This window comes from Cavia porcellus, unplaced genomic scaffold (assembly GCF_034190915.1).
Source record: "Cavia porcellus strain 051 isolate PalLab524CR breed Dunkin Hartley unplaced genomic scaffold, mCavPor4.1 scaffold_18, whole genome shotgun sequence".
In the NCBI taxonomy this organism is placed as follows: domain Eukaryota; kingdom Metazoa; phylum Chordata; class Mammalia; order Rodentia; family Caviidae; genus Cavia; species Cavia porcellus.
The window spans coordinates 70,752,920-70,859,930 of record NW_026947501.1 but is presented as its reverse complement, the minus strand read 5'-3'; the positions used below and the strand labels follow the sequence as shown (position 1 = coordinate 70,859,930).

General features: G+C 56.4%; 5 protein-coding genes and 1 long non-coding RNA gene across 11 annotated transcripts; 4 read left to right on the top strand and 2 right to left on the bottom strand.

Annotated features, from left to right (window-relative positions):
• The first annotated feature begins 5,937 nt into the window (after window positions 1–5,937).
• Grpel1 (GrpE like 1, mitochondrial) lies at window positions 5,938–11,662 on the top strand. The gene is made up of 4 exons (XM_003461849.5): window positions 5,938–6,089; window positions 8,902–9,064; window positions 10,238–10,319; window positions 11,010–11,662. The coding sequence occupies exons 1-4, from the start codon at window positions 5,986–5,988 to the stop codon at window positions 11,354–11,356; spliced, it is 696 nt and encodes a 231-aa protein (XP_003461897.2). The 5' UTR covers window positions 5,938–5,985; the 3' UTR covers window positions 11,357–11,662.
• Window positions 11,663–13,035: 1,373 nt separating this feature from the next.
• Tada2b (transcriptional adaptor 2B) lies at window positions 13,036–22,153 on the bottom strand. The gene is made up of 2 exons (XM_003461848.5): window positions 21,829–22,153; window positions 13,036–15,944 (listed from the first exon to the last, which is right to left on the bottom strand). Exons 1-2 carry the CDS (start codon window positions 22,096–22,098, stop codon window positions 14,952–14,954), a joined length of 1,263 nt encoding a protein of 420 aa, XP_003461896.1. The 5' UTR covers window positions 22,099–22,153; the 3' UTR covers window positions 13,036–14,951.
• Window positions 22,154–22,476: 323 nt separating this feature from the next.
• Window positions 22,477–27,166, top strand: Cfap184 (cilia and flagella associated protein 184). The gene has a single exon (XM_023566813.2). The coding sequence runs from the start codon at window positions 22,744–22,746 to the stop codon at window positions 24,418–24,420; it is 1,677 nt and encodes a 558-aa protein (XP_023422581.2). The 5' UTR covers window positions 22,477–22,743; the 3' UTR covers window positions 24,421–27,166.
• A 1,669-nt stretch (window positions 27,167–28,835) lies between these two features.
• On the bottom strand, window positions 28,836–91,711 carry Tbc1d14 (TBC1 domain family member 14). 6 transcript variants are annotated; one of them, XM_003461866.5, is made up of 14 exons: window positions 91,557–91,711; window positions 81,816–82,557; window positions 59,865–59,985; window positions 48,452–48,570; window positions 47,118–47,200; window positions 45,944–46,061; window positions 44,521–44,627; window positions 39,946–40,026; window positions 37,840–37,934; window positions 35,779–35,850; window positions 35,187–35,315; window positions 33,353–33,462; window positions 32,827–33,085; window positions 28,836–30,797 (listed from the first exon to the last, which is right to left on the bottom strand). In XM_003461866.5, the coding sequence occupies exons 2-14, from the start codon at window positions 82,538–82,540 to the stop codon at window positions 30,732–30,734; spliced, it is 2,085 nt and encodes a 694-aa protein (XP_003461914.3). In that variant the 5' UTR covers window positions 82,541–82,557; window positions 91,557–91,711; the 3' UTR covers window positions 28,836–30,731. The 6 variants fall into 6 exon arrangements, with proteins under 6 accessions (XP_003461914.3, XP_063086289.1, XP_063086291.1 ...); XM_063230219.1 differs by lacking the exon at window positions 91,557–91,711 and adding an exon at window positions 91,103–91,258; XM_063230221.1 differs by lacking the exons at window positions 81,816–82,557; window positions 91,557–91,711 and adding an exon at window positions 68,050–68,099.
• Window positions 52,699–57,676, top strand: LOC134471411 (uncharacterized). The gene is made up of 2 exons (XR_010040889.1): window positions 52,699–56,194; window positions 56,301–57,676. It is a non-coding gene; the product is annotated as an uncharacterized LOC134471411 (long non-coding RNA).
• On the top strand, window positions 89,527–91,405 carry LOC134471466 (basic salivary proline-rich protein 2-like). The gene is made up of 3 exons (XM_063230354.1): window positions 89,527–89,568; window positions 90,405–90,507; window positions 90,741–91,405. Exons 1-3 carry the CDS (start codon window positions 89,527–89,529, stop codon window positions 91,403–91,405), a joined length of 810 nt encoding a protein of 269 aa, XP_063086424.1.
• Window positions 91,712–107,011: the final 15,300 nt, after the last annotated feature.

Genomic DNA, 107,011 nt, shown 5'->3' with positions numbered 1-107,011 from the left:
GTGCCCACAACTAAACAGCAGGTTACATCTTTCCTAGGTTTAGCTAATTTCTTTCGTCTCTGGATTCCTAACTTTGCAGCCCTAGCTCAACCCCTCTACAAGGCTACTAAGAGTCCCTTATCAGAACCCCTGGACCCTACTAGGCCCATACATGCCTCCTTTCAAAAACTAAAAGAGGCTCTCCTAAAAGCTCTGGCTCTTACCCTTCCTGATCCCACCCAACCTTTCATCCTATACACTACTTGTCAGGGCCATAACGCTATAGGTGTACTAGGACACAAAAAGGGACCTTCTTTTCAAGCAGTGGCTTACTTATCAAAACAGTTAGATCACACAGTAAAAGGATGGGCTCCTTTCTCTGAGCTCTTGCAGTTGCAACCCTCCTGACCCCGGAAGCTAAAAAGTTTACATTAGGACAATGTATTACAGTACACTCACCTCATCACCCACATGACCTTATCTCACATAAGGTGCTCCCCACCCTAATGACCCCTTCTCGCCTTCAACAGGTACACTTAGCTCTCTCTTAAGACCCCCCCCCCGGCATCTCTATTGCAACTAGTGGTCCTCTTAATATAGCCACCTTACTTCCCACCTCAGAGGGCCATCCTCACCATGACTGTATAGAGTTTTTACAGATGACTCCCACTTCTTTTCCTCACATCAGTAGCACACCTCTCTCCTTGGCCTTTGACACATGGTTCATAGATGGCAGTTCAACAAACACAGACAACCAAAAGAAAGCAGGATATGCAATAGTTAACCAGTCAAAAGTTATAGAGGCAAATCCACTGCCACCTGGGACCTCTTCCCAGAGGGCAGACCTTATTGCCCTTACAAGGGCTCTTACACTAGTAAAGGATAAGATTATAAATATATACACTGACTCAAAGTATACATTTAGCATTTTGCACTTTCATGCCTCTATCTGGCAAGAACAGGGTTTTATTTCCACTCAGGGAACCCTCATTATTAATGCTCCCCTTATCCTTAAACTTCTAGAGGCAGCCCAACTTCCAAAGCAAAGCAGGCAGCAGTCATCCATTGCAGAGGACACCAAAACTCTACAGATCCTATTGCTCAAGGCAATGCCTTTGCAGATTAACAAGCCAAGTTAGCTGCACAAGGGCCCTGCCCTTCTCATCTTCTCCTGTTAGTCCCAAACAGTCTACCTCAGCCTAGTTACTCACCAGAACAATTACAGCTACTTCATAAACCAGGTTACACACAAAACACTCAGGGATGGATTTTTCAGGGATCTAAACTTGTTCTCCCACATCAACAGGCCTTAGACATCATTGCTGACCTGCACAACTGTTTTCATATAGGATCACAGGCCCTATACAAACTCTTAGCCCCAATAGTCACACACCTTTCTCTAAAAGCTATCATTCTTAAGACTACTCACACCTGTGATCTCTGTGCCAGGACCTCTCCTCAGGGACGCATGGCACCCCCTTCCTTTCCTACCCATCAATTTCGGGGACACACCCCTGGTCAGGATTGGCAGACAGATTTTACACACATGCCCCGCCACAAGACTCTCAAATATCTTCTCACCTTTGTTTGTACCTTTGCAGGATGGATAGAAGCCTTTCCCACAACCAGGGAAATTGCTGATGTAGTTACCAAATTCATATTACAAGAAATCATTCCAAGGTTTGGTCTACCTCAGAGTATTCAGTCAGATAATGGTCCCGCCTTTATTTATCAGATCACTCAACAGGTATCCTCGAGCTTACACATCACCTGGCACCTACACATCCCATACCATCGCAATCCTCAGGGAAAGTGGAAAAGGCAAATGGCCTCATAAAGACACACCTTACAAAACTCTCTTTAGAACTACACCAACCTTGGCCTCAACTTTTGCCCTTAGCCTTAGCCAAGCTCAGGGCACTCCCCCGGGCTCCTACTTTCTAAAGTCCTTTTGAACTTATGTACGGCAGACCATTCTTACTCCACAATCTTCGTGCTCCCCAAAATCTCCCTCCCCTGGCTGACTATGTCCCAGTCCTCTCCTTCCTCCGACACCTGTTGCAAAAACATGCTGATCTCTGCCTATCACAACCCTCTGGAGAGGCCAAACCAGATCCTCCCATATCCCTAGGAGATCTAATTTATCTCAAATGTTCTAAATCCACAGGACTACACCAAGGTGGAGTGGCCCCTATCTGGTCTACTTGGATACCCCTACAGCGGTCAAAGTTGCTGGACTGCCATCCTGGTTTCACATCACTCAGGCTAAGAGGTGCCCCAAATCTGATCATTCTCTGAGTGGTCATCTCATCTTCTGTCATCCACATGTCTCCGTTTCACTCACAGCTGCAGTAAACAGGCTAAGTCATGTTTTGTTACCCAATTTGGTTCCTAGGGGCTGGGGATTTAGCTCAGTGGCATAAGTGCCTGCCTTGCAAGCAAGCAGTTGTGAGTTCAATTCCTGGTACCGATAAAAATAAAATAACAACAACAACAAAAAAGAAGCGTCCATGAGCACCTGCCTTGCAATTTGGTTCCTAATCTCTTACGCTCTATTAATGATCATTTTTACAGCAGGACTCTTGGCAGTCTTTCCTAAAGACTCCCACATCATGCGTAAGATAATCTTCATAATGTTCTATATGATGACAGTTGCAGTTCTTTCTACCCTCAGCTGTCTGGTTAAACGTGACATCCCTGAAAGCCTAAGCCCTTACCTTCCCTATCCTGGTACAGCCACCGTCTCCCCACTCCCCCTATTTTTTCCAGCTCAACTCCTAGACCAGAGACAAGTTTTACCCACCTACCCTCCTAACTTTTATGCTTTCAGATGGGGGAGTAATCACCTCTCATAATTTCACTCCTTCTAACCTCACACTTATTTTTCAGAATTCTACCTCACTATGATAATGATCCTACCTCAATGTCATCCTGATAGAATGACATGTCTAAATCAAAGACACCTTTCCCTCTACCTCACTTGGGTCCCTAAATATGACAGTGCCATGTCTCCTCATAACATCATGTCTCTTTGTTTTTTTTTCAGTCTAACATACGTACGTACATTCACCAGTGAAGTTGTGCTGGCTAAAACACCTGGCATCAGCGTCTACCTGGGCATCAACCTTCATCCCGTCAACTCCCCTAGGCTCCAGTACAGCACCCCCTGCCAGCAGGAAGTAGTTAAAGAGAGAAATCTTCACCCCTTTTCCTAATAATCATAAGACAGGATATGAAAGGGTTGCTGACCCAGACTGGACACTGTAGCCAGAAAAGCCTCAGCCGGAATTAGGGAGCTCCTGTCTCCCCTAGAAATTTACCTGTAACCCTATACCCCCCCCCACCCTTCGGAACCTGCCCCTGGCACCAAAAGTGTGCCAATGAAATACCTGTGCATCTCTAATGGCCTTAGGGCACTGCCCTAAGCTTAGGCTACTTATATTGCCCCACACCACGTGTCCGTGTGAGAGAGATCACCAGATTCCAGCGGCCAGCACGCCAGTCCTCTCTCCCCGTGTTCCCAGAATAAAGGCCTCTTTTGTTTTATACTCCTCATCTTTTGGAAATATTTTTCATCCTCTGGAAATAATCCTATGAGTACTGAGGCGGAATGGCTTGCCAACTGGCGGTGGGTTTGTATCTCTCTTCTAAGAGAAGTAACCAGAACTGGAGCAGGAACAGTAACCCGGGCGGCTAACAAACTTGCTGGGGCAGTTGTGGGGGTTCTGCTACCCGACCTTCTGAGGAACATTGATTGTTAAACAGCACCCCATCTTCGCTGGGCTCTGCACACTGTGTAGCTGGCTCTTCGGGGCTCTACTCCTTGGCTGACTGATGTGGGAGAGGGAAGGGGGGGGGCTTCTCACCCAGGCTGGCTCCTCCCTACCTCCATCACACCTCAGATTGCTGTCTGAGCTCCTCCTAGGTGCCCAGCAGGGAGCTCGGTTGGAGCAGTTCCTTGTGTGCCCAGGAGGTGGCAGCACAGGCACGTCTCAGAGGTAGACTCCGGGACTAAGCTCTAGTTCCAGGTCCCCAGTGCATCTGCACAGTGGGGAAGACAGTTCCTGCCTATCTGGGACACAGGAGCTGCAACTCTGAAGTGGATATCAGCACTCAGGATGTCTGTGTGACTTCCTGCAAGGCCCAGAGAGAAAGGAAGTGATCCTTCTCATCTCTTCTACACCTGAGCCCAAAGAGCCCAGCTGAACTGGGAGCAGATTCAGGATGTGGGACAGTAAGGTAACCTGGTCAGATGACGGGAAAATGACACTAAATGTTATCCCAGAAAATGTCACACCTCTCCAAAAAACTCCAGCCCCACAGAATTCACCACGTGTCAAGCACTATGAGTCTTTCTCTGCCCTTGAGTTTGTTTAGTGGACTAATTTTAACACAAAATACGGAGGTGGCAACTTACTGTCAGTACTTTTGTTTGCATGTCTGGCAAGGACATTTTATAGGACCCCCTTAGCTATTATCACCCTCTAACAAAAGTACCAAGAACTCTTACCCAATTGTCAGTCCACATTCAAATCCCCCAGCCGCCGCGGAGACTTGTTTTATCGTGATCCCCATAAGCGCCACACACCTATCCAATTATGTCTTTTGAGCTCATTTATTCCCCAACAGCCTCACTGCTTCTTTTCTTCTCCTCGGAGCCCTCATTAATAAACTGGGTACAACACCCCACATTCTGGAGATGGTGCAGCACCTGGCCAATAGCTGGACCCCGTTTTTGTTGTTCTGGGGTGTTTTTGTTTGTTTCTGTTTGTTTTGGGACAGTCCCCCTGTGTAGCCCAGGCTAGCCTCGAACTCAACGCGATCAATCCTCCATCCTCAACTTCCCCAGCGATGGGCTTGCAGGTGTGTGCCACCGCACCTGGCAAATAAACGGTTTCAACAAGAGGTAGCAAAAGACGTGCGGTCCCCACAAGCGGACCGCATCCCCATCGGGCAGCACAACTCATCAGAGCTGGGGCAGGGAAGAGGCCTGGCCTTTGGCAGCCGGGACCAGAGGCTGCCTCTTCCAGGACTCTTGTTTCTTTGAGAGAAGCGACAGAGTACAAAGACCTCACCGGAGGCTACTTAACGATATCATGGGCGTGACCATTTCCTTTCTTCTGAACACGTTTGAAATTTTCTGGGATAAAATTTAACAGATTAGGTAGGTCGGGCAGGGTGGCGCACGCCTGTAATCCCAGCAATTGGGAGACTGAGTAGGAGGATCGCTTCGTGTTCTGGGTCAGCCTGGGATAGAAAGTGAGTTCAAAGCTAGCCTGAACTACATAGTGAGACCCTGTTTAAAAAAAAAAATGACAGGTTAACAAATACTTCTGTATCGATGAGCGTCCAACGGCGTCCAAAGCTCTTCCTCAACAGCACATTATTTGTGTTTCACTGTGACAAAACGGAAGGTGACAAGTGCAAAACAGACACCGCACTCCCACCGTGCAACACCAAACTCGCTGGTACTGCGTCACTCTGCTCCGCAGGTCTCGCTTCTATTTTCTGGAACTCACGGGCAATGGAGACCAAGTCAGTGGCAACAGGAGAAGGGCTGTCCCCGCCTCAGGGGACTTATCTTCTGGATGCCGCGTCCGCTGATTTGCCCAACAGTCGGACGACCCCTTGCTTTCATTTACCGATCTAGGAGCCAGCGTTCTGCAGGGAACCCAGGCCAGGGAAGCATCCCTCCGCCTGGACCACAGCGGAAGCCCCGCAGACCCCACGTGCGCCCCGCCCCCGCGCTCGTCTTCTCCATTGGCTCTTTCCCGACCTCTCCCCAGCGCAATCGAGGCTCCTCCTTCTCTCCTTTCACCTTTCACCTCCTCCTCACCTTCCGGGGCTGCGGGAAGCCTCAGGCCCCGCCCACCTGGGGGAGGAGAATTGTTCACCACCATGACTCACAATTATTGGTGACTATTGTCTGCCGATCATTGCAAGTACAGCTCCGGATTGGCTGAGTCGAAGTAGTAGGGCGGGGAAATCGGCGCAGCGGCTCGACGCATGCCCAATGCGTGTGTGGCGACGGCGGCGACCACTGTGGTGATGGCGGTTCGCTGTGTAAGGCTGGCGCGGCGAAGTCTGCCGGCTTTGTCATTGTGTCTCAGGTAAAGGGTTCTAGGATTCTCTGGGATGAACGGGGAACAACAGCTCCTCAGTACTGCTTTTTCGGCCTCGGTTCTGGAGCCGGTAATCCCAAGTCCGTGGGACGCTGTTTCCCAGAAGCTTGGAGGCGGGCATCCCAGGGCCGCGGCTTCTTTGAGCTGCAGCCCTCTTGTGTGTGCATGGGACTCGGGAACGCGCGAGCTTGGTCACCAGGACCAGAATCGCGGGTGACGAGGGCCGGGGGCCGAGCCGCGGGTGTGTTAGGAGCGGAAGATTCTGCGGCCCACGTGTGCGTGCAGCCGGTGCCTGCGGCGACACCTCGCTGGCGACTGCGAACTTCCCTCGTGCCGGAACACGGTGATGGCCTCGGTGTCAGAAAGCAGCCAGGGAAGCCAGGACTTGCCCAGGTCGCACACCGAGGCAGAACCCTGCCGGGTGTGGCCTGGAAAGGGAATGTGTCTCACTAATCTGGACCTGCTCGGGAAAATTACGCGTGACTAGGGCACCTGTTGCGCACTTTCTGCTGTGCCTAGAATTCCCTCTTCCCCCTCCGCCATCCCAGAGCAGCAGAGCCTCCCCCGCGGCGCGTCGGAACCCACTCCAAGGGTCCGGGAGCCAGCCCCCTCACTGTCTTTAATTTGTAGCTCCTGATTTTTGAAACTAGTCCTACCTCAAAAGTTACTATAGCAGATACTTAGTATCCTTATCTAGTCTGTTGGGGGATTGGTCTAGAAGCGAGTTATTAATGAAATCAAGAGAAACTGCTGTGGCAAACGTGGGGCGAAACTGGGTAGTGAGAGCTGGTTTGTCAGCAGCTTCTCAGGTGCAAGCAGGTACGTGAGGTGAGGGTCACTTACAGTAAAGGTGACAGGCAAATAGGGACACACTGGCTTAATAAATTCTGGGGGCGGGGGACTGGGGACAATAGAGCAAGGTTCCTGAAATACACGAGTAAAAACACTGAGAATCGTTATTCCTCAGGGACACAAGCCAGTTCTGACTCCAGGCCCTGTTTCATTCCCAGCCACACCTGGTCACTGCGACCAGACCCTCTATTGGCCATCCATCAGGAAAGGGTGGGCAGAGCAAAGCTGACCAGCAGGAAGGCAGTGTGACTGTCACCCTGGGGTGGGACAAACTCATAGGAAGAGCCACTTTAAAACCGGTACTCTCGAAGCTTGACATGATGACGAATGCCTGTAATCCCAGTGCATGGAAAGCTGAAGCAGGATTGCCACGAGTTCAAGGACAGCCTGATTTACACAGTGAGATCCTTGTCTCAAAGCAAAAAAAAAAAAACAAGCCAAAACAACAACAACAACAAAAAGGAAAAAAAAACAGTACTTGGAATTTTTTTTAGATTCCTGGTTTTCTAAAACCTGGAATTAAAAATAGAATAAAAAAGCCATTCCACCCAGTTGGTAACAGATTATAGATCTTTCCACACCCTTCTGCAGGCCTAAGAGACACGAGCATTCCTCATTTTTCTTTACAAAAGCAGGATTATGTTTTGTGCAGCTGTGTGCTATAAAGTGTTCAGCAGACCACATGCAGATGGTTGTCCATAGATTACCTTGTGACACCTTAGTTTTTGATATGTAAGTACACTCTGCGATGTTTGCATGACATAATTACTCAGGATGTATTATCATTAAATGACACAAGTGTGCAAAAAATAGTGACTATTTAAATTCTAAAATATAACAACTTAAGACACATTTCCATGAATCCCCCTCACTGTGTCTCCTGGATTTTTTGTTTTGTTGTGTTGTTGTTGTTGTTGTGTCTTTTTGAAACAGTTTCACTAGGCATTTCGGACCTTGAACAAACTGTAGCCCATGCTGGTCTCAAACAGCAATCCCCTGTCTCAGCCTCATGAGGGCTGGGATTACCAGTGTGTGCTGCCATGCCCAGTTTACCCCCTGGCTTTGAGGCACACTTGTCTCATTCTTGCCACTTTTTGCGGCTGCTGTGAATGTCCTCTTTCCTGTCTTCAGTTGCATTGACCTGTCTTGAATGGGTTCAAAACATTTCCCTTTCATGGTCATTTTGACTTCCAGTCACACAGTGCCTGGCCAGTGAAGCAAGTGGATGAGGACATGCAGTGTCCTAGTCTCCCTCGGCAGAAATTGCTGTAAACTGCAGGAAGTGGCAAAAGGGTGGAACTAGTGTGTTCAAAGCCAGGGGAAGGTTCTGGCGCACAATAGCTCGCTGACTGGACTTGGCAGTACTTAGCAAAGCACTCCCGCCGGTCTGGGGAAGAAAGTCTGGACTTCAAGGCCCTGTCGCTAAGACTTGTGTGGCCTTGTGTTTATCACTTAAGCTTGTGCTGTAGAGATCAGATTGGACCTCTTCCAGGGTTTGTTGTGGAGCTGATACCCCTGCACTGTTTCCTGCCTTCTCCAAGCTGGTCTCTTCCTCTTGTGTAATTCTCAGCACCCGGCCTGAGATCTGCCTGCTCTGAGTCCCCCAAAGCATGCGCTTCCTCTTCACTATTTCAATGACTGCTCTGTATATCTAGAAATCCACCTTTTCTGCATGATGCTGTGCACCGTGCAGGCCTGATCTCTACCTACTCCATCTATAAACGGTATCAGCCTGGGCCTGAGAGTAGCTGCTCTGTTCTGGGGTAAGACTGGCCTCTCAGAACTAGAGAGACCAGTGATACCTGTGTCAGCTGGGGTACACACTGCAGAAGGCTCCATAAACACAGTTTCATGGCGCCTCAGGCAGGTGACAGTCTGCTGTGCCACACCCACACCCTGTGCTACCACATGTGCCACGATCTAGAACATGGTTTTAACTGTGCTTCAGGCCCTCTCCACGCCTGCTGTGCACAGCTGCGAAACAGAAGAACAATGGCCAGAGCCTGGAGGAGGACTCGAGGCCCAGTGAGCAGAAGGCCGAACCTCCCGCTGCAGACAAGGTTCTCCTAGAGGAGAAGGGCCGGCTGGAAGAGCAGCTCAGAGAGACCATGGTAAGGACCTGGGCGCCACATGACCGTCCTGAGTCTCACTGGTCACTGGTCACTGCCCACTGTCCAAAGTGGCAGAGGCCAGCACCAAGCCCAGCATGGCTGTGGCTCTGCAAGGGAAGCAGGCATGTGCTGCAGTGACCACTAGGACCTCAGATGGTCTTCACTGCTTGGAGCCCTTGCTAGGCTTGGCTGTGTGTGCAGTGACTGGGAAGGGACCCAGAGGTGGTGGGTGCAGGAGTCGGGGATGCAAGTGTGGTTGTGTGTTGCTGTCCCCAGAAGTGGGTGTCAAAGCACAGAGATGGCACTGACCAAATACCCTGAGCGTTTCAGGCTACCACCACCCAGTGCTTGGCGCCAAGTCTGTGCTGAGCTCAGTATGATCCCTGCCCTGCATGATCGAGTCCTGCCCGTGGCCCTGTTCACAGCTGAGGCAGCCGAGTTGCAAGAAGGGAAGGGGACCTGGGGTCTGTACAGGGCATCCCTCCTGGCTGCTGCCTGAAGGCTTGGCCAGTGCTGAGCTCAGGTTGCCCTGGTTCTGGTGAAGGAGGTGGAGGTGGCTCCTGGAGCGCTAACTGCGCACTCACAGAGCACCTTAAACACAAACTGCAGGAGCAGGCAGGGGCCACTCCCCAGTGGCTAAGGCAATGACCGCAAACCTTTCAGAGATACTGTACCCAGGCTGCACCCTAAAATCCACTTAACTGTCACACAGTGCCAGCACTGCAGTTAAACCTGAGCACTGAGGTTTTGGTTTAGAGAAAACAACTGCTACTCATGCTCAGCTGCTGGGGTGACTTCGGTTCCATGACCAAGAGGGCTCTGCGTGCCTGCTGCAGCACGCGTGCCACAGGTTCTCCACCACTGGGCTGAGGTCTCAGCTTCCCCCGGGGCCCTCCTCCTCCCCGTCTCCAGAGGGCACCACCGTGAGGCCCTACTTGGCACTGAGGGACCGCATGGACCACAGGCACCCTGGCTCGCTGAGAACCCAGACCCAGGTATAAGCCAGTCTGCAGCGGCCCTGTGCTCGCCCACGGTCTCAGAAGTAATGATAGGTTTCATTTGTATTTTGACTTGATGTTTGTTGTATAATCATTTTTAAGTTAGGATGGCTTGGCTATGAATTCATTCTGTATTTCATAATGAAGTTAAATTTCTTTTTCCTTCCTTCTTTAGGAAAAATATAAACGGGCGCTGGCAGATACCGAGAACTTGCGGCAGAGAAGCCAGAAGCTGATAGAGGAGGCGAAACTGTACGGTAAGACGCATGCTGTATGGCTTAGTCCCGGGGTGCAGCTGGGACTGGAGGTGGGGTGTGCTGTGCAGCTCTGTCAGCATCGGGAGAACAAGGTGGGGACAGGGCGCTACCCCAGGCGAGGACCAGTGCAGGGAAAGTATCTGCAGGAGCAGAGGGACGCAGCAGAGCTCGGAAGAGCAGTCCAGTCATCAGACCATCTGCATAGTCACCGTCACCTGTTGGAACTGGAAGGTGCCACTCCCTGTGTGGCAGGTTAGGGACCCAGGCTAAGATGGGGCGGCTAGCAGTTTACCTGAGGGCAGATGAGGTCTTGGGTCACTGCTGCAGATCACACACCCAGTGCTGTTGCCTTTGCTTCCTAGTGTCCTCCCTGCCTTCTGCAAATGCCCCCAAGGCCTGGCCTGGCTCTTCAGGATGCAGTAGCAGGCCACTTGCGCCTTGCTCTGCTCGCTGAGTGACTGCCACCCTCCCCTGTCCTGTTCAAGTTCTAGTCCCCTGTGGCGAGGTCTCGAGGGCACATTTTCCCTGCTGTCTGCTCCCCTTCTTACACATTTTACTAAGTGATGCCACCCTGGTTCCTGCAAAGGTTTCTGGGTGTGAACTGTCTGGGTGCTGAGACTCGGGGGCAAGCAGAGGACTCCGTGGCCCTGGAGTGCTGAGCTGAGATGCAGACTGTCTTCTCCCCTGCAGGCATCCAGGGCTTCTGCAAGGACTTGCTGGAGGTGGCGGACATTCTGGAGAAGGCCACCCAGAGCGTCCCAAAGGAGGAGATTAAAGACGAGAACCCTCACCTCAAGAACCTGTACGAGGGGTTGGTGATGACGGAGGTGCAGATCCAGAAGGTGTTCACAAAGCATGGCCTGCTCAGGCTGGACCCCATCGGAGCCAAGTTCGACCCCTATGAGCATGAAGCCTTGTTCCACGCACCCGTGGAGGGGAAGGAGCCGGGCACTGTGGCGCTCGTCAGCAAGGTGGGCTACAAGCTGCATGGGCGCACCCTGCGGCCTGCACTGGTGGGGGTGGTGAAGGAAGCCTAACAGCACCTCAGCACCCCTCAATGCGACTCTTAGAAGGTGGGTCACCTTTCCTCCCGAGCGGGCACCTGGGCCTGTGACCTGCGACCTGCCTGGTTGGAAGGGGGAGGAAGAGTGGCCGAGCAAGGGCCAGGCCAGGGCCCACCTGGCGGAGGAACTGATGGGATCTGCTCGTTGCTGCTCTGTGCCCTGGTCACTCTTTCCACGTAGCAAACATGGGCTGTGGGCCTTCGTGTCCCAAAGAGCGCTGTATCTGCTCAAATTCTGGTGATTGCAAAGTATTTTGAACAAATAAAAGGTCTCTGGGAATTCTGTTGGCTGCCTAGCCATTCCCATCATGCTGGGCTCCTTGGAGGGAAGGGCACCTTTCTCCTCCTGCTAACACCAGGTACACTTCGGCCCTTGGCTCCTGGAGACAGGAAGTGTGTCTACTGTTTGGCACTCAACACCTTTACCTTGCCATGACCAGGCCTGCCCTGGTCAGCCCTGTCCCCGTCCCCATCCCGTATGTCCCTGAGCTGCTGACCACTCGGGGCACGTCCCCACTAAGGTGGACCTTCTCAGAGCATGACCACATGCTTGGGATGCTTTACACATCCGTGCTTCAATTTTAAGTTTTTACTTAAGAGGATTTAAACCTGCTGCGTCTCTTCTACTTCCTACTAATGGGTTAGTCCTTTGACAGAGACCTTGAGCCCAAGGCCACCAGGCCAGTTCCTCTGTGCCCCAGCCTCTTCTGGTGGCAGCCAGGGCCAGCACACCGTCTGGAGGCGGCCCAGGCTTAGGGGGGGCCAGGCCGTAGTGCTCCTGTACGTTGACCTCCTGAGCCTTGGGAGGGGACCAGGCGTGAGTAGGTGCCCAGCACAGTGAGAAATGGAGCCTCCGTGCCATGCCAGGGCGCAGGGCAGGGCTGGCGGGTTCACCGCGCTAAGGATGGAGCAGGGATTGGGCCAGTGGGCCAGAATGTAAATTAAAATCTCACATTTCTGCCGTTTCCATCTTTTCCTTTACACTGCCCTGAATTATTTGGCCTAGAACAGCTGGAACTGATGCAGCATAGCACAGTGCTGGAGGAAAGCCCGGCAGGCCTGTCCCCTGCTGGGGATCGGTATACACAGGGCACTAGTCCACAAAGGGGACCTAAGTGACAAGCATGATGGCTGCATCTGGACCTGTGGACCTGTGCCCTCCTCCCCAGAGCTGCAGCTACGACATTAAGCAGCCCTGAGCCTGTGACCCCAAAGCAGTCGGCTCTCCTGGTCCATGCATTCAGCCAGCTGTGGATCATACTCAGAAGAACTGGATCTGTACTGAGCACGGACAGGCTTCTTGTCACCGTCCCCGAGGGCCAGTCTGGGACACCGCATAGGGTGCTCCAGTTCCCACTGCTTGCTCAGGCTGTGCAAACCTCGGGACAGGGCACCCCTGCAAGGCAGGGTCCTGGGCCCAACCTGGGGGCGACTGGCTTAACTCAGCCAGGGCAAAGTTGTCTTTATGGTGTTTTGTCACCTGTAGTCACCCGACAGGACAGCGTCTTTCAGTTCTGTGAGGACACCGCAGTGTGCCGTGTCTGGCTCCTTCAAACCATAGCCTGGATGGATGCCCCGGGGAACCGTGGCAGAACTGTCCTGGGCATGGACTCGGGTCTGGGGGACAGCGGGAAGCAGCACGCAGTGACACGGTTTTGTTCTCACCCTCTTTAATGTGTAAAAGGACAATGGGAATGGTGGCCGCAGCTGCACTTTAGTACATTATTGGAATGCTGGCCTGGGTGTTACCTTTCTGACTCAAAGACAGTGCAGTTCGGGGAGTGCACCTCGTGCCATCCTGTGGGGCTGTGGCATCCAATTCCTTGTGAGAGTTAAATAGAAACATTTCAGGCTCTGCGCTAACAGCAGCAGATGGGACAGAGCCGCTGGGGCAGGACGACAGGCACCAGTCCCGGAACTGCTTTTCCCTTGTAAGGTTAATATCTCAACATAAATTAATGATACATTCATCATGGTGTCTTCAACAGTCAAGCCTAAGTAAATTCTTCATACCATCAGAAATGCACACACCACACTGCAAGCCTGCAAGAGCATGAGGGTTTCAGTGGACAGCACTCGGCCTCGGCCGGGCACGGGATCCTTCGCTTCTCAAGCTAGTGGAGGTCAGGCTGTCACTTTGTAGGAAAAACAAGACTTAAACCCAAACTTCGCCAGGTCACTAGACTAGGTCTCTGGTGCAGATAGCCCAAGGACCCCAGGTTGGGGAAGGCCAGTGGCTGTGCACCTTGGGTTCCTGCCCTGCCTAGGAACGGGCTGGACCAATTTGAGGCTTGCATGTGCCCAACTGCACCACTGTGTGCGACACCTAGGCTGAGACAGTGCCTCCTGGCTCGGCCTGCAGGGGGCAGTGTGGAGCTGGTCCTTGGAGCAAGCCCAGGCTCACTGGCTCAGGCAAGTGTTCCCTGACCCTGGCTGCAGGCCCGTCGTGCAGTGGTCTAAAATGTTTTATCTAATGCTGAAAACCTTACCCTACAGGACAGAGAATGTAAAAAGAAAAGGCACATAATCAAGTCCTTGGGAATGAGGAGGTGTTTTTCTTTTCTCTTTCACTTCAGTTCAGTGTAACTTCAAGCCCAGATATTCTGGAGGTAACTAGGCTCTTGTACCTAAGGAGGCTGGGGCAGGCCAAGCGTGGGAGGAAGGGGTACAGTGTGGTCACTGCAGGGTCCCTGGAGCCTGGTCTGAGCAGGACCTTGAGCTGCAGGAAAGCGAGCGACTTCTGCAGATTTAGCAGGCAGGTGTCGGAGGACCCTGGCGTTGAGCTCTCCATCTCTGACTCCACGGGGAGCCAGGAGCAGCGCGTGTGCACGGAGACTCTTCCAGGTGCTCTGCCCTCACCCCACCCCGTGCATGCAGCCCATGGCTCTGCCTGGCTGGGGGGCAGCAGGCCTAGGCACACCTGAAGTTGTTCGCTTGGCCAGGCCAGCGTGGTCATGCTCTTGCAGTAAAAAGGGAACCTGCAGCTGTGAGGGAAAACCTGAGGACGCTAGTGCAGGGCCCAGGGACACAGGGGCTCCCAAGCAGAATGCACTGCAGGGACAGCAGCAACAGGCACCCAGGACCCTGGCAGTCCCCTCAGTTCTGCCTCCCTCCCTGGGCCAGGGGGACCCAGATGTTCCCAGGGAGGCGGCCAGGGCACCGGGGAGGGCCAGGCATTGCCAGGAGTGCAGCAGCATCTGTGTGCAAACGAGGGCTTCCCAGGTGCCTAGCAGACGCTGCGGCAGCCCGGCCCAGCCTGCCTCTAAAGTGCCGCGTGCCAGGACAGCACAGCCCCACCTGAGAAGAGCTGGCGCCCTCGGGAGGAGCCTGTGGCTCCTGGCACCCTCAGCCGCAGCTTCTGCAGGAAGGGAAGAAGGTCGCAGGGACACCATCCGGGCTCGGCATGGCGCACTCTCCGAACAGGGCACCGCGCACCCATCTCCCTGGGATCCGCTGCAGGACTGCCACTGTCGCTTCCTGCAGAGGTCCAGGAGAAGACACAACGCCTTAAAAAAGGAACTCCATTTCTTTAAAAAGAGCAACAGCGGGAAGCAGCCCTCCCGAGTCCCTCAGGCCGCGTCCCGAGATATCCAGCCGCTCTCGGTGAGGAAGGCGAGGATGCGTTTCTTGAGGACCTTGTCCAAGTAGCCGGGCAGCCGGCTCTTGGCAGGGATGCCCTGGCGCTTCTGCAGGTGGTCCTTGATGATGATGGTCTTGACGGTCACGTAGCGCGCTGGGCTCAGGTTCAGCGAGCTGCACAGCACCTTCTCGCGGTCCGACAGGAGTTCGAAGCCGGGTAGGTGCTCAATGGCCGCGAACTCGCCGTCCTTGCCGTCCTCCTTGCCACGCTTGGAGCCAGCCAGGCCCCGGTTCTCCTTGCGCCGCTCCCGCTTGTGCCGTGCCGCCTCGTACTCGGCCGACTCTTCCATCTTGGTGATGCCGTTGCGCCGGTAGCGCTGCAGCTCGCGGATCTTGGCGCGCAGCATCTTCTCCTTGTGCATGTTCTCAAACAGGTCATCAAACTCCTTGCACGACATGAACTGGTAGAGCGGCCGCAGCTTCAGCCGCAGCTCCTTCTCCTCCTTGGGAATCTTACGCTTCAGCGCCTTCTCCTTCTCTTTCTTGTCCTTGCCCAGGAAGGCAGGCACCAGGTTGTAGTCGCGTGCGATGTTCTTGCGTCGCTGCCGCTCCTTGAGCTTGCGCACGTACATGTCCACGTGCGCGCGCTTCAGCTCGATCTCTACGTCGTCGTCATCATAGTTCACCGAGAGCCCACTGATGAGCGTCTCGGCGTCCTGGTCATACTCAATCTCGTAGTCATCCCGCAGCGGCATGTAGCCCAGCTGCTGCTGTTCGGCCACTGAGATGTCGAGCGGGGGCAGCGGCGTGGTGAGGCTGGGAGATAGGGGGCCCCCGCTGGGGCAGGTGTGGTCGGTGACGCGGTTGGGGATGGTGTCAGGGATGCAGGCCTTGCCCAGGTTCCCGTGGACGTACATGCTCACATAGTGCTCCATCACCTCCTGGGGGGTCCGTGAGGCGCCCACATGCGCGGCCATATCCTCCTAGGCGACAGAAGCCAGGCATCAGCATGGTTCCCCACACCCGCCTCTTTGCATCCGCAAGTCCACCAGGCACACTTAGGTCCCCCCGCAGTGCCCGCCCCAGGACGCTCTCCTAAGGTCCCTGAGTACACCCAGGGGGCAGAGAAGGCAAGGACGCCTGCCTGAGGCTGCAGGGCAGCTGCACTACTTCCCTGCACTCTCATGAGGCCACCTCTCCCCCTCCACTGTCCCAGGGTGCTGGGCCGACCCAGGGGGACACCCACCAGAACAGCAGGGCCAGGATGCCGGCCTGGGCGCCTGTCCCGCCCCGGTGTTCTGTGAGAGCTAGCTGGTACCTTTCCTAGGTGCTAACTGCAGGTGACAGGTGCACACAGCACCTCCTGTCCCCAAAGCTAACTGCCACTCTGTCGCAGCTCAGCAACCGCCTCTCCTGAATGACAGGAGCCAGAAGCCCTGGGTCTATTAACAGGAGGAAGCCGGCCAACTCGCTCAATCTTTTCCTTCTGCTAAGAGGCCTCTTCCTTAAAGTCAACCGCCAAAGCCACTTCAGAAAGTCACTGCCCAGAACGCGTACTCATTCTTGTGGCCTCTCAGGGTGGGGCAAGGTGCCCAGCACCTACAGGCTGGGAGCAAGGAGCGCTGCTTTCTGCCTCAGCTCTGCACCTGTGCCTGGGCAGGAGTCAGAGGGCTGCGGTGGGAGGAGCAGGGCAGAGCAGAGGCGGGCCTGGCCCCCCAGGGAGCCTCACGGAGCAGTATACAGGGCAGTCCCAAGACTGACTGGGGCATCCAGGAGGACCGTGAAGGTGACAGCAATGGCAGACCCTGGTCTGGCCATGCTCCACAATTCCTTTCAAACTCATCAGCATCTAGTACCCACCCGTGCTCAGTCCAGAGTGCACAGCAGGCCAGCTCTGACCCAGGCTGGGAATGAGGACCATGCCACACCCCATAGGCTGGTGGCCACTGTCTGGGCCCTGGAGCTGCCCTAGGCAGAGGGCAGTGGCCCGGGCGCAGTAGCCAGCAGCTCTGCAGGGAGGCAGCCCACATGCCCAGTGACACAGCCAGACGTGGCCGCTGAGGACACTGCCTTCCTGTCTTCTGCCTGTGGTGGCCATGACCCAAGACGTGCCGACCACGTCTCACTAAGGGGACACAGGGCTGACTGTTCCCTGCTGGCAGCGAACCTCACCAGGGGTGCTGAGGGCAGCAGTGCCAGCTGGTGGCTTGGTGGCTTCCCCCTCAGCATGGGAGTGAGGGTACTGGTTCCCCCGAAGCCAGTGCTGGGCCTCTCAGCGACATGCGACCGAGCTGGACCCTTCTCTAATGTCCCTTCTTGGTAGCCTTCAGATACATCTTCCATTAGGGAGTGGTCACCAAGCCTGCAGGCAGCCTTCCGGCCTGCAGGGTCCTCCCTTCTGCCACAGCCAGGCCTGGCTGCTGGCCACCCCTCTGGAAATGCCCTCTGTCCATGGCTGTGCCTGCATGCATCCTGTGACCTCTCTGTGCCCCAGCGCCCCAGTGACAGGAAATAGCAGAACCTGCTCCACAGGTCCCCAAGGGCCTGTCCACCCTCCCCCGCCATGCCTGCACTGCAGCCCTTCTCTTACAAATTTTGTGGGGGTAAAAATAAGGGCCACCAGAGGCCAGCGCCTTGCCTGGCCTCAGGGTTGGGGACTTGCATCCTGAAGACCTGGAGACTGCCACACCGAGGAGATGCCCTGTGCACCAAAGCACTTCCCAGCATGCCTTCCTCAGTCAGGTCTACGCTGCCCTATGGCACTCCTAGGGCCACCAGTGTGACCCACTGTGACCTGGGCTCTACCACAGCCCTCTCCTGGCCCGCTGCAGCTGTGAGGTACTTGGTAGGACAGCTGGCTGCACCACAGCTGGGGTCTCCTAGCCTCTCTCCTCTTCTCTCTCCTCTCCCATCCCTGTGGCTTGGGGCTGAGCACACAGCGCTGCTGGAGGAGACCCTGGCCGCCTCACCCCTTCACAGGATCCTCCGGCCCACAGGCACCAGCCCCAGGCCCACTGTTCCTGGGGAGCTGGGTGTGGGGGCCCTATGAGGCAGGCAGCCAGATAGGGAAGAGCCCCCACCTGCTCAGGGTCTGAAGCCCCTAGGTGAGGGCGCAGGGCCCAGGGCAGGAGAGCCGTGCTCAGGGAGGATAGAGAGAGGGGGTTCTGAGCCTGTGGGTGAGGCCATGACCAGAAACTTACAGAGGGTCCCAGGGACAAAAAGGTTTTTGTTTGTGTTTGGTTGTTTGGTACTGAGGATCAAACTCACAGCCTGAACTTGCTGGCAGGCACTTGGGCAGCTGAGCTAAGTACCTGGCCTTAATGCTATGTATTTGACTGCAGCAGGTTTTTCTAAAGTAGAAGTCCTGCGGTCCTGGAGACTGCGCCCAGGGCTGGTGCGTACCAGGAACAGGCTCTGTGACCGAGCCCTCTTCATCTCTGTTTTGGGACAGGGTCTCACTGACCTCCCTGGCGGGCTCAAACCCGGGGTCCTTTTGCCCCAGCCTCCCAAGCTTGTACCTGGGGTTCCAGACATGTACCCCTGCTTAGCCGTTAACATTACTTGAAGGTTTAGGCCACAGGGCTCGTCATCCCCTCGGAGCCCTGCAGACCAGGGACGTGGCTGTGTCCAGGACCGAGTATTCAGCTCATCCCCTTGCATTCTATCACACAGAACCCTGGAAACTGTGCACCTGCACTGCCCACCTCCTCCTGGCCAGGCCCTTCAGCCCTGCACACCTCACCCACTGTCGGGAACCATGGCTGGTGACCCGCTTGTTCCCACCGACAGTGAAGAGCTCTGTCCTGGATCAGTCTCTCGTCCCCCACGATCCCAGCGCCCACATCCTTTGAGGCACTGCTCAGCCCTGGACAAGTCCTAGCATCCAGCTCCACACCTAACTTTAGCACCCACAGGCGTCTCCTCACTCTTACCAGGAGGAGGCTCCAGGCTGGGCCCTGGGTGTGGGGACCCGATGCACGTCCCAAATCCCCTCCGCATGCCAGCCTCCACACGGCTGCGCACACCACTGTCTGCCTGCACACCACCACGCACAGTGCCACCCACAGCACTGTCTGCCCTTTCGGTATCTGAGCACAGGTGCTGCCTGTGCCAGTGACAAGGCACACCACACCTCACTACCCCGGGTGCCACAAAGGCATGTGCACACCGCCACCCAGGACCAGCCTGCATGTCAGCGCTCATCTCACCGACCTTGCCATCTTGGAGCTCGCTGGAGCCCCAAAGCCACAGCCATCCTGTGCCCCAGCAGAGGAACTGGCCTTCCCACACTGCGTCCTCCAGACAGATCAATGAAAAACAGCTCTACTGAAGTCTCCAATTGCTAGGGACGTAGTGCCACATGCCTATAATCTCAGCACTCAGGAGGCTGAGGCAGAATCTCGTGTGTTCAAAGTCAGCCTGATCACTAAACCCAGTCTCAAAAAAACACAAAAGACCAAACACATCTCAAACTGTCTTGAAACACTGCACTTCTGTGGTGTATCCCAGCAGATCTGTGCCTTCCTGCTCAAAACCACTGCAGACCAGCAGTCTGGACACCTCAATGCCCTGAGGCTCTCATCGGATCAGGACTCACTGCAGCTGAACTCACCCCTCACTGCATGTTCTTGCCCTGTGACCACAGCCTCTCCCAGTGGAAGTGTGCAGGCACCTTTGCAGCCCCGTGCCATGGCTGATACCCGCCATGGCTGACACCCGCGCTACACTGTTCCCTCCCCAGCCCCTAACTTAGGCTGGCACAACGTGTGATCACGTCGCCAACTTCAGCGCCCCCTTCCTGTGAATCCCACACTAAGCAATGCCACCCCAAGGCCATCTGTCACCACTGCCACCTGACATCAGAATTCCGCAGGTCTCTTGCCATCACTGTTGCTAAAGCCCATGTCCAGTCTCTGACCTGCTCCCTTCCACGGGCCAAGCAGGCATGCTCTGGCCCAGCCCACATCACTTATTACTCCAAGCCCACCAGGCTGCTTGGAGCCTAGCCCTGCCATGCACTTCTGGAGTGTTGTGCACCACCCACAGGCCACTGGGGAGCACAGACTGGTGCAGGCTGCGCTGTGCCAAGCAGCTACCTCTGCAGGAATGGCGTGCTCTGCACATCCATGCTGCAAAAATGAAAGCCAGAGGGAGAAAGCAACCAGCACGGAATGGCACTGCCAGAGGTCACAGCACCTCCTCCTCCTGGTATGCAAGGCCAGTCCTGAACCTCAGATCAGCAGGGACCAGGGCCCTGCCCTCCCACGCTCTAAGGCCAGCCAGGCTCTCAGGCCCTTTCCCCTGAGGCCCAAGCTCTCTTTCATCAGCATTTACATTTTAGCAAGCACCCTAGGAGCTAAGAGTGGGAAAACACTGCTTTAACAAAAAGCCCTCCCCATGCCAGTCCAGGTTCTCACTAGACCCTGCACACTTTCAGGTAACTTACTTCCAGGGTGTGGCAGGGAAGCAGTGCAGATAATGTGGTATGGGGTGGGCTGGACCTGCAGCCAAGCCAGTCCATCCCAAACCGCCTGCCCAGGGCTGCTGGGCAGATGTCAAGGGACATTGCCAGAGCGCAGGGGTCCCACTGCCCACCGGCTATCTCCAGCTGCCACTGCAGAAAAGGACTGGTGAGGTGGGGAAGGAAAGTCTCTGACCACTGAGGTTGGGCTGGAGAGATCAGTCACGAGCCACACCTGAGGGAAGAAGGTTCCAAGCAAAAGGGATGAAAGATGAGACTAAGGCCTCGCAGGGACCAAGACTATCTACTAAGTAGACTTGGAGGCCACCAAGGGCCCATAAGAAGTGACTGACTTTAGGTTTTAAAGGACCACTGTGAATATGGTTGTAGAAGAGGATGACCTGGAAAGGGCAGTCACAAGTGGTCAAGCTGGAGGTCACTGCCTGCCTGCATGGAGGTCGCAGGCCATGGCTGGTCCTGCACACTCTGAAGAGAGGGCTGCTGCACTGACAGAAGGTGGCTTTCAGGATGGCTCCTGGTGTGTCGCCAGAGTCCCTCGGTGTGACACTGGGTCACCGTGGTCATCTCAGAAGGCAGTGCACCATGCATGCACATAGCACTCCAAGTTCCCCGAAAGCAAGGCTGGGTCACCTCAGTCAGCTCGCCCTGACATGCATTAAAGCAGCACCTGAGACTTTTGCAGCTCAATGATCACAATGTTGCAGATTAGGTAAGAATTTGTAGAGCTGCATCTGCCCTGAGGAGCTGGGAAGAGAATAAGCCCCCCAGCTGCAGAGTAGTCCCCTACACCTGTTCTCTATGAAGAGTAAAGCAAAAAACATTAAAGCAGCCCAAGTTGGGAGGGGGGCAGAGCACTGCTGGGGAAGTGGCAGCAGGGGACAATCCAAGGATGAGATCCAGACTCACTCCTCTGCCTGTCAGAAAGTCTGAGGATGGCCCTTGATGGTCACAGTGAGCACAACACAGGTGGAAACCTCTCCCGGGTTTCCCTCTCCCACAGGGAGGGCCTGGCGCCTACCTGGCAGGCGGAAGGAGTCCAGTCCAGCAGGCCTTTCCTCCCAGCCCACTGTCCCTCCCGAAAGCTTCTGACAGGGCCCCTGTCTCCTCGAGCAAGCGTCTTTGTTCACTACATGCTGGTCACTCAGCACACAGCGCCCTGGGTGCTGCGGCCCAGACACCACGCAGGGCTCCCGCAGCCACCCAGGAAGGCCCAGAGGAGGCTCCCGGGAGCCAGGGCCCTGCTGTCTCGCACTGGGCTCCGCCAGGGCCAGTCCCGGTCCCTGCGTTCTCGGGGAGTCCGGACACCGCCCGCCAGCACGCACCTGCACCCGGGCGCCACACCCCCGGCCCCCGCAGGCCCGGGTTCAAAGCCCAGCCGGGCTTACCCAGTTCCCGAAGCCGAATTGCTCGATGGCGTCCAGAAGCAGCTGCTCCTCGCGGCTGGTCCAGCCGCCCTCGGCCTCGGGTCCCCAGAGAGTGAAGCGTCCACCGTCCACCAGCTGGTAGCCGTGGTAGCGTCGGTGGTGACCGATCTCGGCGCCGGCCGAGAAGCACTCGGGGCACAGCTCGATGTCCTGGCACTCGGTGCAGCGGAAGCGCAGCGGGCTCACCTCAGCCAGGCAGTACACGCAGTACTTCTTGCCCAGCTCCGCCATCTTCCCCCGCTCGCCCGCCGCCCGCACCGCCGCCGCCGCCGCCGCCGCCGCCGCGCCCCCGGCCGTCAGCGCCCCGCCGCCCGCCGGGCCCGCCCCGCTGCCCACGCCCCCGACACCGCCCGCGCCGCCGCCCGACGCCGCCGCCACGGCCACCCCCACCCAGGCGCCCCCGGAGCCGGCCAGCCGGGCCGCGTCCCGCCTCAGCACGCAGGCGCCCTCGGGCCCGGCCCGGCCACCGCCGCCGCCGCCGTCGCCGCGCCGCATCGCGCAGGCGCCCCGCGCGCGCCCCCACCCGGCCTCCTGGCCTGCCGCTCTGCGCCTGCGCGCCACTCACGCCCGCTGGCGCGCCCGCCGGCGCAGCCGTGACGCCCCGCCCCAGGCTTGGAGAGACTGAAGCGCCGACAGGAAGTCAGGCGAACGTGGCACGCCCCTCAAGGCGCAAACTCGATCCCGCGTCCAATCAACCGTGCCCGCCCACTCAGGCGGCTTCCCATTGGCTTGCTCCTACCGAGAGGAGGGTGGGAAGAGGCGGAGCGTCGGGCTAGTGCCTGGCCAATCGTGGGCTCCACCGCGCGCGACCCAGGTTGCCCGGGAAACCTAACAGCTTGCAGCCGCTGTCCACCGCCTGGGCAGACCTGGGCGAAGATGGACAGCCCCTCCAAGCACTCTGAGGACACTGCGAGCGAAGGCGAAGATGGCGACAGCCTAGCTTCGAGACCGCCCGAGATCAAAGACAGCCCTGGCCCGCAAACTCCCACGGAACCGGAGGAACAACAGCTTGAGCCCAAGGCGGCGGCGGAGGAGGTAGAGGCTCCAGAGCCCGGCACTGCCGTGGACGAGCAGCCTGAGGCCGCTGAAGGGCTAGCGGCCACCGAGGCTGCAGGCGAGGACGGACCCGGAGAGCTGGAGGGACCGGCCGAGCCTGAGCCTGAGCCCGAGCCCGAGCCCGAGTCCGAGCCCAAGCCCGAGCCCGAGTCCGAGCCCGAGCCTGAACCCGAGCCTGAATCCGAGGAGCCCGTAGGTGCCAGAGCCGATGAATTGGCTAAGCCTCGTTCTGCGAGCAGCTCGGAGGAGGTGGAGGATGAAGAGAAGACCGAGGCGGAGGAGGCGGTGAAGAGGAAGAGGACAGCCTCGTTACGAAAATCGCTGGAGCTCACCGAGATCCGCGAGGAGCAAGCGAGACACGGGGAGGAGGAGAGCGAGGCTCAGGACGGGAAAAGATACCCAGGGAAGGGTGAGAAAGAGCCGATATACTGGAGGGTGGGCGATGGGGAGGACGAGGAGTGGTCGGAGGAGGTGAAGCAGCTGCAGGAGCAGCGGCTGCGCAGCGAGCTCCTGGAGCAGTACCACGCCCTGGTGGTGGAGCGCTCCCGCTACCAGCGCTACAACCTGTACCTGCAGCAGAAGATCTGCGAGGCGCTGCGCAGGAAAAAGGGCCTGGATGCCGCTGCAGAGCCTCCGGACAAGGGCCCCGAGCCTGAGGCCCCAGAGAAGGAGCAGGCATACCTGCACCATCTGGCCACGCTGGAAGAGTTGAAGAAGCAGGAGCTGGACGACCTGGAGTGGTACCAGAAGGAGGTGGGCCAGCTGAAGCAGCAGTGCCAGGAAAAGCTGGCCAGGGTGGAGAAGAAGTGGCGCCAGTTCCAGGCCCTCAAGAAGCAGGTGGTAATGCAGGCCATGGGTAGTTGCCGCATGAGGGGCGGCCGCCAAGCTGCCCTGCGAGAGGTGGAGCAGATCCAGGCCTTGGAGGACAAAAAGGAGAAGGAGATGAGTGCTGTGCGGCTGGAGAACGTGCAGCTGAAGCAGAGCCTGGCACATTTCGAAACCAGGATGAGGGCCCAGGAGGACCTGGCGGAGGGGCTGCTGCTCATTGATTTTGAACAGCTGAAGATCGAGAACCAGACCTTCAACGAGAAGGCCGAGGAGCGGAATGAGGAGGTCGTGAAACTGCGTGGCAAGGTGACCAACAATGTGCAAATCATAACCCATGTGAAAGAAAAGCTGCACTTCCTGGACATGAAGAACAGCTGCAAGAAGATGGAGCTTTTGGGAATCGAGGCTCAGGTGGCCCTCCGAAGGGACATCCTGACCAAGACGAAGCAAGCCCGAGACAGTCTGCGGGTTGACAACCACAAGCTAAATCAGAAGTGTGGGCTCCTGGGCAAAGAGTCACTGCTGCGGGACTTGGAGGAAAAGGCGGACAGGACCAAACTGCTCACGCAGCGCCTGGAGGCCCTGAAGCGCCACCACGCTGGGCTCACTTTGTCCTGCAAAGGTGTGAAGCAGAAGATCAGAGAAGCCAAAGCCTTCCTCCCCTCCTGACCCCAGGGCAAGGAAGCTGAGAACAGTCCCCAGTCACCAGCTTCGCCCTTCCCCTTTGGTGGCTTTTACTCTCCATGGCCACCGTTCCTGGGCACTTGTTATACTTTTAGGACGAAACTACTGTCTCATAACTTTTCACCTTCTGAATTCATGCTAAGCCCAAACTCAGGTTAGCAGTGTTGAACGGAACTAAGCAAGAGAGGCCTAGTGACAAAATGGCTGATTGTAAATGACTTCTCAAAAAAGCTGTCAAGAAACCCTTTTCTAGCTGAGCAATTCTGTAATTTCAAGATTTAATACTAAAAAGATTGCTCCCTTTTCTTTGTGTAAGGTTTTAAAAGCTGAATCTGATTCCTGTGCGTTAGGCAAAGGATTAAATTCTCTTTGTATTTAAAACTGTGTAGTCCTAAATCACTCAACCAGAAGCTCACTAATTCTTATTTTATGTGTAAACCATTACTGGCTTCTGGGATGATTTCTTAAAAATCCAGAAGCTGGACCTGGTGTCGCATACCTGGTATGCTGAGGCAAGCGGATCACAGGGAGTTCAAGGCCTGCCGAGACTACATAGTGAGACCCTATCACAAGACAGACAAAAAGTCTATCCAGAAACAGAAGAGATGATCAACTGAAAAAGGGACTGCCATTCTGTCATCTCCCTTTTCCCTGAAGGGAAAGCCCAGCCTAACAGTCAGTGGTATCTTGTAGGAATTAAACCCTTGCTTGCATCCTCTAAGGAACACACAAGAAGATACTTTGTTTTCTAATTTTAATCCTGGGAAACAAAATGGCAACTATTTTGCTCCTCCAGGTGCAAAGGATATGGGGGAGGGGGCTGCTGCCTGTGTTCAGCTGGGTATGGGACCAGGACAAAGCATCTCCTGTCCCCACACAGAAGTGGGTCATGAACAAGGCCATCCGCTCCTGGAACTGAACACTGGCTCTGTCGGCTGACGTTACCAATGCTATCTTGCTAGCAAGCATTTATTTTCTGGTGTGTTCCCGCTGCAGTCCACGAAAGCTCAATTCCTTTATCAAATACCACGGCTTGAATACAATCTTTGATAATGAGGGGAATAAAAAGCTCTGACTTGGCTTCTGCTCTCGCCATCTCACTACAACTGGCCTCCGACCCTCCTCCAGGCCCAGATGAAACAGCAACCCACTGGCCAATACAGTGATTTCCCTGTGGCTCTGGCTAAAAGCAGCTCAATCTGATGACCAGGTCACTTCCCAGTGAAACTGGCCATAGTGCTCGGGGCCTGGATCAAGCAGGTGACTTTCACTGGGGGGCTGTCCTTTAGCTTTTGGGTTCACTGTGACAGGAAGGGTGCTTCCAGCTGACTCCAACCTGGTGGCAGTTGGCATCCACACACACACACACTGTGCAGGCCTGGAACCCAGGGGCAGGCAGGTCCCTAGAGCACAGATGTACCAGACGGTGACAGCCAGATAGTTGGTGATATTGGTGTTTCTTTCAGCTGCAAAGTGAATGAGTCCTATGTCACCAGTGTTCCCAGAGATGTCACAGCTAATTAGCAGGCACTCTTGGCTGATTACCTCCTAATGGTCACTTTTCTAATTAGATTACAGGAGAGTGCTTAATCATGAGAGAGATACATATACATTCACAAAATGTTTCAGACAGAGAACTTCAGAGGAAGAACTTGCAAACCGAGCAAGCTTCACCCAGGTCCAGCAGCACAGCTGATCGGTCGGTCGGTGCCTGTACCCAGCCATCAGCCACAGGAGGTACCTGTCTCCCAGGCTGTTTGTGCCCCGCTAAGACCAGGTCCTAAGAGGCAAGGCAATGTCTCAGCACCCTGACTGGCAGCCACCACACAGTGTGCCCCTGGGTTCACACTCAGCGTGGTGCCAGGCTCCTCAGCCTTCTGCATGGGGGCTCTGCAAATACCAGCCATGGGTCAGGCAGAGCCCCACCTGGGCTGAAAGATGATAGGCAGGAAGAGGATGGGACAGAGGAGAGAGGAAGGGGATGTCGGGCCCAGTAGGGTCGGGACACCCCAACGAGGCTCACTCCTCCTGCAGGGAGGGCAGAGGGCAAAGGCCAAAGATGCCTCTGCTGTCCTTGTCCACAGCGCAGGGCCTGGAAGCAAACACTTTCCACTTGTAAGTGCAAATCAATTTTGCTGACTCCCTGCCACCCTTTCCAAGGTCACTCAGGTGGAACAAGTTCCCTGCTACCATGATTCAGGGTTCTGGCACCGAGATGGGGTGCTCCTCTGCAAAACATCAGGGCCAGCGCACCAGGCACTCGCTGGGCATGGAAAGGCAGTGCCAACCACCCCCTCCGAAGGTCCTCCAGCTCTTCCCTAAATAACCAGTGACTAAACATGCAGATCCAACAAAGCTCTGCTTCGCTATTAACTGGCTGACTACAACAGAGCTACGTCCCCGGCCCTTTGAGACAAGGTCTCACTGAAGTTGCCTGGGTTAGGCGTGAACGGTGATCTTCCTGCTTCAGTCTGCTTCAGTCTCCTTCAGAGTGCTAGCATTTCAAGTGTGCCTCACCAAACATGAAATGACTTAAGTTTTTTAACTGAGGAGTCTTCTAACATCTCATCCAAAGGCTGCCAAAGATCAACACAGGATGGGTCTAGAAGACAAGTCACAGCGCAGAGGCCTAGGAATGAGGCTGGCACGAGACGGGACACGTCGCCTTTTATGAGGTCAGTGTCCTTGTTTAGGAAACGTATTTATAGAATAAAGACAATTTGAAAACTTGTCTTCTCTGGGTGATACAATTAAGAGGAATTTTTTGCTTTGTGCTTTTCTGTTTCCAAATTTTATACAATGACATGCATTTAATTAGGGGAGAAATCTCATTTTTTAAAATGTAAGCTCAAGAGTTAAATAAGATACTCAGTGTTTCTAGGTTCTGTTTTTTTTTTTCTTTTTCCCATTTTTGGTTTGTTTTTATTTTTTTCTGCTTTGTTTGTGTGTGTGTGTGTCTTTTTGAGACAGGGTCTTGCTATGCAGTTCAGACTGGCCTTGAGCTCACTTTGTAACTCACAATGGTCTTGAACTCACAGTGATCCTCCTGCCTCAGCCTCCCGAGTGCTAGGGTTACAGGTGTTCACCACCACGTACAGCTCGTGCCAGCTTGTTGTTCCTGGGCTCCTGCAGTGTAGTTTCAGAAAGCCTCTGATTTCTGTTTAGTCTTCACAAAACAGTGCACAGCCGCTCGGGCACCCCAGGAGGGCCTTTGGTTACACAAAAGGGAAGCCAGGCTTCAGGACTCAGCCGCCGGCCCAGGCCCAGCCCCCAGCAACACTGTACCCCAGTTCTGGTTTATTTCTGGTTGGTGCAGTGCCCACCAGGAGCTCCAGGGGGAAAAACTGAGGAATAGCAAGGGAAGCTGAGGCTCCGGGGCCCAACATGAGGCTTTTGGGTCCAGGATGACGGGCTTTGCGGTGCCCCTGGGGAGAGGTCCGCTCAGAGCTCCAGAGCCCCCACCGTAGGCTCAGCACCCACAGTGCCTGGGCCCTGGCCACGGGCCAGCTGGCAGGGGCGGCTCATTGTGCTCCAGGCCAGCGGGGCGGGCAGTGGACAGCGCTCACAGAGGGGCTGGCGAAAGGCAGGAGCCTGCGCACCAGGCGTGGCACAGACGCTGAGCATACTATACCGTGGCTGAGCACCTCCACCGGGGTTAGTCAGTGTGGGCACCTCAGGGGCCCCCGAGGGCTCCTCTGAACCACACACTTCCCCCAGAGCTGCTGTGGAGACGAAGGAATCACTAGTGCAGAGCCCAGCGTGGCCGGGTCAGGCCGCCAGCCCTCAGCACAGGTGCCCAGGTCACTGCCAGCCCCACTCGCAGGCCGCACAGAACCCTGGCCCAAGGGCACCCTTTACCTGTGGAGCGACAGGCCTACGGCAAGAGTCCTGCTAAACCAAGGCGACTCCTGGCACTCACGTGAAGTTCCCCAGCATGGTCCACAGGGGAACAGCACCCTGCCTCCACCCTCATAGTCACCTGTGAGCTGTGTGGCTCATGGGAGGAGCCCGGAGCACCCTCAGAGCTGACGCTCGGTGACTGGTTCCCCATGGAAGGCCTGGTGGCTGGCATGAAGTGCCAACTGCAAGCAAGGAAGGGGGACAGCATGGGCCGGGGCCATAGGCAGGGCAGCCCTCTGTGACCACACCGCCCTTCCTTGGTGAACCCAGCGACGAGCCCTGAGACATTCAGGCACCCGAATGATCAGGCAAATTTCTGCCATAAAGTAAGACCTGTAATCCCAGCACTCAGGAGGCTGAGGCAGGAGGCTCTCCAAGAGTTTGAGGTCAGCCTACCTACACAGTGACTTCAAAGCCAGCCTCAACTATGTAGGGAGATGGTCTTGAAAAACAACACAGAAAGTGAGAATTTCAACTTTAAAACCCATGGACAATGAATGTAACAATTTACATGACTTTTATTTAATAAAACTACATATTTACAATTCAAAAGTCCTACTTTGATACACGTTACTAAATAAGATTAAAGGTTACTGTACAAGCAATTAAAACATGGCATGTAGGAAGTGTTACCAGGATTTTTCTACCAGCCAAAGATTTGAAAGTCACAACCCCAGCAGTTACAAAGTACCCCAGGGGTGCACACTGTCCCAGGGACTGCAGGGACAGGCAGAGGGCGAGGTGTGGCCCCAACCTGAGGTCCCAGCCTTACCAGCCAGGAACGAAGTGGATTCAGCTCAGGAGGGCAGCGCCTGGGTATCCATTTCTGGTTTGCCACACTGTCAGGACACAGACCCCGGCTGCCACCAGACCAGCACCACTCTGCACAGGGGACAGGGCCAGGGCCAAGGCCAGGGACACGTCTGAGCCTGCAATCCCTGAACAGGCTATGAAGCCAGGTCTGGACTAGAGCTGCGGTCAGTGCTCCAGACAGCAAGCAAGCCTGTTTGAAATGCAATGTGCACCAGACTCCTGGGACAGGGGACAGGAAACTCAAAACGTAGGCGGGGAACACTGGAGTCGGTTGGGGACGCAATGCCTGAGACCGGTGTCCACCACCTTCCAGATGGCTTGGGAGCGCCTCTCCCTGCAGTGAGAAAACCCACACACGTCTGGTGTGTGGCGCATCGAGGGGCAGACTTAACAGTCCACGAGCAAGTGCAGCCACCAGGCCTGTGACACTCCATACCTGGTGGCAGGAAGGGGTAGGGGCAGAAACGGCTTCCTGGTGCCCTGTGGCCTCCTGGGAAACTTGGGAGATGCAGGGGAGCAGCGGATCCAGGAGGGAGGGGGGCACAGGGTACGGGGACTAGAGAGCAGGGGTGACCACGGCTTGGCCACCTGCCCGAGTCCACCAGGAGGGCGGCGGCACAGGTCGGCCACCTGCCCACGTCCCCTTCCATGGTTGAGGAAGTTGTGGCCTGCAGCCACACAGGCACTTGCAAGTGACTCCCGCGCTTGCACCGGCCTCCTGCACCCAGGCAGCATTGCGGGTGGGGCAGCCACTTGGCAATGTCCCCACAGATGCCGGCGCTGGCCTGTGCTTGGGATGAGCTTGTGGAAAACTTTGTTTCTGTGAATCCCAATAATCTACTTTCTTACACAAAGTTCTCAGAAGCCTCAAGGAGAAGTGAGACCCCGGAATTCACCAATGAACTTGCAACAGAAAGGGCCAATGGTCCTGAAGGAGGCCGGGCTGGACTAGGCTGCTGGGCCTCATCCTGATCGCAGCTTATGAAGTGCATCTCTTCAAGCCTGATGGGGCGGGGAGAGCACGGTGTGGGGGACAAGGCAGGGAGGGGGACCCTCTGCAGGAGCGGACACGGGCCTCCCCGCCTAGGCTTCTGGCACACAGCTAGCTTCATCCTCGGCCGCCCTGTCCCTTGGGCAGGTGGCCCGGCCTGCACACAGCTCCCCATGGCCACAGCAAGCCCAGGTGGACTCAGGTGGACTCGCCAGCACCTGCTGGCAAGGCAGGGCCCGGCTCCTGGCACTGTCTTTGGTTCCTGGGTTTTCCAATGTGACCTCCTCCAGCGCTGAAGAGACCTCCGAATCGACACCAACAACTCCACCCTTACCCAAAACGTGGCTGGCCGCAGCTCAGAGGCCTCATGCGGAATGTCACTCGTGGGCCCTGCTTAAGAACTGTCATCTACTTCCTGGTCACTGGCGTCACAGTGTGGAGATTTAATGAAGGAGAGAGGGCAGAGCGCCTGGGCTTCCATCCCTCAGAGCGCTTTTGCCTTGGGTGTTTAAGGCCAGCTCTGGTGTCGGGACCCACAGGACACGGCTGCTCCGCGACCGGGTATCGGTCTGGACGCCCGGCGTCCCCAGAATCAGTGCCTGGGCGAGGGGCTTCCCTTCTCCAGCTCCCGGCTGTCCTTCTGCAGCGCGGCCAGCACCTGGAAGCACAGAGACATCTGCAGGGACTGGGCGAGCCACGGCCAGTGGCTGCCTCGGCCTCTGCCCCACAGACAGCGACCCCCTCTGCTCTCGCAGTGTCGCCCACAGCTCTTTAACACATCTGCCGGACAGTGACTTCTGGGCGGCACTGGGGACAGCAGGGACTGTGCTTCTGAACCCTCTCATACCCCACACATCTCTCGGTGCTGCCGGACCGGCACTTCCACACACTGGTCCAACATGGCAGCACCCACTGCAAAGAAGGCACTCAGCCCTATCCTCGAGAACCAGGGCCATCTGGGTGGCGCAGACCCTCCCACCCAGAGGTGGGGTGGCCCAGTACCACACCAAGTCCCTAAGCCAAGTGGAAAGCAAAAACATTTCAGGTAGTTTTCATAAGTTTCCTGGGGCTGGATGTGAATGTGCAATCCCATACCTCGGGAGGCTGAGGCAGGAGGGTCGCCTGTGAGATCCCAGGCAACCTGCACTACACAGTGAGAAAACAACAAAACATGACCTGATAGGACTAAGAAACAAAAGTTCCCTCCGTCCCCGAGGCAAATTTTTCTCTCTGGAAAATGCTCCCAGCGGCCCCCACCAAGAGGTCCGCTGCGTAAACCTCACTGATACTTCCTGCCCCCTTACTCTGGCCCTCCCCTGCTTACAGCACAGTTTTCAGGTCCTAAAATGGGATATGACAGTTGCCACTGTGGGCCTGGGCCTGAGCCCACCAGGGCAGGAAGCCGTCCAGACTTGCTGGCTTCTGTCCGCACCTCAGAGCACCCTGAAGCCACAGGGTCTGCGGACCGGAAGGCCAGCCTTGCCACGGGTGCCCAGGACCCAAGTGGCCGTGGGCATGACCTCAGCTGCTGCATCTCCAAGTGTGCGTACTGGAGCCCCGGCCAACGCTGCCCTCCTCCTCCGCAGCCCCCATGGGAGTGGGCAGCTCGGCCGGGCTCAGAGTGCTCCGAGTGGTCACCAAGGCCATGCTCCACCAGCCAGGCAGAGAGGGTGTAGGAAGCAGGGACAGACAGGATGTGCTGGAGCGGCTGGACAGATGTGATGCCGAGGCCAAGGCACCAGCAACCCACCTCCCACGGGAGTTAGAAGATAAACCGTGTCACAGGTCATGATCCTGCCAACCAGCCAGTCCCCTCAGCCTTGGGGCAGCCCTGGGGTGGTCATAGGGTCTTGCAGCAGCAGCAAGGTGGGGCCTGGCAGAGGGAGGCGAGGACCTGGGGCCTGCACCCTGCCACAGGCAGACGCGGGGAGGCGGCGGGCTGCAGCTCCACACTCCACTCTGGGAGTTTTATTGGCCGTCACGGTGCTGGACCTCACTGGGACAGCTCAAGCAGAGAGCCACTGACAATATCAGGCCAGGAAACCCGAGGCTGACCTTCCACAGGAGCTCCCGGCTTCTACTGAAGCAGTGCGTGCGGAAACACACTTACCAGTGTCACCCGCACATGCACGGCTGAGGCATCACTGCTGTGCATCACAGCTCCTCAGGCTGGGGGACAAAAGAGGCCTGTGCCTGTCTCCCTCTGGCTCTGAGCAGGCCTTGAACCAACAGCAGTGCTGCCCTGGGCCCAGGAAGCAGTCCTTGGGGGCCTGGCCCCCCTCCAGGCCAGGCACGGCAGGACAGGGCCGAGGTGCACAGGCAGGGCAGAAGACTGGAGACAACAGGACTGGCAAACCCGCGGCCAGGGCGTCAAGGACGCCTGGGGGATTGACAGTGACGCCCAGACGCCCAGGCCACAGCTGCTCAGCGCATGCAACCACCAGAGCCACTGCAGTGCGTGACAAAGAGGGACCGTGAGGGCCCGGTCCAATCTCTTCAAGAACTCAGAACCCACCACGGGCCCTTCCCACGCAGGACACGGCCAGCACCTGTGTGCTGGGGATGAGAAGCTGCAGCAGTGCTGGCTGCCGCCCCTCCAGCCGACAGACCGGGAGCACACCCACAGCAGGGCCAGCCGGAGCCAGCGCCTCGCCTGCAGCTCCAGGCAGGGGCGGCGAGCCACTCACCTGCGCCCACTTCTTGTTGCGACTCTGCATCTGGACAGTGGCGATGGCCACAAACACTTCGTCCGCCGGCAGGTCCTCAGGCAGCCGCGTGAGGAACTGGGCGATGTGGATGAAGTCCATCCTGGTCAGGATGTCCTCAAACAGCTTGAGGATGCCTAGGGCAGTGCGGAAGAGGAACTCCTCCCCGTCCCGGCAGAACACGTCCCAGATGCGGCAGGCCAGGTCCAGGGGCAGGGACTTGCTGTACAGGGTGAAGATCCTGCGGGAACACGAGGGCACCACCGTGAGTCCAGCCTGAGTCCACGACCGCAGCACGGGGAAGCGCGGGCACCAGTGCTGTCCACGCTGAGGAACCAGCTGACGGACCCAAGCTTGCCAGCCTTGCTACTGGGTGCCACCAGGGAAGCGCGGCCATGAAGACAGCACAGCAGCAGCCAGCGCATCGGGAGCCAGAGGCCCAAGGGTGTGAGGGAGGGCAGGGTTAGGGTTAGGGGCAGGGGCAGGGCACGCGCGGGAGCAGCCCTACCAGTCGATCAGGTAGATGTCTGGAGTCAAGTTGTTCTTCTTGAAATGAGCAAATAATTTCGGCAAGTTTTCCTCAAAGAACACCTCGAATGCGGCAAAATAGGTCAACATCTAGGGAGAGAAGGAAGGCAGGCACGTCAGCCCTCCTGGGCACGAGCTTCCTTCCCAAGGACCGCACAGCTGACTCTTACCCAACCGCTGCCCGCCCTGAGTAGCAGCTCCTGGGCACTGTCCCGGCTCATTTCCCGTGGCCGCCCTCTCACGGGCGTGCTCATGGCAGCATCACCAGCCACGTCACAGAACAGACCAGAAACCCAGAGTGGCCTGCAGCTCATCACCAAAGAGCGGGCACAGCAGGCAGCCGGGCTTGGATCCACCCTGACCACCAAGAGGGGCCGAGGGAAGACACACCGGCCTCAGCCCAGCCCGGCCCTCCAGGGGACAGCGGGGTGACTTCGGGGCTTCCAGCTGGCTGAACACTGGGTGCCCGCAGCAAGAGCTGAGGGGAGAGGTGCTGCCTGCCCCTTACCGACCCACAGGTGCCTTACAGAAGCTAAGGTTCATGTGAGGGCAGCGGCAGCTGTGGAGGGGCCACGCTACAGGCCAGTGCTTCCCAGGGGCCTTCCTGCCTCCCCGGGGAGGTCTGCTCCTATCTGGAGACACAGGTGAGTGTCCCAAGAGGGGACAGGGCTCCTGGCATGAGCATGCTGAGGCCAGGCTGTGGTGACCCCGGCTGACTCACAGGGCAGCCTGAACCAGGGTGACCCGGCCTGGGGCAGGGGCTACTAGGAGAACCTGTCTACGCCCAGGTCCCGCTCAGCACTGCAACTTTAGGGCTTCTCTAAGTACAGCCTTTGTTTCTGTGTTTCCTTGAGACAGGATCCTACTATGCAGTTCAGAGTGATCTTGAATTCACTACATAGCCCAGGCTGGCCTTGACTTGCAGTGATCCTCCTGCCTCAGCCTTCTGAAGGCTGGGATGACAGGCATGTGCCACCACACCCAGCCTAACTACAGTTTTTATCACGTTGCTTTTCCAAAGAGAAAGTTGTGTTCTTTAGTATTAGCAGGAGTTTGAGTGGAAATCATGTTATTACACACAATAAAATGGAACTAAATTTACGGCCAGGAATGAATACTGGAAGGAATGCAAACCCCATGTGTATGAGCATCTGCAACCTGAAGGTTCTCTGCAGTCCTTCCTGGAAAAGAAAAGCCTCGCCTGGCCGCCAGAGCTGCGCCGTGCCCGGGTACACCCTCGCAGCACAGAGCTCACTCCCACACGCTGCCCATCAGGACACTATGCTGTGACGCAGCTCCTCCCATGGTTAAATGTGGGCCAGGGGTCTGGCTGGCTGTACAACACCTAGAAACCGCACATCATCCAACTACAGGGTGGCTGGCCCTTGAAGCCAGGGCGATGACTGTCAGTGACCAAAACGGCACTGGCTTCACAGCCAGTCGCTCTTAGGCCTCTGCTTCCGCACCTCGGCTATGGCCCGGCCCTGGAAGCAGGCTGCTCCATCCCCAGCAGAGGCGATCTCAGGCCACCCGGCACCCTCCTGCCCCTCCCCAACCCCAGCACCTCCCCTTCCATGTCTTCGGTGTGGGCAACACCTGCAACCCAGCACTGGGTTTAGCGCTGCCCTCTTCTAACCATGGAGCTCCGTCTCCCAGGAACAGCGCTTGGACGGGGAGCAGCCTCGCCGGCTGCAGGAGGCCCTCCCGGAAGATGTGGCATCACCGCAGCCTCATACCTGCGCCCACGAGCAAGCTGCACACAGGCCCGGACAGAGGGGGATACCCTCCTCTGCCCACCGAGAGCCAGTACTCACAAGGCCATGGTCCACCCGGAAGAACGCCATCTGACAGGGCTTATTCAGGAGGTTAGAAAAGGCGATGAAGGCGTCGGCAGTGTCCAGGTTCAAGCTCAGCACTGCAGCTATGAAGGACATGCCCTGCACCTACAGGAAGGAACAGGACAGCTGACCACAGCATGAAGGTCACAGCAGCTCTCACCTGTGCAAGAACCGAGTGCCCCATGCTAGCAAGGCCCAGGGTCACCTTTGCCACCTGCTCTGCCCTCCCGGCTCCCCAGCCCCCACAACAGGACCCCCAGTGCACCCCAGCGGGTTCCGCATCTGAAACACCGCCCCGATATCCCACTTGGCGTGCAGTTATATCATGCACACACACAGCTGCTAAGCTGGGAACAGCAGCGCTTCTTAAAACATTTACTGCTGAAGGCTTTAAATGTGGGAAAGTCACATGTGAAACAGCCCGCATCCAGCGGCGCTGTGACATCGCCACAGGGCAGCTGGGTCCGAGAGACCCCTTTACGAGCACACTGAGTCGCCCGGGTTATGCACGACTCCTCAGCGCCTGGGCCGGGAGACAGATCACAGGATTCAGAAAGGCTTCACTTACATAACCCACATCCGGCCGGTAGCAAGTGTAAGCGCCCAAAATACTGTGCAGCATGTCATGGTATGGGCCGCCCTGCAGGGAGGGACACAGCAGAACGACACCCGTGTAAGTGCTGTTAGTGTGTGACAGCGTGAGGCCACGCGTGGCTCTGCGCGGGGAGCAGCCTGCCATATGCACTGCACTGTTACAGGGGAAGCCGCGGCTGCAGTTAACGCCAGGCAGCTCGGGCGGCACAACAGCTCTGGAGACTGGTTGGGTCAGGCCACCCTGCCATCTGGCTCCTGTGTAAGTGCGTCCCGGCCAGCAGGTGAGTGGCTCTGGCATCCTCCCTACCTGTCCCAACCCAAGGGCTCGAGGGCTGCAAGGAGACCCATGCAGAATGGGGACCCACACAGAGCCTTCTCTGCACTGCCACACCAGGCTGGAGTCTCGGGTTTGAATTCCACGTGCTCACCCAGGACCGGCAGCACCAGCGCCTTTCTCCAGAAGCCCTGAGCTTGCTTTGGGTGCCCAGGTTCCCTCCCAGCCCACTGGACTCACCACTGCCCACTCGTGACAGCCAGAGATAGGCAAACCCCCACCTTCTGCCCCTCCCATACAGAGAACCCGGAGCCCCTGGGAGTCCACACCTGAGCAACACATAGGGAACACAGGAGCCAGAGGCCAAGGACTGGGCCTCCACTTCTGCTAGAACTTCACAGCGCAAGGATGCTGATTACCTGGGCCCCAACCTTAGACCACACAGAAACCCTGCCCGCCACACCATGAGTGCTGCCTGCCAGCTCCACCTGCTCCCTGCCCTGGGCCTCTGCTTCCAAAGTCCTCCCTCGCTTCCCCTCTGCCGACTAGAGAGGTTACCCCACTCGTCCTGCCAGGGCTGTAACCCCCACCATGCCATGCAGATAATCAGGAGCCCGAGTCCTGAAGCCCTCAGTCCACCCCAGCCCAACTGCCGAGGCTGCATGGCGGGTGACCTGCAGGGATCCTGGACAGGGAGGCCAAAGAAAGAAAGGGATGGGAGGCCTGGGGTGTGGCTCAGCCTTGCCTGGCCAGGACCAGGTCGTGGCTTCCACTCCCTGTACCCCCCCAAAAAGAAGTGGGGCCCAGGGTGGAGAAAGCTCCCTGGGTGAGCGGGAGGGGCTGGAGGCTGCGGGGGGTGGCCTGTAGAGTACCCCACCCTGTCCTGCCTGTGTGGCATCCCCTCTGGCGAGGGTTCCTAAAGACCCGGGTGGGACTGGGCTTGGGCACTGGGGGGAGGGAGGGAGGGAGAGCACAGCCCATGCCACTGAGGGCCCCGCCGGCCCCAGGAGAGACCCTCATGGTGGCACAGCCACTCATGGCTCCAGCCGGCAGGCAGAGGGCCAGCTGCGGCAGCCAGAGGCTGGGGTGGAAGCGGAGCGCACAGGATATGAGGGCACAGCACCATCATGCAGGATGCATGGCACAGAGTCGCTCCGGGGGACAGCTGCTGCACTTGGAGCACAGAGGCCTCGGTGCGAGCTGGCACTGCTCTGCGCCAGTTCCTGAGGCCCGGAGCCTTCCTGGCCACCATCAGGACCCCCCAGCTCCACCCACCTGACCCACGCTCGGCTTCCCTGTGCCGGCCTAGCACTTCCGCAGGCAGGCAGAGTCCGGCTCCCCTCCCTGCCCCACCCTCCACACTTGGTTAAGCCTTATCCTCCTGCCACTCCTGTGCCAGCCTGCAAGGGGGAACTGTGCAGGGCACCACAGTGGGGCCAGAGGTGCTGCATGAAGCCCAGGAGGTGAAGGGCAGAGACCAGGAGGCCGGGAAGGGGGGGAGGTGGTGTAGGGCTCGAGGGGCAGCGGCGCTGGGAAGGGAGGAACACAGCCTGGCAGCCCGTCCCCCGCCCGGATTCTCAGTGCGGGCTCCCAAGGCACACAGCAGAAGAGCCCAGGCCACCGCGAGGGCACACCCACAGGGCCCGGCCGACACAGGTCCCGACGAGGCACCTGCAGCGATTCCTGATGGAAGGGGTCCCTGCCCCCGACCCCTCGCACCTCAGTGCTGCTCACACATACAGGGAAGGGAAGCACCCTTACCTGCTGGAAGATGCAGAGGCTGGGGAACGTCCTGGAGATGTCCAGCTTGATGAGCTCCAGGCTGGCCTCCCTGTCTGCTGCAGGGAACCCAGCATCTATGGAGAGACCAGCGGGGGGTCACAGGCTCTGCAGCCCCAGCAGCACGACACCGACCTGGTCCTCCAGGGGAGCCCGGTGCAGAGCCTGCTCCGGCTGAGTGGTGGGCAGGGAGTAAAGCACCATGGGCACCCACAGTGGGGAAATGAGGAAGCAAGGGATGTGCATCCACGAACCCTGGGCACGAGCCACAGAAGCATCACGTGGTCTTAAGCATCACAGGCACAAACAGCACACATGGGCTTAAACCATTAAAGGCAGCTGCATGGGACCTAGACACCCCTGCACTCCTGGGTGCAGACCCCCAGGAAATGAGAGCAGGCTGACAAACGGCTTCGGCACTCCCAGCAGCACCGCTGCTCACTGAGTGGTCACTGACGGAGGCGTGGGGAAGACAGTGCGGCAAAGGCAGTGGGTGGAACACTATGCAGCCATTAAAAGGAGTGCCTGTCACTTCCAACAACATGCATGAGCCAGGGGACATTATGCCTGGTGACATAAACCAGGTACAGTGAGCCTAACCACACGGCCTCCGTTCTGCTGGAACCTAGAAGTGTCAGGCTCACAGACACAGAGCTGCATGGGGGCTTCCAGGGGACAGAGGGCCGGGAAGGACTGGTCAAAGAAAGCCAGGTTTCAGCCCAGGAGGACTATAACGGCCAGCCTGGGGACCACAGGTAACTGTATACCGGATTCTCAAAAATGGTAAGACAGCAGCTCGGAAGTGTCCTTACTACAAAAACTGCAGCTGTGTCACCTCACTGAAGTAGGCACTGCACAATCATGTGCCTGTTTTCTGCCAACATAAAAGTAAACTGAACTGGGCGTGGTGGTGCACACCTGTAATCCCAGCACTCGGGAGGCTGAGGCAGGAGGATCACTGTGAGTTCAAGACCAGCCTGGGCTGCAAAGTGAGCTCCAGGCCAGGCTAATCTTGTCTCAAAAAGACCAAAACAAAACAGAAAAGGTAAAATAAATGGGACCAGCTGCGGCCCTCCTGCGCTGTGACACTAGGTAGTATCTCAGACCCAGGCTCACAAAGAACCTGTGCTGTCAGTTCACATGCTCTTTCCACACAATGCTTGAAAAGTCCATGGCAAACATGTAATGAAAGCAGTCACCCCGTGTGGGTCCAGCCGCCTGGCAGCAGCTTCTGGAGATAACAGCCCAGAGCAGCCCGGCGGGTCAGGACACAGCGCTTCCAGGAACCCACACCCTCTAGGCTGGGATTTACTCTGCTGCTCCGGGACTCGGTGCCCCTGTGCGTGGCCACAGCTGCGGCGGGGGAGCTCTGCCTCGAGACACAAGCTGCTGGTGGGACCGACAGCCACATGTGGGCCTGCCAGCCCTGGGCCTTGCCGGGCCCCGGCTCCCCACAGCCTGTCCCTGACCTCTGGCCACGACGTGCTGGCCTCCCCTTCCCTCGCCCTCAGGCCTTCCTTCCTCCTCGGCGAGGTCTGCTGAACCTCTGCCATGAATGTATGTCACCTCCCAAGTCCCCGCTCCCAAGAGGACCAGGGCTGTAGCTCAGGGCACAGCACCTGTCTGGCAATGTAAGGTCCTAAGTTCAACTCTTAGTTCCAAGAAAAATAAAGGATGAATGTAAACTCCGCTTTTTGTCCTGCAAAACTCCAAACAGCCACCGAAACAATTACTGTCTGCAGGCAGCCTTTCACCAGGAAGCGACCTTCCGCCTGCCTCCCCATCTAGATGAACAGACGGCGAACTCCTAACACATCTGACTCCCAGTGCTTCATCTCAGCAGCCAAGGGCCTCATTCAGCATGGCCACAGGGCCTCAGGAAACCACAGCCCTGGGCCTGGGGAGCCAGGCAGACACCAGGGGATGGGCCGTCGGGAGGGACGGGACCCTCGGGGGAGGACAGGACTATCAGGAGGGGACGGGACTGTGGGGGACTGGGCCATGGGGGGGGGGCGGGTCTGGGAGGGGACGGGGCCGTGGCAGACTGGGCCACGGTGGGGGGACGGGACCATTGCACACAGCTCCTACCTTCACTGTCCGCCTCAGCACCGGCCGTGCTGAGAGACCGCCACCGATCCTTGGCCCGTGCCAGGCAGATGTCAAAGAGCTCTGGAAGAAAAGCCTCAGTGAGTCTTGGTGCCATGCACGCCTCAGTGACACAGGACACTGAGGGCCTGCTTCTCCGGCCAGGCCGCTGTCCATCTCTCCTGACTGCACTGGCAGCTCATGCACCCCACACTGTGCTTGGCTCTGCCCTCTGCCCTACGATGACCAGCTGGCTGGGTGGCGACGCCCATGGCACGCACACTGGGAAGGACAAAGACACCTGGCCAGGACCAAGGGCACCAGGAAACCCCACAGCTCACACGAGTGTGACCTCCATGTCCAAAGACACAGCCTGAGCACCACAACCCTGAATGCTGAGGTCCCCCAAGATCAAAACCCTACAACGTTGAAAACAAACCGGGTGTGGTGGCAAACGCCTGTAATCCCAGCACTCGGGAGGCTGAGGCAGGAGGATCACTGCAATTAGGAGACCAGCCTGGGCTACAAAGTGAGCTCCAGGCCAGCCTGGACCGCATAGCGAGACCTTGTCTCAAAAAGACAAAAAATAAAATAAAATCACGAAGAGGATGATTTTAAAAATTCTTCAACATGGGCCGGGGATTTAGCTCAGTGGCATAAGCACCTGCCTGGCAAGCACTGAGGTCATGAGTTCAATTCCCTTCTACGAAAAAAAAAATTCTTCACCATGTTCCCACTAGCCTGAGCCGCTGGTGCACATGTGAAGCTGACCTGAAGGGAAGCTGGTGCCACTGTGACATGTGACAACTGTGCCCACTGCCTACCCACAGCTACCAGCAGTGAGACAAGAATCACGGTTTCTCGGAGAACGTGGTAGGACTTCCATGCACTGTTTCCAAAGGAGATTTATTTTAGAAACATAAAAACACAACAGGACACAGCACAGGCACCTTACACAATAAAACAGGCGACAACTGTATTCTAAGAGCACAAACAGGCACACAGCAGCACAGTGAGCTACAGCCGAATCCTGGGTACAGCCCCAGTGACCACCAACTGGTGAACACAGAGAGCAGATGGGTGGGAGTGCTTTTTAAGACCATGGAGCACTACTCAGCCATAAAAAAGGCCAGGGACGTTTCTAGGTAAATGGCTGCACCTGAGACATCCTCTTAGCTAAAAAACTCAGATGCACGTGTGTAAACGCTGCACTGTTTCTATGAGGAAATGAAAGTATAAATAAGGACCAAGACGCACGACTGGTACTGTAAGACAGAGCATTCAAGTGGGGGGGGAACAAGGGGGTGGGGGGGATGGAAACAGCGTTTATAAATGGGGAGGGGAGGAAGGGCTGAGGGAGTAGGAAACGGGGAAAGAGCAAGCCAGACCGTGTGCTGGCACAGACTCTGCACACCAAAACCTCCCCTAAAGTCTGATTGAAAAACACTCAGGACGTCGAGCCAGTTGGGCAGAGACCAGGAGCAGAGGGGCCGCACTCCCAGGGAGACACGGAGAAGGGAGGCACAGGGCTGGCACCTCGGATGGCAGCTGCACCCCAGCTCTGCCGCCCTCCACTGAGCAGTGTCAGACCACCTGGCAGCGTTACTTCATTTACTTATCATCTAGGCAGAAGTGGCAGCCAAATCTGCAGCAACTAACAGCCATGTCCTCTTCCCCTTTCACAGGGAAACAGGCCTTGCTATGCTGCCAGGACTGCAAGCCTGGGTCCGCACCAGCTTGAGCCCACATGTCTGCCAAAGACTGATCCAACCGAGAGGAGCCAGGGCCACTCGCGCGGGCGTTCCAAAGGGTCCCGACCGCCCTTACAGATGCACGTACAGGAGGCCACCTCGCTTTCCCGGACTATGTTCCGAGCCTAGGTCCTGTTACACACAGAGCGCGTCATGTGGGGTTGGCACTGCAGCGGTGCCCTTCCCAGAGGAGAAATTTGTAAAAACCATGTAGCACAGTTAGAATTTTCTAAGAGCCTTTAAACCATTTATACCTTCAGTTCTGGAACTGTAAAGGCAAAACACGGCGTGATAAATGTAAAAATTTATTGATGACACGTGTTCTTAAAGCGAAGAAAAAAACTTAGAAAAGACAGTGAAAGCTGAAAATAGAATTCACCACGTGACAAAGCGTGTCACAGAGGCAGACGGGCAGGGACGTGGAGCTTGTTGCTGAGCCAGCAGACTTGGGGCCAGGGGGTTCAGCTCACAGGCATAAGTGCCAGATAGGGAAACACAAGGTCATGAGTTTCCTCCCCTGTACCAGAAAGAAAAAGCTAGCAGACTTCCAGGATCACTAACTCGAGCTGGAGTTCGTTTTGCTTGGTCTTTTTGGGTTTTTCTGAGATGGGGGTTTCTCCTATAGTGCAGCTGGCCTTGATCTTGCTGATGGAGCCCGCAGCAATTCTCCTGCCTCAGCCTCCTGGGCGCTGGGACTACAGGGGTAGAGCTGGAGTCTCTTAGCATGCTGGACAGCTGCTTTCCTGGGGCATGGATGTCCTGGGAGACGCTCTGCCCTTTACTCTGTGAGCCCTCCCTATCACGGTGCTCCACGTCCCGCAGCTGTGTCCACAGTCACCTCCGAGGCTGGGACTGACACACCCCACAGGGGCTTATTTCCTCCGGCCTCAGTTCTGGAGAAGGAAGAGGGCACATCTGTCCCCGGGCCACATGCGCTGGCTGTGGCACCTTGAGCTCCAGCCGCGCGGTTTCGGGACCAATGACCTCGCCACAGGCCTGTGAAGACCAACTTGAAGCAGCCGGCACAAATCACAAACGCAACCTTGTGCCCCCAGGGTTAGGGGCCACTGCTGCAGAGACAAGCAGAGGGCACCCAAGCCCAGGGAGCCACTCGACACTCTGTCCTCCAGGAGGAGACGGACAAGAAGTGTGTCACCAGTGAGCACTAGGAGCCGCTCCCCAGCCAGGACCTGGCACCCTCAGCCAAGTGGGTCAAAGGTTTTACAAAATCCGCCCACGGTCACACAGCTGTGTGTGGCGCGGCAGTGATGTAAACACACACGGGTGGAACACCAGAGCCGTGACTGCACAGGACAGCTATTGCCACATGCAAAAGATCAAATGAACATCAACAGGACGATGGCAGGGACCGTGATCACCCCACTGGCACGTGGACAAAACGTGGAATCCCAGCACTCAGGAGGCTGAGGCAGGAGGATGGAGTTCAAGGCCAACCTGAACTACACAGTGAGTAGTTTGAGACAAACTACTGTCTGTCTCAAAACACGTAAGTATACAAATAATCAACAAAGAAATAGAGCTGAACCACATAGACTCAACAGTTACCGTCAAGGTGTTCCACCCCACCGCAGGGTACACGTGGAGCTTTTTCCAAAACAGACCACATAGCCAGAGAACCAGAACCACTGCACACAGACTTTCAGATCGCAGAACACAGGAGTTAGAAATTAATGGCAAAAGAAACCACAGAAATTTCACGAAAACCTAGACATTAAATAACACATTCTTGAATGCTTGGTGCATCACAGAAGAAATTAAAAATTCCCAGAATCAAACAATTACACCAGCACCACATACCAGAGCCCACGGGACACAATGAAAGCACCTCTAAAAGCCGTTTATTGCTAAAATGCTCATGTTGGCACAAATAAGTAACCTCATGGTGTGCCTCCAGGTCCTGCGGAAAACCACCTGGCGAGCCAGAGAACCTGGAGGACACAGACAGAGGCCTGGACATAGCAGGAAACTGGAGAACAGACCCGTGCAAATGGAGGGGGGTCTGGAGATGAAAGGGCGCTGGGGATGGGGGATAAAAAGAATCAAATGTGGTGAGCAAGCACACCTCCTCCCAAGACGGACACGGACATACACCAACAAAGAGTAATAGACACCCAGGACCTTCAAACTAGAAAACGACAAGAAAGAAATAAGGCCCCAGAATCGGAGCTCGAGCCTGACCCGTCTAAGGGCCTGGCCCCGGCACCATATGATCGGCCCGTAAGCACCCCGTTACACAACTACAGCAAGACCAACCGGGCTCCAACCTCAGAGTCGGGGAGCAGCCTAAGCTCCTCAGGGGACGGTGGGCATGAGCAGCTCCGTGGCGTGGTGCAGACCATGGGATGTACCTGATGGACCACGCAGCAACTGTCCCTGGGGACCCAGCACAGGCTGACCCCAAGTGACCCGCAGCAGCTGATACCATGACACAGACACAGCTCGCACCACACGCCACATGGTTGGGGCTGGACAGAAGCACCGGACATGGGGTTGTTAGGGAGCTGCTTAGCCCAGGGTGCTGTGATCCAATCCAAAGCACCAGTGAAAACCGAAAACCCAGCACACACGGACACACAGACAGGGCTGCAGACAGGTCTTGGGCACCACAGGGGCGCGCTGAAATAGATGCTTGGCGACTCTCCAACTTCGCCAACTGAGCTCGCCTGAAAACATCCCCACCAGCCACAGCCCTCGGGCCTGACTTGAAGCCTCAGGCCCTCTGCTGTCCCCTCTGCCAGCCCGCAGGCAGCACCCCCTTCTCCCAGTGGTGGGGGGAACACAGGCTGGGCCCAGGGCAGCTGCTCACCATGAGTGATGTTGAGCTCGTTGCCGATGGCTAAGCTCCAGACTCTGCCTCTGACGCTGGGCGGGATTCCCTGCCACCACAGGTCTCGAACCTTCCGTGAGCACCACCTGGACAGGACAGAATTACACTCGCTATTTAGCCACCCATTCCACAACCCATGGCACCAGGGACAGGGAGGGATGCCCTGCCCTCAACCAGCGTGGAGAGTGCACCCTTGCTGGGCTCTGCTGGCACAGGTGCAGGAGGGACCGTGGGGAGCCCAGACAGACAGGGACACACATCGGTGCACCTGGAGCTATGAGCTGCCAGAAAACAGGGACAGGGGATGACGAGCCCAGAGCACCTACCTCACAGGGGACAGGTGCTATGGTGAACACGCACCCCCAAAACCAGAGAGGTAGGCCACTGCAGTGCCTCTGCACAGGGCATGGCAACGGCACAGGGCGCAGGCTGAGGCTTCAGTGCCAGGCAATCCCCCTCCACCCTCACCCAGGGGACCCAGGGCCACCACTGCTCCTCCCTGAACCTGCAGTACCCTCCGAAACCAGACAGCGAAGCCTTCTCCGAGGGCTGCATGAGCACCAGGTGTGGTAATATCCTGGGCATGCGGTCAGCATGCACTCAGCAGTGGTTGCTGCTCAGTGCCACTGGGCACGCAGCCAGGGTGCAAGACCCTTGCCCTGTCTCCGGGTTCCTGTGCCTAGCACAGCCCCTCCCTGGGGCTGACAGCCCTGCAGTGGACACTGTCTGGAGAACCCCCAGCACCAAGCCACCCGAGCTCCCCAGTGGCCTCCTGTGACCACACGGGAAGACAGGGAGGCGGACACTGGCCCTTAGGAGCGAGCCAGCCACAGGCTTCATGGGTGCCTGCCCTGCATGGATACCAGGGTCACTGACTGCAGGGTCAGTGGCACTGGTCTCCATTCTTAGAGAGGCAGCAGGGCACCCTGGGGAGTCTTCCAGACACCTGGAGCTATGGTGGGGCAGGAAAGCCTCCCCTGGGGAACACAGAGCTTTAGTGAACAAGACAAGGGGGTTCAGGTCAAGGGCGCCCGAGACTCAGGAAACAACATGCAAAGGCCCTGAGGTAGAAAAGCTCCAGTCCTGCTGCTGGTCCTCTAGGGACAGGGCTGGGCCCAAGTGAGAAGTGTGGGGTGAGGCCACAGAGAGAGTGGGGCGCCAGGCAGCCGAACTCTGAGCGTCAAGGTCTACACTGGGAGCCCTGGGAAGGAGTGAAATCTCAGGGAGTGACAGAGTTGTCTGCTTCCCAGAGACGGTCGGGCTGCGGAATACAAGGGACCCCAAGAGTTGTGGGGGGGCTGCCTCAGGGCTCCCAGGTGGACAGAGGCAGCGGGCATTGCCCCCTACACCCGGCGCTGCCCACGCTCGGGAAGAGCAGCATCCAGCCCGCCCCCGGCCTCACATGGTGTCCCAGTTGGGCAGGATCTCGTTGTTCCAGGTGAGCACGGCGTTCCCGATGCCCTCCTCCACTCGGCACCGCTCCTCCAGCTGCTTCTTCCTGCGCTGGGCTTCCTTGAGCTCTGGAAGTCACAATGGCACAAGGACAGTTCTCGGGTGATACCACCATGCAGAGCAGGCAGTCCTCGAGGGGTCCACTGCAGCACACAGCGATGGGGGCACTGATTGCAGTGGGACCAGCACAGCCTGCAGAGGACTCACAAGCAGTGTGTGTAGGGGAAGGGCACAGGCGCGGATACAACACGTGGGTCCACAGATGACAAGCCCACAATCACAACATCGGATATCATGATGTGTTGAGACGCCCTTCCCCAGGTGACCTCGGCCCACTGTTAGCAGCTTCAGCACTGCCCTCTGCAGTGGGCGCCCGGGGGGCCCAGTGCATACACATGCCCCTCCCCATCCACACTTTCAACCATCCAGCAGGGGAATTCCACACTGGAAAAATCACACTGGCACCAAAAAAGTATGGATACTTTTCACATCGTTATGCCTAAACTACACTGACTATTTACACAGCATTTACCTCTGGTTATTCTAGTGGTGCCGTAAAGTACGTAGGATGCCAGATGTGGTGGCACCTGTAATCCCAGCACTCTGGAGGCTGAGGTAGGAGGATCACCCTGAGTTCAAGGCCAGCCTGGGCTACAGGCCCCCAGCTGATGCTCTGCCCCAGGCAATGCCGGCTGCACCTAGGGTGATGGCCTGCAGGTCCAGCCAGGCTGGGCACAGCCGGGCCTCCTCCGTCCGGAAGGCTGTTGTCTCCACTCCACTCCCCGCAACTAACGTAGTGATATGTCAGAGCAGCCAAGAGTCACAGAGATCAAGGTTTTCCGAGGGACCCTCAACTCCAACCCATTTTCCTGCCAGCGGGAAGGGAAATTCCTGTGACCCCGCTGAGGCCTTCTTGGCTACATGACTCTCCCCAGATGGCTCTGTCCTCATGGAAGGTTAAGGAAGTTGCTACCTTGAAAGAGAGCTACCGGATGAACAGAGCCACGTGTTTTCATGGCAAATGACAAATCTGATGACAGTATAGTCTGAGGAAGCTGAGGGGCCACGGTTCCAAAAGTCGAGGACCTGCCCGAGCAGCCCGGCCTGGCCCGCCTGGCACCCACCTCGCTTCTTGGCCTGCGCCACCATCTCCTCATACTGCTGCCTGTGCTTCTGCGCCTCGTCGGCCGGCTTCGCGGGGAGGTTGCTTGGTGGGAAACAAATGGGGTTCAAAGTCACCAACACCGAGAGTTGGAGAAGACGCCCGAGGCACTGTTTACAAAGCTCTCCAAAGCTCAGCATCACAAACCAAGTTTTAAAAGTACACAGCTCTTTGAGAGATACAGTATGTTTTGATAAAAGCAAAAAGCTCATTGCTAGAACAATTGAATTTTACAGGTAAAAAAAAAAGAAAATCAACCACCTACAATGACCACAGGGCCCTCCCCATCTCACCTCACGGCAGGCACACGTCTTAAGCCTCACGTCCTCACACTATGCTTTGAAGTTTCTGTCTGTGGAGACAGGGTCTTGCTATGTGGTTCAGGCTGGCCCTGAGCTCACTTTGCAGCCAAGGCTGGCCTCAAAGTCACAACGTCCCTCCTGCCTCAGCCTCCCAAGTGCTGTGATGACAGGCTGCCCCAGCACGCTTGGCTCCTGCCAAGCTTCATTATGAACTCCAGTTCTTTTGTGCTGTTGACGCACAAAGGCAGATCACAGTTCTACACCCATTAAAACAATGAAATGCACGTTTCCACAGCCATGTTTGGATGGCTGGCACCTAACTGGACGGGACCCCATGCCTTGGGCATTCGGACCCACTGTCTCAGAGGACCAGGAGGGACTACAATGGCCTCTGCAACAGCCTCTGCCTAACTCTGTAGGCCTCCTCAGGGGCTCCCCTGGTCCCTGAGAGCCGGGAGGTGCAGCAAAAGACATGCTCTTCTGCAATCTGCCCTGCTGTCGATTTGCAAGGACGGACACGGGCCCTAGGACTAACTAGATGTTTACCACCTCTTCTCTTCTTTTCTTCCATTCCTTTTTTTGAGATTGGATGTTTTCTGGCCCCAGGGAGCAACTCCTGGTACCCACGAGTGCCTCTCACCACACATGGGCAGCCAGGGCCAGAGATCAGTACTGCTCGGGGAAGCTACCCCGCAGGCCAGTCCACAGGTCCTGCGGTGCCAGCGACCCCCTAAGCAGCATGCTCGAGCACGCGTGCCAGGGTGCCCTGCCATCACAAGCCGCCTGGGAAGGGCTCTTAAACGTCGAGAAGAAAATCTGGGGCAAACTTCCGTTTTCCAAGCGAGCCATGTGCCCTCGTCACACAATGGGGACACAGGCGTGACAACTGCTTACGGCCACTGCTCTGCCTCCTGCTGACCTCGGTCCTTCCTAACGTGAAGGGGTTAACAGGTCCTCATCTGCTAGGCCACACCAAGACGACGCTAAGACTCACGCTGGTCTGTCTTCCAGGATGAGGGCAGTGGTGGAAAGTGGCTCAAAATCAAGATTCCTCCTCACATTCTGCCTCGGCGAAGGTGGCCGGCTACGTCTTCCCGCCTTGTCTTCATATTCCTAGGACAGAGAAACCCCGGGTGAGTTGGGGCCAGACTTCTCTCGTATCACAAAGTTCTGGTAACCAAAAGAAACATCCTATAGTGAGCATCCTTCAACTCAACTCTGAGAAAGATACTGAAAACCTCTCCCCCAGTCCTGATAAAACTCTGCCACCTGGAGGGCCCCCTCAATCTGCACCGAGGTGGCCATGGTTCCCCAGGTGGCACCAGTCACCAAGGGCTCATCGTGGAAATGCTCCCTAAGGAAGGACACCAAGCCCTGGCTGCTCCCTATGCTTCTCCCAGTGCCTCTGGACCCTGTAAAACACTTTCCCTAACACTGGGGAGCAAGCCTAAGCGCTCTGCCACTGAGCCACATCCTCAGCCCTTGTTCTTTTTGGCTGGAGACAGGATCTCATTAAGTTGCCAGGCTGGCCTCAAACTTCTGCTCCTCCTGCCTCAGCCTCCTGAGTAGCTGAGATTATAGGTGCACACCACCACGCCAACTGGACACTGTGCATTTTGGCTAATTACTGGCCACTGAGAAGCCATCACCACAAACTGTTACACAAACAATTTTACAGGCCCTAGAACTCTGAATGCAGCCTCCGTACCGACCTACCGAGTCACCGTGTGCTTCAAAGACGGCAGCCGCAAGATCTTGGTCACATCTGACCCACACTGCGGACACCCAGCCAGAAAGGTTCGGGGCCTAGAAGGCTTGTGCCTGTGTGTGACTCCCTGAAGAGCCAAGACAGTATTTTCATGTTGTGTCCATGACAGCCAGGGCTCCCCGGAATAGCTCTTAGGGGGAGATCAGTTGGCTGAGGAATACTGCAAACAAACACACAGTTAACCCAAGCTTCCAGTCAGCCAGCCAAGGCTGGCAGAAAGCGGTGGTTAACCGCCAAGTGGACCTCACTGATGCTGGCTGTCCAGAGGGGTGTCACTCGCAATATCGCTTTGCAAGCAATCGGTCTCTCTGCCAGAAAGGACTACTGTGGTTTCTCTGCACACATGGACACTGATTTCCTCGGGATGTGAGGGCTGCAAGAGCTGGGTGGGGGTAGTTTCAGCACATCTGGGGGCACTGGTCACACAATATACCCTGGGCCACTTTGCACTTCAGTGCTCCTGATGTACCAAATCAGCCGGCTTACCTGAAACTGAGCAACCAGACTCACCTGCTCACAGCGCTGAGTACCGAGGCTGCCTAGCAGCGAGTGAGCATGGAGCTGGCCACAGAAAGCTTCAAGGCCGATACCCAGACGCGGCCGTCTGCACGTTTAGCGAAAATCTAGCAAAAGCCAAGTGCCGAGCAAGGTTCTGAAGCATGCCACCTTCCAATGGGCATGAGCTGCAAACACCCTCAAGGTGCTGCTCTGCGCTAAGACTGGCCAGTGAACTGCCAAGGCCAGCTGTCCTTGAACCTGAACATGGCCGCCTTGGCCTCTTGGACCATTGCACGGCAGGCATTAGCCCAGAACACAGCGCAGAGGGAAAATCCGGTCCGGTTCCTCTGACAGCCACTGACTCAGGCCGCAGGCTTGCATGGAATCCCCTGCTCCATGTCCATCTCCATGAAGGGGCATCAGCACCCTACCGCGTGCTGCTGTGACGACAGGAGACAGCCAGGCAGCCATGAAGGCCAGCTCTGGGACACAGTAGGTACCACTATTCATTTCCCCGCATACCTGAACAGCCACGCCAAGGAGGAAACAATCGTCCGCTGCCAAACCACCATCATGGCTCCACGGAGTCTGTGGTCAGCAGTGGGGGCCACGGGAAGGGGAGGCCTTGCTTCCCAACCAAAAACACCAGAGCCCCCAGCCGGTGCCACTCGCCATCCCCAGGGACAATGTGAGGGTGGCTGCCCCCACCAAAGGGCCACACACATACTGAGAGCCTCTCCCTCGTACAGTAGGCTCAGCCTGCACACCAGGGCCCCACCTCACGTTCCAGAAGGGGACCTGCACCCCAAATGCTGAGAAGTGGGAGGTGGGGGGTGAGGGGGGGCCAATTGGGGGCTGAGCGCTGGGCTCACCACAGAACTCATGCAAGCCCCGAGCACAGGGGCAGACAATAATCCCATCACAACCAGGCTCGGGAAAGAAACCTGAACACTGAACTCAACGCTGAGTCAGTGGAGACACAGGATCCAATACTACACTTCTGCATGACTAAATTAACAGAGGAAGCCTGGCCTGCCCAAACTAGAAGTCACAGCGCAGCCCAGCCAAGGCTGAGTGGCATTTCTGAGTCTGTGTTGGCGATGGCCACGCGATCATGCTCGAGCCTGGGTTTCCCTGCAGACCCCATAGAAAGTTCTCACTCTCCACGCCACGAAACCCAATCCAGACGCAAGGCATCTACTCCCTCTGAGGGCCCTAGGGGTAAGAAACCGTGGCACGCGACACTGTCCTATGGCTTCAGCATTAAAGTCAGCAGGCATAAGGTGGGAGCTAAGACCTTGAAAACAGAAAGTCCTACCTTCTAAGACCTGGCTTTGAGCGGAAGCAATCACCTGAATGGTTGCATGGCTTCAGCCTCCTCACCCTGAATGCCAGGCAGGAAGCTAGAACAGGACAGCCCAGGTAGGAGGCCAAGAACCCATCCAATGCTGCACTGCCCAGCCTTGGGCCCTCCCTGAGGTCCAGGACAGCTGTCTCCACTGCAGCCCGGCAGAGCCTGGCAGGCACATCAGGAAAACAACTGCCCATCCAGGTCCGCGCTGCCTGGGCTACCTGGATGACCACACAGAGGAACAAAAGGGGTCCTTCAGAGTCCTAGTCAGCTCAGTGTGACTGGTCAGTCCCAGTGATGGCTTTTCAGCGAAACAACAGAAAACAATGCACACGGTATAGGTAGCTTGGGAGCCGCCTGAAGGCAGCTTGCAAGGGTCCAAGGCAACACAGCAGCCACAGGCCTTACCCACTGCTCCCCAGGAGGGGAAGGCTGGGGGGTGCTGCCTGCCGACCAGCACAGCTTCAGGGAAAGGAAAGCGGGGTTCCCAGGGCCTAGGGAGCCACTGAGAAACAGCAGGGGGACCTTACCCCACAAGCTGCCCAGAGCAAGGGGAAGATAAGGTTTAAAAACTTGTCAGGAAAAACAGAAAAGCTTGCCTCGACAGACCAAGAGAGTGAAAAAAACAGTGGGATTGGCGAAAAGAAAAGCAAGTCTTCCGGGGAGAAAGACAGGGGCACCGATGGCACAGAGAAGAGACAAACCAGCCCGCCAATCCTCCTGCCAGAACCCCTGCTCCCTTCTGGGAAGCCCGGTCTGGAGAGGAGGAAATCACTGCGCACTCCGCTGGCTGCCAAGAGTCCAGGGAGCCCTGTCAGCATTATCGGAAGGTTCAGCAGGGCGTGCGACACTAAGCCTCCGCCCGCAGCCATCTCACGGCCCCTCTAAAAGCGAACCTGAACTTCTGGCAGTGACAGCAGTGACTTGCCTGCTCAGGCGGGGCCGGGCGGCCTGCAGGGGATGAGCTGGGGTGGAACGTCCCGGGGCAGATCTCCCTTCTGAGCAGCTTCCCATCCGCTAGGCGGAAGGTTTCAGGACGACGAATGAGCATTAGAGAGCGAGCAAGGACGGGCGCTGGGCTGTGGCGCTATAAAACCCTCCCAAGGCCACCGGCACCACAGTCGGGCCCCACGTGCCACAGCAGCGGGCGACGGCCCGAGACCGGGCTACGCGGCCTGTGTGGCTTCCCGAAGCGGCGTGCCGGGCCGACGCCCCCGGGCAAGGCCGCAGGGCTCGCAGGGAGGGGGGTCCCCGCCACGCCCGGCCCAGGAAGCGCCCGGCGGAGGCCTCCTCTCCGGGCCCAGACGCAGCACCGCCGGCACAGCGAGCGGCACGGCAGCAGGGAGACCGGGTGCCCACGGCCGCGGAGGGCTGCGGGTGCCACAAAGAGCGCCGCCCGGTCCGCGCGGCTGCTGTGGGCGAGACTCACCATGAACGCCGGGCCTAGGGGCGCGCGGCCAGCGGGTCCATCCCGGACGGCCGGGCCTCCAGCCCTGCTCCTGCTCCGGGTGACGCGGACGCGCCGGCGGCGGGACGGCGCCGCAGACGCGGGGGCGGGGCGGGGCGGGGCGGCAGGGCGCTCAATCGAGCCTGCGCAGACCCGCTCATCGCTCGCTCGGCTCTCGCCCTAGCACCGCCGACAGCCTGGGAGGGGGGACCTGGGCGGGGTCAGGCTGGAGGGGGCGCGGGGCGGGGCGGCCCCGCGGCAGGGCGCCCTGCCGCACCCCGAACCCCAGGGCTGCAGAAAGCACATGGAGTAGAGACCACGGAAAACAACAGAGAAACCCTGCCGCCGGAAGGCGCCCGAGGAAAGATCAGCCCAGGTAACGCCTGGTGGTGGTGCATGGGGGGCTAGGTCCGAACTGTGCGCTGAAAACGGCAGGTGCACACGCGTGTGCACACACACGCGCACACTAACAGAAATCACACGCGAGGTAGCTTCTCAGGGAGCCGAGTAGGGAGCAGCCCAAGCGGCCAGGGTGATGACCGTGATCTAGGTGAGCACTCCAGACCGAGGAGTAAGGACCCTTCAGACCAGACTGCCGATTTCTAACCGGTCTTCAAAGTCTGCAGCCGGGCGTTCTCCTGACTGGTCCAGAACTTAACAGTCTCCTTCTCCGAGGGCCCCTCACCCCATGCCGCGGGCTGGGAGTTCTGGGCTGCTACTCCCACCGTGAAGCTCAGAGCTGACTGTGACAGCCACGGGGGTGCAACTAAAAGGCCACCGCAGTGACGGCACCCTGTGTGGGAAAGGAGTCAGAAGATTTCTCATGTGACTCACACCTGCTGCATTCCTATGACACTGCCCAGCGAAGTACAGCCTGGAAAGAGCTGAGGGCAGAGTCCCCAGCGTTACTCACAGTGACGGACCGCAGGACAGTGCAGTCCACCCGCTGCGGAAAGCACTGATCTGTGTGCTTCCCGGGAGCCAGCCCGTCTGTGTGAAACTCTCCAAAGGGAAACCTCTAGACAGAAAAGGATGTGCGTTCCCCAGAGGTGGGAAGAGGAGTGAAAGTCTGCTGAAACTGGATGGCGATGACTGATGAATATAAATTTATTAAGAACTGAAAGTTTATAATTAGTGGGTTTTTATAGTATTTATACTGTAATAGTATTTATACTATTATAAAATTCAGTAGCTCACAGCTACAACCCCAACTATTCAGGAGGCTGGGACTGGGGATTTTGAGTTCAAGGCCAGCCTGCACCATTTCTCAAAAACAAAACAAAACAAAGCCAGGCATAATGGCGCAAGCCTGTAATCCCAGCACTTGGGAGACTAAGCCAGGAGGATCACTGCAAGTTCAAAACCAGCCAGGGCTACAAAGTGAGCTCAAGGCCAGCCTGAACTGCATAGCGAGACCATGTCTCAAAAAGACAAAGAAAAAAAGGCAAAAAAGCTGATTCTGAAGAGCAGATTAAGGAAGGCCTTGTTGAGAACAGCATCCAAAGTCTGGAAATGAAGCCAGGCTTGGAGGTGTGCACCTATAACCCTAGTGCTCCAGAGGCTGAGGCAGGAGGACTGAGAGTTTGAGACCAGCCTGCACTGTCTAGTGAGATCTTCCCCCCACTACCACAAAGCCAAAAGCAGTGGTACTGGGGTGAGGGGTCATTCAGGTCATACCCAGGACCCTGAACATGTGCCAGGTTTAACTCCTAAGGCACTGTCCCTATGATGTGAGATTACATAGTAACTTGGAGATTTATGTCCTAGGGAAAGAGAACACTGGAGATTTTATTTTACAGTCTCCACCAGTTTGTTGAAATCTTATCTAGCAACCTAATCCTAATTCTTTTGTGGTTTTAATACCTGTATATGCACCAAACTCTCAAATGCTCTTGAAATCAGTTTTACATCTTATCTGTCTCTTCAACATGTTAATATATTTTTGACATGAAGTCATCATATTAAAATAAAAGGCAAATATCACAGAAAAAAAAAAAGGTAGAGCTTTAGTTTCTAGCAGTACCAGGGGTTGAACACTGAGACACACCCTGAGGCCTTATTTTGAGAGGGTCTCACTAAGTCACAGGTGGGGCTCAAACCTGCAGGTCTTTCGTCTCAGCCCCCTAGAGTGCTGGGATCAGGTATGAGTCAAGAGCTGTTTCATATTATAACACAGAGACATCCAACTAAGGACAGCACACCACTGCTGGATGCGGGCTCGCCAAGCAGTTTAGTACGGACAGGAAGCAGAACGCAGCCTGTGCGTCAGATACGCTGCGAGTGCCTGGGCCACAGTTTCGTGGTAACAGAAGAGCGCGTTTTTACTCAAACAACACCAATGTGAGAGTTTTTAGTGTTCTCCCATGTGTCCTCAAGCTCTAAGGGATGTTGCTCTTTGCTTTCGAGGCTGGCTGTGACTGTTTTTCCTTTTCCTCTGTGTTGTTAGGATCGGAACTTGTTTTGGTTGGTCCACTCTAAAACGCTAGCTCGAGATTCTGTCCCTCACTTTGGCTACTGTATTTTCAGGCATGAAACCTTCACTTGACTTTCCTACTTTCTGTCTCTCTCCTAATACTTTCCTCTTTTCCAGCTCGAGAGTGTTCACCCCTGCTCGTCAGAGCATTTCTACAATGGCTGCATGAGTCCCTGCAGGCTAGTTTGGTTGGTCTTGGGGTCCACCTGGTATCTGAGTGTGTGCTCCATCAGCAGAGGGCCCTGGCTCCTCCCAGGACCTGGGTGGGTGCACTGTGCATCGGGTGTGTGGAATGCTGCATTCGGAGACCCTAGGTCTCGTCTGTCTGCTGGCGTTGGGGTCATCCAAGTGGATTCGACCCCAGCTCCTGCCAAGTCTTCCCACGGGCTCCAAGCTCCGTGATGAGCAGCCAGCCTGGGCCACATGAGCTCTCCCAGGTTTGATCCCTCCTGTGTGTGAGAGTGTGTGAGTTTGTGTGTGTGTGTTCATTCCTCAGACCCGTGCAGCCCTGTCCTCTCAGCAGCGCCTCTGCTGCTTTCTTGTTGCCTGGTCTCCCCTCTTCTAATGACGCAGCCACATGCTCCCTGTAGCTGTATCCTCACCAGAGCCAGGTGAGACTAAAGCACCCGGGGTTTGCCCACCTCCTTGGACAAAGGCCCCTCCCCCTCCGGCCGTCGCAGTGCCTGAGGATTGGGTCCCTCCAGCCCCTGCTGCTGCTGTCAGCGTCGTGGCCAGGGTCTGAGGGTCTGAGGTAAACAGTGCAGATGGGGCCCCTGCCTCTCCCAGTGTGCGCGCGGCCTACAGCCCACCCCCACAGCCTGGCAGGATCCCTCTGTCCATGTTTTTTTTTTTTTTTTAATATCATCGGTACCGGGGATCAAACTCACAACCACCTGCTTACAAGGCAGGCACTTATGCCTGCTGAGCTAAATCCCCAGCCCTCCTCTGTCCATGTTAACAGCCCTTCCTGGGGTGAGGGCTCCCTGACCCTCTGGGTCTGGAAATCCATCTCAATGCATACTCCTAATCCTGGCCACACTCTGCAGCCCACTCACAGGCAACGTGTGCGGGTCAGGTCTCCTGGCCTCGCTCTCCAGGAAGGCGGGCTACACCCACACCACCTCCCCGGAGCTGGTACCTGCTCTGCGTAATTCTGTGAGGTCATTCAGCACACTTCTGAAGTTCGAAGGACAGATGAAGGTGGGGACCAGTTTCTTGTTGATATCCTAAAATCTGCTCTAGACCTGCAGCCAGTTCTGCCCACCAATCACCCTGACCTTGCCCTTCCTTTGTTCTGTGATGCCAGAGACCCTCCAAGTACCCCAAATCCTCAGGCCTCAGAGATGAGGAGAAGGATGGCATGCTGGGCTTCCCAGACCTGCCGCCTTGCAGACTGCCTAAGACCTAACAGCTGACTGGAAATTCCAGGCCACTAGAGACATTCCAGTTCCACACAGCCAAGCACAGCAGACCGCTGCCTCACCTCTACCCGAGTGGCAGCATTTTATCCCGTACACTGCAATCCACAAGCCTGTCTCACCACTGCCACAGTCAGCAGCCACCTCAGCATATCCAAACACCTTTCTGCTCAACGTGGCTTCCTCACAACGATGCTGGCTGCCCCAGCCTGAGTCCTCAGTGTTAGACGTCAAACAGTCACAAGCTCCACAGATCCAGCCCTGACCTCTGGCCTCTGCTCACTTACAGACTTTCATATCTGCTCTTTCACAGCAACCTCCTGAAGGTCTTCAGACAGCTGGATGCTAGGACCTGGGGTTGGGGCTCATCCAGCCTGGGCACAGGGTGCCCCGTCTGTGCTCAGAAGCCTAAAGTCCTGCTGGGATCCTCCAGGGGACATGTGGCAAGGACACACCAGAGCGGCACTCCAGGGAGCTGGGGCTGCTGCACAGGAGACTGGAGAGGAGGAGAAGGAGGACCTGGAGGGGCAGGGGAGCTCAGTGAGGCTGTGCTGCTTGCAGCACCAGAGGTCGGGGCCAAGAGCCGACCACTGTACTGGGCAACTGGCCATCGCCTAAAACACAGTGTCAGAAAAATGTGCACAGCCATACAAAAACCCTGTGTGATGACTGCCCTCTGGGCTCCTTCCCAACATGTGACGCACCCTGCAATTAATTATTTGTAGAATTACTGTTGAACTGTCCCTCTTGGCCCATGGTAGACTATAACTGAGGCCAGTGTCAGTCAGCCCTGCCTGCCCTTCACTGTTCTCCAGGAATGGACCTAGTCAGCGGCTCAAAACTGTGGCACAAAAAGGCCAGGGATCCAAGAAAGAAGCCCACCTTTTACTAACAGGCCAGCGTCACGCGTCTGCCAAGGGGACCAAAGCCCAGGTCCCCACAAACCCAGGGGAAAGGAGTCCGGTAGCCCAGGCAGCATCACCCACACTCTCAACTTCTCCACGTTCCCAGCAGGTACCACCGCACGTGCATGCTCTGCAGGGTCGAAGATGACCACCCCATGCTCCCTTCCTTCATGGCGGGTGGACAGCAACATTTCCTTTCCTGTAGTAGCTGTAAGACCACAGCTTGCAGCCCACCCGTGTTCCATTCCCTGGCAGGCGTGAGCCTGAGGGCCAAGTTTCTCACAAATGCTGGAGGCTCATAGCACTGATGACCTCCCTGCTCTGGTGATCACACTTTGAAAACCATAGTTTCAGAACCATTTTTTCAGCCTTGATCATTTGTGTATCCCGAAATCATACTGTTGTAGGAAAAACAAGGTGTAATTTTCAAAATGCATATGACAAGCATCATTTCAACACTTTCCAAGCCCTATGTTCCAGGGCCCACGCCGGGAGTCAGGAGGAGGCTGAGCTCCCCCAAACTGGCCTGGGGGAGCCCAGAGCACTGACTGGGTTGCTGATGTGCAAGAACTGGGCAGAAATTCTTCACGTACTCTCTCTGCCACTGCCACTGTGTTCCCTGTGCAGGCTGGGACTGGCCCAGGAGAGGTGGTTTTTGCAGGACAAGGACACAGTGGGCTGTGCTGATGGGCTGGGCCCCACTCCCTGGGCTCAGCAGCAGGCAAAGGCCTGCAGCACTTCCCACTCCAACCCTCTGTGAGCACCAGGCAGCTGCTTCTCTGTCAGTCTCCTCCCACTTCCTCCATTTTCCAGAGATGAGCAGAGTGTGCTCAGGAAGGCTCAGCAGCTCGCTCGGAGTCACAGCCACACTTTGAAGCCCTGGGTCTGGCACCTGTGCCGGCGGCCCACTGGAGCCCAAAGCCTTGGCACAAGCAGCAGGTCCCTGCCCCGTACCCGGCTCGAGGTGGGGCAATGGACTTGAGGCCAAGCAACGTGGACCCCTGCAGGGCCATGGGACGTGTGGCCAGCCACCTACTCCTTTCAGCACGTCAAAAAACCCCTCAAGGCCAAGAACATTAATCATGTTCATGTTAAAATTTACAAATTAAAAAATAACCACCATGACACTAAAGAAATTCAGACACGATATGAGAGATATTAAGAGTTAGTACAGCCTGGCAAACACAAGGTCCTGAGTTCAATGCCTGATACAAAAGAAGAAAAAAGCCGGGCATGGTGGCACACAGCTATAATCCCAGCACTCAGGAGGCTGAGGCAGGAGGATCACTGAGTTTGAGGCCAGCCTGGGCTACGCAGTGAAAGCCTGTCTCAGACAGACAAAGAGTTATTGGAACGCTTAATGTAGTATAAGTGTACATGTTGGTTTCTTTAAAAACTTTACAGCAGAAGAGCCACTTAGTCTCTTAAGACATCTGTAGCTGAGTTTAGCACACAAACTCATCCTAGCTGACATTTCGCTGTATGTGGTGCAGTAAGCCTACCCTGATTCCAACTCGAAATGTGACAATCTCCAAACATGAGTCCCCTCCCGGACTTTGAGAGTCTCCCACGTCAGGGAACCGTAGACGCACTCACTTCTGGCATGACTCACCATGCAGGAGAAACATACCAAGTGTGGAACCCTGCGCGCGGCCTCTGGGCACCCGCAGGAGTAGGTCTCGGGCCCACACCTGTCACCACCTCCACTCTACACGCGGCCAGCAGAGCCCACACAGCAGCCAGGCCTCAGATGGCCTGCTCTGCTCCCAGGGCTCCACCTACAGGGGGGCCCTGCAACCACGGCTCCACTGTGCCACTGCTCAGCTGTGTGCTGGCCCGCAAGCTGCTCAGCTGTGACTCAGTTTTGGTAAACTGAGGGCAACAACAGCTCTCACTCTGAGTCACTGAGGGTCGTGGGTGAACTGGACCCACAGGCGGGGACTCCTCTGTGTCAGCCCCCCACCCCAGGTTCCTGGCACACATGCAGTCCAGAGAGCGCCAGCCCCTCTCCAAAGCCAGCGCCGCTCAGGCTTGCTTGCTGACCCGAGCAGCAAGGGGGAGTCCTGGGCACTGCAGGCAGTCAGAGGCGGTCAGGGGCGGGACCAGCCACTGAGGGTGGGGGCTTCCTGGCCTGCCCTACTTTCACACGAGCAAAACCACTCAGCCTCAGTGTTCTGCAAGCTGCTGGCACGAGCCCCCCACTCAGGTCCAGGCAGCCTGACCCTGAGCCCCTCTGCACTGGGCACCCTTAGAAGTGGGGGTTCCTATCAGTTGGAAGGATTGCATTCCCCATGGTAGAGGCTTCCACAGCCAGCATAACAGATAAACACATTTGCAACTGTTACTCAGAAGAATGAGTAAAATAAGTCAAGCTGTAAACATCTATGGTCAGCTTCTCTGTGCAGGGCCCGAGCCACAGGAAATGAGACTAGTTAAGCTGATGTGCATGCCCAGTGCAGACCGCAGAGGAGGGTGCACACAGCACAGGCTGTCTGGCACGGCGGGCTGTGTCCACACGGCAGTGCAGCTGCGTTCAGTCACGGGTACCTTTTGGATTCTCTTTGAATCTTTCTGAGCATTCTCTCGGAGCGGTACTTTTCCAAACAACTTCCATCCCAAGTCATTTTGTTTGTCAAGTCTTGCATTTTGTTTTCTAGCAAGCAAATTCCTATAGGAAAAAAATAAAAGGGTTAGGGCACTTCTGGCAACACGAGGACAGCAACGCTAGGACGGTCAAGCTTCTCTGGTAAAGCTTTCCTCGGAGAGGGACAGTGGGGTGACACACAGGTTAATTCTTCAGACTTGATTTTGGTACTGAATTATTCACCAGGAGAAGGCCCTCAGACCAGAAATAAACATTCTGTCATTCAACTGTTCTGTGCACCAAGTGGATAATTTAGAGCAAGGAAATGTGTTAGAGGATACCGCAGGGTATCATGAAAGGTGAGCTGTGCTGGATGGAAACCCCAGCTCCAGCGTTCATTGGCTGTGTCACTCTTGACAGTAGGTCAACCTCTCTGAGCCTCATTTACCCACATTTAACAGAGATGTCATCCCATGGTCCACAGGCTGCAACCTGAGGTACACAGTGTTTAAGAATAAAAACTACTTCAGGGTTACCTCCACCTCAGTCTACTCTGTCAGCAAAATAAATCTGTATCATCTACTCTAAGAAAATTCCTGCGCTGGCCACAAGGTCACCTCTCTCCAGAGTACGGACAGCGAAGCTCGGGCTGCACAGTGTGGGCACTGAGGACAGGTGGGATCGGGGCTACCCCAGGCTGGGGGGGAGGAAGCACCCTACCCAGTGGCTGGCTGGCCCTACCCAGAATGACAAGAGCAGGAGACAGGGCTGAGCATAAACAAGGAAGGGGAGGCCCTGGTACCATCCCAGCGCCTGCAGGGAGCCAGTAGTGCATTCGGAAACTAGAGGGTATCAGCTGGGGGAGGCACAGGGTTTTTACATAGTTTGAAAACATGTCCCCAAAATTATCAAAGGCAAAAACTCCACTTGCCACTGGAGAAACCTGAGGTGACCAGGGATGCAGGACCCAGGCCTCAGGGCAGCCACACGGTCTATATCCCAACAATGCCAATGTTCAGACAGGGCCCAGGGGTCCACTACTTTGGAGAAAATGACCAGGGAGACCGGCAGATGCGGCTCCAGCTCCAAACCCATGCTGGCCTCGCAGAGGGGGCCATGAGGGTTCCCGAGGCAGAGGACACAGCTCAGGCAGAGCCTCTGAAAGCAGCCTGGGCTGAGGTTCAGCGCTGTGCTTCTGACACTGGCACTGAGGCTCTGCAACAGAGCAGCCAGTCTCCTTGCTCTCAGACAGCATGCTGGTCAGCCAGGGGTCAGGGGACACGGCCTCTCCACCGGCTCTTCTCATGTCCAAAAAGAGTGTATGAGGAAGGGCTGAGGACCATGTGGGAGTCTCTTACTATTTTTTTTTTCTTTTGGTTTGTTTGAGACAGGGTCTCCCCATGCAGTTCAGGTTGGCCTAGAACTCACTTTGTAACCCAGGCTGGCCTCGAACTGACAGCAATCCTCTTGCCTCAGCTCCCAAGTGCTGAGATTACAGGTGTGCATCACCATGCCAGGCCTAAGTCTTTCTTGTAACTTGTCAGTAAGTTTGAAATTATATCAAAATAGGGGCCAGGGATTTAGCTCAGAGGTGTAAGTACCTGCCTGGCAAGTGCTGGTACAAAAGTAAATAAATAAATCAAACTTTCAAAAGTCTCACCGTGTCCTCACATTTCTGCTGTTATAATGGAATCCATTTCAGCAGGGTTTCATAGCCCAAGGCAATTTCTATTTACCTATACAAGAAGTGAACTTTGCGCTCTCAGATCTCCAAGCCCTCCTGTCTCTGATTTCCTGACAGTGAGGACTTACGCAATTACAAGCCAGGGAAAGCCTCGGGACCCAGAAACCTGGTCAGGCACCTAAAACCCGGAGTTCCTGGCAAGCTCAAGCCTCCGGTCTCCCTCTGAAGGAGAAAGGAGCTGGCACGGAGACAAAATGCACAGGGGAGGGCAAGGCTGGAATCACGGGGACAACCTTGACCACAGACAAGCTCAACACTGGTGACCTCTGGGCAGCCCTCCCTGGGCCCTGGGGAAGAGGGAGCAGCAGGAGGTGGGGCTGGAGGAGGTCAGGAGAAGTACCCCACGATGTCCCTGAGGGGTACAGAGGTTGAATGCTTGCTAGGGCAGGGGGAGGCAGAAAATACTTCCTACCTGACCCTTGTAGCACTGGCCTTCTTGGGTCCGCACCCCTGTAAGCGGCCAGGAGAGGACATCCTCTGTCCTCAGAGGAACGTGCTCTGTGGCAGCATTAGGGACACACAGCTGATAGCCCACAGGCAGCCTTGGACCCAAGACACAGACCCAGAGCGCTGAGCTGGGGCTGTGTACAGCCGCCAAGGCTCTGTACACCTCAGCGACCGACCCAAGCTGTCCATACCCCTGGGACTTCCCAAGACCACCTGGGCTCCTGACCCTGGGTCCTGCCCCACTTGCACAGGCCACCTGGCCCAGGCCTCTCTCACCTACCACCCGCCTCTTCCCAGGCACCACTCTCACCCTTCCTGCAGCAGCTGGGCAGGGCCAGAGTGAGCAGCTGCAGGGCGGAGTGGGCCAAGTGCAGCAGAGATGCGCAGCCCCTAGCCTGTGGTTCTCTCCATGCAAAGAGGGGGCCTGGGGTGTGAAAGGCCTGTAACCCGCCAGGGTGGATGCCACACCTCCCGCTGCCTTGCTCCTGTCCGTTTGCTGCTCCTCAGGAGGCTCTGTGGGCCCCACAAGGTTCCACTGCACCTGCAGGAGCCCTCTCCAAAGACACACGTGGGTCCCATAGTGCCTCGCTCCTGTCCTTTGAGGATGTGGCCTGGCACCAGTGCCCTGAGCTGCTGCCACCGCAGTCCTATCATACAGGCTGCTTCTCAAAACAGGTGATGTGACAATTCATCGAGGCTGCAATGAGCCTTCCATACCTGGCCCCAGACCAGAGCTGCCCCGCCCCCATCCACTTCTCTAAGCAGCGGGCAGCAGGGACTGTCCCCTCACAGGCCACCTTCATCTGTACACCCAAAGCACAGATCTGAGGAAACCTGGTTACAAGAATGGGGGGCTCCCACCAAGGTGGCCAGAGCAGGTACAATCCCCTTGCCACCCCCACTACCTAGCACCTTTGCTTCTTTTCCCTGGAGTACTGGGAACAGAACCAGCGACCTCTGGACTGAAGTACATTTCTGGGATTTTTTGGAGGGTGTTACCAGGAATCAAATTCAGGACCTCACACTTGCAAGGCAGGTGCTATGCTGCCAAGCTATACCTCCAGCCCCTCTCAGGACTTTTTTTGCTTTTTATTTCTGGACAGAATCTCACACTAAGGTTTTGCCCAGACTGTGCTTGTAACTTGCAATCTGCCTGCTTCAGCCTCCCACAGTGCAGGGACTGCAGGCGTGCACTGTCAGGTCAGCTCCCAGAATTGTCTCGAAGCCCTACTGAAGCAGACCAGGATCCGGACACTGAAGAATAAAGCCACCCCCATCTGCAAAGGAAGGCGACTCCCAAGGGAGGCCGGACCTAGGTGCGGGAGGAGCCGAGCTCCTCCCAGCGGGGAGCCCTGGGGAAAGGTACTGAGACAATGGCTGCAGAGCCTGCCTTTCAGGTCTTCTGGGAAGCCAGGAAGTGGCTCACAGGGATGCATGCTGTGCAGCAACAGGCCACAGGCACAGGGCCTTGTGGGAGCCAGGAGCTCCCTGACACCCTTGGCTGGGACCCTCACCCTCCCCGGCCTCCTGCTCTCCCCAAGTCCCAGCACCATCCACTGACTGCAGGCCTGACCAGGCAGGAACCGACAGGGAACCACAGAGGGCTGCTGGGCTGAGTGGGGAGAGCCCCAAACCTCCGAGCAATCAGTTCCCCTCATACCCCTCACTGTGGTGGACTGACGGGAGGTCTGGGCCACCAACCCCAGCCCACCTGAGACTTTGAAGCCTTCAGGTCACAGTATGTCACAGGCCAACACACTCATTGTCTTTTCTAACAATGTCACTAACAGAAGGGTTCATGAGACACTCACAGGCCCCCTGAGGGCGAATACCATGGCCAGCTCCCTTACGAAACTAAAAAGCTGGGAAACGAATGCTTTTGTGCCATTCCCGTCATCATCCTTCAAATCACCAAGACTTCACTACCCAAAAGGCCCCCGGCTTTTCTGCCTACCTAGCAACACACTAAGGGACCACGCCAGCTTCAGGGTGTTCCCTGGACACTGCTTCAGGAAGTCGGGAGCTAAAGAGAAAATCAAACAGCTCGGGGTACCAGCAGAGTAAAACCTGTTAAGAGAAAAGTGAGGGTGGGTTGTTTATTCAGCTACTTAAATCCAGTTTTGGTTCCTGCAATCACCATGCTCCAGGAGAACCAATGGATGCCTCGAGGGGACCTTGAGCAGGGCACCGGGCGGGGAGGGAGGAGGGCACAGGCATACAGGGGTCGACAGGCCCCGCCCCTGGGTGAACCCAGTGGCAGAGGGCTGGGCAGAGGAGGCCCCAGGACTTCTGCGGGCAGGTGGAGAACTCTGAACCCTGGGCCCATCCCTGGTGGCCGTTTCCCCTTACAAGGACTGGGTCTGACCAGTGAGGCCAGGATGGCACCTGGACATACTGCTCAGCCTGGCACACAGGGGGAGGGAGCAACAATGGTGCCCAAGGCCTGGACAGGGGACCTAGTGAGGACATCGTCCTACAAGATTATTTTTGGAGGACCAACAACAACCAGTGAGACAAGAGGCGGTGACCCAGCACCATGGGGAGGGAAAGAGAAGGCCAGAGGCTGAGTGCATTCTAACAAGGTATTAAAAAGACAGCTCAAAAAAAAAAGACAGCTCAGCAACATGTGTGTGCACACGTGCACATGGTGCGTGGTGTGCATCCTAGAGCCACTGAGATCAGCATGCTCTGTGGACACAACCTACCCAGACCTTCACCTGATACGAAGTAAGTGTGGCTAAGAAAAGGCCGTCAGCAGGGCTGGCTCCAGGTTCTAGGCCTCACCCCGAGGCAGCCATCTGGGCAGAGTGCCCTGTTGCTGGCAGGAGAGACAGGAGGCAGAGCCTGGCCCTCAAGCGCAGAACCTGGCAGTGGGACAGGGAAGCCCACCCTCCAGGGCTCGGCTGGACTCCAGGGAGCTGTGTGGGCCTCCCAGCCAGGGGACGGGGATTCTAGCTCCTAAAAACCACCAGTAGCCCAGCTCTGAGGCCAGGCCTGAACAGCACTGTCCTCTTGGTAATGCAGCAAGAACTGCCATCCCCAGCACAGCACTCTTGCCCTGCAGAGGTGGAGCAGACAGCAGGCAAAAGGAGACAGAGCCCTGAGCCACAGTTCAGGAAGAGGAGCTGGGGCTTGGGCAGAGGGATCTCTGTGCTCAGAGGAAGTTTCACGTCCCTTTGCTCAGACATTTCATGACCCAAACATTTGTTGCCTACTCAAATGTACACTGGCCACATCAGCACTGTCCAGGCACAGGGCCACTGCCCCACGGAATTTACTGTAAACATCACCACAGCTGGTGACAGCATTTCCGTGAAAAAGGTCCAGGAGCTAGGTCAGCCCTCAATGCCACCGCCTGGGCCTTCCAGGTCCCCCAGCCTGCCCCTGCAGGTGCCAGGGGACAAGGGAGTCTGCTCCAACACCGTCCGTGAGTCAATGCTTCCACCCCATGCAAAGTACACAGCCAACAGCATGTGTAAGCACAGTCCTGCCCTGCACCCCGAAGGAGGGCAGAGCCCACAGCACAGAGGGACCCAAGAGAAAGGGAGAAGGCACAGATGAAGACATTTCCCACTGCAACCCCCATTCCTTTCTGTAAATAGGAACAAAATTCTTCCGAGGTCACCATAAGACCCTGCAAGATCACATGCAAGCTGCCTGCTTGTGCACACTCTCAGTGCTCAGTCCAGTTGTGTCAGGTCCGCAGAGGCAACACACCAGCAGCCCGTGTGTCCTGCTGACACTGGGGCTTTACCGTGAACTGTTACTTGCTGAACAGTTTTAAAATCTAGAAATTACAGAAGAAGCTGGGTTGCTGGTTTCTCCTGAAATATTGGAGATGGGGGCTGGGGATTTAGCTCAGCAGCATAAGCGCCTGCCTTGCAAGCAGGCAGTCGTGAGTTTGATCCCCGGTATCGATAAAAAGGAAAAAGACAAAAAAAAAAAAAAAGAAAGAAAGAAATATTAGAGCTGCTGGGTATGGTGGCACACACCTGCAAACCAGCACACAGGAGGCTGAGCAGGAGGATCACTGCAAGTACGAGGCCAGTTTGGCCTACAAAGTGAGTTTAAAGCAGCCTGAACTGCATAATGAAATCTTGCCTCAAAAAGACACACACACACACATTGGGGCCGGGGATTTAGCTCAGCGGCATAAGCACCTGCCTTGGAAGCAGGCAGTCGTGAGTTCGATCCCCGGTACCGATTAAAAAAAGAAAAAGACAAAAAAAAAAAAAAAAAGAAAGAAAGAAAGAAAGAAAGAAAAAATAAAAAACAGAAATATCAGAGTTTGCCTCCTGGGCCTGTGTTCCCATAGGCTTGCAGCCACCTCCAACAGCAGCCTGGGGTTGGGGGTACTCTGCCCCACAGTCCCTCCCCCTCACTCCTGGCACTGGCAGCTTCAGCATTCCCAACGCCTGGCTAAGGAGGCTGGTCTGGGTTTTGGGATCCTTGAAGGTTATACTGGGGGATCCTCTTTCAGAAAACAAACTTAATTAGAAACACAAAATTAGAGTCCAGACAGCACAACACCCTTAAATCCAGCCCATCTTCCCCTGTGCGACCGGGGCCATCAGCAGCTACACCGTGCACTGACAGGCAAGTGCTCCAGCAAGGTCCCGTGGCCCAAGTCCTGGAAGGCGCCCTCTCCCCGAGACACTGGCACTTTTGCCCCTGCTGAGCTGACTGTGGGAAATGGTAACACTCAGCAGAGTGAGGTTTCAGGACGGAGTGCAGCACCCACTGACCACAGAACACTGCACGGTGCTAGCGGTCCCTGCTGCCAGGGCTCCACGGCGCCTGCCCACGAGGTACCCCACACAGCGGGGTGTGGCCCGACATCATGCACAGGCCCCCGTGGGGGGCTCTGCCACTCCACAGCCCGGCTCTGGGGTGCAGGGCCGCCCCTGCACATGGGAGCCCTTGGGTGTTCGGAATGAAAGCTTCCCACAGATGCTCCCTAGGAGTCGCTTGAGAATCACTGCTGGACATTTAAACAGAGGCGGCTGGGACTCAGAGGGACTTGAGAGACCCCTTGGCATCACCTACTAGGCCACAAGGCATCACCCTACACCCTTACTCTGCCTGTCACTGCTAAAGTGAAGGACGCGCCCTCCACCTGGTGAAGCAGGTTCCACGGGCCAACACCGGGGTTTCTCAAAGCTCAGTCTATGAGTAACCACAGTGTCCTCCTCCTCAGGATGCCCCACTGAGCCCGCCGGGCCAGCCAGCAGTCACTCTGCCTTCTCCTCTCCCCGGCAGAAACTGCGAGCATGTTCCGGCACCCACACACCCGGAAGGGAGTGGGACTGCACCGTGCTCCGCTGCGACCTGAGCGGGAGCCAAGTTCTCCGCCACCCTCTGGGTCACAGCCACCCGTACAGGACACCAACCCGTGCCTGGGACTGCACCGGGCACTCGCACAGATTCACCCACTTCTCTCAACTGCACGAAGGGAAGCACTACACCCAACTAGGCCAGATGACAGGAAGAGGCCAAGGAATGCCCTCCTAGGGGACAGGAGCAAGGCTGGGCTAGGACGGCCCAGGCCCCTCACCGGCGTCTCCGCCCTCCACACCGAGCCACGCACACATGTTCACATTGCCTCTGACTTCTCTTTGGGGATATAAGGAAATACAGGCCACGCACTCCGGCTGTCACAGACACACACCAGACACAAGCCAGACAAAGCCTGGCTCAAAAGGCAGGCTCCCGTGGCGAAGATGATCTGATCCTGGGAACAGGAAATAAGAAAGCCCCTGAGGTCTTGGCACTGCAGCATGAGCGTCAGATGCCTGCGAGTCATCCCGGCCCAGAGCTCCCCAAACATAGCAGACCCTGCCAGACATATGAAACAGGGACACCAGAGGTGAGTCTTCTCAAAGCCCGGCAAGGGAGAAAGAGCCTGTGGCACTTGTCCTCAGGTGCAGACCCAGGAAAGGGGAGGCAGCAGCACCTACCTGCCCGTGAACAGTAGCGCAGGGGAGACCGCCATGGGATCGATGGTGCCCACACAGCTCTGCGGGGCCAGCCACATAAGCGCCAGCCCTGCCCGTGCCACTTTCCCAGCAAGCCACAGCTCCAGGGACTAGCACGGTGCCATTCCCCACCAGGTGTGGGAGGGGGTGGGGCAACTGGAAAGGCAGGCCCAGGGCAGCTCACAGGCAGGCTGCGGGAGCCTCAGCCTGGGCAGCTGAGCACCTGCCTCCCAGGCCAGACCAGAGCGTGCAGGCGGGCGGGTCACAAACCCACGGTACTCCTGACAGGGAAGCAGGAGAGTGTCTTGCCAAGTGCCACCCAGGCAGCGCCACGCTGTGGCCACCTGCTGTGTGCCACACCGCGCCAGTGGGTCCCCAGCACGTCCTGTGAGCCACTGCCCAACGCCCCTGCTTACAACCAAATTCTGTTTTCAAAGCCAGAACCACACCGAGCCTGGCAGCATCGACCACAATTAATAGCATCCCATCGCATACTAGGATCAGCCCCAGCCAATTGCTCTTGCACATGAGGGCCTCTTCCTCACAGCAGCTTCTGTCCTGTGACAAGGGAACCCCACATCTGTGTCCACTGTCAGCCAAAGCAACATGTGGGGCAGGAAGGTGAGGGACAAAGAGAGGTTATTCAGACCTCACCTGCTTTTGAACGGCTTTAAAAAATAAATCCAGCATGTATACTTTCACAGTAAAAAATAAGACAAGCAGCAAAGATGTGGCCCACACAGGAGGGGCCTGCATGCCCCATCGCACCCTGGGCGTGGGACAGTGGGAGGGCCACCAGCTTGTGTCCTCAGCAGCTGTGGCAGAGCCCTGGGAAGCCAAGTGGTGGCTATGACACCCAGGGTTCAGGACCCTCAAAACAGCAGCCCCACGCTTGCCACGGCTGACTCAGCTGCCCGGCCTGGCCCCTCCTTGTCCTCACCACCAAGGAGCCAACCCAGTCTAGTTCCTTGCTCGGCCCAGGCGACCCATCCTCAAGGCCCACTCCCCCGGCCCCTCCTCTGGCCTTAGCACCAGGGTCCTCTCACAGCCCCTGCTCCCCAAACCCTTCCTCAGCCCCAACAGTCCCCTTGTGTGTATCAGCCTCAACTATAAAGGCCACGGCACCACGACTGTACACCCCTCACTCCGAACCTCACGAAGAAATCTGCGGGACAGAGGGCCTCCCTGGGGGGCGATGGCCTCCGAAGACCAAGGAAGATACACCCCAGCTGGTGTCGTGGGATGAGGCGTCCTTAACTGAGCAAACTCAGCCAACCAGGACCCCTCGTGCAGTGCGGAAAGGGGTGGCCACAGTTTTAAAATCCTTTTGTTCTGAGAACTTTAGATTCCTTTTATGTCAGATACAATAAAACTGACACCTCTGGTGACTGCTTTAACACATCCATGGGTTCATCCTACTGCCAGAGAAAAGCCCTATAAGAATCCTGAAAACAAGGGGAACGCTCTGCACCCCACTGAGACCAGCTGATTCATGGAGCCCAGCATAAAGTCATGGCCACGCGACAGTACGGACCCCACATCAGCAAAGCACTGCTCTAAGAACACAAAGTCAGCCTAACAGAATCTTGGACGTTATTTCCAAATAAAATAAAGAACAAAAACGTAACCTTCAATGAACACAAAAAAAGGCAACTGACAAAACGGAAAACAGTTGTGATTTTTTCAAATCCTTAACACCAGGAAATGAAAGGAACATCCTCAACCTGCTGGATGTACCCAGTGAAAAGCCTGATGCGGGGCACCCACACCAGCACCGCACTGAACAGGCCATGGGGCGCTTCCTGGGCCGCCCGCAGCCAGAAAGACCCCGTCTCAAAAAGGCAAAAAGAAAGAAAGAAATTTTAGCATATGGGGCCTGGGTTCAAAAACAGTATTTGTGTTCAAAAGAAAACAGAACTGGGCTGGGGATACAGCTCAGCAGTGTGGCACCAGCCTGGCAAGCTCGAGGTCCTGAGTTTGGAAGAAAGAAAACAAAACCCCCGTTAAGGGAGCTCAAGGCCACACACACCCCCAGAGTTGCTCTGCCTCGGGCTTCAGTGTAAGGCGCACTTGTGGACAGCAGGCAGTCAAGAGGCGACCAGGTCACTGGTCACCAAGGAGATGCAGTACTCCAGGCTGGCAGAGAGGAAAACACAGAGGACAGGGCGGGGAGTTGGGAGTGAGGCAGGTCCGCTTTCAGCAGGGTACCCCATGGCCATGGCCCCTGGGGCAGAGGCGGCCGTCCCAGCCTGCAATGCACATGCACAGGAGGCCCGCGCACAGCCCCGGTCCTCACAGCATGTACATGCCCTGCTGCAAACGTTTGGGTGGGGGTGGGGAGCAGGCAGAACCTAGGGCTCCAACACACCAGGTGGGTGATCCACCACTGTGCTCATTCCCTGGCCCTTTTTTACACTTTTAGGCCTCACCAACCTGCCTAGACTGGTCTCAAAGTTGCAGTCCTCCTGCCTCAGCCTCCCTACTGGCTAGGATTACCATGCTGGGCCTAATTTATTCTTCATAATCCACTGAATACTAAGAAAAAGAGAGAAAGAAGAATCACTGGCCAAGTCTGCAAGCATCACAGGTTGTGAGCAGCCCAGGGCCACAGCAACAGTTTGGGGAAGAAACAAGACTGCTCTGCTCCTGCTTGCTGGAACCTCAGGAGTAGGTCCGACTTGGGATGTGAGGAGTGGACTGGGGCTCAGACTCCGCAGCCAGCTCCCCAGCCCCAATCTTTGGCCAGGAGAGGACACATCCCTCCAGCCTCAGTCACCTAACCATGGGCGAGGGCCAGGGCCAGGATGATTTCCAGCAGCCACACCTGGAGACATTTCCAGTTGCAACACAGAGGCCAGAAACACTCTCCAAGGACAGGGCGCTGGGTGACCCCTGGGAGGACAGTCTCAGGGTGGACCTGGGATCAAGAACGTAGCCTCAATATAGCAGGCACCTGCAGGCCTCCATCCTCAGGATGTCATGCAGGCAGATGCTGGTACAGTACACCCCAGCGGCCTCGCAGGGAGCCAGAACCCAGTTCCGCATCCCGACAACCAGGTGACTCACAGGACAGAGCACAGGACCACGAATAGCCTGTAGGGCCACGGGCTGTCCCGACAAGGCAGGGAAATGTTTCCTTTAAGTAAAAAAACCTGGATGCAAAACTGAAAACACAGCCCCATCTGTACGCTTAAAATTCAGTAAGGAAATCAAATAAGAAGATAAAAAACTTACAGAAGGTATAAAAGTGGAAAGAACAGAAATAGCATGCTACCAAAACTGCACTGCATATTTTTAAACAAAGCTTTTTCAAGAGAAGAGTTAGGGAAACATATGTAAGTCAGGAAGAAGGAAGGAAGGAAAGAAAGCATCAGAAAGGTCCGGTTTTAGGGACCCCAGGTGCATTCAGAAGCCTCAGGACAGTACGGGCTGATGTTGGGGTCCCAATGTTGGGGAGCTCCCTCAATATCTGAAACATAACAAAATTAGAAGAAAAATACTTAGACTTCAAGTTAAGTGTCTCTGGTTTCCTTCCTGTTTGTTTTGTTTTTTTGTGACAGGGTCTCACTATCAGGCTGGCTTTGAATTCATGGCAGTCTTCCTGTCTCAGCCTCCCAAGTTTGGTGATTACAGTGTGCTGTCGTACTGATTTTACATTTTTGTTCTCCTCCAGCTCAGAAGACAGCGTACTGAACCCCTGCACTGGTCAGACGACAGCGTGACCCAGACTTGACCACAGGGACTGGTGGACCCATGGGGGCTGGGCAAGTCCTCAAGTGGTCAGAAGTGGTTTTTAGAAGAAAACTCCGGTCCTAGCTGTCAAGCGCAAGTGGGAACTTGTGTACTAGGCAAAGGGGACTGGAAGGTGCACTGCAGCTGAGCTCAGCACCTGTGGCTGCGGCCAGAGTGGCGGGAGGGCAGCAGGGGCGGCCATCCCAATGCCCTGGGCACCCCGCCAGGCCACTGGACACCGTCCAGCGGTGAGAGCCACTGCCTGCGCACGAGCGGGCCACACATGCATTGGCCTGCAGCGCTCTGCTCCTAGGTGAATGGATGCCCCTGGAGTCCACACGCTGAAGTGGAATAGATCGGACACACTTCCGTAAATACCACCTTGTTCTGCCAGTACGAGAAACTGAAAATCTAAATAAGGACCAAAATCTGCATGGGCATTGTGAACTAAGAGGAAAATGTTCAAACAGAGGGTAACAAGGAAGAGGAGGGGGAAGGGAAGGAGGGAAGAGTGTGTGTGAGAGAGGCAAGAAAGAAAAAACAAACCAGGAAGCAAAACTTTGTAAGTGGGGGAGGAGGGCTGGGGAAACGGGTCGTATCACGCACAGGTGCGCATTCCCGTGAGCGCCGTCACTGCGTGTATCTAAAATGCATCAGCAAAATCTGGTCTTAAAAAAGCAGCTTATGGCATTAATTCTAAGAGGTGACGTGGAAGGAAAACACACAGCGGGCTTCGAGCTGTTACCGAAGCCATCTTCTCACAGTCCTGGGCTCCGGTCCTGTACCCCAGGCCCCTGAAGGTGGGGCAGCCACATGGCCAGGCTCCAGCGTGGAACTCTGGGAAGACTCTAGGGAGCGGCCTGGAACCCACACATTGCATGTCCACCTGGGGGCACTGCGGGGTGGGGGATGCCATGCCTGCCCCTCAGCCCTGCTGCCACTGGTCCACAGCAGGCAATCTGTCTGCTCTGGAACAGACTGCAGGCAATAGACGAGCACCAGGGCCAGGGTGGAGGCCAGCCGGGACACACCTGCTGGCCGCCTTCCTCATAGCTTGTCACTCTTGTTCCTCAGCCCCCTGGAAACACTGTTTAGTGTGAAGTGGTGGCGCACACCTGTAATCCCAGCACACAGGGGGCTGAGACAGGGGAGTTCCTGGGAGGGCAAGGCCAGCCTGGATTACAGCAAGACCTTGTCTCAAAAAAAAAAAAAAAAAAAAAAAAGGAAGAGGAAGAGGAAGATGGGGAGGAGGAGTGGGAGGAGAAAAAGGAACAGAGGGGAGCTCTAAAACCTAACTGCCAAGGTTAGATCCAGCCCCTCCCACCCAAACACTCGCTGCAGCGGGCGCCGTGCAGCACACGCGGCTGGGGTTTTGAAAGCACTTGCTGGGAGGGAAGAGGAAGCATCAGGAAACACAGCTGCCAAGAGGCCACGACAGCCATGGCACAATCCTGCCAACTCATGAGTCTCCCTGAGGAAACCACAGCAACTTGTGACAAAGAATCATAAAGCTGGAACCGAAACCCTCTGGGTACAAACCCAGCTCCTGCGACACAAACAGGAACCGACTTCTGTGGCAACCCTGCAAGACACAGCTCCATGCAGGGGTACGGCCCACGCAGGGGGATCAGGGTTGGTGGTGCTGCACCAAAGTGGCCCTTCTAACATGAACGTCCCCACAGTTCTAGGCGAGCGCTGATCGGGCTGCTCCGCACCGTCACAGTGGGCACCTGCCCTCCCCACCCCACTGCAGCGGCAAGAGCCCAAGAGCTGCATGGCTGGAAATCAGAACCTGCTTTCCTCAGGCAGAGGCCAGCGGGCTGCTAACACCCAGGGAGGCACAGAGGTGGCCCAAGCTGGCTGGGAATAGGACACAGCCAGACCATAGGACCCCGGCCCCGGCCTGCTGGAGTCAGCTCAGCGAGGACAAGCGCGGCCAGCCCTCCAATGACTTCCTGCACCGCTGCTGTCAGGCCAGCACCCCGCACTCATTCATGCATCACGCATCGTTCACTCACTGGGGCGACAGCAGGGCCTGCACGTGCCAAGAGCTGCGAGCTGAAGCAAAGGAAAGTGCCTGTCCTGGGACCTCCGGGGCACAGGAGGAGGGGAGCCCATCCAACTGGCTCTCCAGGGCGGACGGTCAACAAGGACTCTGAGCAGAGGCCTGTGATCTGGGAAGGCCCTGACTGAAGGCATCAAGGCCGTCGCCCAGTACATGCAGAGAAGACGTGGCAGGGCCAGGACGACCGCCACTGCTGGCCCTAGCCAGCCCTCCTAGGCCTCACCCAGGGAGCCCGCGGCAGGCGAACAGCAGACGGTACTGCTGCTCATGGGAGCACAGCCAAGGCTGGGCTCCTCAGTGGGCCCAGCGGGGCAGCTGCTCAGGGGAGGGGCCCAGGGACCCAACACAGAGCCAGCGGGCCAGCCCAAGCCCAGGCACAGCCCAGCACGATGCAGCTGTACTCACCTGGCACACCTGCAGTGGGGTCCTTGCAGGGAAGCTGGGAGTCCCGCAGGCCATGGCTCAGTACCTGCAGCACAGCTCAGCGGTGGACAGAAACACTTGGAGAAGATCCCACCCGCATGCACACACAGGCACACACGGGGAGTCCTGGGCAGGCTGTCTGGTGGAGAAGGCGGGGATGTCGGCAGGGCCAGCCGGCAAGGGGGAAGGTGGATCCCTGAGCCCACTGAGGACGGAGGAAAAAGAAGTGGGCCTCGGGCCTCAGCATGGTCCCTGCTCCCAGGCGTTTCCTCTGGGTATCCACTTCCCCTCCTGCTGGCTGGCCCGGCTCCCTCAAGGGGACCCCGTCCGTCACACCCCCGGCTAAGCCTGTGTGGCTCCAGGTGACTCAGCTTGGGGACCCCCGCTGCACAGGCCTCAGGACTTGTCCTATGCCGTGGGAAGAGGGCCTCTCCTGGCAAGGCCACCTGAGCCAGGCCCCTGGCAGACTGCTGCCCTCTCTCCAACCAGGTGTGGGGGAGCCCGGCATGGGGGTGCCTCCCTGATCAAAGCCTCTGGGCTCCACATCAGACACCCAGTCACTACTGGGGCTCTATCTGTCCCCAACATCACCCTAGGTGACCACACTATCAGACATGCTCCTCACCTCTCCCGCATCTCACTGCAACCTGCCCTCACCCAACCAGCAGCACCAGCCACACTTCCTTCTCTGCCTAAGAACAGACAAGGGTGTCGTGGAATACTACTCAGCACTAAAAAGTGAGCGAGTGATCATGAAGAGATAGGGAGGGCGCACGAATGGGTGTTCTAAGAAAACACCCACCTGAAAAGGCCACACACCGTGTAACTCCTGGCTACAGCACACTGGCAATGCGGAGGCTGCAGTCGGTAAAACGTCATCAGGTGCCAGGGGTTAGCGGGAAGGGGGGGTAGGGTGGGGGCTCTGGGGCTGACACTTGTTCTGCGTGACGCTGTATAGGTGTCTGAAAACACAGACCACACAGCTCCACGGCAGGCGCTGGCGGAAACCTCGGCCTTCCTATGACAATGACAATGACCTGTCAGGGGCGGGGAGCACTCTACTTCCTGCTTTCTGCTCCCTGAAACTGACCAACCCACCCCACTGTGCATGACATCTGTTTCTTTTTTTAATTTAACTGTTTTATTTATTTATTTACTTATTGATTTATTTTGGTACCGGGGATTGAATTCATGACTTAGCGCTCTCCAGGCAGGTGCTTACACCACTGAGCTAAATCCCCAGCCTGACATCTGTTTCTTAAGAACTACGTAAGCTGTGGTCAGAAACCCCACTACAGCTCAACGTTCGCCCACCTCGCTGAAGGTGCTGGACAAAACCGAGCCGTGCATTCGCCCTCACAAGGCACATGGCCGGGACGCAGCTCTGAGACGGCCCTCAGCCCTGCCAGACTCACATTTATTCTTTATGATATTTCTACTGATTGACTACTAAATTTGAATTATCAGCTTTATTATATTAAACACTGTACTTAACAGGAAAAAAATCACAAAAATATTGACTTTTTAATATATATGTAAAAAGCATCAAAATTTTCAATTATTGACTGGTTTTTGGTGTCCGAAATCCAGAAATAAATTTCCTGCCAGCATGGTGGCATGCACGTGAAATTCCAGCACCTGGGAGGCTGAGGCAAGAGGATCCCTCTGACCTGGAACTACTTAATGAATTCAAGGCCACCCTGAACTACACAGTGAGATCCTGTCAAGGAAGGAAGGAAGGAAGGAAGGAAGGAAGGAAGGAAGGAAGGAAGGAAGGACGGAAGGAAGGAGGGAGGGAGGGAGGGAAGGAAGGAAGGAAGGAAGGAAGAGAGAGAAAAAGAAAAGGCCAGTGATTTAGCTCAGTGGTGTAAGCGCCTGCCTGGCAAGTGTAATAGTGACTTCCATCCCTGGTACCAAAAAAAGAAAAATTCATTCCCATATGAATGACCATGAAAACAGCAATAGTATTCTACAAAAAAATTCTTCTTTTCAATTCTCACACCTAAGGCACCTGCACACCAATGAGAGCATGCACCACACACGCGGTAGCTCACACTGACAGCATGTGTTGCTTTCCCAGCCTTCCTGGAGGACACACCTGGCATCTCAGTCAGGAGGTCACTAGTATGTTTCACAGCGTGTGGTTAACAGGGACGCAAACTGTCAAACAATAAAGCATTAAATCCTTACTACGTGCTGCGTGTCTGGAGCAGACTTCAACATTCTTACATCAGTTTTACTCTGGCTTACAAACCTTAACAGTGACACCAGAAATAAGTTCCTATGTGGACCACAGTAAAAATACTAATAGAACGCACATAAAAATAAGCTTGGCTTCACCTGTCACTGCAGGGCCGTCTTCACACACGGCAGCTGCTGTCCCACACAAGTCTCGCTTACACCGATGCACACGGTTTGGGTTCCTGTCCTTTCCTGCGGGCATAGCTGACACCTCCGGCCTCAGTGATGCTGTGCCTGCCTGTCCACCTGTCGGCTCAACGGGGAGGAGCTCCTCGGCCTTCTGTGCGGCTCCCTGGGCAGAACATTTCCTTTGTCCTCCACTGCTGTTGACAGTTTGCCTCCACACGTCCGTCACGGGAGGCGCGAACATCGGCAGTACCCATCTGCTTTCCCTTGCCACACATAAGGCCAATGTTACATCTTGCTGAAATTCTAAGACTATACTATGGGAGTCTCTGTTCTGAAACTGTGAGTCTCTTCTGGAATTTCTGCTTTGTTCCTGTGTACAGTTCCTGCACTGCTCAACTCGTGCTCTGCAATGAATGTGACGTTAACTGGAAGCCAGCAAACCAAATGGCCAGTGTCACATCCCAGCTAATCTTCGAGATGGGAGAAGAGGTCTGCGTCACTGGTTCACCGCTGTAGGAATGAGGACCTGCTGGCTGACACCAGGACAGGTGTCTAAACTGAAAGCTTAGACAGATGCACAGCCATGGGGGCATACATTTTTATGCCACACTTCGGCCCGTCCCTTTTCCGGAAGTGCCTTACATTTCCGGAACGGGAAACCTGTGCGAAGTGCAGCAGAGCTAGCAGAGCATCCGCTTCAGGCACGGTGTGCCAACACACTTCTAAATATGGCGCCGTTACACACAGCAGGTACCTGCACCTCGGCCTGCGTCTCTCCCGGCCTCCTGCAGCATTCCTGTCTGTTACAATTTCCAACATTGAACTGCATTGCTGGCATTCTGCCCAACACCCCTCACCCTGCCAAGACCCTGGCACCTCACCGTAACACTGGACCACTCTATTGTGGCCACTTCACAGCGTCTGAACCAGTCCGATACAGACCCACTTTGCTGTTTTCCTCACCATCCAAATCAAGGAGTCTGCACTCCTGTGTCTGTATCAGTCCATTCTCATTCATTTCAGTGTCACCAGAACTGCGACTCACACGGCCAGCATCGTCGTCACCATCATCATCGCCACCCCCCACCACTCTTCTGCTCTGAAAGCCGTATTTTACCAAAAGGCATCCTCTTCATCATCCACGGATGAGTAGTCTGATGATTCACTTTTGACCTCCTCCAAAACTTGCAAGTCTGATTTTTTTTCATGTGCCATTGTGCTGAATTGGGCTACTTCTACCAGAAAAATCAAAAGAAAACTTTCTTTCAGCAAATGGTATGGAATGGTATGGGTCTCCTGGACCCTCTGTGATGCTCAGTTTATTAAAACGTGGATTCAGATCCCATTTTGATCTTTTGCATACATCACACTTCTTGCCATTTGTCATACCAAGTGGGTAAACACACGGCATGCTTCCTGTAACCCTCTGGAAGAGGTGCTGAGAGGCACAGCTGGCTACTGTAACCCTAAAGCACAAACTCACAGTAGAAAAGGGATGGCTCCACTAGACCCAGACTTACAGCCCAACGAAGTAACCAGCGCTCTTCCTGAAGACAGACCCAAAGTGCAAAAGGACTCCACACAAGGGAGTGGCTCTGCTATGGCTCCAAAGATGGAGGGGCCATGTGGCAGGACCAGGGAGCGCCAGAGCTGAGGGTGGCCCTGGCTCACAGCCAGCCAGGAAACAGCAGTGCAGCCCTAAGACACGAGGCGTTGTGTTGACCCAAAGCACTGGCTCCCCAGCCAAGCCCCGGAGAGGGTGGCAACCACTGAGATGGGGGCTTGACACCACTGTACCCTCCAGCCGGGATGGGACAGGCCAGTCGCACTGGGCGCAGCGCTGCACCCAGTACAGAGCAGTGGGAAACCAGCACAGACCCTCCACCTGCAGCTCTGCAAGGCTCTGCGATGCCAGTGGGCCCACACAGGACCTGTCCCACAGCCTCTCTCCTCCTCCCAGGCTCCCCCGGGGGCTCAGGCGCACACCCTCTTGGGCCACTGCCACCCACCTCCCCAGTCCTCACAGTCCTTCTGCAACCTTCACTCCGTTTGCCCCATTACCTGTGTCACTCCCAGCACACACACTCTAGTCACTGAGGCTATCACCTGCCTCCCACGAGCTCCCCCAGGACAGCGCCTTCTTTCCATTCCCAAGTAAATCCCAAGCACCGACCAGTGATGGTGAACCTTTCAGGGCACACGTGCCAGAGCTCTGACCACTGCCTGGGACTCACGCTTGGCATACAGCAAGTGCTGAGCACATTCTTTAAGTATAATGAGAAGCATCTGTGCACCTCGCATAATGCTCGGTACCTCACAATCACTCAGGACATGAATTTCTATGGCTATGATTGACAGCCACAAGCAAACACAGGCTGGCAGAGCCTAGGTCCACAGGCCATGGACTCTCCGCAAACCCAAGTGCCACAGGCTCTTCATGGCCCTCGGGGCATCCAGCAGTGCCTCCCACCCCATCCTCTCAAAACAGGGGCTGGGGAAGAGCTGAGAGCTATGCAAGTGGGCAGCTGGAGGGGAAGGCGCCCTGTGATCACAGGGGCTGAGCTGGTAATAACATACCCAGCACAAGACTCAAGCCTGGGGAAAGAAAATCTTTGGGGTGGGAACGGAAACAGGGCCAGAGACTGCAGATCGAGTGTGTGCCCAGAAACACTCGTGCCGCAGGACAACCTCTGGGTGACAGAGATGCTCTAGCAGGAGCCCTGGGATCTCCTCCAGGTCGTCACACCACGGCAATGCGGAACAAGGGGAGCCACACCCCAGCCCCTCTGCTCTCCCACTGGCCTCTCCTCAGGGGCCTGGCTTTCAGCATCACCCAGTGCCTCTGAGACCTGCCCTCTGTCCAGGCCGGTCTCGATGCCAGGTTCACTTCCGTTCACCCTTATCCCTGTACAGCAATGACATGGGATGTGCAGAGCCCCTGCCCCAGGCTCCTTTTTCCTCCTTCCTCCTCCAGGGTGGGGACCCCAGTTCCTCTTGTAGACAAGGACACTCAGCCCAGCACCAGCGAGTCCAGCCCAGCCTGAGACTGTAGGAATCAGGAGAATGTTACCCAGCACTCCTTCTCCACATGCACAGGCCGTGGATCAGGCACACAACAGGTGTCTTCTGTGCAGCTCTAAAGCCAGGTCCAGTCACCAGGGCCATTAGGGTCACACCTCTGCTCCCTGGGGCCGAGTGGCCATGGCAGCAGAAAGGAGAGCCAGGCAAAGAGGACACCAATAGACATCACTGCCCCTCCCATCCCGGGACATGGCCTCCCTTCTGTCCCAACCCCCTCAGTGGTGTCCTCGGTCCTCCCCAGGGGACCAGGAACCAGGCGAGCCGTACAGTCTGATCACTGAGCAACCTCAGACTGAAGCTACCCGACCCTGGCTGGGACTCAGGATGAAGCCCACCATGGCAGCGCACAGTCACCTGCAGTGACTTGGATGTCATCAGGGGGACACACGTGTGGCTCTCAATACAACATCACAGCCATCGAAACAAGGTTAGGAAGCCAGGCACCAGGAACCCAACAGAAGAGACACTGAAGGATTCTGGGAAGTGGGGTACCTGGCAGGGTCCCCTTTGTGACGGGGGTGGGCCCAACAGACACCTCACCAGGGCCTAGTCACAGGAGACAAAGGGGCGAGGCCCAGCCAGCTTTTCCAGTGCCAGCGACAGGGTGGGCTAAAGCCATCCATAGCTTACAAAGGGCTCCATGAAGTGCTCTGTCCAGGTGACCAGGGGGTGTCACTGCTCCCCAGCTGGGGCGCTGAGATGTGGAGTGAGCTGAGGAGGGGGATGGGGTGAGGGGAGCCCAGCAGAGACACAGCAAGCGCTCTATGATGGGGCCACTGGAAGAACTGACTCAGAGTGAGGTAACCTGCTCGAGGTCACACAGCTGGGGTGTGGGTGCACATTGGCTGAACCCCCAACCCAAATTCCACTGTGCAAGTCCCCAGACACCCCGCTCCAGCCAGCGTTCTGCAGGCGCTAAGAATTCCACATGACGGGAAATCTCTCAGCCTCTTCCCAGAGACCCCCAAGCTCAGGACGAGCCAGGGACCCACACAGGCCTGGGGGTGTTCACAAACTGGCCCTTTCTCAAAAACTAGAGATGGGATGTGGGGGGGGGGGCTGGGTTCGAGCCCCAGGAATGCAAAAATAGATAACTGGATAATAACATGAAGGGGAGCTGAGAACACTCATTCAAGTACGAGGGAGAGTTCAAGTGGCCACGGCCAAGCTCAGCACCGCACTGCACAGCAACAGTGACCCCTGGGGTTCTGGGTTCAGATTCTCTCCCAGTGGAGGCGAATCTAAGCCACTGAGACTGGGGGCTCCACTCTCAGCACCTCAGAAATGAAGCCACCTCCAACCACAGGACAGACTGGGGAGCATGTGAGGGGAACTCTGGTGACCCGGCCAGCACCCTTCCTGCCAAGGGCCCAGCATGGGCTTTGCGAGGGCACACCTGTGGCACCAGGGTCAGAGACAGAAATGCCACCCTTCACCGAGCCTGGGCCCAGAGGCCCTCAGGGTCCATGGATCAGGCTGCCATTCTGAAGCCCTGGGCCGTGTGATTGACACAGTGCCTGCCCTCTGCCACAGCCCACAAGCATGCCTGTCACCACGTGACCCATCTGGAACAGGGACGTGGACAGACATGCACGGGAGCACATGGAAGCAGTGGAAGCCAAAGCAACAGTCCTTGTAGGGCTTCGGCGACACACAGGGACCTGGTGGGAAGTAGGACCCAGGGAAGGGCAGGAATGTGTGTGGCTGGCGCTCTGTAATGGCTCACACTTAGCAGCACACGACTGCCACTGGGGCACTGGACACATCAGCCCAGGCTCCACTGGGACCGCAACAGAAAGGTGAGACGCTGCTGTGGACGCGGCCCCTGTCAGCACCCTCACCTGTCCTAAGACACTAGGGGAGGACCCGCCGCTTAGGACCCAGGAAACAGCACAGGCACCTGCAGGTCCCCAGCAGCCACACCAGCCCAGACGTAGGGAGGGATAAGGACTCTGCCCTGAGTTCGGGCACAGCCGCCAAGGCAGGCAGGGGGCAGGCAGGGCCGGGCCACCCACCCCGCCTCACACAGGGTGCTGCAGGCGTGCAGCCCAGCCCTAAGGCGCAGAGACGGTGTTACCTGGTGAAGAACTGACTGAGGGGTCCTAGCAGCCTTGCCTTCCTCCGCTCCTCCTCCGGGTCCTCCACACCGCCCGGCTGGGCCGCGTCGCTGGCTTCCCTGACGGAGCTCAGCGTGACGTCAGTGAACTGTGGGTCATCGTCATTCTCCAGGGTCACAATGGCACTGGAGCTGCTGGTGACCATGAGGTCCAGGATGTCCTCATTGCTGACAGACAGTGTGGTGGACAGCTCCGTGCCGAGGCTGGAGACACTGCACACTGAGACATCATCGCTGCGGCTCAGGGCCTTGGAGTTGGGGCTGTAGAGCTTCACCGAGTCGTAGCCTGTGCGGGGGAAGGTGGAGGACTTCCGCACGGCCTGTTCCCGCTCTGTGCCGCCGGGCACTGGGGGTGCACAGGATGGCAGCGGGCACGCACTCTGGAAGGCCCGCTCGGGGACCACCTCAGACTCCGACTGCTTCCGCTTCACGTGCACCGTGCTGCAGGGCACGGGCTCGGGGTTGCCGATCTCCAGCGTCGGGATGCCCGAGTCCACCGACTGGAGGCTGTCCCGGTCCTCCGGAGCACTGAGCTTCAGCTTGGGCCTGTACTCCGGTGCCGAGAGCGATCTGGGCACCCTGCTGCCCGAGTGCTGCACACCCTGGAGGGAGTCTCCCGGCCGGCTGTCCAGAATGCCCAGCAAGGCTACGCCATTGGTAGAGGACGAGAAGTTTCCATCAGTCATCTTGGTCCCAGGAGAAACTAAGGAGACACAGACAGGGGTTGGAGAAGGTGGATGGATACAGCCTGAGACCTGAGATCCTACCACATGACACACAGCTCGGGCTCTGCCAGCCCCTTGGGGAGAAGGCCTCACGGAGCCCTCCACACCACGCCTGCCTGAGGACCAGAGCAGGAGGTCACACGTGCCACCCCAAAGCCAACTGGCAGGCGAGGACTCAAACCAAGGGCCACGGCACTGACTTCTTTGCCACGTCGGCAGTCACCCCCGGCAGTCACAGCCCTGATCCTGGGCACAGCACTGGGAGCACAAGGACCTCGCTGGACCGAGATGGAGTCCACTGGAACACCGGTCCTATTTAGATAGGGGGAACTGTAATCTGGTCTGGAATGCCCAGAAGGCCACCTCAGCCCACAGCTCTCTGGGACATGGCCCTGCAGGGGGAAGGGAACATTTCTTCCAGTCTCTGCTTCCCAGGCACCTCCTCCGCCAGGCACTCCCACCCCAATGTTCCGTACACTCCGACCGTGGCCCCGTGACAGTACAGCCAAGTGACCACCGGCTGAAGCCTCTGAAACGGGGCATCCGGGAGGACTTCTTCCCTTGTTCTGTTATCTCAGGCATCTCCTCGCAGTGACACAGCATTGACGCATGCAGGGTAAGACGATAAGCAGGACATCTCTGTCACAGCGTGTGGGTTCCAAAGCCACAGACAGTCCCCAGCGGCTATGAACCGTGGAGAGCTTCACCGGACAGAAAAGCAGTGCAGTGAGCTCCACGTGCCATCACCAGTCACACAGCAGGGCCCATGGGAGCTGGCTTTACCCTCTGTAAGCAGTCACACCGGTCACCCCCTGACAGCTGCTGCCCTTTGCCCAGCAGAGACTGATGGGATGGGACATGCAGGGCTAGGCTCAGCAGGTTACTAGGGGGCCGCCCCAGGTGGGAGGGTCATAACCACCACGCAACAACAAAGCCCGAGACTTGGGGGAGGAGAGTCAAAAGCGCTGGTGCCCACACTGAGGGCCACATTCCAGCTGCTGGGGCTGCCCGCAGCTGACCTGCTGAGCTCCCAGCTGCCTGCCAGCCCCAGCGTGTGACAGGAGCCTTTCCTCCTCCCTCAACGCTTAAGAAATCTGACAGCACCCTGAGATCTAACCACAGCTGCACCAGGAACAGGCTCTGGACTCCACACTCGCCTGGGTTCCAAGACTGCCTGCCCAGGACCCCGAAGACCTCAGGGAAGTGCAGAGAGGGAGGGGGCGCCTGGCCCCAGGGGCACTTTGCTGCCATCAAACAGCCAGGAGTTACAGGCCTGTGTGTGGTGCATCTGGGCCTCCACCTCCAGGGTCAGTCCAGCCGGGGCTTTGGTTAAAGCACCAGAGAGGGGAGGGGGCAGCCACCCCCACCCCATGGAAGAAGCCCTTAGAAAGTGCGGCAAAGCAGACAGAATGAATCAAAAGACAGAATTCATTAACAGATTGAATCTCCATAAAAACCTGAAATATAAACCAGTGAGTGAGGCAGGATTATCTAATCCCGTATTGAATTAACTGATTATCAAATTTTCTGGGATGTTAGAACCACACTGTACTTTGCCCAAATAAAAATACAGACAAAATTAAAGAGTTTGATACAAAGCTGGGCGTGGTGGCACACATCTGTGATCCCAGGACCCAGGAGGCAGAGACAGGAGGGTCACTGGGAATGCAAGGCCAGCCAAGGTTACAAACTGAATTTAAGGCCAGCCTGAACTGTATAATGAGACCCTGTCTCAAAAAGCAAAGCAAAACACATAGGTTTGACACAAAAACAAAATTACAAAAGTATAGCCAAAAATAAATTGTCCAAGTGTGGCAGCACACCTGTAATCCCAGCACTCCAGAGGCTGAGGCAGGAGGATCGCTGTTCTAAGTCAGCTTAGGCTACAGAGCGAGATTCTGTCTCAAAAAACCGAAAACAAAAAAATAAGCAGTTTTGCTCCAAGAGTAGACAGGATCCTTACTGAGTCTACCTTTCCTAGGAAGACCAGCATCTGGGCAAAGAGAAGGCATCCACTGACATCTAGGGAACTAGAAAGCATTTCAGGGAAACAGTGGGACTCTACCCTGGCACCCAGAGGACCCCTGCTCCAAACTCAGCCAAAGCGAGCATATAGCCGGAGGAAGGAGGCCAGGGCTGAGCATCTCCTCCAGGGAGAAGCCAGGTGACCTTTGAGGCCTCTGCTGATCCCACCCCAGCCTAAGTCCCTTAAGCCCGGGAACAGGACATCAGTCTTCAAGGAAGTAAGAGGTGAAGAGTACTTCCGCCTGCAGCACACGCTAAGACCACTCCTTAATGACCAAAGCCGCCTGGCCCTTCCGCCTGGTGCCACTGGTGCCATAAAACCACAAGCTGGCCCCTTCCGCCGGCGCCCCACGAGCGGTGGCTGCACAAACAAGGCACGTGCTTCTGAGACCAGGCCGAGGGGTGGACTCTGGACGGTGGCCAGAGGCAGGTGGCCAGCCTCCAAGTCACACGCTTCAGAACCCAGCCCCAGCCTGAGCTGTCAGCTGAGCAGGCGCGAGGCTCCCTCCCACCCATTCAGACACCACACTCCACGTACCACCGGCCTCTGCTTGTCCACGTCCAGCTGACCTTCCTGGCTGGCCCCACAGGGCAGTCCCCCAGCAAGGCCTTCAGGACCCCGGGGCTCAAGAGAACGCTCCCTGCACCTTTCCCCAGACGCTAAAGGCTCCTTCCTTCTAGGAGCCTGTTGGCCAGGCCCCAAACAGTAGATTTTACAGCTGACCTCAGTTCTCACTGCTCGATTTCTACCCTGACCCAAACAAAGCCTGGCATCCACTGTTGCTGGGCTGTCACTGACCGCTAAATTCTTACTTACGAGCAGCTCTCAGGGACAGGCCCACCTGAGCACTCCTGCTGGGGCATGTTCCCAGAACAAGGTGATACTGCAGGCAGATGAAACCCTTAACCTCGGGCCTCCCGGCAATGTGTGCAGACAAGAGAGGCGAGCGGCTCCAGGACAGCCACCTGGGCCACACTGGAGCAACATGAGCATCGAGGCGCACGCAGGGCAGATGACAAGGAAGCTGGATTCCTGCCTCTACGCTTGTTTCCACTCCACGTCACCAACATTCCAGGGACGCTGTCTCCCTGCACCCCTGCAGCAGACCACGGCCAGGCAGCTTCAGGGGCTGTGGGGGCTCAGGCCTGTGCGGTGGACGGCCCTGTGGGGGAGGCACAGAGCTGGGGCCCAGCACACTCAGTCACCACTTGCTGACAAGAGAAAAACAGACAAGACATGAGGCGTGGATAAGGGAGACTGTTTTTGTTCCACCAGCAAGACCATCTGGATTCCACTGGCTTGTCCTAACCCAGCTCCACAGGAAGCACCAGGTGAATGGGCCTTTGGGCTGCAGCAGGCTTCCCCAGGGGCTCTGGGGGCCTAACCAGCTGCCAGCAGCAGGGGCTTGGCTGCGATCTGGACAGGGCTGTGGCACCCCGTAGAGCAGCAACCCCCCACAGGCTCTCCCTCTTAAAAAGCCAGCCAGGCCAGGATCTAGCTCAGGGGTGCAGTGCCTGACTGGCAAGCACGAGGTCCTAAGCACACCTCCTCGACCAGCCAGTATCTCTGACAGTCTTCACAGATGAAAGAAATTGGCCACTAAGCCCAAACCAAGTGGCTCAGTCATGGCCCCGTGGGAGAAAGCAAGCCCTCCCTGGCCAGTGGCTTCAGGGCATCCTGCTGCCAGCTACAGCTCCCTCTCCCTTTGGCCACTCTATCCCAACACATGTCCTGCCCTGGGTACTGAGGACGGCAGCCCCCTCACCATTCCCTCAGACCTGCAGAGCACCAGGCGCTCACCTGGCTGCTCGGCCTGCCTTCTGCATCCCCTTCCTTGGCGAGCCAGACACATGAGCCACAGCACCCATGTTTCCAGAGGGTGGGACCAGCCCATACCAGTGGCTATGGCCCCCTGCAGCAGCTCATTTCCACAGACCGAGCATGACCCGGGTTGCTATCCCATGCAGAGCCCCTCAACATCCTCTGAGCGAAGCCTATGCCACAGCATAGAGGAGGAAACTAAGGCACAAGGCCAGCCCAGGGTCTCCACTCCAGGTGGCAGGCCTGGGCTGGTCCCCATTCCAGGTGGCAAGGCTGGGCTGGTCCCCAGGTGTGTCTCTCCAAGGCTCCAGGAAGTACTGCTGCTCACAAGGCCTGAATGCAGACCTTGGGCCACTTCCTCCAGTCCTCACTGGATGGGACAGAAGCAGCCGGACACCACCCTTTAACAAACGGAGCCGGAAGCAATGACCTGCCAGGTCTCACAGACACGGCCAACACCACGTCCACACAGCCTCCTGGGGAAGTGACAGTGTCCTCCTGGGCAGTCACTCCACAAGCCCACACCTCACTGGAGCCCAGGACCATGGGAGACACAGCGAGACACGGGGGGGCCCGGAAGTGAGGTGCTAACCCCAACAAGGACTCCCTAGCCTGAGCAGTACCCCAAGTGTATGGCCGCTCTGCAGAGGGCTCCCAGCCTCCGCTGGGTCCCAGCAAGGCAGACAGGTCTCAGCTGCCTCCACATTAACAATTAACCAGGGCTGCTACCCCTGCCTTCCCAGCTCAGGTGACATGTCACCTGCACTCCAGGGTGACAGCCCCAGTCCCTGCCACCTGCACCCATCTCCCATGTCCACGGCCACACACAGGTGAGCACAATCCGGTGTGCGCCATGCAGGATGGGATGGCCAATCATAATGCAGCGTGCGCTCCATGAGAGTGGTTCTCACACATGCTGTGCTGCTCCATGGAATATCTAGGGCACTTCAGCGTGGAGAGTGCTGTGCATCCCTCCAAGGCAGGAAAACCACGAGCCCTAAACGAGAACACGTGGGTGACGCCGTCCACTGCACTCATCCTCACAGGGTTTTGTAATTCTTGGCTGCACCTCTGGCTCCAACAGGGAAGGCCAGATCAAAAAGTCCAAGGAAGGAAAACTCTAGACTCCATTAGAGGAGCAGGAAACACTCCACAGGAATGGCTCTTCAAGATAAAAGGAGCCCTCATTTTGTCTGAGCAGCTTCCAGGCTCCTCTGGAAGACAAACTGGGCAACCGGAACTTAGCATAATGCTGTATGGACAGGTTTTTGTTTTTTGTTTTTCATCCTTTTGAGACAGGGTCTCGCTACACAGTTTGGGATGATCTTGAACTCACTTTGTAGCCTAGGCTGGTCTCAAACTTGCAACGATTCTCCTGCCTCAGCCTCCTGACACAGCTGGTATTACAGGCATGCACCACTACGCTGGCTTGGAGGGGTTTTAAACATGAGAACCCTTCCAGCCAGCCAAAGGGGGTGTTAAACGGATACAGGACCCCAAAGACTCCTTCATAGCCCTAAGGAACAAATATTTCACTCACTCTGGCCACTGGTAGTTGCATTTAAAAGACATAAGGAATAGGGGCTGGGGATCTAGCTCAGTTCATAAGCCCCTGCCTGGCAAGCACGAGGTCATGAGTTCGATTCCTGGTACCAAAACGAAAAACAAACCAACAAACAAAAATCATATCTTAAAATGCAAGAGTGGTCTGAGAGTGTGGCATTTGCCTGTTGGCCAGCTACTCAGGAGGCCAAGGCAGGAGACACATGTCCAGGCCAGCCCAGGCACCTTGGCGAGGCCCAGTCACCTTGGCGAGGCCCAGTCTTGACACAAGGCATGCAGCTCAGCAGCAGAGTGCCATGGGTTCGGGCCCCAGCACTACCAAAAAAGAAAAGAAAAGGCGTAAGGCGTAAGTGGGACACTTTAAATTAAGGATTCTGAACAGATGGGAGTACTCTCTTCAAAAGGGCTTGGCTACACTTAGTGAATTACCAAATCCAGCCGCCTAAGTACCTGCAGAGTGAATGGGAGGCCAATTTAGAATTTTAGTTCTCAGCCAGGCATGGTGGTGCACACCTGCAATCCCAGCACTCAGGAGGCTGAGGCGGGAGGATCGGTACAAATTTGAGACCAGCCTGGGCTACAAAGTGAGCTAAGGCAGCCTGAACTGTAGTCAGACCTTGTTTCGCAATGACAAAAATAAGTAAATAAATAAGAATATAGACCCTAAACTTTGTGACCATCAATAAACTGAACACTCGGGCTGAGAATTTAGCTTATTGGCATAAGCACCTGCCTTGCAAGTGCACAGTCCTGAGTTTGATCCCCGGTACCAAAAAACTAAATAAATAAATAAAAATAACTGAACACTGAATAATGTTTACATTTTTTCTTAGATTTCAATTCCTTAAAATGAAATGAACAGGAAAAATAATGCAGGCTCCACAGTACAGGGCCTAGGTTCAAATACCAGCTGCTCCCCTCACCAGCTATGATGACCTAAGATTTATTTAACTTCCTTGTGCCTCAGTTTTCTTGTAGGAAAATGGGGACAATAATAGATGTAAGCTCACTTGGCAGGTGACAAGATTAGGGGCCGAATTCCACAGAAAGCCCTGGGCACCATCCTGGGCTCAGCTTAGTCCCCCACGTGGCTGGCACCACACAGGCATGGCTAACTCTGCCCCAGAGTTATCTTAGCAACGCATTTGCATAAGCAGTATCAGAAATAGCCACTCAGCACACAGGCCTCAAAGGGCAGCTCCTTCCTGTCACCCACATGGCCCTGCACACCTTCGGCACAGCACAGACCCTGGGAGGCCTTCCTGCGGCACTGTGAAGAACTCTAAACCACTTAGACCAAGGAACATCACTGATGATGAACCCTAGAACAAAGTTGGCCAGACAGAACATACCATGCATTTGCCCAAGTCCTCTCCTGGTGTGTTCTTTTTTTCTTTTTTGAGACAGGATCTCACTATGCAGTCAAGGCCGGACTTGAACTCACAAGGCTTCTCCTGCTTCAGCCTCCAGAGTGTGGGTCCAGTCATGCGCCAGCACGCTCCAGCATGCTGTATATTTATGACCACTTCAATGCAGCATGTCCAGCACACTGGGCACGCAGGCCCAGCACGTGAGCAAGGTCAGAAGCTCTAAGACACGTCACCTGGCCAATGTGTCCTCACTCTGAGAAGTCTTCCACAGAGGCCAGGAAGGATTGGAATTCGCCTCCTGGACAGTGGGAGTGGGGCCTAACACTATGACAATGCAGGGGCTAAAGCGACACCAGGCATTGGGGAGCTTGAGGACGAAGCGGGGAGGTAACTGAGGGCAGACTGGAGGATCTCAAGTTAAGGCCGCTCTGGGCTGGTCAGTGAATCTCAGAACAGCATGGGCTACATGGTGAGACCCTACCAAAAAAACGACAATCACCCAAACAGGAATCAAGCCCAGTTTGGTGCAAACTGGGCAATTAAACCAGTAAGAGCAAGGGGGGAGAGGAACCCAAACCCAACCTGACACCTGAGCTGGTCCCATAACCTGGGTGACAGGAAGTGTTCCAAGCCTGCTGTTGAGGACTAGCGGGTCAGTGCCCAGCAGGCAGCCCATTCTCCAGAAAAGCTGGCATGGGCCGCAGCTAGGTGCTAACATACTGCAGACTGGATGGGGGGCCAGTCGGGGGCTCCTTCCCCAACTGCTCTCAGTGCATGAAATAATCAAGGGGTTTCCAGGAGCCTCCAGCAAAGGCAAAGAGCACTTCATTCAAAAGCAACCAGGCACTGGGCTGGGGGTGCAGTTCAGAGGCCAGCTCTTCCCAGAAGGGAGAAACCAGGTTCCCGACCTGCCCATACCTAATGGAGAAGAGTACCCCACGCACACTTGTGGTCCCCCAAGAAGCTCACTGCAGGACCTCACTGGGACTGGAATCCGCAGGGCCACTCCTCCAGCGCCCCCCCCCCCCCGCTCCCGTGCCAGCAGCCACACGGTGGACACGACCCCGCAGGGCTGTCACACTCCTTCCGGAGACCAAGCAGAAGCCCTGGGCTGGCGGGAGTCGACCAGCGCGGCACTCCGGCCTCAGGTCTGCCCTGAGCAGAGGGGAGCTAGGCAAATGGGGTGCTGCGAAACAAGAAGTCCGAAATGGAAGGGGATGCTGTGGTCAGAGAACCCCGAGGAGGACAAGGGCCCAAAACAGATCCCAAAGTTCGGGGACTCTACTGGGGGAGGAACAGGGGACCCAAGGTACGGACGTTCGGGAATAAAGTGGGGGCAGGCGTGCGAAGATCCGAACACCGCCCCCCACGGGGTGCGCAGACGTCGGAGGCAGTAGAGGGTCGGAGAACCGGCGCCCAAGGTCGGAGCTCCGGGGAGGGGTTCCAGCGCCGCCCCTGGGTCCCCGAGCCCCGCACGCCAGGAGCCCCCCTCCGAGGGGAAAACTTTTCCGCAAGTTCCGGAAGAGAAGCGCGTCGTCACCGGGTCCCACCACAGGCTTCAAACGCCAGCCCCCACCCCAGGCCTGCCCGCACGGCGCCCCCAGCTCCCGCCGGGGGAGGCGGCAGGCGCCCCCAGGACCGGCCCCCGCGGCCGCGCGCCCCAGGCCTCCGCCCGCGGGAGCTGCAGCAGGTGGCAGCGCCCGCGCCCGCCCCCACGGCCTGGCCCTCCACCTGCCCCAGTACCGGAGTCAGCGCGGCTCCGACGCCATCCCCGGGCCTGCCGGCCTGCAGCCCCGGCCGCGCCAACCCGCAACTTGCGGGGCTGGGGACGCCACCGCTAGGCAGGCAGGGGACGGCGACAGGTGCGCGCGAGCGGCGCGCGGCCGACAGCAGCGCGCGGCAAGCCCCGCCCCTGCGCCAGGCCCCGCCTATCTGACACGCCCCCACGCAACCTGGTCACGCCCCCCATCGCCGGCGTCTACTCTTCCGCCCGAGCCGTCGTCCCCCGCGCAGTTCCGCGAAGCTAGGAACCCGGTCCCCGCCTGACTGTCTTTCTTGTGGCCCGTCCGCTCGAGCTTCTGGAGCGATGAGCCTGGCTCTCTGCTGTCTCTCAGGACAAGTAGAGTTGCGAGGAGAAATCCTGAGGGAGTCCTTGCCCCCGCAGAGCGGCCGTAGCCGCTTCACGGGGGCCCCTTACCTGTTCAGCTCCACCGGCGGCCATCTTGGAAGTGGGAAGCGGCCGGGCGGGGGAAGGGGCACGAACTGGCAGGCACCAGGCCTGGGGAGCCGAGCGGCGGAGCGCATCGATGGGGCGCCCCAGCCCCGCAGGTGGCAGGTGCGGGATGGACTGGCCCTGTGGTGATCCCCAGCCGGCCAAAGGGAGGCGATCTGTGTGGGGACCTGAGCTCAGGCCCTCGATGTACGGTACCGGAGGGGTGTTTTGGCACCCTCCTGCCTGGCCTTAATCTCTTAATCTGTTAAACGGGCTTTTCTGATGGCCTCGTTGCACTTTTTCCCAGCGCCTTGCTCTTAAGTTGGCAACTTGTCTGCACGTCAGTACCACTGGAGGGCTTTTAAAATGCCAAAGCTGCAGAGCCATTAAGCTGCAGTCAGTGCAGGTGAGCTTCTCAGTGGGCTGTGAAAGCTGAGTCACGCGCAGACCAGCCTGGCAAACACTGGCCTAGGATTTATGGGAATCGGATTTTGCTTCACCATGGCAAAAGCTCCAGAGACCATAACCAAAGCTGCTCTGCAGAGCCGGAAACGGACTCGGACTGTGGAAACCTGTCCAAGGCCTGGCGTCAGTCAGTAGCGAGGAGGGCGGCAGCAGATCCCGGTCTTGGAGAAAATGCGACCCCATGAGTGAGGTCGCGCGTAGCCATCTCTGCTGGCTGGTTATTGTTTCCTTCTAGAATGTGCTCACCCAACAGCTGGTTTATGTGCCTGGCAAATAGTAGACCCCTGAGTGTTTGTTAGATTGTCATTATGTTCCGGGGAATCACAGAGAAACCCTTAAGTGACCAGCGGCAGAGGCCAGGGTTTACACCGGAGAGGGAATCCCAGAAAGACTGGGCCTTGCTGAACGCGGAGGAGGTCTGGAAAGACCAGGGCTTGGAGAAAGAAGGGCCGTCATCTCTCACAGGAAGCATCTGGAATCATGAAGCGGAAAGGTTGTTGGTCTGTGCCCTGGTTCTTAGGAATGGGACAAGGACCCCCAAGCTTGGGTCTTTTCTCTGGCTCACAGCTCAATAACCCAGAACCTGTCCATTATAATGGTGGGAGGGTGTGGATTTTAAAAGGCAGTCTCACAAGGTGCCCACCTGTAATCCCACCAGGGAGGCTGAGGCAGGAGAGATCACTGAGTTCCTGAGCTGCATAGCAAGACCCTGGCTCAGAAAATAAAAAACTGAAATAAAAAGCAATGTCTTAGCAGGATACAGGGGAGCCCTCAGTGGTTCACCCTGAGCCCTCTGGTGGATTTTGGTAAGAAACAATCCCAGGTCTCCACTAACTCTCTGCATGCCCTCAGCTGGTTTTAAGCAGTAACACGGAAGCGGAGACTTCCTCATTCCAGCCTAACACGTTGTAATGGGATCAGTAGATCTGTTTGGATGGGGTTCAGTGCCATTCCCCAGCTGCCTTCCCAATTCTGAGTCTCCAGGTTTTAAAACCCGAGAAGAGACCTCTGTCTGCAGGTTTGCGCTTGGCGCCCCCTGGCTGTCTTTCTCATCCCGCCCATCCTCTCTCCCTTGGGCAGAACTGACCTCTGTCTTACCTTTGGTCGGCAGCACCCAGGATTCTACATAAAGCCTCATCACCAGCAGAATCTGACAAAATTGAGAACAGCACTCAACTGGCTATGTGGCCCGAGCGGTCACCTCGCCTCTCGGACCCTCGGTGCATACCTGCACCCTGACACAGAGAAAGCTGTCAAGGGCTCAGGGCCCTGCTTAGGTGCTGCCCAGGTTCCCAGGAGGCCGCCCACAGGTGGGATGGCTGTGAACTTCACTTGATGAAAACAGAAAGGATGCACTGGAGCCCCAAAATGTTGGGGTGTTCAGGAAGCCTCCCAACCCTCCACTTGCAGCTCTGCAAGCCACAGAGGACCTCCACCCACAGCATATGATGATCAAACAAAGTAACCCAACAACTTGCTTTGCAGTTTCTAGCTTGCATGGAGAACTCCTGGTGCCCCTCACCCACCCCAGCTATATCCCATATTGCAAGCCCATTGGCCAAAGCAAGGACAGACCCCACCCTGGGCCTCAGCCTGACCTCTACCTCCTTCGAGAGGAACAGAAATGCCCTGTGGGGATGGCCAGTATCCATGGAAACCATCCCTGAGGCCCTGTTGGATAGCAAGACACCTGGGTGACCACAAACCCACAACTCCTGTCCTCAGAGGACTCCTAGGACAGACAGATGTGGCATTTTGCAAACACAGCCTAGTCTTCTTACAAGGAACAAGGGAGATACAGACAGGTCCTCACCAGGGTATCAGGGTTAGCAGAACGGTAGAGATCATCAAGCCCAGCTCTGATAATCAGAGGGGAAATTGAGACCCAGAGAAGGCTGGGGAAAGGTCTGCAGTCAGGCAGGTGAGAGGTGGGTGCCCACAAAGGGCAGAGACCTAAGGATCCCATCACCCCCACCTCACCCGGGTTTGAGCTGCGGGCCAGGTGAATGGGTGCGTTCCACCCAGACCTGTGTCTGTACCAGAGCCCTCCCAGCTCCCTGGAGCTGTGCCAGCCACATGGCCTCCCACTATGACCCTCACCACCTGCCCAGCCCACTATCTCAAACCTTGTAGGTGAGAACACAGGTGCTTCGAGATGAGGCCCCTCTGCTGGGGGCCCAGCTCTGCCCTCATGGACTTGAGGCTCCTGCCTGGCTGCCAGCTCCCCTGGGCCTTGTTCAGAGCACCAGAGGCTCTGTCACCTTCCATCCAGGCCTCAGCCTGCCTATGGCCCATGCTTATGGGGGCGGCCTACAGCCCATTCTCTAAATTAACACCCCATGATCCCAGGCACTCAGACCCTGCAGGAAAATGGATCCTTTCTGTCCCCATCCCTGGGGTGTTAGCTGCTTCACCATGGAGACAGAAATGTTCATTTTTAGGACACAATGCTTGGATTATGGGTTTTTCCGGTTGGTTCTAGAAATTGAGCAGAATGAGAAGAAACCAAAGGCAGGAACAGCCAAGAGCTGGAGGTGAGGCTCGCAGCAGCTTGGCCCCCAGAAAACAGTGGAGGGCCCTGCCCCCTATCAGGCCCCTAAGCCAGCTGACAGGCAGCATCTGTCCAGCTCCCAGACAGTGCAGCCTTGGCCAGCATGCAGACTGGAAGCAGCAGATGGGTCCAGGAAGCATGGCTGTCACAGAGGACGAAAAAGGGGCATCATAACACATACAATCCCCTTGGCTCACATTTAAGAGACGTCCTTATAAAAGTTACCCTCGGGGCTGGGGATTTAGCTCAGCGGCATAAGCACCTGCCTTGCAAGCAGGCAGTCGTGAGTTCGATCCCCGGTACCGATAAAAAGGAAAAAGACAAAAAAAAAAAAAAAAAGTTACCCTCAAACCAGGGGGACTAATGTACTGGGTATTCAGCACAGAGCTTTTCCAACAGTAAAATGGACAGAAAGTCGCCATCCAATGATAAAGAAGAGTGGAGCCAGGTGTAGTGGAGCATCCCTGTGATCTTAGTGCTAAGGAGGCTGGGGCAGGAGGATCGCTTCATAGCCAACCTGGACTATAGAGCGAACTCAAGGTCAGCCCGAACTCCAAACTGCATCCTGAGAGCCTGTCTCAAAAAGAAAAACAACAATCAAAAGAGTAAGAGAGAAAGGTAACTGAGTGGGGTGACATACCTAATGCTCTGTGGCACCGTAAGGCTGACTACAATTGTGTTATTTCAAAATAGCTCAGAGGGAGAATTTTGAATGTGTCCAGCAAAAGCAGTGATGAGTATCTGCGGGAACAGCTACCCAGTTACTCCAAGGTGAGCACTCGTTACCCACCGCATACATGCACTGAAATATTATTGCAGCTAAGTTAGTTACATGTTATTTTATTTTAATTTGGCACCGGGAATCGAACTCAAGACCATACTCTTGCCAGGCACATGCCATGCCTCGGGGCCTGGTCCCAGCTAAGTTTGGCAGAAGCATTGCAGGCCAGCACACAGGGCTGGACCATCAGCACGAGAGGTAGCTGTGGTGAAGTTCCATCCACTGAAGGTCAGGCTTCAAGGAGAACAGGCCCAGCTGCAGCCACATCCCCTGGCCACTAACACAAGTGACGGACATTCCCGTATGTAGATGTCTGGCACCCAGGGTCAGGGCCAGAGCCTCCTGAGCCCACTCCCTCCCCAGCAAGCCCTCGGTGGACACTCACTGTCCGGCTGCTGCCCCACCTGAGCCCCATTTCACCAGTGTTATCGCAGGACCAGCCTCGGGTCTCACTAGTTGATGGTAGTCTTGTCCCGCCCTGAACTCACCTCTCCTTGTGGCTTTGAAGAGGTGGGATCGGTGGGGAATCCACTTTCTGGGCCCCTTCCCTGCCTTTTAGAAGCCACCATTCAATAAGCTCGTCTTCCTCTTTATTCCTGTTGTTTGTAGCCTTAGAGAACGTGAACCTGGCATTTTGGACGTCCAGCAGGTTGGGACTTAAAATATTTCCTTGGTATTATTTGGAAGTTCATGTATCATCCCCTATATTAGGATCCCATGCACTACACCCAGGTTACACAGGCTGAGCTCAAACTTGTGATCCTTCTGCCTCAGCTTCCCAGGGTGCCAGATAACAAGTGTGCACCTCTGACAGAAGGGAAAGAAACTCTTGGCCTGGTAGATGTCCAGTATGAGTTCCTGTTCTCTAAAATCGAAGAATGAATCTTAGCAACAACAGAGATTAAGAGCGAAATATATTTATTAGGGAAAGAAAGCTTCTGTCTGAGACAGAATAGAAGGGGTCCTGAGCGGGGTGCCCAGGACCAGGCCTTTCTTAGAGTTGTGGTACCAAGGATTGAACTCACAAACTCGCACTTGCCAGGCAGGCGCTTGGGCCGCTGAACTAAATCCCTGGCTCACCTAGAGACTTTTTATAGAGTAAAACCACGAGGTGGGATGGGTCCAAGGTGGGCATGAGGTGGGACAGAACTGTGGTTGTCCAGGAGGATGTCATGTGACTGCTCAGGTGATATTGATTAAATGGGGAACAAATGGGAAAGCAGGTCACTTAGCAAGAAGGCCTGCCACAGAACGGGGTCCTTCCTGGAGGTGGTGGGTCGGTGGCTCCTCCTGGCTTCCCCAAGGTGATGGATACCTGTTTAGAGTATCAAGCCCTGCGAGTTCTCCTTAGTGTTGTCTTGAGGTCTGGCCTGTCTGCCCCACAGTTGCAAGGTCCCCAGCTTCTGCACCAGCCCCTTCAAGGGCCCAGCCCCGTCTGTCTGTCTGTCTGTAATATTGTAACTCAGCTGTCTGTGACACTGCCATACCCACTGAGATCTTTTTAATCTTTGAAGAATTCTCAGTAGCCCAAAGGAGGTGCTTAGTAATCGGACTCCTGCACAGGAGCCAAGGACCAGAGCAAACAGCAAATCCAGACAGGCACTGTGCACACCTGGACCACCTGGCGTTCTGGTGACATTGAAGCTTCTGGAACACAGGTTGCGTTCCAGAGGAGGACGTGCTGCCCCAGCTCTGTGCCCTGGGACCGGACGCTCAATCCAGGCGGGGGTCAGGGTTCGGCTGGGGAGGGCATTTGGGCCCCTGAACCTCGGTGTCTTGGGGTCAGACTCTGGGTCCCCAGGTGCTAAGCAGACACTGGAGCACCCAGTGCAGTGGAATTTTCCTAACAGCCTTGTTTTCTTTTCGGAGGTGGAACCCAGCTGCTGCTTCCAGCAGCACCCAAAGGGAAGCTCAGTTTAGCAGCCTGCGGGGATCGACTTTCATGTGGGCCTGTGGGTAGGCAGAGAGCCAAGTGAGATCACCCCAGGCTCAGGCACCAGCTCTGGCACAGCAGTGCCCCGCTCACTGTGGGGGTCACCCTGCTGCTCCAGGGACACCTGACTCTTTCCCAACCCCCAGGCACTGTCCTGCCTCTGCTTCCTGGCCTGATGCTCACTCAGGAGGGACACACAGACAGGTCGTACAGATGATCTGTGCATTGTCACCCTTCATTCTCAAGCCCACTGAGTCACAGGGGAAACTGAGGCTCAGCCAAGCACCTTCCTACACAAGGTCCCACAGCTGCTAAGCACAGAGACAGGGTTTGAACCCAGAACACTGCGGGGGCCACTGGGCTACACATCGAGGGGACTGTTTGTTGGTGACCAACCAGACAACTGGTCACTTTCTGTCCTGCAGATGGGGTCTCCCCACCCAATCTTCTCCAGCCCCCTAGAAGCAGGCCGCCGAGGGACTCAGATCCCAGCTCCAGGGTCTCTTGCATGACTGTGGGCAAGCTCCCCTCGTTCTTGGAGCCCCTACTGCCCCTTTCAGAAGAAAGGGGGTCCAGGAGCAGCCCCAGATTGGATCTCTCAGTCTGCAAGGAACCAATTTCCCCTCCAGTCCTCAGCCCCAATTTCCTCTTGCACTGTCCATTCACCCCCCCCAAGGTGACCCCCAAAACACACATGCTGAGGGTCACTGAAGGTCCCAGAGGTTTCGCGCTGTACGCTAAGAACTCTGGGGGGTACTCCCCTCTAGCTCCCTCCTCATTTGGGAGGGGACAGGCCCTGCCCCCGTCTCTGCAGTGCCATCCTTCTCTCTTCCCGTCTCCCAGCCACAGTCACTGAGTGTCCTCTGCAGCTGGCCTCATGCTAGGCGCCAGGGCCCCTGGCTGGACAGGACTGTGGCCTTGAACTTCCGGGAGAACTGGGAAGACTGTGGCCAGCCTCAGGGACCCAGCAGGGGAGGAGGCTTTTGTGCTTGTGTTAAGGGTAGGGCTTTCCTTGGGATGGGCTTGGAGGGGTGAGGGGCCTCTGACCCAAAGGCCCCAGGGGTCCCTCTCTGGCAGTAGAACCAGAGGACAGAGCCACCTCTACCTCCCAAATGCTGCTGCTTCACTTCTGCTACCCCCCCCTCCGGGCAGGTGTCAAATGTCAGGGATCTTTACTGTGGCCCCTCCCAAACCTGGCTCCAGCCTCAGCTTGGCAGAGCTCCATGCTTTTGGAGCTTCTGATTTTGGAGACTGGGTCTTGCTGTATGCTATGAACTCAGAGCCAGGTGGGTCCTGGCACACTTGTTCCTCCACCTGGGCCTCTCTCCTGCTCCTCCAGGGGCGAGTGCCCATTCTTTTTTTGTCTTTTTCCTTTTTATCAGTACCGGGGATCACTCACTACTGCCTGCTTGCAAGGCAGGCGCTTATGCCGCTGAGCTAAATCCTCGGCCCCGAGTGCCCCATTCTTCACCTGCCCTGACTGCTGACCCTTGCCTCAGCAGAGCGCTCCCTCCTGAGGGGCCCTCTGTGTCCCTCTTTGGCTGATGGGGGCACCAGAGCTAAGGAGCTTCCTGCCCCTTCTTCACATGAGACACCCCAAACTCTGTCCCAGCACTCCCGAGCTTCACACAGAAATATGAGCCACCTCTGCCCCAGGGGGAGCCCTGCTGGCCTGGGTTCCCAGCAGGGAGACAGAGTTGCTCACTGAAAGGGTTTTGGCCCAGGCCGGGATACTATAGCCAGTAAAGCCAAGGAGCTCCTATCTCCCCCCACCCTTAGGAATTGCCTCTGGCGCCAAGCTAAGACCAATGGGCTACCTGTGCATCCCTAATGTCCTCTTAGGTTCCACCCCAGGCCGAGGCTACTTATGTGCCTCACTCCATGTGTTCCATGGAGAGATCGCTGGCCCCAGGGTGAAGATGCCACGCCCCAGGGGGTCGGGGGTGTCTCTCCCCGCATTCCCAAAACAAAGATTATTTATATTTCATACTTCTTATCTTTTCAGCCGCCGCTGCCCACCCCCCCAGTTCTATCACACATATGGCCATCACAGAGGACCGGCATGGCCTCCCGAAGGCCTGGGCAGAGCACACTGCACACACCAGGCACAGTCACCATCTGGGGTACCCTGAACTCAGGCAGCGCCTGCACACCAAGCGCTGCCCCACCCCAGCCCCACTCTGCCCTAACCCTAACCCGGAAGCTTCTTTTGCCTGTCTGGAGGCCACTGCTGTCCCCATTCTGCACAAAAGGCTGTGGCTTGAATGGCACTGCTGTGCCCAAGGCCACGCCCACCACTGCAGCTTCCCGTGTAGCCCAGGGCTACCATTTCCCCAGCTGGACACGTCGTATATGGGTCGTAGGGACCCTCTCCCCTGTGATGGCCAGCTGGGGTTTTGTTTGTTTGTTTATTTTGTGTTGATTGCTCCTTTTCCAAGGATGGTGGCCTGAGTCTGTAACTGCAGCACTGAGGCAGGATTGCCACGAGCCCCAGGACAGCCGTGGAACAGGGAACCCAAGGCCAGCCTAAACTACACATCAAGACCGGCCTCCAAAAACAGAACAAAGCAGTTGCCCTGTCACCCTTCTCCACAGTCTCCAAAGCACATGGGCATCACCTGCTGGGGACTCAGAAACCACTTGGGAAGCAGTCCTGCCCCCATCTTTCTGCTTTCACTAAACCCTGATACATCCGCTTCTTTCTAGCGCACATAGAAGGGAGCAGATGTGTAAAAAGATGCTATTATTTTTGTTTTTTTGTTTTGAGTACTGGGACTCAAACTCAGAACCCTGCACTTGCCAGGCAGGTGTTGCTGCACCTTTGAGCTGTTTCCCTGGCCCCAAGATGTTGTTATTGTTTTTTTTTTTTTTTCCTTTTTCATTTTTATCCGTACTGGGGATTGAACTCACGACCGCCTGCTTGCAAGGCAGGTACTTATGCTGCTGAGCTAAATCTCCAGCCCCAAGATGTTGTTATTGTGGTGTAGGGGTGGAACCCAGCGCCTGGTACCTGCTAAAGAAGCTCTTATCTTTTATTTTTTAATGTTATTATTTATTTATTTATTGTCTGAGACAGGGTCTCACTATGTGGTTCAGGTTGATCTTGAACTCACTTTGTAACCCAGGCAGGTCTCAGACTTGCAATGTTCCTCCTGCTTCAGCCTCCCAAGAGCTGAGAATACAGGCTGCACCACTGAGTCTGGCTCTTGTATTCTGAAAAGAACTCTTCTTTTTTCTTCCCTATGAAAGTCCTTGATCCTGGGGCAGATAACACGGCATGTTCAGATGTGACTAAGAGCAAGCCTGCGCCTTGACCTCGCTGTCCAGAGGTAGCCATGGAAATGCGAGTCGCTTGCTTCAGGCCTCCTTCCCTGCCCACAGTGCACCGCCAGCGGACCGGAATTTCGCTTAGAGGGCCCCGCAGGCGCCCTAGCCGGGTTACAGGTGGCTGCGGGGATGGGAAAGATCTGGAAAGGGAGACAGGCAGCGGCCGAGCCACTGGCCGTGCACCCTCGAGAGGCCCCTCTGGGCCCGTTTCCAGAAATCCGAGCGGCGCGAGGTGCCCTCGGACACTGGGAACTGGCACCCGAAAAGGGCGGGCCGTGAAGATCGAGGATGAGGACCGATGCCGGCCCTGAAAACGTCTGCAGGAACCCGTTTGGTGGGGCCTGACTAAAATCCCAGCATGCAGGGAGGCTGAGGCAGGAGAACTGCTGAGTTCGAGGCCAGCCTGGGCTACACTGGGAGACCCCGTCTGAAAAAAAACAAGCACAGCAGATGACCGGGTACCGGGTCAGAGATGGACGGAGGGTGTTTACCTCCGCTCCCGCCTCAGGGAGCAAGGCAGCCTGCTGTGATGAAACGCAGCCGGCCCGGGGCAGCTCCAGGTGGCCCCCAAGTCCAGGTGCACGAGGGCACCAGTAGGCACGGGACCCCACCGGACCTTCAGAGATCGGAGGAGGCCAAGAACCCTGAGTCACTTCCCTCGCTGCCGAGGCTCAGCTCTCAGGAGCAGAAGCTGATTTTAGCTCAAGTTCCTGGTCCAGTCCAGTCTGCGGGCTGCAAGGCAGGACTGCAGGGCACAGGGCCTGGCAGAGGGGAGTTGCTCGCGGCACGGGGTACAGGAAGCAGAGAAGGGGGGAGCCGGGAGGGGCGGGGACCCTCCTGGCCCCGCCCCTCCCTCTAGGGCCCCGCGGCGCCCGGCAGGTGTCAGCTGTGAGCTCCGGACCCATCACCTCCTAAAGCCCCAGCTCCTAGCAGGGAGCTCTAGGGTGCACCCACATAGAAACCTGGACACTTTCCGCGATCCGTTTATAACGACTTACATAAGTCTTCAGTCAACTTTTACTGCGGAAAATGTAAAACATGTGAGGTGGAGGGGACAGTATAATGAACTCCCAATACCCACCTCCACAGTGATTGGTATTCTTGTTTTATTGTTGTTGGGTCTTTAGAAGATTACACATTTGCACCACCACACCCAGCCTATTTTCATTTTTTTTTTTTTTTTTTTTTTTTGAGACAGGATCTCACTATGTAAGGCAGTCCTCAAACTCACAGTGACCCTCTTGCCTCAGCCTCCACAGTGCTGGGATTACAGGTACTTGCATGCCATGCTCAGCTACTCAATATTCTGATCTGCTTCCTGCCTCCTTCTAATCTTACTTTTTTAATTTCCTTGGACTCTTGGAGCATATCTAAGGGTGTTAAAATACTTTACCATAAATTGGATGTGGTGGTGCATACCTGCAACCCCAGCTTTAGGTAGGCTGAGGCAGAAGGATTGCCTTGAGTGTGATTTCAGCCTGAGCTACACAGTGAGTTCAGGGTCAGCCTGAACTACATAGTGAGACTGTCTCAAAAAACAAAACAAAACAACAACAACAACAACAACAACAACAAAAAATAAGGTGTGTTCTACACTTCTACACATTTCTAACTAGTAAGACATCTCCAAATCCCAAACCTCTCCTGAGCTACCCAAGCTTAACTTGAACTCTCGACCATCCCGCCTCAGCCTCCAGAGTGCTGAAATTAGACATAAGCCATTGATATTTTTGGTTTGTTATTTCTTTTTGAGACAGGGTCTCACTATGCAGTTCAGGCTGGCTTTGGGCTCACTTTGTAGCCCAGGCTGGTCTCAACTTGCGACAATCCTGCCTCAGCCTTCATTTTCTTTAAAATGTTGCAAAAACTAACAGGTTTGTCACTGAATCTGGAGGTTCTTCTACTCAGTATGTGGTGGTGCCCCTGGAGACTAAAATCGGGATTACCAGAGAACCAGGGGTGAAAAAACCCTCCCTTCTTCCTGTTGTCTATTTTGCTCTTTATTTGTACTGTTTCTCATGTGAGAGAAGCCATGTGGTGTTTAAGTTCCTGCATCTCACACCGCGGTCTCCAGGTGCACCCATCTTCCTACAGATGACTAAGTCTACCAGGAGGCAGAGTAGTGCTCTGTGCTGTACTCTCCATTCGTCTGCTGATGATCAGAGGTTGCTTCCAAAACCTGGCCGCTGTGAGCTGTGCTGTGCCCATGGTGTGGCACTTACCACCACTGCTTCCTGACAACTACCACTCTTTTTTTTTTCTTTTCCCTTTTTATGGTACCGAGGATCGAACTCATGACTGCCTGCTTGCAAGGCAGGCGCTTATGCCACTGAGCTAAATCCCCAGCCCCACGACTACCACTCTTGCAGTGACAGGCTTTATCGGTTTAAGATGAAAGGCTGCCAGCCTGTGGCACAGGCCAGCACACAGCAGGCTCTTGATGCGTTTGCCGTGTGACTGTGAACACTACACAGCCACCACCACCCCCCACTCCCCCTAAACCCAGCTCATCATTGTGGGCTCCGCTTCATCCGTTTCTATGGCCAGCTCAGACATGGTCATACTGGCCACTCAGTGGGACACTGTCACCCAGCAGCCACCTGCTCCCAACCTGCTACGCAGCCAGAGCGGCACTAGCCCAGCAAGTGCCCTCGATGTCCAGCCTGGCAGATGCAAACCTCTCCCTTTTGATGTCTGATGGGGCAAGAAACTCTGTCACTACGTGGAGATTCCCAGAGCCAGCACCGGGGAAGATTCCGGGCACCACATGGGCCCTCGAGACTCCCCTGGGATGTGAGGGAGGCCTTGCCTGTGTCAGGAGGGGGATGGGCTGCCCTGGTGCTCCACACCTCCTGCTCTGCAAACACTGGGCTCCTTGTGCCAGGCTGCTGCCCACATGGCTGGGGTGAGGCTTTCCCTGGACAGGAGGTGAACTACCCCGCATTCTCACAGCTGGGGAGACCAGGGCTGAGACCTCACTGTCCTCCTGCTCAGCAGCTACACCCTGAAGACACACCAGGACTGTGGGCTGCAGGGTGGGCACCATGACCAACTCAGTTGTGGGCTAACAGCATGTGGGAGGGGCCAGCACAGCCACCAGGACACAGGCGCTGTCATCCAAGCAGGATCCCTAGCTGGAGCAACATCCGCCTCTGTGGTCACCGCATGGCTGTGGCGAGTCCTGGGGAGATAGCGCCGTCTCCAGCACAGGCCAGTTGCCCCGGCCTCCTGTTATCATGGGCTCACAGCCTGCAGCTTGTGGGAGGCCGTGAGGCTGTGTGACATCTGTGGCCACAAGGACCTGCACCCTAAGAAAAGCCATGAGAAAGCCCTGGGCCCTTGACAAGAGGCATCAGCTCCTCTGGTCTGGGGCCCAGTTGTGGCCCAGGAAGGCAGAGCCCTGATAGGCCCTCACATGTGCCACAGAGGATGCCCCCAGAAGACAAGCTGTGGCAGGCTGCAGCAGGGCTCCAGCCTCAGGTGCAGGTCCGCTCAGTGCCCTACAGGAGGGGCACCAGGGTGGGGATGCAGTGGCCAGGGCTGGGGGCAGCACCAGACATCCTGAGGGTCCGAGAGTGCCCCCTGCTGGACCAGGTGTGCTCCCAGGACAGTCCCTTGGACTCCGACACTGATGGCAACTGGCATGCCAGGCTGGGTCAGAGCTGGACAGGCTGGGCCTGGCCCCAGCAGGGCTGACCCCACCCAGGACTCAGGCTCCAGGTTGCTGGGGTATTGCAGGATGCGTGGAAGCTTCTGCTGGATATGGTCAGTGGCCAGTGGGCTGCCATTCTGGGAGGGGGCTGCTGGCAGCCCAGGGCTCTAACCGTTGTGTTCTCGGGATCTCGATGGGAGATGGAAGGTCCCTGCAAGCACCAGGCACCGTGCTCCTGGCCGTGCCTACACAGCCCGCTGTGTGCCTGCCTACCTCCTCCCGTTCCTCCACAGGGCAGGCAGCCTGGCTCGGAGGTGCTGCAGCCCAGCGTACCAGGGCAGGGGACAAGCAGAGGTCACTGCCGTGTCCTTGCCAGTCCCATGGTGGTCACAGGACCATGCCTAGCACCCTGGCAGCACTGGGCGCTGCATGACTTCTGTTGGCTCCATGGAAACCAAGGGCACTGGCCTGGCCAGGGGCCCTCAAGGACTCTACTGCCACAGGTGGAGGGAGGACGGAAGGAGGCACAGCCCGCAAAGTTGTGATTTTCTCCTGAGTTACAGGATGCCTGTAGCAACTTCCTCTTTGAATTTCCAACCTGGTGCTTCCCGTAGGCACAGGGTTTCCTCAGCCAGGGCACAGGGCTGGGTCTTGATCTTTGTGCTCTAGCAACTCTGGGGAAGGCTATTACCCCGATCAAAGGTCCTTTCATGACCTCCCCTCACACCGGGGACACTGTTCTGGATCTGGAAATGACTCCCTGTCAATGGCAGGAAGCAGCTCCCCTCCAGGAAGAGGAAAAGGCCACTCAGGAGAAGCAGGACCCATTGCCTGCAGCTGGGACCTGGGGACGCTGGCCAGTACTGTCAGCGCACTGAGAAAGGGGGTGGTGAGCAGGTGAGCAGCGGCCAGGCCTGCAGACCCCAACGTTCTGGGGCCAAGGCAGGAGCACGGCAGTTCCAAGCCCAGCTGGGGATACCTAGGGAGACCCTGTCTCTAAAACATAAAAGGGCTGAGGCTGCAGCTTGGGGTTAACCTCTGAGTCCAACCCCTGTGCTACAGGGTGGGGGCAGCTGGCCACCCTCTTGGCCCATGGCGAGCCACCCAGGTGTGGCTGGTTCTGCTGGCACCACCCCATCTCAGGAAGTGACATCATCACAGTCACGGCTATCTGACCATGAAAGGGTCCCCAAAAACACTACTCATTAACCATGTCAATGGCGTAAGGCAGTGGCAGGCTGATGCAACAGCAGCTTCCTGTCTTACTGCCTGTGACAGTGCACCCTGAGGCCACCTTCCCTGCTGTCTCAAGAGAAGCCAGGCCTCAGAGTTGGGGACAGAGTTCAGTGACACAGTGCCTGCCTGGAAAGCACAAGGGCCTAAGTTCAAGTTCTGATATTAAAAAAAAAAAAAAGGCAAGCCAGGCCAGGATCCTCAGCTCCTGGGCTTCTGTGCAGATGCAAGCAGACCCTGGGAACCATGTGGCCACTTAACGTGTGCTGGAACCTGCTGGGGCGGCACTGTAGTGGGAGAGCAATGGCCTGAGCCCTGCAGATGACAGAAACCTTCCTGGCCCTCTGCCTGTTCTCCAGAACCTGCAGCATTGACATCTGAACTCCTGGGACAGGACCAGGCCAGAACCCTAGGTGACACCACCTCCAAGCTGCAGGTGCTGTGCTCAAGTGGTGTGGTGTGGCATGGTCCCTGGCAGGTGCCCGTCCTCAAGCGCCTTCTATGGGACACAGCCCCACACGAGTCTCTGGAGCAGCCTCTGCTGCCATTGAGAAGCCCTGGCCCTCGCCAACAAGCTCAGCACTGGAACAGATAAACCTCCGCTCTTGCCTGGGAACACCTCCTACCCCAGGGGCTCCCTCCTTCCCCAGAGCCCCGAATCCCTTCATGACAACAGGCGGCAGGGGAGGGCTTCATAAAAACACTACCCCGGGGAGAGATCAAATCCCTAAGCCTAAGCCCTGTGCGTGATATGTACGCCTCAAAATTGTAATCTGGGGCTGGGGCTGTGGCCTTGGGTGCACATGGCCCTGGGTTTGATTCTCTACTCCATATTAAAGGGAAAAATAGAGCTGTGGAGAATCATGCAACGCGGCCATGAAAGGAGTCATTCCACAGCTCCTCAGAGGAAGTCAGCTCACATTTGGGTGCCTGGGAGGACAGAAGGGCACACCCTGACACCAAGCTCAGCCCAAAGGAAGGGGCTCACAGATCACCTGTGCATGGAGTGCACAGGTACTAGCAGGATGTGGGAAACTGCTTTTGTTTTGTTTTTTGTGTTTTTCGTTTTTATCGGTACCAGGGATCGAACTCACGACTGCCTGCTTGCAAGGCAGGCGTTTATGCCGCTGAGCTAAATCCCCAGCCCCCATGGCTCTGAACTCTTACAGGAGGAAAAGCATTAAGATCGTCCCGTCCTGTCCCAGAATGCATCAGGACAGCATGCAGACCTTCCTCGGGGAACGCCATCTTCTCTACTCCCAAATGGCAGGCAACTAACCTTGAGAATGGCGAGGGGTGCTCGGCCCCACGCAGGGCAAGGGTAGCCTGCAGCTCTCTGCGGTGCAGTGCGGTGTGGGCCAGGGCAAGGCAGGGCCACACCTGTCCGTCCATGAAAGTGTCATCAGACACTTGGTGTCGCCCAGGAGCCTGCTCATCTGAAGGAAGAGGCGCGTGTGTAGCTCTCGCACTGCCTTCCTGCGGCCCTGCAGTGTGAGCC

Excerpts from the sequence above, each read along its gene's own strand:
- Grpel1 (XM_003461849.5), top strand. The coding sequence starts at position 5,986 with ATGCCCAATGCGTGTGTGGCGACGGCGGCGACCACTGTGGTGATGGCG. Across the intron at positions 6,090-8,901 it reads GCTTTGTCATTGTGTCTCAG|GCCCTCTCCACGCCTGCTGT; the intron begins GTAAAGGGTTCT and ends ACTGTGCTTCAG. Across the intron at positions 10,320-11,009 it reads AGAGGAGGCGAAACTGTACG|GCATCCAGGGCTTCTGCAAG; the intron begins GTAAGACGCATG and ends TCTCCCCTGCAG.
- Tada2b (XM_003461848.5), bottom strand. The coding sequence starts at position 22,098 with ATGGCGGAGCTGGGCAAGAAGTACTGCGTGTACTGCCTGGCTGAGGTG. Across the intron at positions 15,945-21,828 it reads AATTCGGCTTCGGGAACTGG|GAGGATATGGCCGCGCATGT; the intron begins GTAAGCCCGGCT and ends TCTGTCGCCTAG.
- Cfap184 (XM_023566813.2), top strand. The coding sequence starts at position 22,744 with ATGGACAGCCCCTCCAAGCACTCTGAGGACACTGCGAGCGAAGGCGAA.
- Tbc1d14 (XM_003461866.5), bottom strand. The coding sequence starts at position 82,540 with ATGACTGATGGAAACTTCTCGTCCTCTACCAATGGCGTAGCCTTGCTG. Across the intron at positions 44,628-45,943 it reads CTGCCCAACTGGGACACCAT|GTGGTGCTCACGGAAGGTTC; the intron begins GTGAGGCCGGGG and ends TGTCCTGTCCAG. Across the intron at positions 33,463-35,186 it reads TCCGGGTGGACCATGGCCTT|ATGTTGACCTATTTTGCCGC; the intron begins GTGAGTACTGGC and ends TTCTCTCCCTAG.
- LOC134471466 (XM_063230354.1), top strand. The coding sequence starts at position 89,527 with ATGTCCAGCACACTGGGCACGCAGGCCCAGCACGTGAGCAAG. Across the intron at positions 89,569-90,404 it reads AGGCCCAGCACGTGAGCAAG|CCACACGGTGGACACGACCC; the intron begins GTCAGAAGCTCT and ends CCGTGCCAGCAG. Across the intron at positions 90,508-90,740 it reads GCGCGGCACTCCGGCCTCAG|ACGTCGGAGGCAGTAGAGGG; the intron begins GTCTGCCCTGAG and ends CGGGGTGCGCAG.